Source organism: Nannobrachium achirus (assembly GCF_963921795.1).
Source record: "Nannobrachium achirus genome assembly, chromosome: 2".
Classification (NCBI taxonomy): domain Eukaryota; kingdom Metazoa; phylum Chordata; class Actinopteri; order Myctophiformes; family Myctophidae; genus Nannobrachium; species Nannobrachium achirus.
The window spans coordinates 73,496,719-73,640,897 of NC_137811.1; the positions used below are offsets into that span (position 1 = coordinate 73,496,719).

At 43.3% G+C, this 144,179-nt stretch overlaps 6 protein-coding genes across 7 annotated transcripts; 3 read left to right on the plus strand and 3 right to left on the minus strand.

The window, feature by feature from the left end:
• Window positions 1-8,098: 8,098 nt before the first annotated feature.
• LOC308301779 (heat shock cognate 71 kDa protein-like) lies at window positions 8,099-27,314 on the plus strand (the record flags this gene model as incomplete). 2 transcript variants are annotated; one of them, XM_080745884.1, is made up of 9 exons in its annotated part: window positions 8,099-8,303; window positions 8,948-9,153; window positions 10,369-10,521; window positions 10,979-11,310; window positions 13,307-13,530; window positions 14,311-14,513; window positions 15,620-15,818; window positions 25,478-25,710; window positions 27,093-27,314. In XM_080745884.1, the coding sequence occupies 9 exons, from the start codon at window positions 8,099-8,101 to the stop codon at window positions 27,312-27,314; spliced, it is 1,977 nt and encodes a 658-aa protein (XP_080602010.1). The 2 variants fall into 2 exon arrangements, with proteins under 2 accessions (XP_080602010.1, XP_080602011.1); XM_080745885.1 differs by lacking the exon at window positions 25,478-25,710 and having other exon boundaries at window positions 15,620-15,683; window positions 27,217-27,314.
• Window positions 27,315-44,272: 16,958 nt separating this feature from the next.
• LOC308295052 (chymotrypsin-like protease CTRL-1) lies at window positions 44,273-52,188 on the plus strand (the record flags this gene model as incomplete). Its single annotated transcript, XM_080737994.1, has 7 exons — window positions 44,273-44,318; window positions 47,273-47,397; window positions 48,527-48,606; window positions 48,902-48,983; window positions 50,272-50,452; window positions 51,264-51,394; window positions 52,027-52,188. 7 exons carry the CDS (start codon window positions 44,273-44,275, stop codon window positions 52,186-52,188), a joined length of 807 nt encoding a protein of 268 aa, XP_080594120.1.
• A 7,051-nt stretch (window positions 52,189-59,239) lies between these two features.
• On the minus strand, window positions 59,240-76,483 carry lin37 (lin-37 DREAM MuvB core complex component). Its single transcript, XM_080751869.1, has 9 exons — window positions 76,130-76,483; window positions 74,788-74,863; window positions 73,200-73,250; window positions 72,425-72,454; window positions 69,997-70,082; window positions 69,639-69,796; window positions 67,650-67,781; window positions 61,759-61,829; window positions 59,240-59,618 (listed from the first exon to the last, which is right to left on the minus strand). The coding sequence occupies exons 1-9, from the start codon at window positions 76,161-76,163 to the stop codon at window positions 59,531-59,533; spliced, it is 726 nt and encodes a 241-aa protein (XP_080607995.1). The 5' UTR covers window positions 76,164-76,483; the 3' UTR covers window positions 59,240-59,530.
• Window positions 76,484-79,503: 3,020 nt separating this feature from the next.
• Window positions 79,504-107,439, plus strand: proser3 (proline and serine rich 3; the record flags this gene model as incomplete). The annotated part of the gene is made up of 15 exons (XM_080744308.1): window positions 79,504-79,606; window positions 80,009-80,120; window positions 81,653-81,779; window positions 82,279-82,411; window positions 82,960-83,102; window positions 84,123-84,217; window positions 86,510-86,595; window positions 88,662-88,819; window positions 89,791-90,371; window positions 90,414-90,619; window positions 92,186-92,333; window positions 93,439-93,543; window positions 97,058-97,211; window positions 106,339-106,420; window positions 107,394-107,439. The coding sequence occupies exons 1-15, from the start codon at window positions 79,596-79,598 to the stop codon at window positions 107,437-107,439; spliced, it is 2,187 nt and encodes a 728-aa protein (XP_080600434.1). The 5' UTR covers window positions 79,504-79,595.
• A 3,094-nt stretch (window positions 107,440-110,533) lies between these two features.
• On the minus strand, window positions 110,534-112,594 carry hspb6 (heat shock protein, alpha-crystallin-related, b6; the record flags this gene model as incomplete). The annotated part of the gene is made up of 3 exons (XM_080744320.1): window positions 110,534-110,827; window positions 111,382-111,504; window positions 112,436-112,594. 3 exons carry the CDS (start codon window positions 112,592-112,594, stop codon window positions 110,534-110,536), a joined length of 576 nt encoding a protein of 191 aa, XP_080600446.1.
• An 8,741-nt stretch (window positions 112,595-121,335) lies between these two features.
• psenen (presenilin enhancer, gamma-secretase subunit) lies at window positions 121,336-134,385 on the minus strand. Its single transcript, XM_080749237.1, has 4 exons — window positions 134,268-134,385; window positions 131,605-131,692; window positions 128,950-129,054; window positions 121,336-123,135 (listed from the first exon to the last, which is right to left on the minus strand). The coding sequence occupies exons 2-4, from the start codon at window positions 131,663-131,665 to the stop codon at window positions 122,996-122,998; spliced, it is 306 nt and encodes a 101-aa protein (XP_080605363.1). The 5' UTR covers window positions 131,666-131,692; window positions 134,268-134,385; the 3' UTR covers window positions 121,336-122,995.
• Window positions 134,386-144,179: the final 9,794 nt, after the last annotated feature.

The window sequence follows — 144,179 nt, forward strand, 5'->3', positions numbered from 1 at the left end:
TACCTTTTCCTATGCAAACTTCTAATAAAGTCTTCAATCAATCAATCAATCAATCTGTTTACTGTTGAGTGAGTAAACAATGTTGCTCATAATCATCTATGGACCTAAACAAATAATCTGGGGACCCCCCTGGGGGTCCTAGCTTGGGAAGCACTGGGTGTAGGAAACATCACAAGAGGCAAATGAACATTTGACTCCACTACAGTGTAGGCCTGCATGTCTGTACATTAGTTGCTATTAATAAAATAAAATAAAAATACAATCATATGAATCACTATAACTTGTTTGATCGATGTGTGACTGATTGTGAGCTTGTAGATCGGCCATTTTTAAACCATTATTTGGGGGAAAAGAATGTGAATACTTTTATTATGCATGTTTTTTTTATGCTCTGTTTGCTTGTTTTAAAATGTGTTCTTTTCAGCACATTGGTTCAATCTTGGTCGTTGGAAATGTGCTACAAAAATAATCTTTGATTTGATTTGAAGTCATTTTCTTTTAACACAGGGCCTTTTTACACATAATTTATAGAGTATTCCTACATGTTGGTTTTGCTACCTCAACTAAAGTCTAAACCAAGGGTAGGCAACCGTAGGCACGGGTGCCAACATTGGCAAGGGAGGGTGATCACTGGCACACTGGCAGAAGTGAGAGAGAGGATTTTTATTTCAAAAACAAATCTTTTTTAAAACAATTAAATGTTAGCTAATTTATAGCAAATTACATCTTGCACATAATTCTACATTCATTAAAACTCTGAACTTTGACTGGGGAGGGAGTCGGGGAGATTGGTGGATTATTGCTCTGGGTCTAATGACCGTTATAACAATGTCCTGTCAATCAAAATTATGTCAAATATTTGACATTACAATGTATGTTGACATGGCACACTCTAGAAAATAAAAACATGGCACTCTTCATTTCAAAAAGGTTGCTGACCCCTGGTCTAAACTATAAACTAAAGCTCTTCTCAGTCCAGGCAGGGACGTGCTGGCCATTGTGAAAAGCGGGCCAACTCCCGAACGGCCGGTTCATTCCCGGACGGTCCAGGCCGGCCATTAGGAAAAAAATAAAAATAAAATGTCTGCCTTCGTTCCATTTTGGGGGCTGGGCGGCCAACAAAGTAAATCGTCACTGTTGGGCAGAAACCTTGTATCTCCAAGTTTCAAATTTGTACATTGTTTCGCAAAGCAAAGCCCTGCTTCATCATACAAGGCCGTCCCACAAAAGTAGTGAAAACAGCAGATCTACAAGCACACAACGCCTCGCGGTGCGAGGCGTTGTGTGCTTGTAGATCGGCTGTTTTCACTAGTTTGAATCATTTTTAAAATGATGAATACAAAACAAACGGTTTTGGACATACAAGGTTTCCACCCGACAACGACAAAATATAATTCATGTAATTGGCCCACTGGCTTGTCACTTGTCACATGATCTGAAATGGCAAATCTTTGAGTAGCAGCAGCGCTATAGAGAGAGATCTCTATAGCGCTGCTGCTACTCGCAATGAGGGCCTCTCCAACTCTTTTTCCCGGGCTGAATCAGGGGCCCAGCACGTCCCTGAGTCCAGCAGAAGGAGCCATAATGAGGTAAACAGCTCAGACGCTGCTCCTCATTTCCCCCCCCCGGCCCAGAGGACCGGGGCCTAGAAGCTTCTGTGTGAAGACACTCAGTGTCACCTGACTCCATGTTGGAATGTGGCCTGGGACTCTGGCTCTATATACGCTGGGGAGACGCGTCCCTCTGCCTCTCAGTCCGTCTGTCCGTCCGTCTGTGAGGAAAGGAGAGAGAGAGGGGACCAGCCAGGAGTGCCAGCCAGCCGTTACTAACCAACCACCTTTAACTCTGTCAAACACATCAAGTCTTCAAGGTAACCGTGGCTCGGGTGTTCTGCTTTGTGGGAAGCCTTTGCAAACAAGCCTGGCTTCAGTGGTTCTCAAAACGTTGTTAAGTTCAATGTCAAGGACCTCCATGACTCCTTGAGAGTCAGTGTACAAGTGGAACCAAACCATTTGGTTCCATTTGTACACTCTCGAGCGTTACAGACCTGGCAAGGGTCCATTTGAAAACCCCCTCCTAGCTGTTATAGGACCCTATACTTTGAGAACCACTGATAAAGAGTGAGTCTGTCTGTCTGTCTGTCTGTCTGTCTGTCTGTCTGTCTGTCTGTCTGCCTGCCTGCCTGCCTGCCTGCCTGCCTGCTTGAAGGAACGGCCCTGTCACATGTTGTGCGAGGCTTTGCTTGCATGCTGCCAGTGTCAGTCACTGCTGCACTAAAAGTATTCAACCTCCCTGCATGTGTACTGGCTGAGTCCAGTCATTTAACTCCATACTACAAGACTCAGTGCATTTTGTACTGGGAAAATGCCATCTAAACCCAGGTTTTCTGAAAAACTTAAAAATAATAATAATAATTAAAACAAAAAAGACAAAAAAAATCTAAAATTACAAAAAGATTCTGTTGCTACCCCAAAAGGGGTTCCCACCCATAATGGATTAAACAATGCTTAAGTTTTAAAAGGTAGGCTACATGCTTAACACATCGGGTGCCCACGTGGTGTCTACGCGTCAATCTCTTTGATCTTTACGAGTGCCCAACGACGCGTTTGACGCGTTGTACAGTAAACTATACTGTACTGTAGCTACTGCACTTGGCTACCGCGGTGATGAAACAACTCCATTTCCCAACATGCAGCGCGCAATTACGTCACCCGGACGTGCTGTGTGGCTCGTTGACTTCCTGTTTACGGCCTGCACAAAAGTGCTGTTTTCTCCGGATTCTCTTCCTTTTTTCATTTTTTTCTCAAAACAGCAGCCTCTTCTACATGCCGTAACACAAACACTGTGGCTTAGAAATGATAAAAACGGTCCTGACTGAAAGAAAAGATTTTCGCGAAATAAACAGGACATACTCGGATTACATTTACTCGGATTACTTTTCTCGCCAGTACTCTCGCCGGTAGGTAAAATGACGCGTTGCCATGGGCACCAGCAAATAAGACGTCAGAGATCACGTGGGCATCCGATGTGTTAAAAACACGCACACACACGCGCACACGCACACACACACACACACACACACACACACACACACACACACACACAAACTCTTAATTACCGGCATTCAAAAGTTCAAATTACAAAGTCAGTGCATTGATGTATTGAAATTTAGAAAATGTAAAAAAATGATTCTAGCTTCCTCCCAAACAAACAGTGGTATGACTGGGCAATGACTCTCTGTCACAAGAAGTCCCTTCAGCGTTCATTACAGCAACCAGATTATTCTCCACACGCTTTAGGCAACGTCAGTGGATTTCAACCCTTGCAGTGTCCAAAAATGTGTTTTTTCAAGAATCGGCCCCATGGTGGCGCTAGAAGAGGGCCATGTGAGAATGGATGGGTAAAAGTGTGACGTGTGACTGATAGCCGGTGGAGGTTTTGATAGTAACTGCGACCTGACGGTCGCAATCACTTCAAGGCTGCTCAACAGCGCCACCTGAAGGTTGGTCACCCAGCAGTGTTGCAGCTATTGAGGCCGTACTGATACGGACAGACAGACCTAGCGCGTGGACAGACACACACACACGGCCAGTTGTTGGCGCGGTTGGCACCGCTCAAGAAAAACCTGCAGATTTAACAGATATTAGGAGAGAAGGAAGCTAAGTGTCCTTGTGGTAAGAATGCCCTGCCCTGAGAATGAGATAGGGAGGTCGAGGTTTGAACACCCATTCTACTCTAATACAGACCAACAGATCATAGCGGCTCACTCAGGGACGTGCTGGCCATCGGGAAAAGCGGGACAACTCCCGAACGGCCGGTTCATTCCCGGCCGGTCCAGGCCGGCCATTAGGAAAAAACTACAAATAAAATGTCAGCCTTCGTTCCATTTTGGGGGCTGGGCGGCCACCAAAGTAAATCGTCACTGTCGGGCAGAAATCACGTATCTCCAAGTTTCAAATTTGTAAATTTTTTCGCAAAGCAAAGCCCTGCTTCATCATACAAGGCCATCGCACTAAAGTAGTGAAAACAGCAGATCTACAAGCACACAACGCCTCGCGGTGCGAGGCGTTGTGTGCTTGTAGATCGGCTGTTTCCACTAGTTTAAATCATTTTTTAAATGATAAATACAAAACAAACGGTTTTGGACATACAAGGTTTCCACCCGACAACGACGAAATATAACTCATGTAATTGGCCCACTGGCTTGTCACTTGTCATGATCTGAAATGGCAAATGTTAGTAGCAGCAGCGCTATAGGGAGAGATCTCTCTCTATAGCGCGCAATGAGGGCCTCTCCAACTCTTTTTCCCGGGCTGAATCAGGGGCCCAGCATGTCCCCGGGTCCACTCATAATAGTGGTCCTCTCATCATCGCGGTCCACTCATCTCTAAATAGACAGCCCAACAGTGATGACGCCCCGAGTGTGTTTATAGCAGCTGACCAAAGCCAGCTGCAGCCAGTAAATATATCCAGTGATTATTATCATCATCATCTCTCCATGACATTTCATTAACCATACACTGTCACACTGCATCGCAGGGACGTGCAGAGAATGTTAGAGAGGCAGGGGCTGACATTTCTAAAAGGGCCTTTTGGTGAAAGTATTGAAAATAGCAGAGCTCCAAGCTCACAAGTCGGCTATTTTCCGTGCTTGATACCACACTGAACTAAGCATATATAATCAAGTGAATACTGGAGATGTGGCGTAACGCCATGGATGTCTAGAGAGATTCTTTCAACATGAGATGCTGCATTCAAGTTCAGGAGAGTTTGGACAAGGCAATTCTCTTGAATGCTGCCTTGAGGCATATCGCATGGAAAGAGGGGCCAGCCGCATTTGCGGTTCTTTCGCCATAGTGAAAACTGCACTCATGGTCTGGAGGGGGCACTAACCCTAAACCTACACATAGACATCAAAGGGGGCTTGAGCCCCTGCCCTTTTATCCGCCTGTAGGGTTAGGTTTAGGGTTAGTGCCCCCTCCAGACCATGAGTGCAGTTTTCACTATGGCGAAAGAAACGCAAATGTGGCTGCCCCCTCTTTCCATGCGATATGCCTCAAGGCAGAATTGCGGTACCATGGCATTGTTCCGAAGGTTCATTGTTCCGAAGGTTCATTAGTCCGAATTTGTTAAGAATACTATGCCTAAATAACTCTAACCCTAACCTCAGTAACCCTAACTAAATTCGGACTAATGAACCTTCGGAACAATGAACCTTCGGAATTATGAGCAGTCCCCCGCGTGCCTGCTGCAGCGCTGTGCCTGCTGGCTTCATTCAGTGTGAATCAACAGGCCTGCCGTTGGGTGTGGCGTTGAATGTGACGCGTGGGGTTGGAGGGCCGCTGTGAAGGGAGGAGTCAGCATGTCAGCAGGGCCGTCACACCAAATCCTGGGCCCTGGGTACAGTGGTGTAAAGTAACTAAGTACTTTTACTTAAGTACTGTACTTAAGTACAATTTTGAGGTATCTGTACTTTACTTGAGTATTTCCAATTTCTAATACTTTTACTTCTACTCCACTACATCTCGGATCCAAATATTGTACTTTTACTTAGCTAAATTTTTTTGAAAACCTTAGCTACTAGTTACTTTGCAGTTATACATTATAATATAAAAAAAAACATATATTAACCACTTTAGCCTTATTTTATCCCTTGGCTATTTGAAAATAGCCGATCTACAAGCTCACAACGTGTTGCGATGCGACGCATTGTGAGCTTGTAGATCTGCTATTTTCAAACATTTTGTACTTTTACTTTTGGCACTTTAAGTACATTTTGATGCCAATACTTTCATACTTTTACTCAAGTACATTTTGAATTCTGGACTTTTACTTGTAACAGAGTATTTCTATATTGCTGTATTGATACTTTTACTTAAGTATAAAATGTGAGTACTTTTTACAACACTGCCTGGGTACAAAGATTCACTGTGGGCCCCCCATGAATGTTAACTATTGAAAAATAGCAGATTTACAAGCTCGCAGCGCGGCACTCGGTGCCGCGCTGCGAGCTTGTAGATCTGCTATTTTTTGAAAAATTGTGAAAATGTGTGCAAGAAACCTATGTTTCCATGTCAGTGGCGCTCAAACTTTTTCCATGTCAAGGACCCCCAAAATGATATGTATTCGGCCACGGACCCCCCATCTCAAAATATTTAGTTCCAGGGACCACCCCAGAAGCAACATTTGAGTTACAAATGTTTGCTTAAAAAATACATATATTCAAAGATTTGCACACATTTTCACAAAAACTTTTCAAAAAAATAGCAGATCTACAAGCTCACAGCGCGGCACTCGGTGTATATCTGCTATTTTTCAATAGCTAAAGGGGGGAAAGTGGGACTGAATTACTAGGGCCCAAGGTGGAGGGGCCCTAGTAACTCAGTCCCCCCCCCCCCCCCCCCCCCCGTGACGCCCCTGCATGTCAGCGTTCCTTCCAGGACCTTTCCAGAAGGAACAGCTGAGCCTCCCAACGTCTCAGCAAGAAGCACAGACACGTGTCTACTGTCTCAATGTGTGTGTGTGTGTGTGCGCGCGCGCGCGCGCGTGCGTGCGTGCGTGCGTGCGTGCGTGCGTGCGTGCGTGCGTGCGTGCGTGTGTGTGTGTGCGGGCGTGCGTGCTGCTGCTTCTGGAAATGTCAATGGTGCTTAGAGTACTACTAACCCCCCCTCTCAACCGCACGCATGCACCTTTTGACTATTATTAGACATGAGATTTGTCACTGCACGTGATACTGCAGCCTAGGAGTGGCGGCAGTGGCTCAGGGGTAGAGAAACCGTCATTAGAACACGGAGGGTTCCCACTTTGATCCCGGGCTCCCCCAGAGTCAAAGAGTCCTTGAGCAAGACTCTGAACCCCCAGTTCAGGGTTCCCCAATAGGCGGCCCGCGGGCCGCAAAGGGGGCTACTGTCTGGCCCCCACCAACCCCAGTAATAATGGTGGTATAAGAGCAGCAACAACACTAGTATATCGTCATTGTCGGGTGGAAAACCCGTATCACAAAATGTGTACGTTCTTTCGCAAAGTAAAGCCCTGCTTCATCAAACAAGGCCGTCGCACAAAAGTAGTGAAAACAGCGAATCTACAAGCACACAACGCCTCGCGGTACGAGGCCTTGTGTGCTTGTAGATCGGCTGTTTTCACTAGTTTAAATCATTTTTAAAATGATAAATGCAAAACGAACGGTTTTGGACATTTTCACCCGACAACGACGATATCTGAACTGTCACTGGAGTAGTGGGAACGCCATCGTCGCCCCCTGCAATGGTGTGGCCCTTGGCTTGGTACCCTTGACATGATTTGGCCCTTGGGGAAAACTAAAACTAGTTGCTCCCGATGAGCAGGTTGGTGCCTTCCTCTGCCATTGGTGTATGAATGTGTGAATGTTGTTTTAAAATGCATATCATTATTAAAGAATAAATACTTTATAAATATATATATACATATATTTTTTTAAATGTAGAAAAAGATAATTAGATTTTTACTCTAGTCATGACTCATGACCCATGAAAATTGGACCGTGACTCACAAATGGGTTCCCGTTAGGGAAACGGCGTGCTAGATGAGACATTATTATGTATAAACAAATGTATAGTAGAATTTGCAATTTAGCAGACGCTTTTAATCCAAAGCGACTTACAATAAGCAGGTAATACATCAATGCAAGATAATATGTCAGTACATCAACAACAATACAACAAATGCATAGGAATATTAATCTAGAAAAAACAATAACATAGTTAGACCACACCATTCTTTTAATCAGTAAAAAAAAAACTTTGCTAAAACCCCCAAAAATGCTATCTAGCTTCATGTATGGTCATTGAGGGAAGGGGGAGTGTTACAGTAGTGCTATAGGTTTAGGTGGAGTCTGAAGAAGTGAGTCTTCAGTCCACGGTGGAAGCTATAGGGAGTGCGTCTGTAGTTCTAACTGTGACAGGGAGTTTATTCCACAATTTGGGGGCCAGGAGGGCAAGTGGATTTTTGTGGGGTTTTTAAGCGAGCTGGGTTCTGTCACGACTGTCAGCATCCCTGTGTTAGGAAGAAATGTAGAAAACAAATGTATAGTAAATAACCACGTCTTGTCGGTGGTGCCAGGATGTCTAAAGGACCGGCGGTGGGCATCGACCTGGGCACCACATACTCCTGTGTGGGCATCTTCCAGCATGGCAAGGTGGAGATCATCGCCAACGACCAGGGCAACCGCACCACGCCCAGCTACGTGGCTTTCACCGACTCAGAGAGGCTGATCGGAGACGCTGCCAAGAACCAGGTGGCCATGAACCCCACCAACACTGTGTTTGGTAAGGATTTAACCATAATGAACCCTGATACACCAACACTGTGTTTGGTAAGGATTTAACCATATCTACCCTATAGTAACACTGTGTTTGGTAAGGATTTAACCATATCTACCCTATAGTAACACTGTGTTTGGTAAGGATTTAACCATATCTACCCTATACCAACACTGTGTTTGGTAAGAATTTAACCATATCTACCCTATAGTAACACTGTGTTTGGTAAGGATTTAACCATATCTACCCTATAGTAACACTGTGTTTGGTAAGGATTTAACCATATCTACCCTATAGTAACACTTTGTTTGGTAAGGATTTAACCATATCTACCCTATAGTAACACTGTGTTTGGTAAGGATTTAACCATATCTACCCTATAGTAACACTGTGTTTGGTAAGATTTAGGGGTGTAATGATAAGCCTATGTCTTAACAGTAATACATATGGATGCACCGATACCGTTGTTTAAAATAACAATTTAGCAGATAACCGATACTGACAACGATATTTGTTATAGCATATCTACAAGCTTTTTTTAAACAACACTAAAAAATGAACTATTTTGGACAGCCAACAGCAATATCTGCGTGTGACACTCTCACTCTCTCTCTCTCTCTCTCTCTCTTTCTCTCTCTCTCTCTCCCCAGATGCCAAGAGACTGATCGGTCGTAAGTTCGACGACGCGGTGGTGCAGTCAGACATGAAGCACTGGCCCTTCACGGTGGTCAACCACGATGGCAAGCCCAAGATGGAGGTGGAGTACAAGGGAGAGATGAAGACCTTCTTCCCTGAGGAGGTCTCCTCCATGGTCCTCACCAAGATGAAGGAGATCTCTGAGGCCTACCTGGGCAAGGTAGGAACTCTGTTTCTAAACTAGCAAAAACAGTGGATCTACAAGCTCTCAATGTGTCGTTTGGTGACGTGTTGAGAGCCTGTAGATCAGCTATTTTCAATTTTTGTTTGGAGGCAAAAGTACGTTTTTACTTGGTCTAGCTGTTTTTTCTTATATTTGCCTACTATTTGGCCAAATTGTCTCATATTAGAGGCAGAAATTGTGAAAATAGCCGATCTACATGCTCACAGTTGCGAGGCGTTGTGTGAGCATGTAGATCTGCTATTTTCACAATAAAACCGTGTTATACAAAATTCCTCTACTCTTAGTGCTCGTCAGGGTGCCGGGGTCCCCAGTTGAAATATGATCATTTGCGCATAGGACTAAGCGACTCGTTATTGAGCTGAATTATTGTTATATAGTCCTGGAAATCGGGTTAAATACTCTGGAAAAGTCTTGGAAAGGTTTTGGAAATTAATTGGTAAAAATGTGTGGGAACCCTGTACCTTGCTTATTGTAAGTCGCTCTGGATTAAGAGCGTCTGCTAAATGCTTAAAGGGGAAGACCACCCATTTTCAATATTGAACTATGTCATTAATATACCTTAGAGGAGTTGTGTGGAAATAAAAAAAAAGTTCCCCCTCTTCTGTGTTGCCTGGAGGATTGATTTTGGGGTTTGTATTGCAAATTACAACTTGATGACATCACACATTGTACTTTACAATACAAACCCCAAAATCAATCCTCCAGTTCTAGGCAACACAGAAGAGGGGGAACTTTTTTTTATGTCCACACAACTCCTCTAAGGTATATTAATGACATAGTCCAATATTGAAAATGGGTGGTCTTCCCCTTTAAATTGTAAATTGTAAATGTTGGACAAAATGAAATGTCAGAAAATGCTCACTTATGATGACGTTCCCAAATTATGGATGCCACGTTGAAAGTGGTCAATTAATTAATGGTTGCATTAAACAATGAAAGGCTTGTCTGAAATATTTGGGGACAACATGCACTTAATTAACTGAACTGCAGGTTAAATGTGAACCTGATGACTCAAATAATGACCCCTGGGTTCTTGGTTTACCTGTGACATGTATAGTTTTAACATAACAGATTAATATTTTGATAGAATATTTAACTTTAGACTGACGCTATACGCTCATTGGTTCACCTGTGAATCTTAAACCCTAATCTAAGGTGTTTCATGAATCATTGTGTATTCTATACATTTAGGCAGTGAACAACGCCGTCGTCACAGTTCCAGCGTACTTCAACGACTCTCAGCGCCAGGCCACCAAAGACGCTGGAACCATCGCTGGACTCAACGTTCTGCGCATCATCAACGAGCCCACAGCAGCTGCCATCGCATACGGCTTGGACAAGAAGGTACAAGATACTTATACATCTTAGACAAGAAGGTATAAGATACTTCTTAGACAATAAGGAACACGTTAGATACACAACCTAGACCAGAATAGGGGAGTGTACTGTATCTACTGTATGTAACCCAGGTTCTATGTTCTGTGAGTTCTTTGTTTGCCACTTACCTAAGAGGGGAACATGGAACCCGGAACATAGAACCTGGGGAACATGGGAATGATGACCCGACAAGAAGGGTTAGGGTTACACAGAAAAATAACTGGATCTGAAATAGTTTTTTTAGAATGATTTCAAAGAAGAACCACTTTTGCCAAATGTTCACCTACTGTATTAACGACACAGTTTTAAGACTTTTTTTTTTTGGTGTGCACCTGTTACAATCCAGAGTGTTCTCTCGTAATCATATCGCATTCCGTTTCGCGCTCCTACAAAAGTTCGACTCTCTCTCTCTCTCTGGCTCCAGGTCGGTGGCGAGCGCAACGTGCTCATCTTCGACCTGGGCGGCGGCACCTTCGACGTGTCCATCCTGACCATCGAGGACGGCATCTTCGAGGTGAAGTCGACGGCGGGCGACACCCACCTGGGCGGCGAGGACTTCGACAACCGCATGGTCAACCACTTCGTGGCCGAGTTCAAGCGCAAGTTCAAGAAGGACATCATCGGCAACAAGCGCGCCGTGCGCCGCCTACGCACGGCCTGCGAGCGCGCCAAGCGCACGCTCTCCAGCAGCACACAGGCCAGCATCGAGATCGACTCCCTGTATGAGGGATCCGACTTCTACACCTCCATCACTAGGTGAGTGTACCATTTATTCTACACCTCCATCACTAGGTGAGTGGACTATTTATTCTACACCTCCATCACTAGGTGAGTGTACCATTTATTCTACACCTCCATCACTAGGTGAGTGGACTATTTATTCTACACCTCCATCACTAGGTGAGTGTACCATTTATTCTACACCTCCATCACTAGGTGAGTGGACTATTTATTCTACACCTCCATCACTAGGTGAGTGTACTATTTATTCTACACCTCCATCACTAGGTGAGTGGACTATTTATTCTACACCTCCATCACTAGGTGAGTGGACTATTTATTCTACACCTCCATCACTAGGTGAGTGTACTATTTATTCTACACCTCCATCACTAGGTGAGTGTACCATTTATTCTACACCTCCATCACTAGGTGAGTGGACTATTTATTCTACACCTCCATCACTAGGTGAGTGGACTATTTATTCTACACCTCCATCACTAGGTGAGTGTACTATTTATTCTACACCTCCATCACTAGGTGAGTGGACTATTTATTCTACACCTCCATCACTAGGTGAGTGTACTATTTATTCTACACCTCCATCACTAGGTGAGTGTACTATTTATTCTACACCTCCATCACTAGGTGAGTGGACTATTTATTCTACACCTCCATCACTAGGTGAGTGTACTATTTATTCTACACCTCCATCACTAGGTGAGTGGACTATTTATTCTACACCTCCATCACTAGGTGAGTGTACTATTTATTCTACACCTCCATCACTAGGTGAGTGGACTATTTATTCTACACCTCCATCACTAGGTGAGTGGACTATTTATTCTACACCTCCATCACTAGGTGAGTGTACCATTTATTCTACACCTCCATCACTAGGTGAGTGGACTATTTATTCTACACCTCCATCACTAGGTGAGTGGACTATTTATTCTACACCTCCATCACTAGGTGAGTGTACCATTTATTCTACACCTCCATCACTAGGTGAGTGGACTATTTATTCTACACCTCCATCACTAGGTGAGTGGACTATTTATTCTACACCTCCATCACTAGGTGAGTGTACCATTTATTCTACACCTCCATCACTAGGTGAGTGGACTATTTATTCTACACCTCCATCACTAGGTGAGTGTACTATTTATTCTACACCTCCATCACTAGGTGAGTGGACTATTTATTCTACACCTCCATCACTAGGTGAGTGGACTATTTATTCTACACCTCCATCACTAGGTGAGTGTACTATTTATTCTACACCTCCATCACTAGGTGAGTGTACTATTTATTCTACACCTCCATCACTAGGTGAGTGGACTATTTATTCTACACCTCCATCACTAGGTGAGTGTACTATTTATTCTACACCTCCATCACTAGGTGAGTGGACTATTTATTCTACACCTCCATCACTAGGTGAGTGTACCATTTATTCTACACCTCCATTACTAGGTGAGAGTATGATAACTCAAAGTGGGTGCCGTGACACCCTAGGGTGCCGCGACGCAAGTCCAGGGGTGCCTCAGAATACTTTGATAAATAATATTTGGAATGTGTCAATATCACTTCACACCAGGACCCAGTATGCAGATGTAGGGCGGGTGTATCAACTCTGCGCTATACTCTGATCGATTGGAGGTCTAACCAATAGAGTCTGTTTGGATCTTTTTAACCCCTTGAGGAAGAAATGAACACTGAGAAGAACCAGACTAATATCCACACAGTGATATTGTCTGGCTATGCGAGGCAAGAAAGGGACACCAATTGCATCCAATCAGGATCTTTATCCAATCAAGATAAAGAGCTGGAGAGACAGGGAGACCCCTGTTACTGAACAAACACTCTATCGCAATGATTACTGTCACAATATAGAGCTATTTAACATCGTTACTCAACAAACACTATCTATGATTACTTCACAGTGTACAGCTTTTATTTTAACATTTCTTTCTAGTTCAGGTTTATTGTTTCAGTGATCTCTATAATGAACCTTGCGTCCACCATTCAGGGCCCGCTTTGAGGAGCTGAACGCCGACCTGTTCCGTGGAACTCTGGAGCCCGTGGAGAAGTCCCTGAGGGACGCCAAGATGGACAAGGCTCAGATCCATGACATCGTGCTGGTGGGCGGGTCCACGCGCATCCCCAAGATCCAGAAACTACTGCAGGACCTCTTCAACGGACGGGACCTCAACAAGAGCATCAACCCTGATGAGGCTGTAGCCTACGGAGCTGGTAGGATATATGTTACTATAGGATCTGTTGTATGTAGGATGTCATTTATAGATCTGATGAGGCTGTGGCCTACGGAGCTGGTAGGATATGTTACTATAGATCTGTTGTATGTAGGATATTATGTCATTTATAGATCTGATGAGGCTGTGGCCTACGGAGCTGGTAGGATATGTTACTATAGGTCTAATGTAGGATATATGATATTATTATGTTCTGCTGTAGGATTACTCAATGACTGTGTTGGGATTAACGCTTTACTGTAGCGCCCCCAAATTGTAATCATAGTTACTACATGCTTGTTGACAAATAACTTTCTTTCAATGTGTGAAAATAGCGAACAACTTCTGAGGATAAAACTAGAATTAAAGGTTTAACTACTTAAACCCAACTGTATATGGTGGCGTATAGTCATAGTCATAACACTAGCATCACCACTGGTCATAACGTTAGCATCATTCATTGGCTGAATCGAAGACAGAGAAGACATGGAGACCGGCATTACTTTTCCAACAAAAGCAACGGAGGCGTGCCGTCTCAGGCGACCTTGATCCACGCCAGACACCGCCGAGTGAGCAGCAGCGAGCGATTCATTGTGTCGAGCGTTGCGAAGGTCGCATGAGCCGAGTCAGCGCCGTTAGAATGTGTAAACCAGGGGGACAGAATAGTAAATAATGTTTGGGGCGAACGGTCACTCAAAGTACCTGTGGCCAATCACAGCGCGTCTTTCCCGGCACTTGCCTGAATGTCGCCATCATTCACTATGACGCTGTCCTCCTCCAGCCGTGCAGGCGGCCATCTTGGCTGGGGACAAGTCGGAGAACGTCCAGGACCTGCTGCTGCTGGACGTCACTCCTCTGTCTCTGGGCATCGAGACGGCCGGGGGGGTGATGACCGTCCTCATCAAGAGGAACACCACCATCCCTACCAAGCAGACACAGACCTTCACTACGTACTCTGACAACCAGCCTGGAGTCCTTATTCAGGTTAGTTCAACTAACACCATCTCTAATGGTTAGTTCAACTAACACCACCATCCTTACCAAGCAGACACAGACCTTCACTACGTACTCTGATAACCAGCCTGGAGTCCTTATCCAGGTTAGTTCAACTAACACCATCTCTACTGGTTAGTTCAACTAACACCACACCTACTGGTTAGTTCAACTAACCCTAACACAACCAAGCAGACACAGACCTTCACTACTCTGATAACCAGCCTGGAGTGTGGAGTCCTCATCCAGGTTAGTTCAACTAACACCACACCTACTGGTTAGTTCAACTAACCCTAACCCTACTGGTTAGTTCAACTAACACCACACCTACTGGTTAGTTCAACTAACACCACACCTACTGGTTAGTTCAACTAACACCACACCTACCAAGCAGACCTCGGTCCAAACAAACCAGTCGGGTGTACTGATCCAGGTCTGTCTGATTGATTGATTGATTTAATATTTTATTTTACCGAAAAAGTCAATATCATCACAAGTATAAAACACTATGTACAGGGGTAGATACCCCTTCTTGTGTTATGAATAGATATTGTCTTTTCTTTTTTTTTAATCACATCTGTTATTAATCACTGATACTAGTTTACTGCAATGTGCAAGGAGACAAAAAAAATACACACAAACAAAATCCTTTTGACTATATGTGCCGGACAGTTGAGGAAGAAATGACATGGCTGCATGTCTAACCTTTATATTCATCACTTATAATACCTCTACAATGCATTATATTTGGTAGCTTGTTAGAGACTAAATGTCTCCACTAGGTCTATGTTGTTATGGTTCAGCTGGTCCTTGAAGCAGCGACAGTAGAACTGTTATCTCTGGCAGAACTACTGCACCACTGACATGAGTGTTATTGCACATAAAGCACAACCATCAGCACCTAGAATATTGTCTGGTCTCCTGATTGCCTCTATCGAGTACTGATTGATCAGAATTCCATGAAGGAACCTTGAAATAAATGGTGCGTTTATTGTACCTTGTGGTTTGGTGTTCTCCTCAGGTGTATGAAGGGGAGAGGGCCATGACCAATAATAATAAATAATATTAATAATATGTTTAATAATTATTATTATCAGGTGTATGAAGGGGAGAGGGCCATGACCAAGGACAACAACATCCTGGGGAAGTTCGACCTGACCGGCATCCCCCCCGCGCCCCGGGGGGTCCCCCAGATCGAGGTGACCTTCGACATCGACGCCAACGGCATCCTCAACGTGACGGCGGCCGACAAGAGCACCGGCAAGGAGAACAAGATCACCATCACCAACGACAAAGGTACGCGATGTGTCACAACGACAAACTTCCAAACGAGTCGTCTGTCTTGTGAGGTGTTGCTTGTGATCCGTTTCCCGGTTGGCAATGAGCTTAAATGTGTGATTGTTTGACGATCGTTGTCAAGATGTGCAAAACGGAATCATTCAGGTTCACAATTAATCATTGATTGCCATTTTCAAAATGGCCGCCAAGTTCCAGACTGCCACGTTCTTAAATTTCTAGTGCACAGATCAATTTTTAGTGCATGGATCGTGCACGCCCATGCCTAGATCATGCACCTATATGTGTAGTACTTTTTAACAGCTTTCAAACAAAGAAATCCGCTTGGAAATCCGTTCAGGCATTCATGAGATAGAAGCCTTCAAAGTCAGACAAAACAAACACTGCCACCTTCCTAAATTTCTAGTGCATACATTTTTAGTGCACGGATCGTGCACGCCCATGCCTAGATCATGCACCATTTCGCAATTTTGCGATCATGCCTAATACATTTTAGGCATTTTTGGATTTTTCTTATTTTATTTTTTTTTTTTCAAAATGGCTGCCAACTCGGGAAACTCGGGCTGTGGCAGCCTGGGACTACTGTAATAACTCGGGAAACTCGGGCCTTGGCAATCAATGAGTTAACACCACTGAAATGTCATATTGTAGTGTTTAATCACTGAGGCAGCATTGCAGCGAATATCTGTTGATCTACCATTAAAAGAAAGATAAAGTCATACTGTACATTGACAAGTAGTGAGTAGTGAGAGGACATCATGTGTCCCCTTCCCCCTGTGTGTCTGTCCAATAATAACAAAGACAAGGTTCACCTCAGAGCACAGATCTCGGTCAGGTCAGGTCGGTTATTGTGGCCTCCTGGTGGCGCTATAATAGTCCAATGTGAAAAGAGTGGCATTTCTTCCTTGGCCTAGTGGCACCGCGTTCACAATGTTTCACGGCAATCGCATGTTAATGATTCGAGGGATTTTGTTCAAACCGGACCAATGCTTTAAACTTTAGATAGATGCCAATCTTAGCCAATAAGGATGGAATATGAAAACATCTGATAGATCCGTCTTGATCCCATGACTATAGTGATACTGTGTACCGAGTTGCATGATGTTTGGACAAAATCTGGATAAGTAAGTATATGAAGAAATATGTTGGGTCAGAGGTTCTGCTGGTATCTTGAGTGTGTGTGTACAGTTTTGTTGTTATTGTGCCAACGGTGTTAGATATTAGCTGTTTCCCGGACGAACATAGACACACACTGAGGGACGGACGGACAGGGTGCAAAAGATAGTCTCAGCCACGCGTTCGGCCTGGCAGAGACAATAGTAATAATAATAATAATCATCATAATACTTATTCCTACAGGTTGTCTCTCTAAGGAGGACATTGCAGGGACGTGCTGGGCCCCTGATTCAGCCCGGGAAAAAGAGTTGGAGAGGCCCTCATTGCGTGCTATAGAGAGAGATCTCTCTCTATAGCGCTGCTGCTACTCAAAGATTTGTGACAAAGTGACAAGCCAGTGGGCCAATTACATGAGTTATATTTCGTCGTTGTCGGGTGGAAACCGTTTGTTTTGTATTTATCATTTTTAAAATGATTTAAACTAGTGGAAACAGCCGATCTACAAGCACACAACGCCGTTGTGTGCTTGTAGATCTGCTGTTTTCACTACTTTTGTGCGACGGCCTTGTATGATGAAGCAGGGCTTTGCTTTGCGAAAAAATCTACACATTTGAAACTTGGAGATACGAGGTTTCTGCCTGACAGTGACGATTTACTTTGTTGGCCGCCCAGCCCCCAAAATGGAACAAAGGCCGACATTTTATGTTAGTTTTTTTCCTAATGGCCGGCCTGGTCCAGGCCGGGAATGAACCGGCCGTTCGGGAGTTGTCCCGCTATTCCCAATGGCCAGCACGTCCCTGGGACATTGAGCGCATGGTGCAAGAGGCTGACCAGTACAATAAGAGTAATAATAATAATAATAATAATAATAATAATAATAATAATAATAATCAAAGTCGTGTACACTGTAGGGAGCTACAATGGAAAAAACTATGGCTCGTGGACCAACCGGTGACTTTGTACACGACTTCGTACATTTCCCATAGATTCTATGGGACTTGACCACTTGCTCCTGCCCTTCGTGTACACGGTCTGTGCCGTCTATAGTTTCTTAATGGGGGGCAGCAGAGAGCAATATGTACACAGGCCCTAGGTGGTGTCCACGACCAGTAGTTTTACATGAACCCTCAGAGGGACACTGTGGGCTTATCAAGTGGTCCGTGGTGGTTCTCAAAGTGAGGTCGGGGGACCCTCAGAGGGACACTGTGGGCTTATCCATACCTTGGCTACAGGGGGGAAATAATTAAATGTACTTTTCATCGTGCCTGTTGCTAAGGTATGGCAACATGATTGGTGTCTTGCAAGACACCAGTCATGTTGCCATACCTTAGCCTTTCCTGAACTGACGCCGCTGTGAACATGTGTACACAGCCAGCATATTACTCAATGCCAAACTTTGCACACACACTCCTTGCCTGCCAATCCACAACCTCCACCCCTCCAGGGACCCTCAGGGCTTATCTCCCGATTAGGACACTTTCCAGCATAGTGACATGCAGAACAAACTGTCCATATAGTATGGTTTACATAAAAGTCAGTTGTCTTTCACACACACACACACACACACACACACACACACACACACACACACACACACACACACACATATATATATATACATATATATATATATATATATATATATATATATATATATATATGTATATATATATATATATATATATATATATATATATATTTCATTTATTTATTTCATAAATATTTTTCATCACAATTGGGTTTGTGGGGAGCCATCCCTGCTTCAAGCTGTCACAGCACGGCACCAACACTTCAAACTAGTTAAAAAACCCAATACAGCAGATCTACAAGCACCTCACAGATCTACAAGCACCTCGCACATGCCAGGGACAGAGTAGGTTGGCCTGCATAAGCCTTGCTGTCAACACACTATACTACACCACTCAGGCCACCAAGCCAGGTGTGGTCAATTAGTGCCTTCTTTTGATCAGTGGCTTCTGCTTGATGAGTGGCAACAGTCTGTCTTTGTTCCCTGGTCAGTCAAGTTCACTGGGAGAGAATGTTTCAGATCAGTGCAAGTGTATTTGTTTTCCATTTGGACTTACTGTGTTTTGTTGGTACAGTATGCGTGCGACTAACTAATATTTCTGATAATTCCAATTTGTTTGTTGTTTAATTAGCCGGATTGTGAATGCCCTGCATTTTTCTTTCATCTTTAGAACCACACGTGTGTAACAAAACAGAGTGGTGATCATTTGGTGTGGGTGAAGAGAAGAAAAACATTTCATTAAAGGAGTAGTTCACCCCCAAAGTGACTTTTTTTCTATTGAACTCAAGTCTCCATGGCGTGAGTAATACATTGAAAAAATAAGTCATTTTGGGGGTGAACTACTCCTTGAATGTCAGTTTTGTGGTGTTTTGACTGGACACCCTGAGGATATTGCCAGATAGATAGACAGACAGACAGACAGACAGACAGACAGACAGACAGAGAATTGTAGGCCTTGCATTTATTTGACTTGGTTCCAACAGATGGCGAAAATAGCTAATCTTCAAGCTCACAATGCCTCACTGTTTGGACAAAGAGTTGAGGCGTTACATTTTGTAAAACACGGCCTTGTGAAAATAGCAGATCTACATGCTCACAACACCTCACAACGCAGGGCGGCGTGAGCATGTAGATCTGATATTTTCACAATTTCTGCCCCTAATATTTAATTTATCATTTTAAAAGTATTAAAAAGTCCTTAAATTGTCTCTTTAGAAATGTGCAGATAGCCTCTGTATACTCTTGAGTGGAAAAACAATGTTTCACATTAAGCTAAACATTTGGGACCACCCAAGATCATTTGGAGACCCCTCTAGGGGTCCCATAGTTGAACCACTGACTTATAAGGGGAGTATGGAGACCCCTCTAGGGGTCCCATAGTTGAACCACTGACTTATAAGGGGAGTATATGAGGCTGGATCCGTCTGGAACACTGCACTAGGCTCTCGCCAGCTCTGTAGCTCTCCACAATTGAACAGTTGTGTCCTTAAATTCAATTATAATAATTAACCCCTGTATATACGGGCAATAGTTTTACATGACTTTGTGTACACAGCCAATAGTTTTACATGAACATGTTCAGGCTTTAGTACTGTACTGTCTCGTGTAGCCCAACAGAGCCCATCACAGCACAACACGGCCCACCAGAGCCCAATACAGCCTACCAGAGCCCAATAGACTCCAGCAAACCTAAGTCCAGCCCAGTCCTGCCCAATAGGAGTATAGACCAGGGAAGGGGGGTAGTTAGATGACTGCACCAGACTCCACCAGGCTGCTCCATGCTCCAGCCAGCTCTGTAGATCCTGTGTACACGGCACTCCTAACTCGAAAGGTCAAGGAAAAGGGTCGTTTTAGGCGTCAAAACAGGCCCTTTGTCCTTAAAATGAATAAAAAAATCAAAAAAATATGTTTTGTTTCAGGCAGGACACACGTTTCATATTAGAAGCATGCCCGATCTGATGGAATGGGTTTCGTGTCTCTCCGACACTTTGAACCCTTTACGATTGCGAAAAAGACACCGAAACCCGGATTTTTGTCCTTAAAATCAATAAAAAAATCTAAAAAAATCTGTTTGTTTTACGCAGGAAACACTTTTCATATTTGAAGGATGCCTGATCCGATGGAATGGGTTTCGTGTCTCTCCGACACTTTGAACCCTTTATGATTGCGAAAAAGAAACGAAATTTGCACGCCACCAACACGATTACACATTCTTTCGGATAAAAGACACTTATTCTGACTTACTTTTTGACGCTGAATCCAACAAACCCGGTCTCGTGTCTCTACGACACTCCTAACTCGAAAGGTCAAGGAAAAAGCCACTGTGTACACATGACTTTGTGTACACGGCCAATAGTTTTACATGAACATGTCTAGGCTTTAGTACTGTACTGCCTCGTATAGCCCAACAGAGCCCAGCACAGAACAGCACAGCCCACCAGAGCCCAATACAGCCCCCCAGAGCCCAACAGAGTCCAGCAAACCTAAGTCCAGCCCAGTCCTGCCGAGTAGGAGTATAGACCGGGGAAAGGGGGTAGTTAGATGACTCCACCAGGCCATTACTGTCCAGATCTGGCTTGAATAGGCCAGACCAGGGTAGACAGGACTGCACCAGACTCCACCAGGCTGCTCCAGCCAGCTCTGTAGATCCTTGCACATGCGATTAACCACTGTGTACACGGGCAATAGTTTTAAGTTTTACATGAACCCTCAGAGGGACACTGTGGGCTTATCAAGTGGTCCATGGCCGGTTCTCAAAGTGAGGTCGGGGGGCCCACAGTGTCCCTCTGAGGGGACACGGCACAGACCGTGTACACGAAGGGCAGGAGCAAGTGTTCAAGTCCCATAGAATCTATGGGAAATGTACACAGGCGTGTACAAAGTCACCAGTAGTTTTACATGAACCCTCAGAGGGACACTGTGGGCTTATCAAGTGGTCCATGGTCGGTTCTCAAAGTGAGGTCGGGGACCCTCAGAGGGACACTGTGGGCTTATCAAGTGGTCCATGGTCGGTTCTCAAAGTGAGGTCGGGGGACCCTCAGAGGGACACTGTGGGCTTATCAAGTGGTCCATGGTCAGTTCTCAAAGTGAGGTCGGGGGACCCTCAGAGGGACACTGTGGGCTTATCAAGTGGTCCATGGTCGGTTCTCAAAGTGAGGTCGAGGGACCCTCAGAGGGACACTGGGCTTATCAAGTGGAAGCACAAAGTTGGTGAGGGGGGTACTAGCTATAGTAGGATGATCAGGCTTGTCGAGGCCAAAGGGTGTACTAGAATCTTAATAGGCACCATTAGGTTGTTCTAGGCCGTTGTCTGCCCTTTAGCTGCTCACACAATTGAGACCAAACACTGTGTACAGGAGCCTTAGTTTGTGTGTACATGACCAATAGTTTTAAATGGATATTTCTAGTCCATCGCACACCGCTGCCTTGTGCACCCTTGGTTGGTTCGTCTTTGTTTGGGAAGGAGGGACTTTGAGGATGTACCTCACTTTGAGAACCGACCATGGACCACTTGATAAGCCCACAGTGTCCCTCTGAGGGTCCCCCGATCTCACTTTGAGAACCGACCATGGACCACTTGATAAGCCCACGGTGTCCCTCTGAGGGTCCCTCAACCTCACTTTGAGAACCGACCATGGACCACTTGATAAGCCCACAGTGTCCCTCTGAGGGTCCCCCGACCTCACTTTGAGAACCGACCATGGACCACTTGATAAGCCCACAGTGTCCCTCTGAGGGTTCATGTAAAACTACTGGTGACTTTGTACACGCCTGTGTACATTTCCCATAGATTCTATGGGACTTGAACACTTGCTCCTGCCCTTCGTGTACACAATCTGTGCCGTGTCCCCTCAGAGGGACATTGTGGGCCCCCCGACCTCACTTTGAGAACCGGCCATGGACCACTTGATAAGCCCACAGTGTCCCTCTGAGGGTCCCCCGACCTCACTTTGAGAACCGACCATGGACCACTTGATAAGCCCACAGTGTCCCTCTGAGGGTTCATGTAAAACTACTGGTGACTTTGTACACGCCTGTGTACATTTCCCATAGATTCTATGGGACTTGAACACTTGCTCCTGCCCTTCGTGTACACGGTCTGTGCCGTGTCCCCTCAGAGGGACACTGTGGGCCCCCGACCTCACTTTGAGAACCGACCATGGACCACTTGATAAGCCCACAGTGTCCCTCTGAGGGTCCCCCGACCTCACTTTGAGGACCGACCATGGACCACTTGATAAGCCCACAGTGTCCCTCTGAGGGTCCCCGACCTCACTTTGAGAACCGACCATGGACCACTTGATAAGCCCACAGTGTCCCTCTGAGGGTTCATGTAAAACTACTGGTGACTTTGTACACGCCTGTGTACATTTCCCATAGATTCTATGGGACTTGAACACTTGCTCCTGCCCTTCGTGTACACGGTCTGTGCCGTGTCCCCTCAGAGGGACACTGTGGGCCCCCCGACCTCACTTTGAGAACCGGCCATGGACCACCTGATAAGCCCACAGTGTCCCTCTGAGGGTTCATGTAAAACTTAAAACTATTGCCCGTGTACACAGTGGTTAATCGCATGTGCAAGGATCTACAGAGCTGGCTGGAGCAGCCTGGTGGAGTCTGGTGCAGTCCTGTCTACCCTGGTCTGGCCTATTCAAGCCAGATCTGGACAGTAATGGCCTGGTGGAGTCATCTAACTACCCCCTTTCCCCGGTCTATACTCCTACTCGGCAGGACTGGGCTGGACTTAGGTTTGCTGGACTCTGTTGGGCTCTGGGGGGCTGTATTGGGCTCTGGTGGGCTGTGCTGTTCTGTGCTGGGCTCTGTTGGGCTATACGAGGCAGTACAGTACTAAAGCCTAGACATGTTCATGTAAAACTATTGGCTGTGTACACAAAGTCATGTAAAACTATTGCCCGTATATACAGGGGTTAATTATTATAATTGAATTTAAGGACACAACTGTTCAAGTGTGGAGAGCTACAGAGCTGGCGAGAGCCTAGTGCAGTGTTCCAGACGGATCCAGCCTCATATACTCCCCTTATATGTCAGTGGTTCAACTATGGGACCCCTAGAGGGGTCTCCATACTCCCCTTATAAGTCAGTGGTTCAACTATGGGACCCCTAGAGGGGTCTCCAAATGATCTTGGGTGGTCCCAAATGTTTAGCTTAATGTGAAACATTGTTTTTCCACTCAACAGTATACAGAGGCTATCTGCACATTTCTAAAGAGACAATTTAAGGACTTTTTAATACTTTTAAAATGATAAATTAAATATTAGGGGCAGAAATTGTGAAAATATCAGATCTACATGCTCACGCCGCCCTGCGTTGTGAGGTGTTGTGAGCATGTAGATCTGCTATTTTCACAAGGCCGTGTTTTACAAAATGTAACGCCTCAACTCTTTGTCCAAACAGTGAGGCATTGTGAGCTTGAAGATTAGCTATTTTCGCCATCTGTTGGAACCAAGTCAAATAAATGCAAGGCCTACAATTCTCTGTCTGTCTGTCTGTCTGTCTGTCTGTCTGTCTGTCTGTCTGTCTATCTGGCAATATCCTCAGGGTGTCCAGTCAAAACACCACAAAACTGACATTCAAGGAGTAGTTCACCCCCAAAATGACTTATTTTTTCAATGTATTACTCACGCCATGGAGACTTGAGTTCAATAGAAAAAAAGTCACTTTGGGGGTGAACTACTCCTTTAATGAAATGTTTTTCTTCTCTTCACCCACACCAAATGATCACCACTCTGTTTTGTTACACACGTGTGGTTCTAAAGATGAAAGAAAAATGCAGGGCATTCACAATCCGGCTAATTAAACAACAAACAAATTGGAATTATCAGAAATATTAGTTAGTCGCACGCATACTGTACCAACAAAACACAGTAAGTCCAAATGGAAAACAAATACACTTGCACTGATCTGAAACATTCTCTCCCAGTGAACTTGACTGACCAGGGAACAAAGACAGACTGGTGCCACTCATCAAGCAGAAGCCACTGATCAAAAGAAGGCACTAATTGACCACACCTGGCTTGGTGTGTTGACAGCAAGGCTTATGCAGGCCAACCTACTCTGTCCCTGGCATGTGCGAGGTGCTTGTAGATCTGTGAGGTGCTTGTAGATCTGCTGTATTGGGTTTTTTAACTAGTTTGAAGTGTTGGTGCCGTGCTGTGACAGCTTGAAGCAGGGATGGCTCCCCACAAACCCAATTGTGATGAAAAATATTTATGAAATAAATAAATGAAATATATATATATATATATATATATATGTGTGTGTGTGTGTGTGTGTGTGTGTGTGTGTGTGTGTGTGTGTGTGTGTGTGTGTGTGTGTGTGTGTGAAAGACAACTGACTTTTATGTAAACCATACTATATGGACAGTTTGTTCTGCATGTCACTATGCTGGAAAGTGTCCTAATCGGGAGATAAGCCCTGGGGGTCCCTGGAGGGGTGGAGGTTGTGGATTGGCAGGCAAGGAGTGTGTGTGCAAAGTTTGGCATTGAGTAATATGCTGGCTGTGTACACATGTTCACAGCGGCGTCAGTTCAGGAAAGGCTAAGGTATGGCAACATGACTGGTGTCTTGCAAGACACCAATCATGTTGCCATACCTTAGCAACAGGCACGATGAAAAGTACATTTAATTATTTCCCCCCTGTAGCCAAGGTATGGCAGCTGCCATAGCTTGCCATACCCAATTGACGCCCCTGCATGTTCACCTCCAGTAGGTTGGGAAAGTAGCCTGCCACCCTGTGGAAATAGGCTTGAACTGCAAGATAGGACCCTAAAACAAATAAAATGGAATAAAAAAGCATCCGTAAGACGGATGGGCGAACAAGTGGTGTCCATACGTAGATGGGGTCCCAGAGGACATGTAGAGCCCACCCCCTTATTTTTCACGCCCCCAGGGAACACACAGCGGGGTTTGGAAATTTGTCGTGTACACCAGCCCTAGGACCTCGGCTTCGTGGACCGATTTAACGATAGGGGTAATAATAATAATATTCCTACAGGTCGTCTCTCTAAGGAGGACATTGAGCGCATGGTGCAGGAGGCTGACCAGTACAAGGTAGAGGACGAGGCTCAGAGGGACAAGGTGACCTCTAAGAACTCCCTGGAGTCCATGGCCTTCAACATGAAGAGCACGGTGGAGGACGAGAAGCTGCAGGACAAGATCAGCCCGGAGGACAAGAAGAGCATCCTGGACAAATGCAACGAGGTCATCTCCTGGCTGGACAGGAACCAGGTAACTCCTCCACCCACTTAGCCTGATTTCAGACTCTGTGCTGAGCTTGAGTCTGACATTGTCCCATTGACAAAAGATTTCAAAGGGGAGGGGATTTGACATTTGAAATTCCCAATCACAAGAGATCTGGTGGGAGGGGTTGTGTTTGACAAAAACATTCCCCCCTCCCCCTCCCCTCTATGACAGGCTTCAAACTGGTCGTTGTCTTTGATGCTAACGAGGTGTGCAAAGGGAGCAATTAACACATCTACTGCCTCTTAATCTGAAGGTTGCTTGGTGCCTCGGTGCCACGTGGTTTCCTCCATAGGCCGCCGCTATTATTTTGAAGGGCTGGAAGGGGGTTGTTTTTGTTTTTTTGGATTATCACTTGACGGCAACGATTACGTCATCTAGTCACATGACAGTGTGGGACAAGAAGAGGGAAGATGGCTGCGCCCTGCCTTGGCCCTTGTTTACATTTAGATCTGCTGCAAAATGTCTCAAAATGGCTATTTTGTTTAAATGAAGTTTCTTTATGGGCCTCTCCATTGACTTAACATTGAGGAGCTTCACTTCGCGTGCACGCCCAACGTGCGTTGTAAACAAATCGCCGACATTACCGATGCGAGCGGGACCGGAGCGACATTAAGTAAGTAATAATATCTTTACTGTATATACAGTAAGATTCACAGTCCTCACCGTCAACGGCGCCATGGTATTAACCCTTTCAATGACGATGAGGACTGTCAACGGCGGCGAAAAAGTTAAGAGCTTTGGCTGAGCTCCCCCCTCCACTGTTTCTGTTGATTTTCAAAAGTTAGGCCCACCCCCTCCTCCGTCTTGCATTGATTTCATTGGCTGGTGCGCCAAGATACCATAGAAAGAGGCACGCCATATGACAACACCAGACCAAGAGAACCAGTCCGCTCATAGAGTGGGCGGGTCTATGGGCTGGAGCCAGGCAACCTCCACCCACCTAACCCTGCATTTACTCCAGAGGTCACTGATACGTTTCAGTCGAACCGTTCCATGACAGGCAGCAGTTCTTACAATAGATTAAAGTTCAATTTGACACATACTGTACTATACACACCGCTAAAGTCGTCAAACAGCGTCCGCCGCATCACTGCGCTTTCCTAATATTTTCCATATTTGAATGTTTAAGAAGTAGTGAAAATAGCAGATTTACAACCTCACAACGAGGTGCGAAGGGACACGTTGTGTGCTTGTAGATCTGCTGTTTTCACTCGTTTGGGTACCGGGGGCAAACGTCTAATTTCTCAGGTGATAAATGCCTCCATGGTAAACTGTGTGTGTTCTCCTCCATGGTAAACTGTGTGTGTTCTCCTCCATGGTAAACAGTGTGTGTTCTCCTCCATGGTAAACTGTGTGTGTTCTCCCAGACCGCGGAGAAGGAGGAGTACGAGCACCAGCTGAAGGACCTGGAGAAGGTGTGCAACCCCATCATCACCAAGCTGTACCAGGCGGGCGGCATGCCAGGGGGCATGGGAGGTGGCATGCCCGGAGGCATGCCCGGCGGAATGCCCGGCGGAATGCCCGGGGGCATGGGAGGAGGAATGCCAGGCGGCTCCAGCTCCGGTCCAACTATCGAGGAGGTTGACTAAAACAGACGCAGCAGCCGCCGTGGACGGACGGCGTCCATATGTTTTAGCTCAGATCCCTGAAAAACCTTTAATGCAGCCATAGAACACTAGCTAGCAGAGTAGACTTACCTTATGCACTTATCTGTCTGTCTAGGAAAGCACTAAATATGCACAAATCGACTTAAAAATTGCTGTGTCTATCACAGAGGAGACGATGGTGTGCTGTAGTGAGTCGGAGGTCGGCTTGTCTAGAAACCACAATCCACACATGTCTGTGCATCCGCTTGTCCGTGTGTCTGTGTCGTTTTATGCCCATATTAGACGAATAATCCACAGAGTGCTGCCCTCTGTATTGCGGTGCCACTTGACACGGCTGTTACGATTGCATCTCAGTGGATTTGTCTATCCGGAGATCCCTGACGCCATAGAGCGGCCATTTCATGTACATTGATAATGAGTGCTGCTCCAGGTACTCTGACAAAGGGTTCAACGGGTAATGCATAACCAGAGAGGCATGCGATCCCAGCGGACATGGAGCCATAGCCTGTTGAATGAACACAGTAGAGTCTACGGCAGTGGTCCTCAACCTTTTCAGGCCGTGACCCCCAAAATATTCATATTTTAACTGGGGACCCCGCACCCTGACGAGCACCAAGAGTTGAGGCATTACATTTTGTATAACACGGTTCATTTCTGCCTCTAATGTTTGACAATTTGACCAATGTTTAATTTGTCATTTTAGAGGTGTTAAAAGGTCCTTAAATTGTCACTTTAGAAATGTGCAGAAACCCGCTATACACTTAAACTTTATGTTGGTTTGTTTACTGCTGAGTGCGAAAACAGTGTTTCACATTATGTTCATTATCTGGGGACCCCCCAAAATAATTTGGGGACCCCCCTGGGGGTCCCGACCCACAGGTTGAGAAACACTGGTCTACTGTATAATCACTGCAAACGTCAGACTTCTGCTACAACGGTGTGTTGGACACAGAGCACAACAACACGCCTCGTCTCGTCTTTTCTTAACATGTTTTGTAAAGCACTTTGTTTTGGAGAAGCGCTTTTGCAAATAAACTCATTGTCACTGTTTATTGTCTGCCAGGGCAACACAACAGCTGCTCTGAATGTGTTGACACTGCAAATGGTTCCATAATCCAGCTCATAATTCATCTCTCATGTATTTAATAAAAAAACATCAGCCATGGGATTCTGATACCGTTTTGTGTGACTCTTTCTTACATCTATTCCGATTTACCCTTGATGCTGAGTGCCAAGCAGGGAGGCGTTGGGTCCCATTTTTACAGTCTTTGGTATCATGACCCAACCGGGATCGAACCCCGACCTCCCAGTCTCAGAGCCGGCGGACACTCTAACCACAAGGCCACTGAGCTGGTGATGGCTGAAGCATTCATCATTCATCACTCATCTGATCACTGAACTGTATGTATTTTAGACTTGCCTCTGATAGCGGGGGACTGGCAGTCGCCCAGAGGCAGCACAGCATTACGAGTTACAGGTACAGAGGAAGGAAAGTACTGTCATATACAGCAGGGGTTTTCAAAGTGGGTGACGGGGCACCCTGGGGTGCCGTGACGGCAGTCCAGGGGTACCGCGAGATAATTTGATAAAAAGTATATGAGAAATTTGAGAAAATGAAAACATGGCACTTCAGGTCAAAACGGTTGCTGACCCCTGATCTATTACCTTCAACTAACGATACCAAGTCCTCATGGGAGGAAGTGTCTGGAGCTTTGGAGGGGTCCAAGAGGATCCACTCAGGCTCAGTCAATGCCAGATTGCCAATGTTCAGATATGCACAGATTACATTATTATTATTACTAGAAGCCGGGCGGCCCAGCGTCTAGTCGGCGACCTGGCCAACTCGGAACAATGTAAATAGGGAATGAATGTCCCGCCCTTTAATGCAAACCCCATTATACCTGTTTTCATAGGACCCGTTTTGACCATCTGTCTGCCTGTGTCCATTTATGCCCATATATGGAGATATCTGTATCTGTCTGTCTGTCTGTCTGCGTCCATTTTATGTCCATATATGGAGATCACTGCAGTTATAGTTCTGGGTCCATTTTATGCCCATATATGGAGATATCTGTCTATCTGCGTCTATTTTATGCCCATATATGGAGTATCTGTCTGTGCCTCCAACTGTGTTGCAGACACAGTGCCCTTTAATGCAAACCTCAAACCTGTTGTCATAGGACCCGTTTTGAACATCTGTTTGCCTGTGTCCATTTATGCCCATATATGGAGATATCTGTATCTGTCTGTCTGCGTCCATTTTATGCCCATATATGGAGATCTTTGACCATCTGTTTGCCTCTGTCCATTTATGTCCATATATGGAGATATCTGTATCTGTCTGTCTGCAATCCATTTTATGCCCATATATGGGGGCATTCATTTTATGCCCATATATGGAGAACGCGCGTGCCCGTGGGACGAACGGTTCTCGAGATACGCGGATTACATACATACATACACACTCACAGAGATTTTTTGTTGACTCATGTGGCGTACGTGATGTCAGAGCCTTTTATGAAGTGATGTCACAATGAGTCAGAGCTTTCGCCGATTTCCTCTGGAACAGCCTGATGTCAACAATCAACCCCGCATAAGGAGATTCCGAACGTTTCGCGCCGGTTCGGGAAAACCGTGCGCCGGGTCGGGTCGAGACCCGGCACTGCACTCCGTGCCGCGGCAGGGAACGCGCGTGCCGAATCTGAAGCCGGTGGGACGAACGGTTCTCGAGATACGCGGATTACAGACACACAGACAGACAGACACGCAGAGACTTCTCGCATTTATAGATAGACTAGTTCGGGCGGCCCAGCGTCTAGTCGGCGACCTGGCCAACTCGGAACAATGTAAATAGGGAATGAATGCCCCGCCCTTTAGGACCCGTTTTGACCATCTGTCTGCCTGTGTCCATTTATGCCCATATATAGAGATATCTGTATCTGTCTGTCTGTCTGTCGGCGTCCATTTTATGTCCATATATGGAGATCACTGCAGTTATAGTTCTGGGTCCATTTTATGCCCAGATATGGAGATATCTGTCTATCTGCGTCCATTTTATGCCCATATATGGAGTATCTGTCTGTGCCTCCAACTGTGTTGCAGACACAGTGCCGGTTCCCCCTTTAATGCAAACCTCACACCTGTTGTCATAGGACCCGTTTTGAACATCTGTTTGCCTGTGTCCATTTATGCCCATATATGGAGATATCTGTATCTGTCTGTCTGCGTCCATTTTATGCCCATATATGGAGATCTTTGACCATCTGTTTGCCTCTGTCCATTTATGTCCATATATGGAGATATCTGTATCTGTCTGTCTGCAATCCATTTTATGCCCATATATGGGGGCATTCATTTTATGCCCATATATGGAGAACGCGCGTGCCCGTGGGACGAACGGTTCTCGAGATACGCGGATTACATACATACATACACACTCACAGAGATTTTTTTGTTGACTCATGTGGCGTACGTGATGTCAGAGCCTTTTATGAAGTGATGTCACAATGAGTCAGAGCTTTCGCCGATTTCCTCCGGAACAGCCTGATGTCAACAATCAACCCCGCATAAGGAGATTCCGAACGTGTCGCGCCGGTTCGGGAAAACCGCGCGTCGGGTCGGGTCGAGACCCGTGCCGCGGCGGGGAACGCGCGTGCCGAATCTGAAGCCGGTGGGACGAACGGTTCTCGAGATACGCGGATTACAGACACACAGACAGACAGACACGCAGAGACTTCTCGCATTTATAGATAGATAAGGTTAAAATGAACCAGTAAGACTCCCTAATCGGGAGATACGTGGACCGTCAGGTCGCATACACAAACTTTAGAAGGCAATGGTAGCCAATCAGGAGGGAATATGGGAAATGACAGATCCATGTTGATGACATGACTTTAGAGATACTGTGTACCGCTTTGTGTATATGATTTGTATATGAGTAGGGCAAAAGTGTGACATGACATGTGACGGACAGACTGACTGACAGACAGACAGACAGACAGACAGACAGAGAGACAGACAGACAGACAGACGGTGGAGGTTTTGATAGTAATTGCGACCTCGCAAAAATGAATAAAATGTATCCAACTGTTTCTGATAGTTGTGACAGATGCAACATCTCCCAGGGCACGCTGGGACACACCTTCTGGTCGAGCCCAAGGATTGTTTTCATTCAGGCAAAGCATTTTCTGGCTTGGTATACAGCAGAGTATAGCCTACCATATTCATATTGAACCTGTCCTGGTTGGGGGTGAAAAGAGAAAATGTTACAATGACATGCCTATAATGGCATTCCCAACATATATACTGTAGGGATGCCACGTTGAAAGTGGTTAATGGTTGCATTAAACAATAGTCAGCCAATTAAACCTATCGGCAGGTTTTATAGAATCCGGAGGATCTGTAGTCAGGAACAGACAGAGGCTTTAAAAACTATCCCACTAAGCAATTTGGGGGTTAAATCGCGTTCAGATGACGTCTTCGCCTAAACCGGACGTATAGCTAGATCCAGTCTGTGACGAGTTTAAATGTTAAAGTTTTTTCACCGTCTATGCCAAGCCATTGTATCACCGTCATTTAAACGCCTTTAGCGGCCCCTAGCGGCCGCCGAAAGTAGTGAAAATTTAGTGAAAATGATGGCAGCCAGCAGGATTTAAAATCATTTTTCCTTAGCTCTGAGAGCCGTATCCTACCCGTACCACCGCAGCTGATCGTATTTGTGATGATTTCTTGCACTGTTATTATTTGACACTGGGAGTCGACGGGGTTCGAACTCAGGATCTACTGTATTTGAAACCTGCGCGCTAACCGCTTGACCACAGCAGCTTGTGATTCAAAGGGGTTCCAGCAGCTATTAGTAGTTGACATATCGCTTCCCGCTGTTCGTTTGAGGTCGGTGCATTTGTTTGACAACACAAACTAACTTTATATTGATGCATAGCTATAAAACGATTTTATTTAATCATTATCGTATGGTGGGGGTGACATGCAGTCTTGTGTGTTTGTGGCTGTTGGTGTCAGAATGAATTATGTAACTCAGAGAAGTAATAGTATGCTGTCATGAGCAGCGTACCACGGCATTATGCAATTATTTAATACACTTTTAGAATTTTTCAAAGGTATTGACCAGCACGTCTTTTAGACGGCTATAATATGTGCAATGGCCAGAAACTGCTCAGTGGATGCAATCAACTATTAAGGTAAAACCGGGAGATACTGTTAGCATCCGATAATGAACAACTTGATAAAAATGTATTTAAAAAAAAAGATGGTCGACTAACACACGTTTGTCCTGAACGGTAATATATCGTTATTATGGAAGCGTTCAGATGACGGCTACAACTCAACTAGACTATATAGTGAAATTGGTTCTTAAAATTACTTTAGTCCAATATTTGAAAACCAGGTGTGGATATTAAAGCTGTTTTTTTAATCAACAAGTATGGAATAATGGATTAAATGTAATCAGCTACAATCGGTCTATAGACAGACTGACGATAGACGGTTCAAATGAGGGCTAAACATAACCATTGGGCTAAATGACGGCTTGTGTTTACTGGGTATGTTTACAGAAAGTGGTGTAGCCCAGTGCTTATTTCATGCCCTTAGCCTTATTCTAAAAACAGAGTTCATGTCATACTAACACAGTTTGACCAAGTTAAAATGTATGCCTTTAATAAATAGTTGTCTGTTAAAAATAGCCCTGCTATATAAATAGGTTTTGTAAAAAGACTTATGTTAAAAATGCATACAGTATATTTCATGGGTGTTAAAGGGTTAATTTCATGGGAGACTGTGGAAGATAAAACCTTAACGAGTCACAGTGACCCAGTACTGATCAAAGCGTTTTCTGATCAAAGGGTAAGCTTGTTTGTTACCTAGGCAACTGAGTTTCAGGTTTATTGATGATGTATGCTGATTGGTGACTTCTCAATCAGTCCAGTGGGGAGAGAGGAGAGGGGAATGATTGCTGGGCAGAATCACCTGTTGTATGTTCTGACACAGAAATGTTTGCAGTTTGCTGTTTGATGGATGCACAGTAGCTACTCTTTTTTCTTTGTTGTTTTCACTTGAGTGTGTGAAGTCTCAGTAAGCTTGTATAAGTAAGTGTGTGTTTGAGCTGAGGGGAAAAGTCATTAGATTAATCTACAAGAGGACATCGAGACTGACTTTACAGATTGTTTGGGAGTATATTTTCTGCAGAAGGATTCTACCAGCCCATTGTCTGTTTCACCTCAGTCACACACCTTGTCATCCTTTCACCAACTGTTCCCCAGAGCGAACAGGAACTGTGAGTAGGGCTTTCTGGAACTTTTCACCGAAAAGAGGATTACAGTATCATCACCCCAACTGTTCCCCAGAGCGAACAGAGACTTTGAGTAGCATTTGCTCATCTACAAGAGGAGGATCCCATCATATCAGGCCTGCACCTTTTTTGTTTTGTGTGATTGTGTGCGTGCGAGTGTGGGCCCACTGAATATATTGTTTGAAGGCATTTTGTGAACAATTTATGTTTTGCTGAATTGAAGTAAGATCAAAGGGATTTTTACAAGAGGTATTTTGAGAAGTGTTGGGATTTGAGTTTTGACTTTTGGGTTTAGTGAAGTCAAGTTTGGGTTCTTCATGTGAAGGTAATTAGGAGACTACAATTTTGTAGATCTCTTGTTTTTGATTTCATAAAACGGCATCAGGCCCAGCGGTTCAATTTAAAAAGGTTTACTGTTCAATTTCATGTGTATGTCCATTTCATGTTTTATTTATTATTTACATTTAAAAAGGGTTAAAACATTTAAGTAAAACTTTGATTACCCTTTAAACTGTGGTCTGTTCATTTATTTACAAAAGGTCTGTGGTCTAATTAATGAGCCTTGTGGTTTATTTTATAAATACAGGGTTTACAGTAGAAAGAACCGAACTCAAACGCCCCGTTACTCCTTTCCCTATAGTATCGGGGTGCTACATAAAATGGAGGCACTGCTGAGATCTACTAGTTTCCTTAACGCTCAGTTACCGGTTGCGACTGAAGCGTCCCCACAGAGACTCCCAAGGAGGGAGAGAAGACCAGTTCATAGGTTCAGTTATGATGAGTTGGGACAACCTTCCACTCAATCCTGGTCCATACTAAGTAAAGGAGCGCTTGTGGAGTGCAGTACCTATTTGGATCCAGACCGTCTTTGTAACACTGTGTGGTGTCATCCCATGGCCAGATGTCCTGATTGTACAACAAGACGGAAGAAGCTGCAGATGGGTTAATGCCATGTCATTTGATGAGGACATCAAAATCTAAGAAGGGGGAGGGTGTAGCCCAGTGCTTATTTCATGCCCTTAGCCTTATTCTAAAAACAGAGTTCATGTCATACTAACACAGTTTGACCAAGTTAAAATGTATGCCTTTAATAAATAGTTGTCTGTTAAAAATAGCCCTGCTATATAAATAGGTTTTGTAAAAAGACTTATGTTAAAAATGCATACAGTATATTTCATGGGTGTTAAAGGGTTAATTTCATGGGAGACTGTGGAAGATAAAACCTTAACGAGTCACAGTGACCCAGTACTGATCAAAGCGTTTTCTGATCAAAGGGTAAGCTTGTTTGTTACCTAGGCAACTGAGTTTCAGGTTTATTGATGATGTATGCTGATTGGTGACTTCTCAATCAGTCCAGTGGGGAGAGAGGAGAGGGGAATGATTGCTGGGCAGAATCACCTGTTGTATGTTCTGACACAGAAATGTTTGCAGTTTGCTGTTTGATGGATGCACAGTAGCTACTCTTTTTTCTTTGTTGTTTTCACTTGAGTGTGTGAAGTCTCAGTAAGCTTGTATAAGTAAGTGTGTGTTTGAGCTGAGGGGAAAAGTCATTAGATTAATCTACAAGAGGACATCGAGACTGACTTTACAGATTGTTTGGGAGTATATTTTCTGCAGAAGGATTCTACCAGCCCATTGTCTGTTTCACCTCAGTCACACACCTTGTCATCCTTTCACCAACTGTTCCCCAGAGCGAACAGGAACTGTGAGTAGGGCTTTCTGGAACTTTTCACCGAAAAGAGGATTACAGTATCATCACCCCAACTGTTCCCCAGAGCGAACAGAGACTTTGAGTAGCATTTGCTCATCTACAAGAGGAGGATCCCATCATATCAGGCCTGCACCTTTTTTGTTTTGTGTGATTGTGTGCGTGCGAGTGTGGGCCCACTGAATATATTGTTTGAAGGCATTTTGTGAACAATTTATGTTTTGCTGAATTGAAGTAAGATCAAAGGGATTTTTACAAGAGGTATTTTGAGAAGTGTTGGGATTTGAGTTTTGACTTTTGGGTTTAGTGAAGTCAAGTTTGGGTTCTTCATGTGAAGGTAATTAGGAGACTACAATTTTGTAGATCTCTTGTTTTTGATTTCATAAAACGGCATCAGGCCCAGCGGTTCAATTTAAAAAGGTTTACTGTTCAATTTCATGTGTATGTCCATTTCATGTTTTATTTATTATTTACATTTAAAAAGGGTTAAAACATTTAAGTAAAACTTTGATTACCCTTTAAACTGTGGTCTGTTCATTTATTTACAAAAGGTCTGTGGTCTAATTAATGAGCCTTGTGGTTTATTTTATAAATACAGGGTTTACAGTAGAAAGAACCGAACTCAAACGCCCCGTTACTCCTTTCCCTATAGTATCGGGGTGCTACAGTGGGTATATACACGGCACGCAGGACATGCTAGATAAGGCAGCAAGGAAAGCATGCCAAAAGACCCAAGAAGAGTGCTTAAAATCTACAAAAAATAAAACTACTTCCACATAATCTCCCAAGTCCCAACTTTAAAGTGAGTTCATCTAACCATTTTACAGTATCATCAGGAACGACAACATCCTTCTGAGGGACTTGTTGTTCAGTGTGCAGACAGACAGACAGACAGACAGACAGACAGACAGACAGACAGACAGACAGACAGACAGACAGACAGACAGACAGACAGACACAAGGTGGACCCAGTGGATCAAGTTGAGTAAAATAAAAAAGTGTGGACTCTGCATGTAGTTTCCTGACTTTCCAGACTGTGTCTGGCATAGCAATGCTTTCTCCAGTTTTTAATCTTTTTATTTTCATTTTTCTTTTTTTGTAAAAATACAAAAATATGGATTCACGGTTTGCTATAAATATGTTTGCTCAATCATGTACAGTATGTTCACAAATAATTGTTTCTCTTTTATACTGAAGAAGACCGAAGGGTCAAAACGTCATAAGAAGTTGGAGCTATTAAAAGTGAGTTGCGAGCCCTTTTTGTTAAAAAGTCTAAATCATAACGTGTGTCACATGTAGATCTGATTAATCTGCAAAAAACAATTGAATTTAAAGGGATAGCCTATTTCACTTTCAAAAAAAGCCTGATTAGACGATAAAATGACCAAAAGTTGTTTTGAAAGTGAAATATCCCTTTAAGGTTAAATGAGAACTCTCGATGACCCAAGTGACGCCCCTATTGCCCCTACCCCTGGTCTAGACTAACATACTTCATGTGGAGTACAGTTTGTGTCTTCAGCACCCAGACAGCTTGTGAGACAGACAGACAGACGGACAGACAGGTTATGAAACGCTGTCAGCTGCAGACAGACAGATAAAGCGGTGAAGTTCCCACTCCTGTCACACCTGCACACGTCCACAGGAACGTTCTGCAGTGAGTGGCTCGGGTTCAAGTGTTGCCAGGTCTGGCAAAGGAAACAAGACATGAATATGCTTGAGAAACGGACGGTTTAAACCAGTGGTTCTCAAACCTTTTGGACTTCTGTGCCCCCTTTTACTGATTGCTGAATCCAAGTACCCCCTTAAATTGACAAGAACATTTAGACTAGAACATATTGACATCAAAAGTCCAGTTTTTTACGTAAATATGTTGAAAGTAAAAGTAAGTAGTCTGTTTTCTATAAAATTTGTTGCAGACAGACAGATAAAGCGGTGAAGTTCCCACTCCTGTCACACCTGCACACGTCCACAGGAACGTTCTGCAGTGAGTGGCTCGGGTTCAAGTGTTGCCAGGTCTGGCAAAGGAAACAAGACATGAATATGCTTGAGAAACGGACGGTTTAAACCAGTGGTTCTCAAACCTTTTGGACTTCTGTGCCCCCTTTTACTGATTGCTGAATCCAAGTACCCCCTTAAATTGACAAGAACATTTAGACTAGAACATATTGACATCAAAAGTCCAGTTTTTTACGTAAATATGTTGAAAGTAAAAGTAAGTAGTCTGTTTTCTATAAAATTTGTTGCATTTTATGTCCATATATGGAGATCACTGCAGTTATAGTTCTGGGTCCATTTTATGCCCATATATGGAGATATCTGTCTATCTGCGTCTATTTTATGCCCATATATGGAGTATCTGTCTGTGCCTCCAACTGTGTTGCAGACACAGTGCCCTTTAATGCAAACCTCAAACCTGTTGTCATAGGACCCGTTTTGAACATCTGTTTGCCTGTGTCCATTTATGCCCATATATGGAGATATCTGTATCTGTCTGTCTGCGTCCATTTTATGCCCATATATGGAGATCTTTGACCATCTGTTTGCCTCTGTCCATTTATGTCCATATATGGAGATATCTGTATCTGTCTGTCTGCAATCCATTTTATGCCCATATATGGGGGCATTCATTTTATGCCCATATATGGAGAACGCGCGTGCCCGTGGGACGAACGGTTCTCGAGATACGCGGATTACATACATACATACACACTCACAGAGATTTTTTGTTGACTCATGTGGCGTACGTGATGTCAGAGCCTTTTATGAAGTGATGTCACAATGAGTCAGAGCTTTCGCCGATTTCCTCTGGAACAGCCTGATGTCAACAATCAACCCCGCATAAGGAGATTCCGAACGTTTCGCGCCGGTTCGGGAAAACCGTGCGCCGGGTCGGGTCGAGACCCGGCACTGCACTCCGTGCCGCGGCAGGGAACGCGCGTGCCGAATCTGAAGCCGGTGGGACGAACGGTTCTCGAGATACGCGGATTACAGACACACAGACAGACAGACACGCAGAGACTTCTCGCATTTATAGATAGACTAGTTCGGGCGGCCCAGCGTCTAGTCGGCGACCTGGCCAACTCGGAACAATGTAAATAGGGAATGAATGCCCCGCCCTTTAGGACCCGTTTTGACCATCTGTCTGCCTGTGTCCATTTATGCCCATATATAGAGATATCTGTATCTGTCTGTCTGTCTGTCGGCGTCCATTTTATGTCCATATATGGAGATCACTGCAGTTATAGTTCTGGGTCCATTTTATGCCCAGATATGGAGATATCTGTCTATCTGCGTCCATTTTATGCCCATATATGGAGTATCTGTCTGTGCCTCCAACTGTGTTGCAGACACAGTGCCGGTTCCCCCTTTAATGCAAACCTCACACCTGTTGTCATAGGACCCGTTTTGAACATCTGTTTGCCTGTGTCCATTTATGCCCATATATGGAGATATCTGTATCTGTCTGTCTGCGTCCATTTTATGCCCATATATGGAGATCTTTGACCATCTGTTTGCCTCTGTCCATTTATGTCCATATATGGAGATATCTGTATCTGTCTGTCTGCAATCCATTTTATGCCCATATATGGGGGCATTCATTTTATGCCCATATATGGAGAACGCGCGTGCCCGTGGGACGAACGGTTCTCGAGATACGCGGATTACATACATACATACACACTCACAGAGATTTTTTTGTTGACTCATGTGGCGTACGTGATGTCAGAGCCTTTTATGAAGTGATGTCACAATGAGTCAGAGCTTTCGCCGATTTCCTCCGGAACAGCCTGATGTCAACAATCAACCCCGCATAAGGAGATTCCGAACGTGTCGCGCCGGTTCGGGAAAACCGCGCGTCGGGTCGGGTCGAGACCCGTGCCGCGGCGGGGAACGCGCGTGCCGAATCTGAAGCCGGTGGGACGAACGGTTCTCGAGATACGCGGATTACAGACACACAGACAGACAGACACGCAGAGACTTCTCGCATTTATAGATAGATAAGGTTAAAATGAACCAGTAAGACTCCCTAATCGGGAGATACGTGGACCGTCAGGTCGCATACACAAACTTTAGAAGGCAATGGTAGCCAATCAGGAGGGAATATGGGAAATGACAGATCCATGTTGATGACATGACTTTAGAGATACTGTGTACCGCTTTGTGTATATGATTTGTATATGAGTAGGGCAAAAGTGTGACATGACATGTGACGGACAGACTGACTGACAGACAGACAGACAGACAGACAGACAGACAGAGAGACAGACAGACAGACAGACGGTGGAGGTTTTGATAGTAATTGCGACCTCGCAAAAATGAATAAAATGTATCCAACTGTTTCTGATAGTTGTGACAGATGCAACATCTCCCAGGGCACGCTGGGACACACCTTCTGGTCGAGCCCAAGGATTGTTTTCATTCAGGCAAAGCATTTTCTGGCTTGGTATACAGCAGAGTATAGCCTACCATATTCATATTGAACCTGTCCTGGTTGGGGGTGAAAAGAGAAAATGTTACAATGACATGCCTATAATGGCATTCCCAACATATATACTGTAGGGATGCCACGTTGAAAGTGGTTAATGGTTGCATTAAACAATAGTCAGCCAATTAAACCTATCGGCAGGTTTTATAGAATCCGGAGGATCTGTAGTCAGGAACAGACAGAGCCTTTAAAAACTATCCCACTAAGCAATTTGGGGGTTAAATCGCGTTCAGATGACGTCTTCGCCTAAACCGGACGTATAGCTAGATCCAGTCTGTGACGAGTTTAAATGTTAAAGTTTTTTCACCGTCTATGCCAAGCCATTGTATCACCGTCATTTAAACGCCTTTAGCGGCCCCTAGCGGCCGCCGAAAGTAGTGAAAATTTAGTGAAAATGATGGCAGCCAGCAGGATTTAAAATCATTTTTCCTTAGCTCTGAGAGCCGTATCCTACCCGTACCACCGCAGCTGATCGTATTTGTGATGATTTCTTGCACTGTTATTATTTGACACTGGGAGTCGACGGGGTTCGAACTCAGGATCTACTGTATTTGAAACCTGCGCGCTAACCGCTTGACCACAGCAGCTTGTGATTCAAAGGGGTTCCAGCAGCTATTAGTAGTTGACATATCGCTTCCCGCTGTTCGTTTGAGGTCGGTGCATTTGTTTGACAACACAAACTAACTTTATATTGATGCATAGCTATAAAACGATTTTATTTAATCATTATCGTATGGTGGGGGTGACATGCAGTCTTGTGTGTTTGTGGCTGTTGGTGTCAGAATGAATTATGTAACTCAGAGAAGTAATAGTATGCTGTCATGAGCAGCGTACCACGGCATTATGCAATTATTTAATACACTTTTAGAATTTTTCAAAGGTATTGACCAGCACGTCTTTTAGACGGCTATAATATGTGCAATGGCCAGAAACTGCTCAGTGGATGCAATCAACTATTAAGGTAAAACCGGGAGATACTGTTAGCATCCGATAATGAACAACTTGATAAAAATGTATTTAAAAAAAAAGATGGTCGACTAACACACGTTTGTCCTGAACGGTAATATATCGTTATTATGGAAGCGTTCAGATGACGGCTACAACTCAACTAGACTATATAGTGAAATTGGTTCTTAAAATTACTTTAGTCCAATATTTGAAAACCAGGTGTGGATATTAAAGCTGTTTTTTTAATCAACAAGTATGGAATAATGGATTAAATGTAATCAGCTACAATCGGTCTATAGACAGACTGACGATAGACGGTTCAAATGAGGGCTAAACATAACCATTGGGCTAAATGACGGCTTGTGTTTACTGGGTATGTTTACAGAAAGTGGGTATATACACGGCACGCAGGACATGCTAGATAAGGCAGCAAGGAAAGCATGCCAAAAGACCCAAGAAGAGTGCTTAAAATCTACAAAAAATAAAACTACTTCCACATAATCTCCCAAGTCCCAACTTTAAAGTGAGTTCATCTAACCATTTTACAGTATCATCAGGAACGACAACATCCTTCTGAGGGACTTGTTGTTCAGTGTGCAGACAGACAGACAGACAGACAGACAGACAGACAGACAGACAGACAGACACACACAAGGTGGACCCAGTGGATCAAGTTGAGTAAAATAAAAAAGTGTGGACTCTGCATGTAGTTTCCTGACTTTCCAGACTGTGTCTGGCATAGCAATGCTTTCTCCAGTTTTTAATCTTTTTATTTTCATTTTTCTTTTTTTGTAAAAATACAAAAATATGGATTCACGGTTTGCTATAAATATGTTTGCTCAATCATGTACAGTATGTTCACAAATAATTGTTTCTCTTTTATACTGAAGAAGACCGAAGGGTCAAAACGTCATAAGAAGTTGGAGCTATTAAAAGTGAGTTGCGAGCCCTTTTTGTTAAAACGTCTAAATCATAACGTGTGTCACATGTAGATCTGATTAATCTGCAAAAAACAATTGAATTTAAAGGGATAGCCTATTTCACTTAAAAAAAAAAGCCTGATTAGACGATAAAATGACCAAAAGTTGTTTTGAAAGTGAAATATCCCTTTAAGGTTAAATGAGAACTCTCGATGACCCAAGTGACGCCCCTATTGCCCCTACCCCTGGTCTAGACTAACATACTTCATGTGGAGTACAGTTTGTGTCTTCAGCACCCAGACAGCTTGTGAGACAGACAGACAGACGGACAGACAGGTTATGAAACGCTGTCAGCTGCAGACAGACAGATAAAGCGGTGAAGTTCCCACTCCTGTCACACCTGCACACGTCCACAGGAACGTTCTGCAGTGAGTGGCTCGGGTTCAAGTGTTGCCAGGTCTGGCAAAGGAAACAAGACATGAATATGCTTGAGAAACGGACGGTTTAAACCAGTGGTTCTCAAACCTTTTGGACTTCTGTGCCCCCTTTTACTGATTGCTGAATCCAAGTACCCCCTTAAATTGACAAGAACATTTAGACTAGAACATATTGACATCAAAAGTCCAGTTTTTTACGTAAATATGTTGAAAGTAAAAGTAAGTAGTCTGTTTTCTATAAAATTTGTACCTAATTTGGTTTAAAGCTTTGCGGAGCAGCACGTTCACATAATTGTCAATGTTTTATCATTAAACACAACAGTAAAATAAATGTTTCCATTTTCCGTTTTCTCTCAAGCACCCCCTGTAGTACCTCTGCGTACCACTAGGGGTACACGTACCCCCATTTGAGAAACACTGGTTTAAACAACAGTTTAGGGAGGGTTAGGAGGAATAAGCAAATAAGTATGTGTATAAAAGATCATGTTTAACCCATTTAGGCCTAGGATTATTGAGTGCTTTAACCAGTGAAAAATAGAAGATATACAAGCTAGCTTGTAGATCTGCTATTTTTAGAAAAAAAACGTGAAAATTCGTGCTATAAGTGTCTTTTGAATCCTTCTAAGGTTTTTTGAAAAACCTATGTTTCTATGTCAGCAATCTGGCCAGCCATCGTCAAAGAAAAGGTCCTTTTCACTGAACAGGAGCTCAGTTAGTCTGTTCTTGAGAGACTACTATGTCAGTGGTTTTCATGTCAAGGACCCCCAAAATTATATGAATTTGTCCACGGGCCCCCCATCTCAAAATATTTAGTTCCAGGGACCACCCAAATTTGAGTTACAAACGTTCGCTTTAAAAATACATATATTGAAAGATTTGCACACATTTTCACGACTTTTTCAAAAAATAGCAGACCTACAAGCTCGCAGCGCGGCACTCGGTGCCGCGCTGCGAGCTTGTAGATCTGCTATTTTTCACTGGTTAAAGCATTCAATAATTCTAGGCCCTAATGGGTTCAGATGTGCGGTTTCAAGTCTTCAAGCTTCACTGCTCTTTTGCAGAAAATGTCCTGCTGATGTTATTTTGTTCCTCAGGTTTCTTTCCCTGTTTTGCCTTTCAAATGTTTAGGGAGAATGGGACGTATTTTTGCAGAAACCCACAAATGGCATGAAACCACTCCATTCCCATTGAAAGGCAGAATCCACCTTCATATTTAAACTTCAGGGAAAGTCATACAAATAGAAACATAGCTGATCTACAAGCTCAACGTTCTGCCAATGCACTGGAAATCTGTCTGTCTGTCAGGACGTGAGAAGATTGAAATGGCACATCTGTATAGTATCTAATGCAGGGGTTTTCAAAGTGGGTGACGGGACACCCTGGGGTGACGGGGCACCCTGGGGTGACGGGGCACCCTGGGGTGCCGCGACGGCAGTCCAGGGGTGCCGCGAGATCATTTGATAATATTTGGAATTCATTTGGACACTTGAAAACATATTTAGTATCATTTTAAACTTGAAGTACAAAGTTATTTTCAGTCAGTTCTAACCAAAAATGGCCATTATCTCAACGCTTTCCTCGCAACATAATCACTAAAATGTCGTCACTGTCGGGCAGAAACCTCGTATCTCCAAGTTTCAAATGTGTACGTCTTTTGATAAGGCAAAGCTTCATCATACAAGACTGTCGCACAAAACTAGTGAAAACAGCCGATCTACAAGATCTGCTGTTTTCACCATTTTAGTACATTTTATAGATGATAAATACAAAATGAACGGTTTTGGACATTTCCACCCGACAACGACGATATGCTAATATCGTAAATATAAATATTTCTGGGGTGCCCTGAGACAAAAAAAGTTTGGGAACCCCTGATCTAATGTATTTAATAAGTAAATAAGCAACTACACTTCAGAAGAACAGAAAAATCGCAACCACCAATATTTACTAGTGCCTTCACAGAAGAAAATGGGAAAAAAACAACGTATAATAATCAGACATGGCAACATCGGTGGGTTGAGGTGATACAGTGGGTTCATCTCATCCAGGTACAGTAGCCTATAAGAGCTGGTCTCCACCACACACACACACAGACACACAGACAGTCAGTCAGTCTACAGTCGTCACTATGGCCAACATGCTCTTCCTGATCAGCTGTCTTGCTCTGCTGGCCTCTACCCTGGGTGAGTGGATGTGGATTTTAAAAGCTGAAAGTTTATTTATTTTTTATTTTATTTTATATAAGGTTTTTAATGATTAGGAGCTTGGTCTACCCATGTTATTTTGTCTAGATTGATATTTCTATGCATTTGATGTATTTATGTACTGTATTACCTTGCTTATTGTAAATCGCTCTGGATTAAGAGTGTCTGCTCAATGCCTAAACTGTAAATTGTTGAATTGGACAGGACATTTTGATTTAGTTTTTGAATACATTTTAATTGTTTTACAGTTTTTTTTAACATGTTTTTGTCATATGAAATGTTTTAGTTTTAGTTGACTGCTATTTTCAGTGTGTGCCACAACACCCAAGCACAACCAAACATAAAACAACTTGTCTTTTACTGGATCTCTTCTCCATTAGTCCCTCCCTGACATTTTAGACTAGTTTTTTTAGTAGCTATATATTTAGTCATAGTTTTAGTCGACATAGCTTATCTTTTATTTCGTTTTCGTCAAGGTAGTAGTCTACAAAACATTTTCGGCATTGTTTTAGTCAATGAAATCAAGGTAGAAACATTCCCACAATGATATAAACATATTGATGACACCTACCAAATATAAATGTTTTGGCCAACGTTTTTGACAGATATTTTGAGCGGTGCAAACCGCTCCTATGCTTGACTTAGTGTGTGGGTCCCTATGTTGTTAGTAACCGTCTAAAGGTGAACCTTTTTTTCAATGGCTAGGCTTAGATTAGACGTTGATTAGCTGTTTTTTAAGCATCTATATATAGACCGTCTATATATACATGTAGCCGATGAAATGACATAGTTTCAACATCTAATCTAAGACTAGACACTTAAAAAACATTCACTTTTAGACAAGTTTTAGCCTGGCCGTTTAGACGTAATGTAATCTAGATGGAAAAATTGCTCTCTCTCTCTCCCTGTGTCAGGTGACGTAGAAAATCTACTTAATCTTCAACAGGGGGTCCGGGACTCCTAGGGGGTCCTCAGAGTTACTACAGTGGGTCCTCCAAATCTTTGTGTGATAGAAACTTGTTTCCTCCTTTTTTATATTAAGCATTTGAACACTAGTGTCCATATTCTGAGAACTTTAGCCAAATAAATAGAAGATCTACAAGCTCACAACGCCTCGCGCTGCAAGGCCTTGTGCGCTTGTAGATTGGCTATTTTCGGCGAAGAGGTTTGGTGTAGAGGGGGAAAAAGAGCAGACTAAGTACAGACTTAAAGTTATACCATTTAACTTTTTTTATAAAACAAATCTTAATTGTCCTAACTGTTAAATCGCTAAAGTTTTAGAACCCCCACTCCGTTATTTTCAGCTTCTGAAGCCTTCTCTTTATATGTTTTCTACTTAGCCGTGACAGGGGTGGGATTTCCCGGCAAAATTACGTCATCACACTACCGGCCAATCGCAGCGAGGGTTATACACTGCCGGCCAATCACAGCGCATCTTGAAGTGGGGTCGCCATATTTGTAGTCGCCCGTGTGTCTAAGGTAATCTCGCCTACCAGGCAGGGTGAAGGAGTCCGTTTCTCCGGAATGCCTGAACGCACAGGAACCAGGGACCCCTCTAAAGATAGCTCTCGGCGAGGTGGAGGCAGACGCGGGGGTGTGAAGGTACGAAAAACGGCCGAAAGACGCGGACGCGACCGCGGTTTGCTATAGGGCTACTGACCACTAGTTGAGCATCTTACACAGTATAGCTTTAAAGGTCAAGTTCATTAAGTATCGATGGTTCAAGTGTTTAATATCTGAAAACACAAATTAATCCAAAATACACTGATGATTGTGCTGTCAAACAATGAAACTACATGGAATCTATGATAAGGTAGCTGGGGTCCCTGCTTCATCTCTCTCTCAATGAAGGGGTCCTAATTGGCCTGAAAACGTTGAAGATCCCTGCTCTATAGTCTGAAGCCCTTTGCACACAGGCGCGTTTAACCGCACGGATAAAACGGACAATATATTTTTTTGAAAAGAAAACAATGATTCTCTATGACCTCATGCACACCGGCTCCGAATTAGCCGTGCGACGAGTGGCTGCCGCCGTGCGTTTTTTTCTCGATCGAACCCAGTTCGATTCGTGCGTCTTGTCGCATGCGGTGAAAAACTCATCACTCCATTTATGACTCCTTTTGGGATCCGCAGCGCCGATTCCGCACAGCATTGCACACCAAATCCAATGCGTTTTATTCATACAGCAAACGGAAGAAACGCAACTGTCCTGTGTGCAAAGGGCTTAAGAGTCTATATCGGAATTGAAACTCTCAAAAGACCAGCAAACCTTGACGCAGAAATGATGTTAGAAGATAATACAAAACAATGTATTTACGGCGCTGTAACAGTCACACACATGTAATGTCCTATACACCAAAGACACACAAGACAAGACAAGACAGACTAACTTCCTCTTCCCGTCTCTCTGCTTATAACTGTCTAAAACATTTGATATCCTCCACTAAGCTGTGAATCATAAAACAAAGGCCCATCACTCTACTGCTGGCAGCGGTGTGACCTTCCACCTGTAGCGACTCCCTACATTCTAACCTTATCTACAGCTGGTGTTTACCTCAAAGTTCTCAGCGTTCAAACTCTATTAAGGGTATTCACTACTAAGCAATATAACATAATAATATAATGCAGGGCAGAGGCGTCAATTGGGTATGGCAAGCTATGGCAGCTGCCATACCTTGGCTACAGGGGGAAATAATAAAATGTACTGTAATAATCGTGCCGCGCGTGTGCAAGACACCAGTCATGTTGCCATACCTTAGCTTTTGCTGAACTGACGCCGCTGACGCAGGGTAAGTTTGGTCTCTCATCTGACTGTGTGGTCTCCCTGTAATGTGTGCGTGCGCGCACGTGCGTGACGTGTGCTTGTGTGTGTGTGTGTGTGTGTGTGTGTGTGTGTGTGTGTGTGTGTGTGTGTGTGTGTGTGCGTGCATCAGGGTGTGGAGTTCCCTCCATCAAGCCTCAGGTGAGGTTGGATGACGTTGACACAGACGGAGACGCTAAGATCGTTAACGGCCAGAACGCGGTGTCAGGCTCCTGGCCCTGGCAGGTGTCTCTGCAGGTGATTACAACACGATGTGAGCTTGTAGATCTGCTATTTTTCGGTGAGGAGACTCGCTGCAATGTAGGCTGAAAAGGTACAGTGCGACTGAGGTCCGTTTCACTAACGTCTAAGTGGTTAAACTGAAGCGATGTTGATACATTCCAAATGCTAGAGATACAGTACAGGCCCCCATTGTACAGATTTACACATCGCTGCCCCACGTGGCCCTCAAGTATAGAAAAAATCAAGCCCAGTTTGAAGTGAGCGGTGGATTGTGATGTCACGGTCCATGCCTCTGGTGATATTGTGATGTCCTCAATTTCTTTTGTAAACACATATATTACTCATCGTGTAACTCTCCCGAAGGGAGGTAAGATATCCTATAACGTGGCCAGGCCTCTGGAAATATTGTGGGTGAAAACCCTGTTGCTTTTGAGTGTTCCTGCGCTCGCCATCCCGGCACAAGGAATTGGGGGGACCCCTCTAGCACCCCTGGACTGGTGTCACGGGTCACGGTGCCCTAGGGTGCCATGCAGGGAACCCATTTTGAGAAAGCCTGTCCTACAGTAACATCCTCAGTGTGACAGTCAGACTAACAGAGGATTGGACTGAATAGACTATACAGACATTGAAGAACCACTGTAGGTCAAGGTGGACCGTACGTAGAGGTTGGGCTGCTCTGCTCAGACATTGCAGCAGCAGTAAAAGCAATTAATAAGAGAAAAGAAAGACAAGCGATATTAATAACAAAAATATGAAGGATTATACAACTAAATAAAAAGAAAATAAACAGAAATCTAAATAAAACAATTCACAGGAGGCAGGCAGTGATAGTTACATTAGTAATTAGGGATGCACCATCAGTATCGGCCATATATCGGTATCGGACGATATTTGCAGTTTTCGGTCAATATTGGTATCTGCAAATAAAGCTAACATTAACTGATGGCAGTAGCCAATATTTATCTGTTGTTGATAAGCATGCATTTTGCGCTGGCTGTGTTGGTGTGTTGGTTATCTGCAGCCTATACCAGGCTGTAGATTCTGAACAGTTGTTTCTTATAATGAATAAATCAAGATGTGTTTGTTTCTTTTTGGCACAAAAGTGGGAAATAAATATACAAACAAATATCTGTATCTCTCTCAGGATCACAGCGGATTCCATTTCTGTGGAGGTTCTCTGATCAACCAGAACTGGGTGGTGACCGCTGCTCACTGCCGCGTGTCGTAAGTTAATGACCACACACACACACACACACACACACACACACACACACACACACACACACACACACACACACACACACACACACACACACACACACACACACACACACACACACACACACACACACACACACACACACACACACACACACACACACCAAAGGACAAACAGTATAGAGGAAACGAATAATACAAATGTAACACAAATAAATAGTTAACATGATAACGTGTGTGTGTGTGCGCGTGCGTGCGTGCGTGCGTGCGTGCGTGTGTGTGTGCGTGCGTGCGTCTTCAGTCCTGGGCGTCATCGTGTCATCCTAGGTGAACATGACCGTCAGTCTAACAGTGAACAGATCCAGACCATCTCCATCTCCAGGGTAAGATTATTATTGTTATCATTAATACCACTACTATTGACTCAGTGATATGTATGGTCCAGTACAGAGATGACACTGAAACAGATGACCACAAAACACCTTTATATGGCAAAGTATAGTGGTATGAAGTTGTTAATCAGAATAAAGAATCTCAGTAACATTTTTTAACTGTACATTTCCAATGATGTAGACAAATGCTCAGCACACATGCAGTTTACTAGCTAATTGCATGTGCTCATCATGGCCCATTAAACCCTTTTTTCACCAAGTGCAATGTGGTAAAAATTCTGGAAAAAAGAAAGGAACGCATTTGCTTGGCTGGAGTAAAACAAGGACCGCCAAAATGATATGTAGCCTATTTGACTGCAGACCCCCCAACGCAAAATGTTTTGTTCCAGGGACCCATGCAGAGAAAGATAGATTAGAGTTACAAATGGTCGCTTTAAAAATATATATAATCAAGGATTTGCACAATTATTTTCAAACAATTATAAATAAATAGCAGATCTGCTATTTTTTGAATAGTTTAAGTGTGAAATAATGGTTAGAGTGGTCTAAATGGGTCATTTAATCTGGAGTGTTGCAGGTTTCCTGCTTCATTGCAGTCATTTCTCTGTCTCTCTATAAAGAGGCCACTCATCCATCCATCCATCCATCCATCCATCCATCCCTACAACAACAGTCATTTCTCTGTCTCTATATACAGGCTATCAGCCATTCCTACTACAGTCATTTCTCTCTGTATCTCCATATACATAAGAAGGGAATACTGTAAAAAGTCCTGGAATAAATTCCTTACCAAAAAATGTCTTCACCAATGTGTTTGTAAAAGTGTCTAGTAACACATCCCACAAAGACTGAAATTCAGTTTCCCTGGGAGAATCAGTTACAGCTGATGAAAGTTGGAGTCCCATTAAATTAACTATACAGGATAAAACACACCAAAATAAATATGCTTTAAGTAGCATGTGAGGGGTCAAACTAGGGGTTTTAATGATTCTGAATCCATTGCAAGCATTTGTTTTGCACGGAAAACATTCCAAGGAATGTTTTTTGTGCAAAACAAATGCTTGCTTGTTACTAGACACCTTTACAAACACATTGGTGAAGAAATCTTTTGGTAAGGGATTTATTCCAGGATATGACACTATTTCTGACAATATTCCCTTCTTAACAGGCTATTAGCCACCCATCCCTAACAGTCATTTCTCTCTCTCTAAACAGGCCATCATCCATCCATCCATCCATCCCTACAACAATAGTTATTTCTCTGTGTATCTCCAAACAGGCCATCAGCCATCCCTCCTACAACGCCCAGAACTTCAACAATGACGTCACTCTGCTCAGACTGTCCTCTCCGGCCCGCATGTCGTCCAGGGTGTCCCCCGTGTGCCTGGCCTCCTCCTCCATGTCCGTCCCCTCTGGGACCCGCTGCGTCACCACGGGGTGGGGACGCACCGCACACACATGTGAGTGGAGGGACACACACACACACACACACACACACACACACACACACACACACACACACACACACACACACACACACACACACACACACACACACACACACACACACACACACACACACACACACACACACACACACACACACACACACACACACACGTTTATTTATGTCCACATTTGTGTCCGGGTAGCTCAGTCGGTAGAGCTCTCGCCTTTGGACCACAAGGTCATGGGGAGGTCTCGATTCCAGGCACCGCCAACTCAGCGTATGAGTAGCACGGCTTGGGTGCGGCAAGTTGTGCGGCAAGTACTGGAAGCTGGTAGGTGTGGCCACAGACATAAAAAGGTAGACAACTCTTCCGGCTCTCTGGTATACCCGTCTCGCCTTGGTGGGCATTTTTGATTGACAGGCTTGGAATTCTTCTGTGTGCGGACAGACACGGAAGGTCGGTAGGCAAATCAGAGGCAGGTTTGAATGGAAAAGTCCCGGAAAAGACGTGTTGTGATTGGCCAGTAGTGTTTTTGAGTGGCAGCCTGCCCTCGACACTTCCTCTTTTGTGCCCACCAAGTTGGACGGGTCGCTCCAATCAACTGCAGCGGTGGACGAGGTATCTAGCTTTTTATAAAAATTAAACTAATTAAAATCGCAAAAATGATAGAAAGCAGTAAATGAAAACATTTTAACATTTATATTTTCTTTTCTCTAATTACAATCTAAAATATGAAAAAAAGAAAGTTTGTTCTGATATCTACTCTGAGTCTGAGCCCAATGTTCAGTCCTAACCATCACTCTGTCCATGTGTTCCCCAGCCTCTCCTCGCTACCTCCAGCAGGTGGCGCTGCCCCTGCTGAGTCCAGCTCAGTGCAGACAGTACTGGGGTCAGTACCGCATCACTGACGCTATGATCTGTGCTGGAGCCTCTGGAGTGTCCTCCTGCCAGGTACGAAATGCTCTTTAATAAAACCATGTTGTTTAATCACAATACTTATCCACTGGGTTATGTTTTTAATGATGCTCTTACTCAGAGCCAGGGACGTGCTGGGCCCCTGAATCAGCCCGGGAAAAAGAGTTGGAGAGGCCCTCATTGCGCGCTATAGAGAGAGATCTCTCTCTATAGCGCTGCTGCTACTCAAAGATTTGCCATTTCAGATCATGACAAGTGACAAGCCAGTGGGGCAATTACATGAGTTATATTTCGTCATTGTCGGGTGGAAACCTTGTACGTCCAAAACCATTTAAAAAATGATTTAAACTAGTGAAAACAGCCGATACTTGGAGATACGAGGTTTCAGTTCAAACCAAAATGCATATTATCTCAACGTTCTCCTCGCAACATAATCACTAAAATATTGTCACGGTCGGGCAGAAACCTCCCATCTCCAAGTTTCAAATGTGTACCGAACCAGTGACCCGCTGCAGGCTACACAAAGCCTACGTACATGCGTTTGGACCAGCAGGCCATCGAGGGCACGGATCAGCTACATTTCTAAACTACAGATTGTGCTTATGCGTTATGACCGTGTGTTTCCTCCAGGGTGACTCTATATCAATGTGTTTCTCATCTCTCTACAGGGTGACTCTGGCGGTCCTCTGGTGTGTCAGAACGGCGGGGTTTGGTCTCAGGTAGGAATCGTCTCCTGGGGAACCAGCAACTGCAACGTGCGCGCGCCTGCCGTGTACGCCCGCGTGTCCTACCTCAGGAGCTGGATCGACCAGACTGTGGCCTCCAACTGAAGAGTCCACACTCTGACCCTCCAACTGAAGAGTCCACACATGTACAGACATCACCAAATGTACATCACTCACGTGCCTGACTGGACTGTTTGAGCATGACGTTTATACTGTACACATCTGAACAGTTTTTTTAACAGTTACTATCATCTACCAACTGTTGCAATGTTTGGTCCATCTGTCACTAAAGCATGCATGAAGTAAACTCTTCAAACAGAACAGTTGTGACGTTGTTTGCATATGGGAAGGGGACACGATCTGATATTCAAATGATTTCAATAAGTACAGTATCACTGCATCATACCGTAAGCATGTCTTAAACCCACTTAAACCATACCCACTTCATGGGCCAGTGACCCTCACCATACTTAAACCATACACAGACGTGAGACATTGGGACCCTGTCACGCACATGTAAAATGATCATAAAGGTCCTTAAATTGTCACTTCAATGTTCTCTAGGGACCCCACACCAGACCTCAATGCAAGAGCCACAACCAGTCACTGACTGGAAAACACTTGTAGAGCAACAGAAATCATGTAAGAAGTGAACAAAACATACCGAACAGTACGACATGAATTACATTTGGTATACAGAGCTCAACACAAGCAGCAACAGAGACAGAGAGAGAGAGAGAGAGAGAGAGAGAGAGAGAGAGAGAGAGAGAGAGAAAGAGAGAAAAGAGAGAGAGAGAGAGAGAAAGAGAGAAAAGAGAGAGAGAGAGAGAGAGAGAGAGAGAGAGAGAGAGAGGAACATAGTTCCTACCTTGATCCATCATCTTCTACTAGACTTCATCAGTTGTGTCGGTGGAGTCCATGGATAGAGATAGAACCTCTCTCTGTAGTTCATCCTGAGACCAGCCCTGCAGTAGGGGTGGGCGATATGGTGATAAATATCGTTGAGACGATACAATGTCTCCACAATATGCCTGATACAATGAGGAAGTTGTCCTGTTGTATTGTTAATACAGAGATTCATTGCAGAATGTATTTAAACCTGCATTTTGGTCTAAATCAGTAGGCCTAGTTCTCTGACAGTATACAAATGAAACCAGTCTCCCCATAACTCTGACAGTATACAAATGAACCCAAATGGACCTGTAAGGGTCAATTTAGACCTCCAAAAAGGAACTCAGAGAGTCCCTGGACCCCACTTAGAGGACGCCCTTTTCTTTTAGATTTTGTTACCTTGTACTGTAGGTGGTTGTACTGTCAAGTAACTTGAAAATATGGTGACATTGTATTCTCATATCGCCAACCCCTACCTTGCAGTGGTGTCTCCAGTCATCTCCATCCTCCATCTGATCTGATCTGATTGCTCCAGTATCCTCCATAGGAGCTGTGGTCTCCATGCAGTGACCCTCAGTATCCTCCATACAGATGCTTGTTCAACCTGCTTGATGTTTAGAACTGCACACAGCATTATGCTGTGGTGCAGTGGCCAGGAAAGATGGAGAAATGGAGAGATGAGATAGACATGCTACTCAGGTTGTTAAACTTTCTCCAATATCATATAGCCTAGTCTATCTTTAAAGTAAAGTACGTGCACGCACGCACGCACTGCACACAGCATTATGCTGTGGTGCAGTGGCCAGGAAAGATGGAGAAATGGAGAGATGAGATAGACATGCTACTCAGGTTGTTAAACTTTCTCCAATATCAGATAGCCTAGTCTATCTTTAAAGTAAAGTATGTGCACGCGCACGCACACACACACACACACACACACACACACACACACACACACACACACACACACACACACACACACACACACACACACACACACACACACACACACACACACACACACACACACACACACACACACACACACACACACACACACACACACACACACACACACACACACACACACACACACACACACACACACACAGTTCTTCAGGCTTGCATGTTGTCAACAAACACATCTCTTTACAACATATTCAGTTCACATATCAAACACAAAGCTGCATGTTGGATCCTGACATTATTAATGTGTGCTTTACCATCATTTCTCTAAAGTTAATTCATAAAACATAATGCTAATGCTAAGCAGTGAGAACTCACCTGACAACATTCACCCACAAGAAAAAGCAACAGCAACAGTGAAGATAGATAATTAACTTCTGTTCCAACTGTCACACCTGCAGTTCAGTGGTTTAAACCTGACAACACTGACTGAAGTGCATGTTGTTTAGTTACTCTAAGTTCTTTAGTTCACTGTTTTAACAGAGTCTGTATCAAAAACCTCTCTCTCTCTCTCTCTCTGTGTGTGTGTGTGTGTGTGTGTGTGTGTGTGTTTGTAAAAAGGGGTTGAGGGGGTGGGCTGGGGATTTAAAGGGCCAGTTGCTTCTATTCTGGGGGCAGAGGGGTTATCAGACTTTCTCGTCTCAGGTCAAAGAGTAAATAACTTTTTTCATCCAGGGTACTCTGAATTACACTGTTGCTGTACACAGAATCTTACATTTATATATTTGTATAGGTTTTTTTTTTTCCATTGCTCTGTATTGTTGATGCTTATTTAGCTTTTTTGCCCTTTTCCTGTACAATGTAGGCATTTAGCAGATGCTCCTAATCATCAGTAGTCCGACTTTTTATTTTTCATATTTTTACCTGTACCTTTTTAACCTCAACTGCTGTGCCTGAACTTTAATCCCTTGAATTGTTCTTATTTGACAACAGTCTCTCAGGAGGACCGAGTTTTAGGAGTTAAACATCACATCAATCCATGAGAAAACAGTCTTTCCACAAATACACAATATCATACTCACAGCCATACCCCGACGGCACGCACAATTCACCTGACAACAATCCTGTTGTACGGCAGTGGCTCAGGGGTAGAGAAACCGTCATTAGTACACAAAGGGTTCCCAGTTCGATCCCAGGCTCCCCCAGAGTTAGCGTCGAAGAGTCCTTGAGCAAGACTCTGAACCCCTAGTTGCTCCCGGTGAGCAGGTTGGTGCCTAGCTTGCATGGTTTCCTCCGCCATCGGTGTCTGAATGTAATGAATGTGTGTGCTCCTAATCAAGAGCAGGGTATTACATCAACATCGATATATCAAATGCATAGAAATAATAATCTAGACTTCTAGAGGTAGACCAAGCACCTATAATCCTAAAAAAAATGCTTTCTAACTTTCATGTATGGTCATATGTATGTAGGCCTACACAACAGTAGGCCTACCTTTCTTTTTCAGATTTTTACCTGTAACCTTTTAACCTTAACTGCTGTGCCGCCTCTGGGCGACTGATTTTCCATGCATCTATCTATAATACGGTACATAAATATGTAATTCTTTCCCCCTAAAATACAGAAGGTGTCACGACACGAGCTTTGAGAGAATAGTAGTTTTCTTTACGACACTAAAACTATAGAAAGATGCAATTATGGGAAATTGCAAGTGTGGTTGCTGTGACGCGAGTCACACTCGCAAATTAATTCCGTCCTACCATTTGAATATTCCCCATTAAGTGAACGGGGACAATTAATTCACTAATAAATTAATGGCCATACATGGAGATATCTGTCTCAATCCTTGACCCTTTTATGCCCATATAGCCTATCCCTGATGTCATCAATACTGAAATATTATGTTTAGTTGACTAACACCTATATTGAGTTGACTGAAATCTTATATTTAGTTGACAAAAAACTGGACCAAAACTAAAACAGTTCAGATGACTACAAAATTACAAACTGTCATCCAAAAGTAGCATCAAATATTTGAGCTAATTTGTTAGAATTTGAATCCTGAAAAATAGTCGTTTTGGACATATAAGGAAGAACATATTGAAGGATACAACATTGCAAATAAGAAAAGGAGTGAAATACTTCAACTTAGAGCACATTTTGCTCTATAAACTGTGACCATGTTTTTCTATTTTCTCTCACACGTACCCCATGTAGTACCTCTGCCTACCCCTAGGGGTACACCTACCACCATCATTTGGAGAACCACTGCAATAAACAATGTGATGAAATAAAGATCGACTGATTAAACAGTGTGATGAGTTGTGGCAACCAGATTGATTGATTGATTGATTAGAAACTGAACAGTGTTGATGCATTGTGATGCCTAGTGGTCTTCGTTGCATGACATAGGTACTGGTCCTGTTGTACATAGTGTTTTTATAACTGTGATATTATTGAATTTTTTCTTTACTTGCTATTTGTTATGTCCATGAATTAAATACTGAGGGCTTCCAACGTAAAAAAGACTGTAAAAGGTCTTATTTGAGATGTTCCTCTTAGGAAGGGTGTCGTATTGATAATACTTGTACTGTTCTCCATTTTTGTCAATAAAATCAAAAACTGAACCAAGTCCAATTTAGATCTCTTCTCTATTGAATCCAGATAAAAATCCGAACTTTAATGCCCTGAATTGTTTTTATTTGACAACACTCTCGGGAGTTTTAGGAGTTAAAAATTACATCAATCCATGAGAAAACAGATTTTCCACAAATACACAATATCATACTCACAACCATACCCAGACGGCACGCACAATTCACCTGACAACAATCCTGTTGTACGGCAGTGGCTCAGGGGTAGAGAAACCGTCATTAGAACACAGAGGGTTCCCGAAGGGTTCCCACTCCCAGTTTGATCCCAGGCTCCCCCAGAGTTAGTGTTGAAGAGTCCTTGAGCAAGACTCTGAACCCCTAGTTGCTCCCGGTGAGCAGGTTGGTGCCTTGCATGGTTTCCTCTGCCATCAGTGTGTGAATGTATTGTAATGCACAATCTCTGTAAAGCGCCTTGGATAAAGGCGCTATATAAATGCGCCATTAACCATTTGTCATATGATGTAACAATAAGTAATCTTGAACATTAAGGGTATGAAATGTTCAAAACTATATCATTACATTGTAGAGAGTAGCAGAGCAAATACAGTTAGAAGAAACAATTTAATTCATAAAAGTCACAGTGTGCCTTGAGCAAATCTATCCAATCACTGATTCTGTTTTTTCTTTTACAAAGTTCAAATCATGCTCTATGACATAACAACACACAGACCTGGAAGTGAGATCCTTATAAGGATTTCCTAGGAAAGAAAGTGGAGTGTTTTTAGTTTTTGGCATAATCAGCAGTGCATAGGAAACCCAGGCTCTTCTGGTGCGTTCAAACCGTTCAAGTGACAAAAATGTATTTTTCATCGCTTCACTTTGGTTGCTCTGGTCAGCGTTGGAAAGAAATGATGTCACGTCAGAATCGAGGCAAAACACCTGGAAAAAGGGAGTCCCAGAAACATTTCCGTGTCTCCAGACAACATCAATGCTGATTGGCTGTCAGGACGCGATGGGTGGAGTCGAGGGGAAGCAACGGTCGCTTCACTTGGATTATTCCAACTGGGGGGGGGGGGGGGGGGGGGGCGAAGATACCAAATAGACCGTTGTCTGTTCGCGCCGCCCCGTTCGGATCGTTCGTGCTGCTCCCGGTCGCGCGTAGGGCTGTCACGATTATGACATTTGACATGACGATTAATTGTCAATCAAATAATTGCGACTAACGATTTAATTGTGTTTTTGTCGTTGACAATTATGTTACTGTTTGGATTTTAGGCTTTGAAGTTGCACATGGCAGATATGACACATAACCTAAAAATAAAAAGAAATTACATATTTGACTTTATACTTAAAAATGCGAGCTTGTACTGTAGATCTGCTATTTCCACAATTTTTCAACATAGAAACGATGATGACGATTATGAAAAAAAAAATCGCGATAATGTCAAATAATTGCGATTAGATGATTATGTAATAATTGTGACAACCCTAGTCGCGCGTCGTCTCGTCTTTGTGTTCACTTTCTACGTAATCGCACCGCTTGAACTATCCAGGTTTGAATGCGCCACCATGTCCACAGAAAGATTCTTTGAGCCACAGAGCCCCATAGACCATATTCACACATCACAGAATCTTTAACCAAATCTACTCTTGTGACAATATCGTACTGTGGTATACATTTTCTTTAAAATAAAAAAGCTTGGGGGTGTGTGCCTGTATACCTGCTATCTTTGCCAATTTTGGAAAGCAGAGAATAAGGCTTAATTGAATAAAACCAAAAAGAAAAACTTGAGGGGGTTCCAACTTTGAGTGTGTACAAATGGAACCAAAAGGACCCTTACAGGTCTGTAACTCTGAGTGTACAAATGGAACCAAAAGGACCCTTACAGGTCTGTAACTCTGAGTGTACAAATGGAACCAAAAAGATCCTTACAGGTCTGTAACTCTGAGTGTACAAATGGAACCAAAAAGATCCTTACAGGTCTGTAACTCTGAGTGTACAAATAGAACCAAATAGACCCTTACAGGTTTGTAACTCTGAGTGTACAAATAGAACCAAATAGACCCTTACAGGTTTGTAACTCTAAGTGTACAAATAGAACCAAATGGACCCTTACAGGTTTGTAACTCTAAGTGTACAAATAGAACCAAATAGACCCTTACAGGTCTGTAAGTCTGAGAGTGTACAAATAGAACCAAATAGACCCTTACAGGTTTGTAACTCTGAGTGTACAAATAGAACCAAATAGACCCTTACAGGTTTGTAACTCTAAGTGTACAAATAGAACCAAATGGACCCTTACAGGTCTGTAAGTCTGAGAGTGTACAAATAGAACCAAATGGACCCTTACAGCTCTATAACTCTGAGAGTGTACACATGTACACACTCAGAATTGTAGATGGTTGTTGAAATGATAGTTTGAGAACCACCAGTATTGTAAGCCTAATTGTACAGCAGTCCACATACCTGCTCTGACAGTGTGATCAAATCCAGATCCCAACCCTAATTTACACACATTTCTTACTGCTGAACTGGCCTGTTGTCACTGGACGGAAAACATACAAAATAAACTCCCAGACAGAAAATCCAACAATGTTGCTCAGCAAAACATTGTTAATCTACAAGCACTGCAACACACTGTGTGCTTGTAGATCGTCTAATAGCAGCAAGCGACACATTGGGATTATTAAACGAGCATAGTAATTAACCCGCTGCGCTGACAACAGACGTCACCTGTTGTCTTCTCGCTCAAACTGTTTATTATTTAAAAGACAACACCTCTAACAAAGTACTCCATGATGGCAGAGTGTCAACACATTTTTAAATCCAAATACAGAGATTGAAGCTACCAAAAACAACCGGGGAATGGATTGTCGTAAAGTGAGGTTTTTACTTTACTACAATGTCTCTCCCTCGCCATCGCACACAAGATGAAGTCAGTCAGGGGTCGTACGGTAGCTAGCTAGCTAACAGATAAAGCTAGACGTCGTACGGTAGCTAGCTAGCAGGCGATGCTAGCGGTCGTAGTCGTACGGTAGCTAGCTAGCAGGCGATGCTAGCGGTCGTACATGTCCTTCATCTCTTTGAGGATCCGAATGCTCTCGCTGTAGCGTAACTGATTCTTGTTGGACGACTCTTTCCATCTGAAACAACAGTAACAACAACAATAAAAACATTTTACTTGCACATCAAAAGGGGAGATTGTTGTAACTAGGTCCATGGGCGTACATGTAATGTGTTAGTTAACTTCAGTACATAAAGTACATAATCATGTGTCATTTGGAGAGTGTTTTAACTCATACTCTGCGATCCCCGTCGAAACTGGAGATTTCCCGCTGTACCGCGGTGCCATGCCCTTTCGATCCCGGAAATTTAATTAGCTTTTATCATTATGAAAGGATTAAAAGTATTATCGCTGATTTTCGCTGATTCTGGCTCTTTAGGCCCACCACCTAACTGTATCTGGTCGTATTTCCGGTTTGGACCGGATCTAGCTTTCCGTATCCGGTCTGAGCCTGGGCCATTAGTCCCGCCTCCATTGGTTTACATTGTAACAGAAGAGGAGGCTACTCGGCGATGGAAAGCTAATTTTTCAATCAGATTTTTGCGTTTGGAAACTTTGATCCAGTCTCTACACGCCTGGATTATGATCCCCGCTCATATCGTGCGTTTTGTGCGCGAACGTGTCCACGTGTTACCATAGCGCACTGCTGGCTTTTTTCAATGTTTTTTCATGTAAACACTGGAGGATAAGCAGGGATACAGCGTGGCAACGGATATGTCTATTTCAATGGGGGTTTTTTTATTCGAAAGCTGTCACCGAGTCTACACGTCTACTAGATGAGTCGCGCACAGATTGTGCACGATGCGTGCGCGTACCCACCTTACTACAGCTATGTTTAAAATGGCAGCAAAATTGTTAATGAACATACATACAGTTTATACGGTAATGTGTTAGTTAGCTCCAGGAGTGTTTAATGAACATACTGTTGTGTCAGTTGGAGTGTTAAAGTGTTTTAACACACACACGACTGAACAGGTCATTTTCACCTTTTTTTTAGATTTAGAAATGGAATTAGATTGCTCAGGAAACACTCAAAGATCTTTATTTCATATTTACAAAACGTCTCAAATGGTAGAAAAAAAAACAAGACTTGCAGGGATTGACACTAAGGCTTGCCCACCGGCCCCCGGCAGGTAAATAAAACTTTCGGGCAGGTGAAGTTTGCTTTCAGGTTGCCCGACCGGACAAGTGCTCATTTGAGAGCGGACTCAACCGCCTATAAACACAACACCAGATATCTGTCTAAACACCTGAACGTGTCCAGAGCGCTCTGTCTTCTGGTCTGTGGAATGTAAAATAATAGCACTTTTTACCTATAATGTGCTGTTTTTACTGTTGATACTTAACATTTTAAAATAGACATATTCAATCATAGCTATGTAGATATTTGGATTTGGAAGTATTGAGGTACAGTATGTATGACTTTTTTATCGCCCAGAAAGTAAAGAAATAATGTGTTGAGCTGAGCGTTAATTCAAATCTTACCTATCATTTTATAATGGATGGTTTACTTTTCAGGCAAGTGGGCATGACCTTTGGGCAAGTAGAAAATGACCTGTACTTGCCTGACGGACAAGTGCCTCTGAGACCTTAGTGTCAACCCCTGACTTGTCTTATATGTTTAGGAAAAGTCATGAAAGGGAACATTTCTCAGAGTTTCCTGAGCAAACCCAAACCACCTCAAAATCAGGCGCAGTCATGCGAGTGTGAACATACAGACATACAGTATATACAGTAATGTGTCAGTGGTAGAGTGTTAAAGTGTTTTAATGAACATACATACATACAGTATATACAGTAATGTGTCAGTGGTAGAGTGTGTTAAAGTGTTTTAATGAACATACTTTTGTGTCAGTGTTAAAGTGTTTTAATGAACATACTTTTGTGTCAGTGTTAAAGTGTTTTAATGAACATACTTTTGTATCAGTGTTAAAGTGTTTTAATGAACATACTTTTGTGTCAGTGTTAAAGTGTTTTAATGAACATACTTTTGTGTCAGTGTTAAAGTGTTTTAATGAACATACATACATACAGTACATACAGTAATGTGTCAGTGGTAGAGTGTTAAAGTGTTTTAATGAACATACTTTTGTGTCAGTGGTAGAGTGTTAAAGTGTTTTAATGAACATACTTTTGTGTCAGTGGTAGAGTGTTAAAGCGTTTTAATGAACATACTTTTGTGTCAGTGGTAGAGTGTTAAAGTGTTTTAATGAACATACTTTTGTCGTATCTTCTTCCAGCGCTCCATGTGGTCACAGATGAGGGTTCCTGGGTTGGTGCCAGGCTCCACCTGAACAGGATACAACTGGTTTACTTTTAGATTGGTTCATTTGCACACACATTTTTAAACATTTAATACAAAGAAAATGAAAAAGAATAGTTTAGCCTGAGGCCAATTCTAAAAACTGTGGAATGTAACAAGTGTGAAACCATATACATATTCAATCATCGCTAGGTAGGCATTTGGATTGGGAGGTATTGAGGTATGAATTCTTTTTTGCGCACAGCCCCAGAAAGTAAAGAAAAGAAAAGTGTTAAATTGAGAGGTAATTAACACATCTGGTGCCAACCCCGAGTTTCCCGAGTTTGAAAAGGTACCACCCCTGTGCCAACCCCGAGTTTCCCGAGTTTGGGCCGTTTTTGAAGAAAAAAAACATTTTTTTTCAAAGATTTTTTTTTTCAAAAAATTTTTTTGGACCTCCAGAAATGTATTAGGCTTAGGCATGATCGCGATCGCGAAATTGAATGTTTAACCCCCATACCAACCCATTCTTTCAAACATGGCAGCCATGTTTGTTTACATCTGAAGAAAACATAATGGCTGGTTAATCATGAATGCCTGAACGGATTTCCAAGCGATTTTTTTGTTTGAAAGCTGTGGACAGTGTGCACACACGTGGTGCATCATCTAGGCACGGGCGTGCACGATCCGTGCACTATAAATTACATGGAAGTCTATGGAGACAATGGCATCGCGGGACATTGAAGAGAAAAAATCATTGCAACTTAAGTGTTAAAATCTTACCTACAGTATCATTTTATAATGGACAATTTACTTTTTGGGCAAGTGGGCATGACCTTTGGGAAAGTAGAACATGACCTGTACTTGTCCGAGGGGCAAGTACCTCCGAGACCTTAGTGTCAACCCCTGTACACAGTTCCTCTGAGACCTTAGTGTCAACCCCTGTACACAGTTCCTCTGAGACCTTAGTGTCAACCCCTGTACACAGTTCCTCTGAGACCTTAGTGTCAACCCCTGTACACAGTTCCTCTGAGACCTTAGTGTCAACCCCTGTACACAGTTCCTCTGAGACCTTAGTGTCAACCCCTGTACACAGTTCCTCTGAGACCTTAGTGTCAACCCCTGTACACAGTTCCTCTGAGACCTTAAAGCTATACTGTGTAAGATTCTCAACTAGTGGTCAGTAGCCATATAGCAAACCGCGGTCGCGTTCGCGTCTTTCGCCCGTTTTTCGTACCTTCACACCCCCGCGTCTGCCTCCACAACGCCGAGAGCTATCTTTAGAGGGGTCCCTGGTTCCTGTGCGTTCAGGCATTCCGGAGAAACGGACTACTTCACCCTGCCTGGTAGGCGAGATTACCTTTTGAGTAAAGAGACACACGGGTGACTACAAATATGGCGACCCCACTTCAAGATGCGCTGTGATTGGCCGGTAGTGTACCATGTGTGCATGATCGGCGATGTGATTGGGCAACGTATACACAACGTATACAGATGATGCAGATTACGTCTTTATGGCGCGAAATCCGGTCCACGGCCAGGATCATAGAAAACATATAAAGAGAAGGCTTCAGAAGCTGAAAATAACGGAGTGGGTGTTCTAAAACTTTAGCGATTTAACAGTTAGGACAATTTTAAGATTTGTTTTATAAAAAAAGTTACATGGTACAACTTTAAGCCCTTTGCACACAGGACAGTTGCGTTTTTTTTCGTTTGCGGCATGAATAAAACGTATTGGATTTGGTGTGCACGGCTGTGCGGAATCGGCGCTGCGGATCCAAAAAGGAGTCATAAAAGGAGTGATGAGTTTTTTACCGCATGCGACAAGACGCACGAATCGAACTGGTTTCGATCGAGAAAAAAACGCACGGCGGCAGCCACTCGTCGCACGGCTAATTCGGAGCCGGTGTGCATGAGGTCATAGAGAATCATTGTTTTCTTTTCAAAAAATTATATTGTCCGTTTTATCCGTGCGGTTAAACGCGCCTGTGTGCAAAGGGCTTTAGTGTCAACCCCTGTACACAGTTCCTCTGAGACCTTAGTGTCAACCCCTGTACACAGTTCCTTAGTGTCAACCCCTGTACACAGTTCCCCTGCCTGACGGGTAAAAGCACACAAAGGGGTCCCGACCATAATGGGTTAAATGGAAAGGAACACAAAACAAAAACATGATGTGCCGGAAAGGCCAAAAAGAAAACACGCAGAAAAGCTACGCTGCAAGCTATAAGGTCATCTTTATTGTTACGTCTTGAGTAACAGGTACTTTTTCTGAGTAGCCAATGTTTTCCCCTTTTTTCCCTCCACAATTTAGTCGTTGCAAATTAATTTCTCCCCCTGCTGTTGTATCTACTGGCTCACAGGCTGTAAGAAGACATGTATAAATATCACCCTCTCCAGAACACGTCTAATAATAAAGTAGCTCTGCCAAACCCAATGCACCACCGTGCATTTGAAACTTTCATTAACCCTTTTAGACCTGAGGCCAGTTCAAAGGTTTTCTGGAAAACTACAAATATTTATTCAAAAAGTACAAAATATTTACTATAGTTACTATATGCTGTACATAGCAACAACCCCAAAAGGGGTTCCCTGATTGAAAGGTATGGATACGTATAGGTGTTCCCTGTCTAAATAGGTTCAAACGTAACGCTGAGTTTTGTATGGTTATATAAACTGGTAGAATCAGCTCCGTTTATGTGTTTAAGGAGTGACTTTGCATTGATAGTCAATGAGGAGACTATTGATACATCACCAATATATATTGCATCATTACTACAGTAGCAAGACCTCTACTAAAAGTGTACTTTTCAATATATATTACATCATTACTACAGTAGCAAGACCTCTACTAAAAGTGTACTTTTCAAGTGCAGAGAGGGAACAAGCGGTGAGAGACTGCAGCCATGACACCTTGCAGTGATGTCATTACGTGCGCATCCCGCATCAAAAACTCATTCAAGTCACCCAGGGACTCATTCATGTCATGGTCCTGGGGTCCCGGGGATGCGCCTCCATTGGAGTCCATGTTAAAATAATTTACCACGTTGCGGTAAAAGAAAAAAAAAAGAAAATTCCACAGACACCACCATTGTTCATGGGTGAAAGCATCCTACTTTACCCTACGTTAAAGGGATATTCCACTTTCAAAAAAACTTTTTGTCATTGTATGGTCTAATCAGGCTTGTATGAACACCCTGAACAGTTTTTAATTTTCTTCATTCAGTATTTCGATATTTGATGTAAATGTTACCAGGCCCTCCGGCAGGCCCAGGCCCCAGGGCCTCTCCCCACACACACTCATTGTAACTTCAAACTCCATTTTAACCATGATAGATTCATTAAAAACACCCATTATTTTTTCTGCTGACTCATACTACCCTCCTAATACGTGAGCAGGCCGTGTTTTTTCCATAACGTTTTTCGTGTATTTTTAATTTTTTTTCTTTGGGAAAATGGAAACAATTAAATGCAATAAAAATATATAAAAAATACATGAAAAACGTTATGGAAAAAACATGGCCTGCTCACGTATTAGGAGGGTAGTATGAGTCACCAGAAAACATAATGGGTGTTTTTAATGAATCTATCATGGTTAAAATGGAGTTTGAAGTTACAATGAGTGTGTGTGGGGAGAGGCCCTTGGCCTAGAGGGCCTGATAACATTTACATCAAATATCTAAATACTGAATGAAGAAAATTAAAAACTGTTCAGGGTGTTCATACAAGCCTGATTAGACCATACAATGACAAAAAGTTTTTTTGAAAGTGGAATATCCCTTTAACACAAATAAAATCCACGTAGAAAGTCTTAAACAGGCGATAGAAACGTCAATGTTTTGATTCCACCGACGTCCGACGCCATTTTGCGCACGTAAACTTTATATTGAGGACTCATAAAACTTTTCTGGGACCCATTTGAATGACCACCTGTGGGTCCCGGGACCCATTACATTGAAAACCTAGTAACATCACATCACTGACCTTGTCTGGAAATTATGCTGATAATGTTACAATGGAGACGAGTAGGAGTAGTTCACGCCCAAAATGTTTTTTTTTTTTTTACTCTCTATTGATTTCTCACGCCATAAAGACTTGAGTTCAATAATATTTGCTTGTATTTGTCGCATTCCTAAGACAAACAAATGCATTGTAAATGTACCCCCATTCGGAATCAATGGGTGTACATTTATTGTAATCAAATTATTGTCTTAGGAATGTGACAAATACCAAAAAGACATTATTGAACTTAAAGAGGTGGTGCCATGATTCCCCCCCTCCCCTCTAAAACATGATTATCCGGTATTATGAGTATACTAGGAGGAAGATCTTTTCCAAAAAAGTATACAGAAAGAGTTAAAATTGGGTTTTTATGTGGCCACACCCCCAGTTCATTAAGTATGCATGGATGGCATGGTGGGTGGTGACCCAGCTGATATAGCCACACCCCACAGTGTTGGGTGAATGGCAATTGGGGAGGAGTTGATACTAAGGGTGTCACAGTATCTGTGTTTTTTAACTGACACTTTTGGCCATAAGGTGGCAGCCTCCAAGAGAAAACAAACAAATACTAAGAGAATACATCATTTTTCAAAAAAAAACACACCAGGGGGTCTAATGAAGTAATTTCAACCTCCTAGACACATGAAAAACAGAAAAAGTACAAAACTCGGGCACCGCCTCTTTAAGGTGCTTTTGTGTGCCCGGGTAGCTCAGTCGGTAGAGCTCTCGCCTTTGCACCGCAAGGTCAGGAGTTCGATTCCGGGCACCGCCAACTCAGCGTATGAGTAGCACGGCTTGGCAAGTCGTGCGGCAAGTACTGGGAGCTGATGGTAGGTGTGGCGCTCCACCTCAGCAGTCCATCTCCCAGGGGTCTAGCGCATTGTAACGGGGACAGACTCCCGCGTGTTACTGGCTGATACCGACAATAAGCCACCCCCACGACCTACTTTGCCGGCCACACAGTCAGAGCTGGATATTTCTGAAGTTAGACAATTTTTTGTGCAGTTGGGGCTTGCAGCCACACAAAGCTGGATATTTCGGACGCAAAACTGGATATTTTTTTAAACCGGATAAATAAGTGAAGACATTGAAAAATATCCGATTCACTGGATCCATGTAGGCATGGAACACGGATATCTCTGAAGACTTTACTGTGTGTGTGCTTGTCTGGGGACCTAGATATTTTTTCTACGTGGATATCTGAAAAAACGGGATATATGAAATATCCAGCTCCGTCTGGCCTAGGGCCAAGTCTCTATCGCATTGGTACTCAACCTGGACCCCCCAAATTATGTTGGGGGGTCCCCAGATGGTTAGTATAATGTTAACATTGTTTTCTCACTCAAAAGTAACCAGACCAACATACAGTATAGGTGTATACATGGTATCTGCATAATATCTAAAGTGACAAATTAAGGACCTTTTTAGTACCTCTGGTCAAAAATTGGCCAGAACTGTCAAATAATAGAGGCCGAAATTGTGAAAATGACAGATCTACATGCTCACAACGGCTCGCAACGCATGTAGTTCTGCTATTTTCACAATGGAACAGATGGAGTCAAAATAATGTAATGCCAACTACTACAATTCCAAGTGCTTGTCAGGGTGGGGGGTCCCCAGTTGAAATATGATTATTTTAGGGGTCGTGGCCTGAAAAGGTTGAGAACCACTGCTCTATGGCATGAGTAATCAATAGAAAAAGTCCTTACTCCTTTAAATGATGCTGATGTTGTTACCATGGTGACTACAGGTTTTAAAGGATGCTGATGTTGTTAACATGGTAATCAATACAGGTTGTAAAGAATGCTGAAAGAATGCGTAAAGAACATGGTAACTAATACAGGTGTTAGATGATGCTGATGTGGTTACCTTGGTGACGACAGGTTTGTTGATAATAGGGATCCTCAGGTTGACAGGCTCCCCATTAGAACTCACAGGACAGGCGGAGGGAGGGGGGAGACGGTACACGTTCTGGGCCTTCCCGTTCAGCAGCTCTGGAGCCTGGAGGAGCACGCACACGCACACGCACACGCACACGCACACACACACACACACACACACACACACACACACACACACACACACACACACACAGTTAACCCAGCATCTTAGTTGTTGCTATATAATTGTCGCTGTCAGGCTGTGTGTGCGTGTAGCTGAGTTGGTAGACCTTTGGCCCACAAGGTCATGGGTTCGATCCCGGGCACGGCCAAATCAGCGTATGAGTAGCTTGCCCTGGGTGTGAATTATGTACTGTAAGTACTGGTCTAAAGGTCTTTGCACACTGCCGCCCGTTTCGTATTTATTTTCGGACCAGGGTTGTTTTTTCACGATTTTCGCAGCTGTCGCACCGAGTCCCTTGCTCTCTCTCTCTTCGCTCTCTCTCTCTCCCTGGCCTACGGCTTTCGGATTTCCAAAATTCAACGAAAACACACAGTGCAGTGTGCAACCACCTTAACACATCGGGTGCTCCTGGATTGCCCCATTTATCCCCTCTCGCTGCCCAGGCCCACCACCATTGTATTGAATCCGGCCCTGCTGCGTCAATGCATGCGTCATGACGTCACTTGGTCACATGAGCGCAGACAGGATGTTATTGTGTAACATACTGTATGGACCAGTGTTGATCATAGCTGTTCATTGCCGATCAAAATTTGGACATTTTGCCGCACCACGCCACAGTTTTAGCCATAAAACAAACATCAGAGATAAAGGGCGTTAAAGATGGGGAAATGCATTGGAGTATACGGAGAAAAACGGCCGCGCGATGCTCTCAGCGTCGACTCGAAGCGACTAGCGGCTAATGGGCTACATCCAGGCGCAGCCCCAACCTAACGGTGAGATATAAAGTTAATACTGTAAGTACAGTAAACACGTCAACGCGCTGTGGGCCTCCAGAGACATCAAAGAGATTGGCGTGTAGACACCTGAGTTAAAGGTGATACACCATGAAATTTCACTTTTCCTATTTTAAACCCTTTTTTGGGGTCCCACTAGCTCCTTCTATCCTCACAAAGTCCCATTTCTGACCATTGTGTCTTTCTCTGGTTTTGGGAAGGCGGAGGTTAAAAGCATCCCACAGGTTCTCAAAACAGGCTGTCCAGATTTGCTGCCGTCGCTGACGGCTGACAGTTCAGGCCAAAGGTGGTACTGCAGCTGAAAATGCTCTGAGAGCCATTCAAAAATGAGAGAGGCTCTCTATTCAGGAGTGGTAATTTAGCCTCAAACCTTTTGAAAAACGTTTTTGGGACATAAACAATATGACATAAATACTTTTTAAATGCATGGTGTATCACCTTTGAGTACTGGGAGCTGATAGGTAGGCGTAAAGGTGCGTTCAGACCTGAAGAGATGTTTTTCTAGTGGCTTCAATGCATTGCAACAGGGACAGTGGGGACAGACTCCCACGTGTGACACTAAACCACTCCTAACCTACGTGTTGATCACACCACAGCGTCACAGAAAGGCATCAAAAGTAGCAGATCCACAAGCTCGAAACGCAGCTCCAAGCGGCACGTTTTCAGCTTGTAGATCAGGTCTAAACCAAAAATAGCCAAGCCGCTATTTTGGTAAAGACTCAGATATTTGGTCTGGTCCCATTATTATTATTAGAGTCTTTGATACGACCCGGCCAGGGATCGAACCCCGACCTCCCAGTCTCAGGGCGGACACTCTAACCACAAGACCACTGTTCTCTCAGTCATTATGGAATATATATCATTATTATCGGGAAGCAGCTCTGTGTGTATATATTAATATTATTAATATTACCTCCTCTTCCATGCAGAGAGGAGGCCTGTTGTACACGGCTATAGAATACATTATTATTTTTATTAGTAGTGTTAATAATAAAGGTACCTCGTCTTCCATGCAGTGAGGGGGGCTGGGGGAAGCTGCTCTCTCTCTCACTGAAGGGTTGTTCCTCATCCAGGAGCGACAGATGGGATACAGAGGAGTGCTGGTGTTGAACTGAGCCAGATCCACACTGCGGTCGAACAGCTTGATGATGTAGGCGTCTGGTAGAGGGGGAGGGGAGGTCAGATCAAATGTAATTAAAATGTACAACATTTATCAGACGCTCTTATCCAGAGCTACTTAATACTATGAGATCAGAAGTGTGAGATCTTAAGCCCTGTATACTTTGTACCTACAACGAATACTGAAATTATCTGATCTACAAGCTCACAGCGCGTTGTGTGTCTGCACATTGTTTTACTTTGTTTATGTTGTTGAGCCTCTGGTAAGCCATCGTCCATCTCCTTCCTCTTCTTCCTGCGGTGCTGAGGGAAGCGCGAGGAAGGCCTGGATGAGACACACACGCGCGCATGCGACGCACGCACACACGCACACACACACACACACACACACACACACACACACACACACGCGCGCGCGCGCGCGCATGCGACGCACACACACAGAAAGAAGAGCTCTGTCACTGACACACAAACCCCTCACTATTCACTTTGGTCTGTCACTGCTGCAACAACAAAACCACTCCTGAATATTACTTTAAACCGTCAAATCTTTGTGAGATAGGAACTTTTTTTAATCCTAGCATTCTTATTCCAGGGGAAACATTGCATCTAGTACGGATGCCCCCCCGAGCGCCTTCCTAGGAAGGTCCTCGATGCACGTCCCACTGGGAGGAGACCCCGTGGCAGACCAAAGACCAGATAGAAGGATTATATCTCCAGACTGGCCTGGGAACGCCTCGGTATACTCCCAGAGGGAGTGGAGGAAGTTGCGCAGGATAAGGAAATCTGGAAGTCTCAGTTGGAACTGTTACCCCCGCGACCCGATTCCGGATAAGCGGTTGAAGATGGATGGATGGATGGATGGACATTAGCTGGAAAAGACATGTTCAAACTCAATAAGCTACTCTATGCAGGCTACCGTAGTTATCAATAACCAACTCTATGCAGGCTACCGTAGTTATCAATAACCAACTCTATGCAGGCTACCGTAGTTATCAATAACCAACTCTATGCAGGCTACCGTAGTTATCAATAACCAACTCTATGCAGGCTACCGTAGTTATCAATAACCAACTCTATGCAGGCTACCGTAGTTATCAATAACCAACTCTATGCAGGCTACCGTAGTTATCAATAACCAACTCTATGCAGGCTACCGTAGTTATCAATAACCAACTCTATGCAGGCTACCGTAGTTATCAATAACCAACTCTATGCAGGCTACCGTAGTTATCAATAACCTACTCTATGCAGGCTACCGTAGTTATCAATAACCAACTCTATGCAGGCTACCGTAGTTATCAATAACCAACTCTATGCAGGCTACCGTAGTTATCAATAACCTACTCTATGCAGGCTACCGTAGTTATCAATAACCAACTCTATGCAGGCTACCGTAGTTATCAATAACCTACTCTATGCAGGCTACCGTAGTTATCAATAACCTACTCTATGCAGGCTACCGTAGTTATCAATAACCTACTCTATGCAGGCTACCGTAGTTATCAATAACCTACTCTATGCAGGCTACCGTAGTTATCAATAACCAACTCTATGCAGGCTACCGTAGTTATCAATAACCAACTCTATGCAGGCTACCGTAGTTATCAATAACCAACTCTATGCAGGCTACCGTAGTTATCAATAACCAACTCTATGCAGGCTACCGTAGTTATCAATAACCAACTCTATGCAGGCTACCGTAGTTATCAATAACCTACTCTATGCAGGCTACCGTAGTTATCTCGGCCCGTAGCATGACGTGCAGTGATATCACCCTCCCTAAGCGGCTTCCCTCCGCTGGGTGGGCATAGACCCTTGCCTTCCCTCTGCTGGGTGGGCATAGACCCTTGCCTTCCCTCTGCTGTGTGGGCATAGACCCTTGCCTTCCCTCTGCTGTGTGGGCATAGAGTCATAGACCCTCTGCTGTGTGGGCATAGAGTCATAGACCCTCCGCTGGGTGGGCATAGACCCTTGCCTTCACTCTGCTGTGTGGGCATAGAGTCACAGACCCTCTGCTGTGTGGGCATAGAGTCATAGACCCTCTGCTGTGTGGGCATAGACCCTTGCCATCCCTCTGCTGTGTGGGCATAGAGTCATAGACCCTCTGCTGTGTAGGCATAGACCCTTGCCTTCACTCTGCTGTGTGGGCATAGAGTCATAGACCCTCTGCTGTGTGGGCATAGAGTCATAGACCCTCTGCTGTGTGGGCATAGACCCTTGCCATCCCTCTGCTGTGTGGGCATAGAGTCATAGACCCTCTGCTGTGTGGGCATAGAGTCATAGACCCTCTGCTGTGTAGGCATAGACCCTTGCCATCCCTCTGCTGTGTGGGCATAGAGTCATAGACCCTCTGCTGTGTAGGCATAGACCCTTGCCATCCCTCTGCTGTGTGGGCATAGAGTCATAGACCCTCTGCTGTGTGGGCATAGACCCTTGCCATCCCTCTGCTGTGTGGGCATAGACCCTCTAAATGGTGGATTCAACCCCACAACCTTAGCGGTCACTCAGGTACTGTACCGCTACGGTTTGCAGGTCAGAGCTGAACATCCCCAGAGCTCAACAAGTAGGAACACCTGACATGGATTCTACAAGGACACGGATTTTAACTCCTTTCAGTTACAGAACCATTCAGAAAGTGTTTCATAAGAAGTAAGGAGGGCTTACCGTTTGCCTGCGGACGATGGAGACAGATCCCTGAGGAGGTCAAATAAAACATGTCAGAAATACCAGACAAAACCTCATTGCTTTTCTTCACATTGACCATCGTATCGGCATCATCTGCAGCTTGTGTTCCAAGGGCCGTACTTGTTTACCCATTTAGGCCTAGAATTATTGAATGCTTTAACCAGTGAAAAATAGCAGATCTACAAGCTCACAGCGCGCGCTGCGAGCTTGTAGATCTGCTATTTTTGAAAAAGTCGTGAAAATGTGTGCAAATCTTTGAATATATGTATTTTCAAAGCGAATGTTTGTAACTCAAATTATGCTTCTGGGTGATCCCTGGAACTAGATATTTTGAGATGGGGGTCCGTGGCCAAATAAATACCATTTTGGGGGTCCTTCAAATGAAAAGGTTTGAGAACCACTGACATAGTAGTCTCTCAAGAACAGACTAACTGAGCTCCAGTTAAGTGAAAAGGACATTTTCTTTGACGATGGCTATAGCCAGGTTGCTGACATAGAAACATAGGTTTTTCTAAAGAAATCTTCAAAAGACACTTATAGAATCGGGTCAAAATTCTAATTTTCACGATTTTTCAAAAATAGCAGCTCTACAAGCTTGTATATCTGCTATTTTTCAATAGTTAAAGCATAAAACAATGATACACAATAATGCGTACCCGTTCTAAATGGGTTAAGAAGTATGTACATTTCTTCATACATAACAAACATACTTGTTTAAGAAGTATGTACATTTCTTCATACATAACAAACATACTTGTTTAAGGAGTCTGCAGCAGTCTTCCCAGAGTCCTCTTCATTGGTCTCCCTGCACAGAAAATCAACGAAGACAGAGATGAATACAAATACAATATACAATGTAGACATTTAGAAGATGATCTTTGTCCAGAATGTCCACAGTGACATTAAACAAGGTAAACACATACATAGAATGCAGAGAGACAGTGTTGTGTCTTAGTAAACCAGTAAGACTCCCTAATCGGGAGATAAGCAACCGTCAGGTCGCATACACAAACTTTAGAAGGCAATCGTAGCCAATCAGGAGGGAATATGGGACAGATCCATGTTGATGACGTGACTTTAGAGATACTGTTTGTACCGCTTTGTGTGATTTTAGGCCAAACATACATAGAATGCAGAGATTCAGTGTTGTGTCTCAGGGTTAGGGTTCTGTCTAAATAAAATAAAAACATGTCTCAATGACATTTTTAACATTATAGTGAACACACCTTAGTAACAACAACATGAGAACAAGTGACCAAGATATGTGTTGATGGTGGTCATCACTCGGTGTAGTACCAATGGAGCCACAAGGGGGCAGGAAGGAGTAAAGAGAGAATCAAGTCGTAGGACTAGCTGCAACTTGCAACTCTAGATTTATTTTTAAATACAGAATGTTGAATCTAGAGTTACAACACCAACCATTGACAGCCCATTCATCCAAACAGAAAAGTCCTATCTGATGGTATTAAACTATGTTAAACTCACCAACATGCAGCTGTACTGAAAGCTTGAATTATCCTCTTACTGTCTGCAAAGTGTTTGTTTCATAAAAATCCACCGCAGACGTGTGATTGCGATTTTAAGATGACCCAATGTTATGCGAGTCACGTCATGACTTTGTTACTCTATGACGCAATATTTTATGCTTTAAATATAAAAAAATAGCAGATATACAAGCTCACAGCGCGGCACCGAGTGCCGCGCTGCGAGCTTGTAGATCTGCTATTTTTGAAAAATCGTGAAAATTTGAATTTTGACCCGATTCTATAAGTGTCTTTTGAATCCTTTTAAGATTTTTGGAAAAAAAAAAACTATGTTTCTGTCAGCGACCTGGCCAGCCATCGTCAAAGAAAAGGTCCTTTTCACTTTAACTGGAGCTCAGTTAGTCTGTTCTTGAGAGACTACTATGTCAGTGGTGCTCAAACCTTTTCATGTGAAGGACCCCCAAAATGATATTTATTTGGCCACGGACCCCCATTTCAAAATATCTAGTTCCAGGGACCACCCAGAAGCAAAATTTGAGTTACAAACGTTCGCTTTGAAAATACAAATATTCAAAGATTTGCACACATTTTCACGACTTTTTCAAAAATAGCAGATCTACAAGATCTACAAGCTCACAGCGCGGCACTCGGTGCCGCGCTGTGAGCTTGTATATCTGCTATTTTTCACTGGTTAAAGCATTCAATAATTCTAGGCCTAAATGGGTTAAAGACGAGCACTTCCAAACGCCTACATTTTGCAGATAGAAAGAGGATAATGCAAGCTTTCAGTACAGCTGCAATGTTGATGAGTGTGTAGTGAACAGTTTAAAGTTCTAAATGAAAACAGAGTTCACAGACCTCTCCGTCTCACTCTTCTCAACCAGGACTTGGAGAACAGCATCTAGACGACTTCGAGCTCCAGCCACCTCCGAGTCTGCAAGAAAACAACGACAACAATTAAAAGAAACAATATATTGTGAAGCTTCCAGTCAACAGTTTATATCAGGGTTCCCCAATTAGTTTTCCCCAAGGGCCGAATTATGTCTAGGGTACCAAGCCAAGGGCCACAACATTGCAGGGGGCGGCGGTGGTGTTCCCACTACTCCAGCGACAGTTTTCGTCGTTGTCAGGTGAAAATCTTGTATGTCCAAAACCGTTCATTTTGAATTTATCATATTGAAAATGATTTAAACTAGAGAAAACAGCCGATCTACAAGCACACAACGCCTCGCACCCGCGAGGCGTTGTGTGCTTGTAGATCGGCTGTTTTCACTACTTTTGTGCGACGGCCTTGTATGATTTGCGAAAGAACGTACAAATTGGGATATACGAGATTTCCACCCGACAACGACGATATACTAGTGTTGTTGCTGCTCTTATACCACCATTATTACTGGGGTTGGTGTGGGCCAGACCGTAGCCCCCTGCGGGCCGCAAATGGCCCACGGGCCGCCTATTGGGGAACCCTGGTTTAAATGAACTGTCAAGGGAAATAGTGAATCTCTCTCTCTCTCACACACACACACACACACACACACACACACACACACACACACACACCCAATGTACGACTTTATGAAGATATGGAGTACTCATAAAGTGTATCCGTCGTTTGTACTTTAATGACAATTTACTGGAGTATTTCCACTTTTCAATAACTGCACTTCAATTTCCAACACATCCCAGAGGCAAATATTGTAGGCCTACTTTATTTTAAATTAAATCATAACTTGCTAATTGCTTTGCTAATTTGGATTGTTAATACAAGGAGACATACATTAATACATCAGCCCTACACATACTTTTCCAATTACTTTGGCTATCAATCTAGTCACTAGATATAGATTCTAGTGCGACACGTTGAGAGCTTGTAGATCAGCTATTTTCCAACGATTTTAATACATTTTAGACATTTGAAAACCTGTGAAATGTCACAATCATTCTGCATGATGGGTAGCTTGTTTGGTACTTTAAAAATATTTGATGCCAATACGTTTTACAATTTGAATTTTGGACTTTCACTTTTACTGAGGCAAATACATTGAGAGCACTTTTGCCACCACTGTGTGTGTGTGTGTGTGTGTGTGTGTGCGTGTGTGTGTGTGTGTGCGTGCGAGAGAGAGTGTGTGTGTGTATAATGTGTGTGTGTGTGTATGCGTGTATATGTGTATGCGTGTATATGTGTGTGTGTGTGTGTCACCTGGCTTCTCTGTCTTGATCTTGACATGATGCATAGTGAGTGTGTTTGTATTAAACCAGGCAGTAATTACATTTATAAATAATAATACTAGTTATTACATGTATCGATAGATACACAACACCAGTAGCTAACAGGCTAACCAGCTAGCTAGCAGCTAATGATGCTAAAGCTGCTAGCTAAGGATTAAAGCCGCTCTGTGACGTCACTTCACGTTAATAATAATACGGATAATAAGTGAACATGAGATAGTTTATTAATTAAACTACCTCAGTGTGTATATAAGTATTATTATGATAATTATCACAGTGTTTACATGAAGCTAAGCTAGCCGCTAGCTAACAGTTAGCTCGTTGTTTTTCCTCTTCCGCGCGCTGCTGATTCCTCGCTGCCCGATTGGCTGAAACGGAGCTGCCTCCTCGCGCCTCATTGGCTCAACCTCGTGTCCATCACTCCCAGCTCCGCGCCCCATTGGCTGATGGCGTTCGACGTGGAATTTGCTTTTGCCTTTTGTAAATCCGGTCCAAAGCGGATACGGAAACAGTCCGTTTCTTTGAACGTATGTGTGCGTGGCAATGACCGGATACAGTAGGGCGGGCCCTACACCGGATCTACGCAGTGAACGAACAATAGAAACCAGGCAGACTGCTGGAGGGGCGGAGGGGGCTGGCCTTTGTCGCGCGTCATTGGCTGAACGTCGTGTCCATCATCCTCAGCTCCTCGTCCTATTGGCTGATCATGTAGACGGCAGTGAAATCACATGACGTTCAACGTCAGTGTTGCCATGTCTACTCTTTATAAGCGACTTTGAGCTCGTTTTAAAGAGTTGTTGTTTTATTTTGACTTTTTCTCGTTGTTTAAACCATTTCCCTGTCGAATGAATGAAGGACCCCCAAATTCATTTACGTGTTTGTGAACCCCCATATGTTAATTGTGCCAGGGACCCCCCCTAGCCCCTAGGGACCCCCATACTAGATTTGTGGGTAACAGAATAGGTGGGCTGTGGGCAGTGGGCACCAAGAAATTGATTGATTGATTGATTGATTGAAGGCTTTATTAGAAGTTTGCATAGGAAAATGTACAGATTCATGACGGTACAGTTCACTGGTACAAGGTCTACTAAAAGGAGATCCATGAAAAGACTAAGCTTATTTCAACAGGAAACCATTAAAGTATCTCATATAACATTGAATGACAGACAAATAGAACACAGTACTATGCAGTAGATATGTAAAGAAAAAAAGAAAACAGTAGGTCTATACAATCAGTAAGTACAGTATATACAATATATACAAGGAAGGGGCAGGTAACAGTAAGTCTAAACAATCAGTATGTACAGTATATACAAGGAAGGGGCAGGGAGGGTAGGGTTGGGCTAGGTTTTTACCAGTTGTGAACGGCTGCTGCCTGTAAGTGGTTTTTTAGGGCAATTTTAAAGGATGCTAGTGATCCACACTCCTTTATGGCCTTCGGTAAGGCATTCCACATTTTTGTGGTGTAGCAGAAGAACGAGTTCGACCCTTTCTTTGAGTTGACTCTGGGTTGAACGTGATCTGTGGCACTGCCTCTGGTGTTGTAATTATGGACATCCTTAACGTTTATAAAGTATTTTGACAGGTACTTGGGTATCATAGTGGTGTAGTGTATCTTGTACACCAGGCCCATTGCAAGTTGCTGTACTCTGTCATCTACTCTGAGCCACCCCACTCTTAACTGGTGAGTAGCGGTGAGGTGAGTCTGATTGGGAAGGTTAAGCAGGACCCTAATTAGTTTATTTTGGGCTGTTTGGAGTTTAGTTTTTAGGGCTTGTGGGGCGTCACGATACCATACGTGGACTCCATAGTCAAAGAGGGGCTGGATTATTGCACCAGCTATGGTCTTCAGTGTGTTGAAGTTGACCATTGGGGCGATCCTCTGTAGGAAACGAGTTTGTTGGTTGATTTTTTGTATTACTTTTGAAGTCATCTTTTCGCTGGAAAGATTAGCTTCAAGGATACATCCTAAGTAGGAGATTTCGTTTTTTCGTCTTATGACCTTATCACCCACTTTGATTGTGAAGTTCTCTACCTTTTTGAGGTTATGATTTGATCCAAAGAGGATGGACTCGGTTTTGCCCAGGTGAATTGATAATTTGTTGTCGTTAAGCCATGTGCAGATCTTACTCAGTTCAGAGTTAAGTGTCTTTTCAACCTGCAGAAGAGAGTGTGCGCATCAGTGTTAAAGGAGTAGTTCACCCCCAAAATGACTTTTTTTCTATTGATTAGTCACGCCATGGAGAGTAGAGTTCAATAATATTTTTTGGTTTTTGTCGCATTCCTAAGACAAATATTTGATTTGAGTAAATTTACCCCCATTGATTCCGGATGGTGACCCGCTTCGAAACGGGTCACCATCCGGAATCAATGGGGGTACATTTATTGTTATCACATTTTTGTCTTATGAATGTGACAAAAACCAAAAAATATTATTGAACTCTACTCTCCATGGCGTGACTAATCAATAGAAAAAAAGTCATTTTGGGGGTGAACTACTCCTTTAAACATTGGAAAATGTTCTTAAAGTAAAGTAGGCTATTCATGATTAGCTTATAAACTTTTAGCAATTAAGGTATAAATTATATTTCTACAATCACAACAAAACATGTATAATCTCCATAAATTGGGGTTTTGATTGATTGATTGATTGATTGATTGATTGATTGAATACTATTAGAAGTTTGCATAGGAAAAGGTACAGTTTCATGACGGTACAGTTCACTGGTACAAGGTCTACTAAAAGGAGATCCTAGAAGAGACTAAACTTATTTCCATAGGAAACCATTTAAGTATCTCATATAGCCTAACATTGAACATTGGGGCATAAACAAGAAGCTGAAGGATAACATTAATCAAGTCCGATAATGATGCACCATGATCACATCATTACATTACTTCACACAATTTGTGTAGCCTCATTAAAATGTTTTGAAAATATGCCAAATTTTAGATTTATTTTTTTAATAGACAATCTATATAAAGTGCTCGTCGTCATCTAAGTTTGGTCGCTTCTACTGGGTTTAGTTTCCGTAGACCCGTATTTCTGTCTCAGAATCTGGCAACCCTGTTCCACCGTTTGTGAGCGGTTGTGTTTGTTTTGAGCCAGTCGAACATGAGACAGGAACTGATCTATAGTTTTAACATCTGATCTGTAGTTTAAACACTGATGTAGGACTGTTGTAGGATCAGGATTTGTGTGCTATTTAGAGACGGTGTCTGCGGGAGCTTGTAAAGTTGTTGATGTTTGCTTCCATGGCAACGGCTCTCTGAGGTGGATAGCCTATATTATTTTATACTTCCTCATAATTTTATGAATGATGCATTTTCATGGATCATGTTGAACTCATGCATCACACCATCAGACTGAAGAGGGGTTTATTATAGTCTATTATTTGAACTATTGACTCACAGATATCCTGGATACTGCTTTTGTTATGAAATCCAGGTAAGGCACTGCATTATGTTACCAGTACAGTACCAGTGTTATAGGCTACTACTGTGTTATAATGAGTTAATGAACAACATACCGGTATTCATTGTAACGATGCTAATTTAACTCTGAGAGGAACCAAATGGGATCTGTATTGTCCATGAATCAGTTGTGAGAGGCCTGCAGGAATACCCAATAATCCAAGAGCTGATAAAAAGGCATTGGCAATGTTCTATTCAGTGTGTGTGATATCTGGCAGCTGCCATATTATAGAGGAGGCGAAGCTTCCTGTACCCATGATCTGTACCATGAAATATTGTTGTTGAGTTTCCCAAGTTTGTGCATCTACCATAGTGTGTGTTCAAGAATATCTTGTTAAATGTGAACGCAAATAAAGATGTTAAATGTGTTACACAGTGGTGCAGCAGTGTTCACCAGGCAGGACCCCTTCCCCCCCGCCCGGCCCGTGGGGAGGTCCCACTACCACCCTTCACCCATCCACAGCCTGAACAGCAAGAAGAGACACACGGTCTGTTCTGAAAGAAATACCAGCAAATCAAAGCCAACCTATTAAAGGAGTAGTACATGCAAAAATAAATTACTGGCCGTGTCATCGGTCAACAGGAGTCTTTTGAATTATTGTCTCAAGAAAAAGAAAAAGAAATCACACATAGTGTGAAGTGAGCGGTGCTATTGATGAGTTAATTTCATCAAGCGTCCCGCTAGCCAATCACAGCGCTGTAGGCCATATCTAGATGTAGGCTATATCTAGATGTAGGCCATATCTAGATGTAGGCCATATCTAGATGTAGGCCACATGTAGATGTAGGCCATATCTAGATGTAGGCCATATCTAGATGTAGGCCACATCTAGATGTAGGCCATATCTAGATGTAGGACATATCTAGATGTAGGCCATCTAGATGTAGGACATATCTAGATGTAGGACTTATCTAGATGTAGGACATATCTAGATGTAGGACATATCTAGATGTAGGACATATCTAGATGTAGGACTTATCTAGATGTAGGACATATCTAGATGTAGGACATATCTAGATGTAGGACTTATCTAGATGTAGGACATATCTAGATGTAGGACATATCTAGATGTAGGCCATATCTAGATGTAGGACATATCTAGATGTAGGCCATATCTAGATGTAGGACTTATCTAGATGTAGGACATCTAGATGTAGGACATATCTAGATGTAGGCCATATCTAGTTGTAGGACATATCTAGATGTAAGCCATATCTAGATGTAGGACATCTAGATGTAGGACATATCTAGATGTAGGACATATCTAGATGTAGGCCATCTAGATGTAGGACATATCTAGATGTAAGCCATATCTAGATGTAGGACATCTAGATGTAGGACATATCTAGATGTAAGCCATATCTAGATGTAGGACATCTAGATGTAGGACATATCTAGATGTAGGACATATCTAGATGTAGGACTTATCTAGATGTAGGACATATCTAGATGTAGGACATATCTAGATGTAGGACATATCTAGATGTAGGACTTATCTAGATGTAGGACATATCTAGATGTAGGACTTATCTAGATGTAGGACATATCTAGATGTAGGACATATCTAGATGTAGGACTTATCTAGATGTAGGACATATCTAGATGTAGGACTTATCTAGATGTAGGACATATCTAGATGTAGGACTTATCTAGATGTAGGACATATCTAGATGTAGGCCATATCTAGATGTAGGACATATCTAGATGTAGGCCATATCTAGATGTAGGACTTATCTAGATGTAGGACATATCTAGATGTAGGCCATATCTAGATGTAGGCCATACCTAGATGTAGGCCACATCTAGATGTAGGACATATCTAGATGTAGACCATATCTAGATGTAGGACATATCTAGGTCTGGACATTTGATTTGAAAGATCTGATTTCATTTGATTTGATAGAATTTAATCACATTTTTGTGTGAGCTATTCCTTTAAGAGTGTCCCCTTTTTGTTTTCTACTAAATAATCCACTCTAGTACAAATGCTTGTTTTTGTTTTGACTGCTCTTCCTGCAGACTTTGAGTCCTGTGCGTCCAAGAAAAGCCGGCCACAAACAGCAGCCTGTGAAGCCAGAGGAGAAGCATGGTTCTGGGGAAGCAGACCTGAGACCACCTGCCTCCTCCATCACCAGGACTGGACAAGGTACTTTATTGATTGATTGATCGATTGAAGACTTTATTAGAAGTATTGCAGAGGAAAAGGTACAGTTTCATGAAAGCACAGTTCACTGGTACACGGTCAACTAAAAGGATACGCCCAATTGAGATGCTTGTTTAAAAACTCATATAACATTGAATGACAGACAGATACTATTAAAGTATTAAACTCATGTTATGACATACTCTGTCACAAGTAAAAGTCCGGAATGCCTTTAAGTATCAAAAGTAAAAGTACTCATTATGCAGAATGTCCCATTTAAAGTTTTCAAATGTATAAAGAAATCTTTTGAAAATAGCAGATCTACAAGCTGACAATGCGTCGCCTTGAGACTTTGCATCTGCTATTTTCAAATGGCCGAAATGTATACAGAGCTGAAGTGGTTAATGTATGTTTTAATGTATAATTGTTACTTGACACTGATGTGTTCCCGGTCTAAATTAATGGTTTAAATGTTAATGTACACATTACTCCATCACCACAGAGCAGCAGCCATGCTTCTCTGAGTCCTGGCCTTCCACTGAGCAGAGCTGCTCTCCAAGTGACATGGAGACCTTCAGACCATCTGCAGGACAACCCAGAGGGTCTGGAGATCTGCAGGATTCTGTGCTGGCAAAGTATGTTGTCCATTTTTATTTTGTACAGTTCAGCAGCATAACTTAAAGGAGTAATTCCAATAATGCCTCCCCCTGGCCAGCCGGGGCGCCTGATGGAGGGGAAAGGAACTGGTTGGAATAACGTGTTCCTTCCACGTGCTACGTCCAAACCAGGGAAATCCCCCCTGTGAGGTGACAAGAAACATCTTGGACTACCCATGCATTGAAGGAAGCATGAGGTTTGTCCGTTGTCTCCCCAGGCGTGGCAGAGGGAGTGCAGAGCCCAGGATTACATAGGCAATTGGCACTGGGTGAAAAATGGGTTACAAAATCGTGGGATAAAAATTATAGAGAATAACTTAAAGGAGTAGTTCACCCCCAAAATGACTTTTTTTCCTATAGATTACTCACCCCATGGAGACTTGAATACATTTATACATATTTTCTGTTGCACTACTAAGCCAATAATTTGATTTTATTATAATTGTACCCCTGTTGATTCCGGATGGAGACCCAAATGCATTTGTCATATGACATGCGTGTGACATCCATGATCACTGTGCCAACAGGTATGTAGATCGCTTCCGTCACGGCCGTCCTCAGAGCAGAGAGGAGCGGCAGCAGAGCAGAGAGGAAGATCAGTGTTTCTGGTGGATGAGAGAGCCTTCACCTCTGCCCTGTAGTTCAACTCCCACACACACCTCTTACAAAGGTCTGTAGTTCAACTCCTACACACACCTCTTACAAAGGTCTGTAGTTCAACTCCCACACACACCTCTTACAAAGGTCTGTAGTTCAACTCCTACACACACCTCTTACAAAGGTCTGTAGTTCAACTCCCACACACCCAGGTCTGTAGTTCAAATCCCAAACGCATTGCTGTCGAGCACTGTTGCTCTATAGCAATGATTACTGTCACAATATAGAGCTGTTTAACACTGTTACTGAACAAACACTCTATAGCAATGATTACTGTCACAATATAGAGCTGTTTAACACTGTTACTGAACAAACACTCTATAGCAATGATTACTGTCACAATATAGAGCTGTTTAACACTGTTACTGAACAAACACTCTATAGCAATGATTACTGTCACAATATAGAGCTGTTTAACACTGTTACTGAACAAACACTCTATAGCAATGGTTACTGTCACAATATAGAGCTATTTAACACTGTTACTGAACAAACACTCTATAGCAATGATTACTGTCACAATATAGAGCTATTTAACACTGTTACTGAACACACACTCCATATAGCAATGGTTACTGTCACAATATAGAGCTATTTAACACTGTTACTGAACAAACACTCCATATAGCAATGGTTACTGTCACAATATAGAGCTATTTAACACTGTTACTGAACACACACTCCATATAGCAATGGTTACTGTCACAATATAGAGCTATTTAACACTGTTACTGAACAAACACTCCATATAGCAATGATTACTGTCACAATATAGAGCTGTTTAACACTGTTACTGAACAAACACTCTATAGCAATGATTACTGTCACAATATAGAGCTATTTAACACTGTTACTGAACAAACACTCTATAGCAATGGTTACTGTCACAATATAGAGCTATTTAACATTGTTACTGAACAAACACTCTATACCAATATATTTATTTGAACAAAACAACATCACTTGCTGCTCCTTTAATGCGGAACAAGCCAATAAAATGAGTCATCTCTGTGGTTCTGCCCACCTGCTGTAGCGGACCACCACACCGAGAGCCCGGGTCCACTCAGACATCACAGCAGCCCCCCCTCCCCCTCCCCATATAGGGACATCCTGGACTTCTCTGCACTGGTGAGGTCACACATGATTGATTGATTGATTGATTGATTGATTGATTGATTGATTGATTGATTGATTGATTGAATATTATACTAGGCAGAAATGAAGAACAGCACAAGTACAGTCAAACACTCTGCCTAAAAAGAACACCCCAAATAAGCCCTTGTGGTCCTCTTTTCGTTGGAGGTCCTTGTTATTCAATTCATTGATATCGCAACAAAAAAAACATTCACATATCATCAAGTATAAGACACTATATGTACAGAGTAGGGGGAAAAGGTGGAGGTGGTAGTAAGGTAACGGGGGCGGTGATCACTTCTCGCCTGTCTGTGGGAGAAGTGATAACCTAAATACTTCATCAGCAGTTCTCATAGTAAAAGCACAGGACAGTACAGTTCACATACAAGGTCTACTAATAGGATTTAAACCAAAGAAATCACTATGGCTTGTTTACATTGGGGTCCTTTGTTCTCAATTCATAGAGACATCATCACTTGTCAGGTGGAAACATACTTACTGTATGCCCAAAACGCTTCCCTTTCAGGAAATGTACAGTAAAAATGAACCACAGGGATCCAGTAACAAGCTTGTTATTTTTCACACACTTAACCGTAAGCAATTTTGGATAATTAGAAAAGTGCTATATCATTCTGAGCTATTATTATTACCACTTTCAACCTGGCCTATTGTAAATGTATGTTCTAAAATAACAAAAATATTCATTCATTCGATGTTGAATACAACAACGACTAAAATGGGTCTTTAATTTATGAAAAACAAAACAAATAGATGGAATATGGACGAGATTTCTGCTTGACAGCAGCATCATTACAGTTCTGCTGTAGTCATGTTCTATTGCACAGGACTGATAGGCTTTTGTACAAAATGATGCATTTCTGCCTATTTCAGATCAATCATACATTTCAGCAGGGTAGGCTACTGTAGCACTTATAACTATGGGCAGCAGTGGCTCAGGGGTAGAGCGGCCAGATGGAGAACCGCAGGGTTCCCAGTTCGATCCTGGGCTCCCTCAGAGTTAGTGTGGAAGAGTCCTTGAGCAAGACTCTGAACCCCTAGTTGCTCCCGGTGAGCAGGTTGGTGCCTTGCATGGTTTCCTCCGCCATCGCTGTATGAATGTGTGTGTGAATGGGTGAATGTAATGCACAATCTATGTAAAGCGCTTTGGAATAAACAACAAAGCGTTATATAAAAGCGCTAAAATGTGGGGCATGCGTACGCACGGGGGCATGTGTACAAGTGGCTAAATATGTCTTTTTAGACACAATAAGCCAGCAGTTTCTTTATTGCTATTTACAGTAACACTTCTAGCCCCCATAAGTCACATCCAACCATGAAAGGTTACGTTTTATCTTGGGAATGGGCTTATTCTGTGTAAAATTACATATTTAGCCACTTGTACACATGCCCCCAACCACTGAAATAAGAATCTCTAAAACAATAGAAAGAAGTAAATGAAATCCTTTTAACACTCTTCTTTTATATTCTTTAATTACAATCTAAAATATGAACCCTTGTTGTAAAAAACTAAAGTTGTCCTTTAATGCGTTGCTGTTGCCTGTGTTGTTAGGATAGATTGTTTGGTGCACAGTGCAGCCTCATGTGAGTCAGAGTGACTGCTGTGTAATCTCATCAAAGGGAGACACGTTGTCATGGTTTATTCAGCTGATGAATATTTACAGTGTACATCGTCCACTGCTCTCTCTCTGCTGTGGACGTCTGTGTTCATTATAGAAGTATTTTATGCAGCTGTCCTTCAGACAGATGCATGTTCTTTCCACCAGCATGTCATTGGTTATTATGTCAAATCTTCTCTAGATGGAAAATGACAGCACTACACAGAGGGGTAGTTTACTAAAGAAATAAATATGTGTTGTCAAAAAACAAGTTACAAGTGGTTACTTATCGAGATCCATTTCTAAAAATAGTGAAAACAGTGGATCCACTATTTTCACGTGTCACATGCACTGTAGATGGATGGGCATCGACTGCTATGAAATCATATTAATCTGTTAAAACAGTTCAGAGTCGGAGACAATATTATGCATAAAATAAGTGAATTTGAGTTTAAATGTGAACACTAGGGGGAGCAGTTGCCATGCCCTGATGACTCAAATAACACTCTGACACTTAACACTGATTAGCATTAGCATATTAGTAACCTACTAAAGCGAGGGGAGTGTTTCACCCATTAATGTGACCGTATATTTGTGTTCCTGGGTGGACTGGGGGGAACAGTAAGTAAGTAAAACTGTTGTTTCAGTGAGTTGTTTGTTGGGTCACCAGGGTCTGTCAGACACCTCCCACGGTGACCTCGTTGACCCCGACATCTTGCAGCTACAGGAACGGGCCGGCAGGCTGCTGCTGAGAAGGTAGGAGCGACCAATCAGAATCCATGTTCATTAACACCTAACGACCAATGAGAATCCATGTTAGTTGACACCTAACCACAGTAGTGCTTTCGAGGCCGAACGTGACCGGATGCCGGAGGGCCAATATATTATTGGCACAGGTTTTTTAAACACCCACTAGTGTTTACTAGTGGGTGGTGGGCTTGCGCATCCCCCATAGATTCACAAGCCCAAGTAGGCTACCCTATTCATATGGATACTTTACCTACTTCTTCTTCTTCGAGTCCGTAGCAATCTCAGATGTCGTTCTGCCAGTATCGGGCACAGGCCACAGCTGATGGGGTGGGCTCTGCCAGGTCCTCGGGACGGCACTGGGGGGCATCGGCACATTCCAGTAGGTGGGACATTGTCTGCACTGATCCACAGCTGCATGTGTCTTCTAAAAACCTACCTACCTACTGACTACTGTAGGTTTCCAGCGGTGACTGTATGTGCGTGTGTCCTCATAGGCTACATGGCTCCATTACTGTGGTAGGTAGACCTACTGTTTCAGATTCGTTCAAAGCAAACTTTTAGTTTCTCTACTGCAGTGCAGTATTTCCTATTTGCTCCATGCGCACATGTAGGCGCACACACACATCTAGAGTAGGGTGACCATATTTTCAGCCACTCAAACCGGGACGCGAAACACCGTTGCCTAAAACCGGGACCCTAAAAGCAATGCGCATGTTACCGAGCAAGCGTGTGCCCATTCTCTTCCGTGCACGCACACATACGCACCGCAGGGTTGCATACAGGCAGGGAGTGGTAGACAAACAGGCTCAGTGTTGAATTTAGACACGCAATGAATTTGTTCATGTTTTCTGATTGGTTAGGTGAGCATGTTTTCATGAAAAGAACATGATAAATGTCTATGCAACCACTGAAAACAGCTACTACTTATTTTAATTCTGGCGAAAACCGGAACAATTTTGCAGTGAATTTTGAAAACCAGGACATATTAGTGTTTTAGAGATATTCATCGGGGCACCGGGACACGAAGCTTGAAAACGGGACAGTCCCGGGTAAACCGGGACGTCTGGTCACCCTAATCTAGAGGCACGCGTGCATGTGACGTCAATAAAATGACCGTCCTCCCTGAAAAGAAAACACCAAAGCACCACTGCCTAACCACCAATGATGTTAATTTAAACACGCTTTACCCATCAAGAGGCCAATTCTCCAAACGCCTTATGAAAAAGTAGTTCTCTTCAGATTTTCCAGAAAATGTTTCATCAATGTACAAGATGTACAAGATTGGGGACTTTGCAAAACGGTCTATTTTTTAAATCTATTTCCGAACATTTAATGAAAACTGAAGGTAAACTGAAGGTAACCCACAGTTCCTCATACAGAAGCACCTTCCTAATCTGCTGCTGTTTGGGAGCGCGCTTTCTGTGCTCCCTGTTCTGACACATGGCCTCAAAACAGAGGTTTAAAGAGTTGTTTCACAGAGGAATATCTTCACTGCTCAACTCTGTGTGAACTCTGAACTACCGTCCGTCACGGTTTTGATACAGTGTTCGTTAGGAAATGGGTCCGAAACCCAGACCGCTTCGCCTGAAACTCGTCCGGTGAGAAAGGGTTCCGGGGTGCAAAGACCGAGCGCGATTTAAAATGCAAGACTTTTTTTTAATCACATTAGTTTTCTGTAATTAATTAATCAAAATGAATCGGTTTATGAAATGAATTACCGTAGTTAAAGTCCCAGCCCTAAAAATGACCCTGCATCAGCAGTGACACTCCAAACTTTATGACATAATAACCTTATTTATGACATAATTACATGTTACATGTTTACATGTTTGAGCAGTGATGGCTGAGTGGTTAGTGTCCATACCTAGGACTCCGGAGACCCCAGAGGTCGCTGGTACGATCCCCCGCTCCAGCTATCACTGCTCCCCCCCCTCGCGCTCCTTGTGGGCTGCCTCATAGGGTTCAGCTGGGTTAAGCTAAAAAAAAAAGCAGCTGGGTTGGGCTGCGATACCCGAATTTCCCCCGCGGGAGGAGTGGGTAACTATCTATCTATGTTGTCCTGTGTTCCTCAGTGAGGGTTCAGTCAGCAGTGAGTCGGTCCCCATCAGCTCAGAGGGCCTGGGATGCTCCGAGTTCTCCTCTCCTGTCAGTGTGGAGGAACCAGTGAGGAGAACCATCGTTCCCAGTATGGAGGAACCAGTGAGGAGAACCATGGAAGCAGTCACTGCTGGTGAGAAGTATGCTTTGTTTGTTTGTTTAAATCAAACAGACAACAAAGATACAACTGTTGACAAGTGCAACGTGAGAAGTGACATTCTCCAGGCAGGATATTACAATAACATTACGGTACAATTTACAGTACGATAAATGTTGCATTGATATAGCGCCTTTATCCGAGGCTCTTTTATTTTATTTTATTTTGTTATAATTTTTATCCCACGATTTTGCAACCCATTTTTCACCCAGTGCCAATTGCCTATGTAATCCTGGGCTCTGCTCTCCCTCTGCCGCACCTGGGGAGACAACGGACTGACCTCATGCTTCCTTCTATGCATGAGTAGTCCAAGTTGTTTCTTTTCACCTGACAGGGGGGGATTTCCCCGGGATGGACGTAGCGCGTGGAAGGAACACGTTATTCCAACCAGTTCATTTCCCCTCCATCAAGTGCCCCGGCTGGCCAGGGGGAGGCATTATTGAGACCAGGATTACTGCATGTTTTTGTGAGGGTATCCGAGGCTCTTTACATAGATTGTGCATTACATAAATGGTAAATGGTGCATTTATATAGCGCTTTTATCCAAGGCGCTTTACATAGATTGTGCATTATATTCACCCATAGACACACATTCATACACCGGTGGTGGAGGAAACCATGCAAGGCACCAACCTGCTCACCGGGAGCAATTAGGGGTTCAGAGTCTTGCTCAAGGACTCTTCGACATTAACTCTGGCGTAGGCCGGGATCGAACTGAGAACCTTGCGGTTCCCACCTGGCCGCTCTACCCCCTGAGCCATTGCCAGGGCAAACAGTAGCTTACAATCAGCTGATTGTGCATCAAGGAAAGAAACCACAAAAATATGTTTTCATAACAGACCTTTAGAGAGAGGGAAAAAAACACCATTGCACAACTATGTAGTATCGCAGTAACAGATTGTTTACTTATTATGAATCTGTGATAATAGTGTCTTATGATTCTGCAGGAACCCCGAGCTCCGCCTCCCTCCATGTTGGCCCCTCCTCCTCAGTGCCACGCCCAGCCGATGACATCCTGTTCCAGTGGCGTTTGAGGAGGAAGATGGAGCTGGCCCGCCAGTGGACCCCGCCCCCTGCCCAGTGGACCCCACCCCCTGCCCAGTGGACCCCTCCCCCTGCCCAGTGGACCCCACCCCCTGCCCAGTGGACCCCTCCCCCTGCCCAGTACCCCCAGAACCCAGCTCACCAGCAGTCCCAGTACCCCCAGAACCCAGCTCAGCAGCAGTCTCAGTCTCTTCAGAACCCAGGTCAGCAGCAGTCCCAGGACCCAGCTCTCCAGCAGTCCCAGGCCCCTCTCCAGGCCTCCTCCCAAACGGTCCATCCTCCGTCCAACCCTCCGTCACGTCCAGACGCCCATCAAACCGCCACGCCGTTCCCCGGGCCCCGCCCGGCCGCCACGCCCACCCCCAGAGTCCAGGGCGACGCCCAGTCCCTCCAGAACCCCGCCGCCCGCTCGCCCCCTCCCCCCAAACCCCATCACAAACCACACCCGTCCCGCCAGAGGAGCCACAGAAAGACCCAACACGCGGCGGCGTCTTCTTCCTCCTCCTCGGAGGCGGAGTCTGAGCAGGAGGAGGAAGAGGAGGGGCTGGGGAAACGCGGGAGGGCGGGGCCGTCGCGGCCGCTGCAGCGTGCTTCCTCCGTGACCACAGAAGAAGAGGAGCGGAGCGCGACGTGTGGCAGAGCGGAGAGGAACGGCCAGGAGAAACTTCACACAATACAACCAGAGAAGAAGAAAGCTGTGGCGTCTAGCAGGAAGCACAAAACCTCAGCTAGGTATGATACAATTTATTTATCCACCTCTTTCCGCGGGAATTTACTGGAGAATCTTTTGCACCACACTTCCGGTTAACAGCAGACATACAAGCTCACGTCGCGTCGCAGATGCAACCGTTGTGAGCTTGTAGATCACCCTCGGCTGCGGCGCCGGAAGCTCCGTGCAACCTCTGCGCAATGCACGATGGGATGTTGGAAAGTTGTGGATCCAATTTACAATTTAAGCATTTAGCAGAGGCTCTTAATGCAGAGCGCCTTACAATAAGTAAGGTAATACATCAGTACATCAATCAACATCAATACATCAAATGGAAAGAAATATTAGGCAAATCTAAGAAAACAGTAGATCTAGCACCTTTTCATAAAATAATTAAACATATAGGCCTGGACAAGAGGGTAGTGGTCCAGGCACCTAGGCTGGTGATCCAGCCCTCGCAGCGTCGGGGGTTCAAGTCCTGATCCTGACGACTTTGCTGTGTGTCACCCCCAGTGTTGGGCAGTAACGAATTACTAATAATATATTACTGTAATATTATTACTTTATCCAGTAACGAGTAAGGTAAGGTATTACTCTGCCAAAAACGGTAATATATAACGCTTTACTCCGCCAAAAAAACACCTTGTTACTCGTTACTCGCTGGCAGGAGAGGAGAGCACTCAGAGCAGCGCATGCAGCTGCTTAATTGACGGTCGTAAACTTCTTTTGATGTTCTCTGAGAGCCTTGGTCAACTTGACACAGAGTTGCGCGGCGGGTCGTAGATTGCGTCGCAACTCACTCACACACACACACACACACACACACACACACACACACACACACACACACACACACACACACACACACACACACACACACACACACACAGGAGAGAGAGAGAGAGAGAGAGAGAGAGAGAGAGAGAGAGAGAGACGGTCAGTGAGCCCCTCCTCTTCTCATTTACACACAACGACACACAGGGAGAAATAATTTCTCTTCATCTCCGTGGTGCTGGATTGTTTTTCAATTTACAGATACTCCTAATAAAGTAGGCTGCTTTCTGACTATATTCCTTTATTCTGAGTTAAAGACCACACAGAGCCTAGGGTCAAAATTACTGACAGTTTTAAATGTCTGGTAAATGCACTGATCACAGCTGTCAAATAAAGCTTGTTTGGCTGATTGGAGACTTATTTTTCCAATAAATTGGATTATGTTCTAAAGGAGCTGGCTAAACAGATTGTGTCGTTGTACCCATAGGCCTCTTTTCTTTTGCGGGGTAAAAAAAAAGTAATATAACTTAATATATTATATATTACTCTTGATTCCAAGTAATAAGTAATATAAGTAATATAATATTATTACTTTTTTTTTATATTGCCCAACACTGGTCACCCCCCCATCTCTCTCCCTGTTTCCTGTCAGCCTACTGTAAAGGCAGAAAAAGCCACACAAAAAAAAAATATATCAATCTGAGACAATAAAGTGAGAACCGATTCTGAATCTTACCATGTTAGAAACACGATTAGAATTCGAATCGATTTTTTCCTGCACCCCTAGCAATGAGTGTTATTTCATTTCCATGCAGACATGCGGGTGGAGGTGGTGTTGGAGTAGTTGGAGGAGGTGGAGACCAGGAGGACCCAGGCTGTTCACTGAACAGCAGAGGCTCCAGGAGGACCCCAGGGAGACCCCAGCGTCCCAGAGGAGAGCGGGGACAGCAGGGGACACACCGGGTAGGGATAGGACCATAATCGTCATTATCGCGTTGCAGTGATTTAAATTAAAGGAGAATTCCGTTCTTACTTACCTTTTTTTAATGCTATGTTGTCTCCAAAAAATGTCAATTTTGGCCGAACCGACCACAGCTCAAAACGGGAGCGGTGGGGCGAATGCAAACCTGCTTATTCCATGGCTCCTAACTAATTGTCTTTTTTTCTGTAATTATGTATCTGTTGATTGGAGACAAAATAACAACAACACAAGGTAAGAAAGTGATTTAGAATGTAATTCTCCTTTAATGGTGGAATAGTTCTCCGTCATACACCAGGATGAATTATCTTTTGTTGAGCAGCAGATAAGACCCACTACAGTAGACTTGATAGAACAGGCTTGTAAAGAGCACATTTGGTACAGTTTGCCCCAAAAATAGCAGATCTACAAGCTCACAGCACGTTGAAATGCAACACACTGTGAGCTTTTAGATCTGATATTTCTTTTGGCGAACGTTCCTCCCAGAATAGGGATACTGGGGATTCTTCAAGTGGCTTAACAAAAGTGTCCTTTGAATTGTTCAAAACACATTTTAACTATGGGCTATGGCGATAATGAGTGCATCTCTCCACTCCGACATGTCTCCTTTCCGACATGTCTCCATTCCGACACTAACCCTATCTCTAACCCTAACCTTAAACCTTAGGCCCATGGGAGTGTCGCCACTCCGACAATAAGAAGTCAATTTCGGAGTGGCGACATGTCGGAATGGAGAGAGCCTCCCGGCGATAATATCGTCAGTCACAATTACTTTTGCCACACTAATCCGTGAAAATGTAATTTTCATATCGTCCCATTTGAAGAGTTTATTTTATTAGAAGTTTGCAACAGGAAAAGTACCATTTCATGACAGCCCAAATCACTGGTACAATGTCAACAACTAAAAGGAGATCCTAGTAAGCTTTACGGCTTATTTACACAGGAACCACTTCATGTAGCCCATCTCATATAACATTGAAAGAGAGACGGAAGTATTTTGTCAGGTACATGGGTATCTCAGTGGTGTCGTGTATCTCGTACACCAGGCCCATTGCAAGAATCTCTAATACCTAATATCTCTAATAACAGGACACTCCCAGGGGACAACATGACACGTACCAGGGGACATTGATAGAGGAGCGCACAGGGGACCGGGCCCCCCCACCTTCACCCATCCACTGTGCACTGGGACAGGTACGCACTTTACTCTGTGTGTGTGTGTGTGTGTGTGTGTGTGTGTGTGTGTGTGTGTGTGTGTGTGTGTGTGTGTGTGTGTGTGTGTGTGTGTGTGTGTGTGTGTGTGTGTGTGTGTGTGTGTGTGTGTGTGTGCGTGCGTGCGTGCGTGCGTGCGTGGAAACATGAGTCATGGGAGGATACAGTATGAAAGCGTTTTGTCTGAGTCTTCAGTGTAACTGACACCAGCTCTACAGTAATGTGTGAAATAATAGAAAGAAGGGCATCTCAAACTTCAGCAAAAAGAGCCGACAAAATGCTCCCATTTCCACTCCTCAGAAAACAAACTGACAAACAACAACACTTACAGGTTTGGACCAGTTTACGCCATAATGCTGTGAATGCTGTGAAGACATCTTTTTGAAAAAGATAGGCATTATGCACTGGCGTCTGCCCTGGCCACACGAATAGCCACGGATCATAGATTATACTATGCTCTCAAAAAAAGTCTAGAACACACCACTGTTTGGACCATAGTGGGAGAAATATGTGAAATGCATCTAGGGGTATTTTTGTGCGCTGAATTAAAAAATTGACGGTCCCAAGCACTTTTCTCTAATTCACTTACCATAGGGTTAGGAAAAAAAGACCCCCCAGAAATCTTCTTTAAGTAGCATGTGAGGGGTCTATCTAGGGGGCTTTCATGATTCTGAATCCATTCCAAGCATTTGTTTTGCACAAAAACATTCCTTGGGCAAGAAATGGACCCCACAAAACTATGGTTTAGTGATGAGTCATCACTTTTCACAGTTGTGTACAGTAGGGTCCATTTCTTGCCCAGGGAATGTTTTTCGTGCAAAACAAATGCTAGCAATGGATTCAGAATCATGAAGATAGACCCCTCACGTGCTATTTAAAGAAGGTTTTTGGGGGGTCTTTTTTCCCTAGTATGGTAAGTGAATTAGAGGCTCCAGATCCCATGGGAAAAGTGCTTGGGACCGGCAATCTTTGAATTCGGCGCACAAAAATACCCCCAGGTGCAAATTTTCACGCTTTCTGCCGGAAGTGAACATATTAGCCTATTTTTGTTACATATTTCTTCCACTGGTGTTCTGACGAAGGCTCTTGGTCTTGAACATGAACTTTGAAACGTTTATTTTTACTGGATTTGGCGTTTAGTTCTTCACTGAGAATCCTTCTGTTGTGCAACCTCCTTTGAAAAAAACCTGTTTAGCCGTGTTTCTCCCCGATTCAGTCGCTATGCCACTTGTTTCCTCCCCACAACACATTGTGTTAAGACTGCTGTCTCATCCTACTGACTCACTATGATGAAACATGTTCATCGACTACCGTTTTTTAACTGACGAAAACAAAATAAAAACTAAGCTACGATGACTTAAGACTAAATATATTGTCAATTTCGTCAACAAATTAAAACTAGACTAAAGTGTCAGGGAGGGACTGGTGGAGAAGAGATCCAGTAGAACTAAAAGACAAGTCATTTTATGACTATAATGTCAGGGAAGGACTAGTTTGATTGATTGATTGAAGACTTTATTAGAAGTTTGCATAGAAAAAGGTACAGTTTCATGACGGTACAGTTCACTGGTACACAGTCAACTAAAAGGAGATCCTAGAAAAGACTAAGCTTATTTCCATAGGAAACCATTGAACTATCTCATATAACATTGAATGACAGACGGATAGAACACAGTACTATGCAGTAGATATTGTAAAAGAAAAAGTAAAGTGGAGTGGAGAAGAGATCCAGTAGAACTAAAGGATAAGTTGTTTTATGGAGACGAGAGAGACACTGGAGCAGCTCAGACAGTTCTAACCTTTTATTCAGGTGCCAGTACTAACGTTTGGATGCCAGTGCATCTTCATCAGTCATGAAGTCATTTTATGCCTGGCTGCGCTCTGACAAGAGCAGATCTACAAGCTCACAACGTGTCACATTTGTGTCGACCGTACATTTAGTTGACTAAGATCTTACTAACTAGCGATGACTAAAACAAAATGCAGTGTCAAAATCATCGCTAGTGTAAGGGCAGATTCATACTCCACCTTTAGAGACGAGTTTGATTCGGTTTCGGTTCGGGGAGTCACGACATCTCTGCAGCACCAAACAGCCGAATTAATGAGCCAAACTAATTTAACTAATTTACCGCCTCCCCCGATAGTCCCGATAAAATCCCTATGTTCTTTTCCGCCGGGCCCGATAATCCAAAGACTTTAATATGCTTTAATCGCTATAAAACATTTAAAAGTATAATCGCTGTTTATCGCCGATCCGGACTGTTTATCACCCTCGGAGAACTGTTTCCGGTCGGATTTCCGGGTTCCGGTTTCCGGCGGGACCGGAGCTTCCGTTAGCTTTCATGTAAACAGTTGAAGAAGCTGCTCAGCGATGGAAAGGTCTTTTTTCAATAGGATTTTTTTCATTTGAAAACTGGGCTCTGAAAGTGGAGTACTTTACGCATCGGCCCTGAAGCAGGTTGTTGTGCTCCGTTCTCCTCATGTGGTGTCAGAGGTTCTGTTAAAGATGGGGTGCCATGATTTTCCCCCTCTATAAAACATGATTATCTACTATTATGATTATACTAGGAGGAAGAATTTTTTCCAAAAAAAGTGTACAGAAAGAGTTAAAATTATGTTTTTATGTAGCCACACCCACCAGTTCATTGGTATGCGTGGTTGTCATGGTGGGTGGTGACCCAGCTGAAGTTAGCCACACCCACGTGTGTTGGGTGAATGGTAATTAGAGGAGGGGTTGATTCTATGATGTAATAAGTATGGGTGGTTTTTGGAACGGCACGTCTGACCCAGCAGGTGGCATCCTCCAGCTAAAAACCCAAATAAAAAGAGAACACATAATTGCTCATAACAACCACACCAGGGGGTCTAATGAAGTACTGTCAACCTCCTAGACACATGAAAACCAGAAAAAGTACAAAACTATGGCACCGCCTCTTTAAAGCAGGCTGTTGTTCTGTTCTTCTCAGGTGGTGTCAGAGGTTCTGTTAAAGCTATACTGTGTAAGTTGCTCAACTAGTGGTCAGTAGCTCTATAGCAAACCGTGGTCGTGTCCGCGTCTTTCGGACGTTTTTCACACCCCCGCGTCTGCCTCCACCTCGCCGAGATCTATCTTTAGAGGGGTCCCTGGTTCCTGTGCGTTCAGGCATTCCGGAGAAACGGACTCCTTCACCCGAGTATAGAGACACACGGGCGCCTACAAATATGGCCGCCCTATTGTGATAGCGACCCCACTTCAAGATGCGCTGTGATTGGCCGGCAGTGTATAACCCTCGCTGTGATTGGCCGGTAGTGTATGATGACGTAATCTTTCCGCGAAAACCGGGCCCCGGTCAGGATCATAGAAAACATATAAAGAGAAGGCTTTAGAAGCTGAAAATAACGGAGTGGGTGTTCTAAAACTTTAGCGATTTAACAGTTAGGACAATTTTAAGATTTGTTTTATAAAAAAAGTTACATGGTATAACTTTAAAGCAGGTTGTTGTTCTGTTCTCCTCAGGTGGTGTCAGAGGTTCTGTTCCCCTCCCACAGGAGGAGCCCGGTCTCCTGGGACTCCCCGGGGTCCCGCTCCCCCCCCGCCCCCCCTCCCCAGTCCCCCGCCCCCCCTCCCCCTCCCCTGGAGGTCATCACACAGCTGCTGCAGGAGGCACAAGGTAAGGGGTGGGGGGGGTGGAGGGTTGACCTTTGACCTAGAGGTTAATATAGGTGAATATTTGCGGTCAGACCACACACGCCGCCCCACACGCTCCCTCACACACTGCTCTGGAAGGCTGTGTCTTTCCATCACTTTCTGTTAACACTTTGATTGATTGATTGAAGAATGTATTAGAAGTTTGCAATAGGAAACATTACAGTTTCATGACAGTACAGTTCACTGGTACAATACAAGGTCAACTAAATGGAGATCCTAGTAAGCTTTTCGGCTTATTTACACAGAAACCACTGTATGTGTCTCATATAACATTGAAAGACAGACGGATAGAAAATGGTACTTTGCATAGGATAACATATAAAATCTGAAAATTAAGAATAAAAGGAAAAAAAAAAGAAGAAGCAGATAGTTACTTAATATGTTACTTACTTACTTAAGCTGCCATAAGTAACATTGAAGTTAAAATGTTAACATTTAAGTTAAGTTAATGTTATGTTAACTCTGTTAACTCTCATGCTGCCATAGTTTGGCCATAAATAATGTAGATTAACCGCAGAGGCTTTTTCCTGTTGTATTTATCACATTTTCAGTGGCGTTGTGTGTGCGGGTGTTCCCGTCCACGGCCGCCGCAAGTCTTTACGCAGAGAAGAAAAATTATAACCGTGACGATCCGCGCTGTAAGTTATGGTCCATAGAAAACAGGTTGTTTTGATCAAACGCGCGACATGTGAAAATAAGCTGAGATATATCCATGTTTCTGCAACCAGGATGAATACAATTCAATGGGAGCTGGAAGTCTGTGGATGTATTATTGCGCGAGGATTCATGGGAAACAGAGTTTTTTCGCGCACTCCCGACGTACTGTGTTAAGCATAATCTGATTACCGTAATTGCTGGACTATAAACCGCACCCGAATATAAGCCGCACCAGCAAAATTTAGAAGGAAAAACAAATGATTACATATATAAGCCGCACCTGACTATAAGCCGCAGGTGTCCTTCCTGCTTCCCGCTAGAGCACCCCTGGGGGCCGATAGCTGTAGAAATCTATATATAAATTCTTGTTAAAGAACATTGTAAAACTAACTAACTGGCCGTTAGCTGTAAAAATCTTTATATAAGCCGCACCGTTGTATAAGCCGCAAGGTTCAAAAAATGGGGAAAAAGCTGCGGCTTATAGTCTGGCAATTACGGGTATCTTGATTATATCGTTAATCGCAAGTGACTCAGACACACCGTATTCAGGCTGCACAACAGTGCATGCGTCCCTCTTACCAAAGAGCTCTTCCTAAGAACCCAAGCTCCCCAAAAATTATTTTTTCAAGCATTTCCAAGCCTTTAAATGACCTGGTTCTGAAGTCTCCTCCTGTCTGAGCTGCTATGCCTTTGGTTTAAACCGTCACACCAGGGCCCAGCCAGGTTGACTTCATCACACATAGAGACACTAAGTATTATTTATTGGGTCAGGGTGTCTTTCAAGGCATCTTGTTCTCGGCCTTCGCCCAGAACATACCGTACCCAACACTTCATATTTTTATTTTTAACGACATTGGTTGTGTAAATGTAACGGCACCAGGAGCTGCTGTCCCGACCATTAAACCACATCGGAGTTATTTTTCACACATACTGTGTCTATAGGCCCCTTTCCACTGCAAGGTGGAACCAGAACTTTCAGGAACCTGAACCTATTTTTTTGGTTCTAGTTTTGTTTCCATAGCATACAGCACGGAACCTATGGGCAGGGCCAGCAGCGCTGCTGCTCTTTTTTGGGACCTTCCCAGTTAGTTCTGGTTATATGGAAGTGTAAGCAGAACCTGGTCCCGGAAGGCCGGAACCTCCCTGGTGCTTGAAAGTTCTTGGTTCTGGAAAGTTCAGGTTCTAGTTCTGGTTCGGCCCTACAGTGGAAAGACCCCTCAACTCTCTAAAACGATGATTTTGAGTTATATCAGGATAAATGTGCGTGACTGTAAAGACTAGACGGAAGTGTGCGGGAGAAGGAGGAGGAGGCGTCACGTTCTCTTCATCCTCTGATCATGATCAGGCAGGCAGGCAGGCAGGCAGGCAGGCAGGCAGGCAGGCAGGCAGGCAGGCAGGCAGGCAGGCAGGCAGACAGACAGACAGACAGACAGACAGACAGACAGACAGACAGACAGACAGACAGACTGGAGGCATTTGAACATTGATGGAGGAAACAGACTAGGATGACCAACTCGCAGATAACACTGAATGAGAAGGAAGAGGCCGCACAACTCTTCAGCCACGATGCAAATCATTTATTTAACCGTTTTCGACTGTTGCCAGTCTTCATCAGGGTTTCAAAACCCTGATGAACTCCATTTGAACTCCATTTTAACCATGCTAGATTAATTAAAACACCCATTATTTTCTTCTGGTGAGTCATACTACCCTCCTAATACGTGAGCAGGCCGTGTTTTTTCAATAACTTTTTTTCATTTATTTTTAATAATTCTTTTGGAAAATGGAAAAAATGTAATACAATAAAAGAATATAAAAAATAAATGAAAACAGTTATCGAAAAAACACGGCCTGCTCAGGTATTAGGAGGGTAGTATGAGTCACCAGAAAACATAATGGGTGTTTTAATGACTCTATCATGGTTAAAATGGAGTTTGAAGTTACAATGGGTGTGTGTGGGGAGAGGCACTGATAACATTTACATCAAATATCTAAATATTGAATCAAGCAAATTAAAATTTGTTCAGGGTGTTCATAAAAGCCTGATTAGACGATAAAATGACCAAAAGTTTTTTTGAAAGTGGAATATCCCTTTAAAGGTATATTCAGTGATTGTATTTCATTCAAATAAAAATATAATTGGTACATGTTCCATTCATTCTCCTCACTAGAATGTGTGCTGACCATATAAGGACTTCCACCATGGCCCGTGTTGCGAGCATAGCTAGATTTGGTTTTCAGAGGTGGCCAGCCAGTCCTCGACCAATCAGGGTAGAGAATGGCCGTAGTTATGTTATGATGTTAAGTTATGATGGTCAAAATAAAAGTTTTGAGAACCACAGTCGCTCTGAATTAAGAACATCTGCTAAATGCCTAGATTGTAAACTACTGAAATCATAAAATGCCACAGTCTCGTAGTAAATCAGTATTATACATATCCTGAAGCTGGAGACGTAGGCCTACCGCTATTCAGTGATTGGGTCTAATGATCAAAACGAGAACATTTTAATGGTGTAAAAAATCTATAAAAAACTAAACATTTCCACGCTGTAAGGCCAGTAAGGGACAAGATGACCCCCGGCCACTTTCATTATCACTGAATACACCTTTAAAGGGCGAGAAGCGATGAGACCGTGCACACATCACATCCGCCTGGGTGACAGCAGACTGCTGGGCGAGCGCTGGCACTTTGGCATGGGATCAACTTTGACCAAAAGAATGACATGAGGCACGCCTCATTTTGTCACAAAATGTGCCCAAGATGTGGCCATATTTTCCCAAATATGGAGATGACTAACATCTGACATCATAGATGCCTGATGCCATAGACCGCATGTGACTGACACAATATGTCCATTCAGTATAATAGGGCATTCCTAGATAATGGGATGACATGCGAGATCTCTATATACGTATGGGCATAAAAGGGACAATGATGTGTATTGATGACATCAGGGATCTGATTTCATCAATACACCCGATCACGCCTAAAGTACCATGCATAGTAGTACATAAGGACCGCAGGAATACACAAGAAACGGAGGGGGAGAGTTATTCAATCCGGTTGCTCCGTAGGTCCGTATGTAATTGTCTCTGTCCGTAACCTTACGGACAACACTCAACCCGACGGATAAAAAACGATAAAGACATACATACGCTTGAACTACCCGTGGCAAACTTTTGTCAACCGTGGCAGTAGTGAGGACAATTACTTATGACAGTGGTTCTGAAACTATATGTGTCCCAACAAGAAATATAATTTAGCAAGAAACGGGAAAAAAGGAATGTCATTGCAATCACTGAAGAGGACTCATCACAGTGACAGCCTCAAACGGCTTTATTGGCATGAGAAAACATACACAAAAATGTGCGCGCACACACTCACACAGCCTGTTCTCCAACAGAGAGAGGGGTGCAGTGCTCTGTGTTTTGTTATAATTACTCAGTCCGGGTGGTTAATCTGTACCTCGGTCCCTCGCGGAGTTGCATTTACCGTGATAACGTTGCCGACAGCAAACATCACGTCGGTCGTCGGGTCAAGAAATGCTGTTGGTTCTACATATTTTGGCTAAAAAACTACCTCCATGTGGTGCGCGGCCCAAACGGGAGCAGAATTGGAGCGGAGAGCGGGTCGGCACGCAAATAACGCAGAGAGGAACTATGCATGTCAACGGATCTACCGTACGTACTCTCTCACCCAAAAACGTACACAAAATCACGCATACGTAACTATAAACGGCCCTTCAGTGTGACATGTGACGGACGGACATGATCTGCTGGTTTTCATAGTAAATAGCGACCTACGGCCCCTGTGGCCTCAGGAAATATCCTTTCTCTAAGGGTCAGGGGGTCAAAGTGAGAAGGCACGGAGGTCGTGACCTCCATGACCTCCAGGACGTTCCTCCCTAGACGCTGTGTGTCTCACCATGCGTTCACAGGTCTGTGTGTGAAACCAGACACGCCTTGTGCCAGCAGTAGCGGATCTACAAGCTCACGGGACGTGGCATCCGAGACGCCTCGTCGTGAGCTTGTGGATCTGTTGTGTTTGGCGCACAGCGAGGTGTGAATCCGGCAGCGGACCTCACACGTTGTCCAGAGCTTCATCACTCTCCAGCTCAGTGGCCTAAGGTTAGAGTGTCGGGGTTCGATCCCCGGTGGGGTCATAATATCAAAGACTGTAAAAATGGGACCCAGTGCCTTCCTGCTTGGCACTCAGCATCAAGGGTTGGATTGGGGGGGGGGGGGGGGGGGGGGGTCAACACTACTGACTACCAGTAAGACTCCCTAATCGGGAGATAAGCGACCGGCAGGTTGCAGCGTAGATTTTAGGGCAAAATGTGTAGGAGTAGTGTCCAAAAATGTGTTTGAAAAGATTGGCCTGATGGTGGCGTTAAATGGGACAGATCGATGTTGATGATATGAGTGTAGACATATTGTGTACCTATTTGCGTGATTTTAGGGCGAAATCTGTAGGAGCAGTGTCCAAAAATGTGTTTGAAAAAATGGGCCTGATGGTGGCGCTATATGGGACAGATCCATGTTGATGACATGAGTGTAGACATACTGTGTAGCGATTTGTGTGATTTTAGGGCAACATTTGTAGGAGCAGTGTCCAAAAATGTGTGACGTGTGACTGACAGACTGACAGCTGGTGGAGGTTTTGATAGTAACTGCGACCTGACGGTCGCAACCAGAGTGCGGCACGGTTGCAGCTCACCGCTCCAAGAGATGGGTCAAATGCAGAGAACAAATCTGGCATACAGCAATGCATGTGACAAATAGTAAGAATCTTAATCTTAATCAACATACAGTACAGTGTAGCGTCCTCTGGAATGGAACAACCTGCCACTTTTACAAACATGACTTAAAATGAACCTGGGATTCCAGTCTGCCGGTTGCACAGATGAACTTATTACTAAACTAATCTGTGTTGGCAGTAAATGCCAAACACTGTCTGCTACTGTCCACGTCTACCTCCCTAGTCCTTGTGAAAGAACTCCCTCCAACTCACTGTCTTTAAATGGAGGGGAAAACATAGTTTCAACCCATTTAGGGCCTAGGATTATTGAATGCTTTAACCAGTGAAAAATAGTAGATATACAAGCTCACAGCGCGGCACCGAGTGCCGCGCTGCAAGCTTGTAGATCTGCTATTTTTGAAAAAGTCATGAAAATGCGTGCAAATCTTTGAATATATTATGTATTTTCAAAGCGAACGTTTGTAACTCAAATTTTGCTACTGGGTGGTCCCTGGAACTAGATATTTTGAGATGGGGGGTCCGTGGCCAAATACATATCAGTTTGGGGGTCCTTCACATGAAAAGGTTTGAGATCCACTGACATAGCAGTCTCTCAAGAACAGACTAACTGAGCTCAAGTTACTGTAAGTGAAAAGGACCTTTTCTGGCTATCGCCAGATTGCTGACATAGAAACATAGGTTTTTCAAAAAAGAAACCTTAAAAGGATTCAAAAGACACTTATAGAATCGGGTCAAAATTCAAATTTTCAGGTTTTTTCAAAAATAGCAGATCTACAAGCTCGCAGTGTGGCACTTGGTGCCGCGCTGTGAGCTTGTATATCTGCTGTTTTTCAATAGTTAAAGCATACAATAATGATACACAGTCAATAATGTGTACCCGTTCTAAATGGGTTAATGAGAAAACACTGATTTGGTCAAGAGACCTTCATCAGGTTTCTGATGACAGTCTCTTGACTGAAACAGCGTTTTGTCATAAAATAAAACTATTTTCTGCATTTGAAGACGATATGTGGGAGTTCTTTTCTATATATTTCTTTTTTTCCCACTGATCTTTGGTCTTCTCTTGTGCACCTCTCAGTTTGTTGTATTAAGTCCAAGTCTCATTGCAGCACCTGTGATTCATATCCATACAAATGCATGTTTTGCATCATTTAGTATTTTACCAATACCAAAATAAAGTTTTTTGGAGCTGTGTGAAACACAGGCTCCCTATACGTGGCCGTGTGGGTCTGTGTGTGTGTGTGTCTGTCTGTCTGTCTGTGTGTATGTAGCCTGAACTTCCTAAACTTCGGCACGCCACTAGTCCCACAGTTTTGCCACCACACACTCGCGCCATATGTCAAATCGACCGGCTTACTCGGGAATCGTGGGCTATTACTTTTCTAAGAGAAAGGTTCTATAGTTTAATTGATATTAATTTATTAGTGAATTAATTTTCCCCATTGACTTATAATGGGAATTGCAAAAACTCACATTCAATTATTTGTCTCTCGCAAACCATAGGGGCTAGAGTTTCAAGACTTGGAGAGGAGGTTCATAATGATTTCAAGGATTAAATAAAAAATAATTGTGTCATTTGGCCGCATGGTGGCGCCATAACACCCCACTTTACGTTTTGGCCTGTAACTCTTGAACCGTAGGTCGGAAAATTAAAAATATTTTTTCCCTGGATTCCTTGGGTCATGACGCATCTCCCCATATAGGCCACGCCCATTTGCGCCATGATAGATTTTCCGCCATCTTGAATTTTCTCCAAAACACACTTTTTGCTCCTTTTCCTACATATTTTCTTCAAATGTCACAAAGATCGGTACACATGATCCACACACACACACACACACACACACACACACACACACACACACACACACACACACACACAGCTCCACTTCACACGGGTGTGATTTTTGGAGCTGTGTGAAACACAGGCTCCCTATACGTGGCTGTGTGGGTCTGTGTGTGTGTCTGTCTGTCTGTCTGTGTGTCTGTGTGTGTGTCTGTGTGTATGTAGCCTGAACTTCCTAAACTTCGGCACGCCACTAGTCCCACAGTTTTGCCACCAAACACTCGCGCCATATGTCAAATCGACCGGCTTACTCGGGAATCGTGGGCTATTACTTTTCTAAGAGAAAGGTTCTATAGTTTAATTGATATTAATTTATTAGTGAATTAATTTTCCCCATTGACTTAGAATGGGAATCGCCAAAACTCACATTCAATTATTTGTCTCTCGCAAACCAGAGGGGCTACAGTTTCAAGACTTGGAGAGGAGGTTCATAATGATTTCAAGGATTAAATAAAAAATAATTGTGTCATTTGGCCTCATGGTGGCGCTATAACACCCCACTTTACGTTTTGGCCTGTAACTCTTGAACCGTAGGTCGGAAAATTAAAAATATTTTTTCCCTGGATTCCTTGGGTCATGACGCATCTCCCCATATAGGCCACGCCCATTTGCGCCATGATAGATTTTCCGCCATCTTGAATTTTCTCCAAAACACACTTTTTGCTCCTTTTCCTACATATTTTCTTCAAATGTCACAAAAATCGGTACACATGATCCACACACACACACACACACACACACACACACACACACACACACACACACACACACACACACACACACAGCTCCACTTCACACGGGTGTGATTTTTTAATTATATTTCATCTCTAGACTCTACTGCACTCCTCCTTATTGTTATTCCATTTTGTTGCACTGTATTTTATTCTGCCATATGAAAGCACGTCGTTGCTTTGTTTTGAAAAGTGCTTTATAGATAGTTTATTACTATGTCCAAAACTGCTACTTTTCAGGATTTAAATTATTTTGATAAAAGTAGCAGATGTACAAGCTCAAAACAGCTTGCAGATCTATCTCTATTTATGAGAAAAAAATAATAATAAAGAAAAGAAAAAACAGTTAAAGTATTGAGATAAGAGGTTTCTGCCCGACATCGCCAAAATGTTTTTAAGGAACAGAATTTGTCTCCGTTTTGGGAAATGTGATGTGCACAAAGTACCGATACAGCAGATCTATCTAGAGTAGTAACTGTTTGCATAGTTAATAGTTACATACAGTACAGTACAGACTGTGAAATTGATTGTAGAAAAACTACCTTTAGTAAAAACGTTCTCTCCATAAATGGTTGCCAATATTGGAACCAGCTCCCTGCCTCAATAAGAGAGATCCCCACCCACATTCGGTGCTTTTAAAGGGCAGTTGAAGCAATGGTTAAAACGCTCACAAACATGTAACCACCTATAAGAAATATGTGATGCCTGTACGAATTACTCTGCGAGGTTAGTTTCTCCTGTGTGGTGTTTAGCTTACTTCTGTCATTAGGCACTTTGTCGCACTAGGCACTCTGTTGCGCCAAGCACCTTGTTCTTGTTGTGTTTTGTTCGCCCTGTACTGGTCTGTTCTTGTTATTGATAGTCTTGTTTTGTTTCTTGTTTTATGTCCTGAGGACAACGGATGAAATTTAGCTTTAAGCTAACTCCGGCTGGTTTACACTAAGATTTTTGTATGTTGTATTATGCAATATGTCAATATCACTGTGTCCATGAACTGGTACTGTCCTGTCCAAATAAACAAATAAATTAAAGTACTTTGCAGTGATAATGAGGGATCGTCACTGATTGGGGAGTCTCTGTTTTGCTTTTTGTTCAGATTCAGACGAAACAGAGTTTGAAGACGACCCCTTACTGCAAGTTCTACGCAAACAGAGGACATGGGTGAAGGACCAAATAAGGTAAGATAATGTCCTCACTTCCTCCCTGTCCAAACCGAAGAAAACACATGGGGACATTGCCATGTTGGCTTGTGGTGGACATTTTTGTAAAAGATCATTTTTTTGCCCACAGACATACAGGATGAGTATTACCCTACCAGAAACACACGAAGGGCTATCCCAGAATGACCATAACAGGTCTGTAACTCTGAGAGTGTTCCAACGATTCCATCTGAACACGCTCAGAGTTATGGCGGTCATAAATAAAACATTTGAGAACCACCGGTACTAAGTTGGACTCCTAAATACGCCACAGTGTCGTTGTAAATCAGTGTCTGACATTCAAGTTCAAGTGTTATGATCAAAACGAGAACATTATAATGGTGAGTCACAAATGTAGCACAGACAAGACCAAGTCTTTGCCGTGGACACATTTTGTCCGTGTACGTCTGTACGATGTGGGCGATATGGAAAAATACAATATCACAATATTTTCCCAAGCTGTATCACGATACACGATTCTATGACGATTCTTTTTCAGTTACTTAACAAAAACTAGACTCTCTAAGTTCCTTTTGGGAGGTCTAAATTGAACTTTACAAGTATGTAACTCAATATACTACTGTCAGAGTTAAGTGGAGACCTTGACATTTTAAAGTTTGAGTACTGATTTAGACCAAAATAGAGGTTTAAATTGAATTCTGCAATGAATATCTGTATTAATGATTAAACAGGATTTTTTTCTTCAATTGTATCACGATATATACGATACCTCTGAAAAGGCATATCGTGGAGACATTGTATCGTCTCAACGATAATTATCGCCCACCCCTAGTGTACGGACGTGTTGATGACTCCTGAATGGATAACAAACATCATTATTCAATATCATTCTTTGTTCTTCAGTGGAATATACTGTGACATACTGTATTTAAAGTCTAAAATGCTGTAATACTAGCATGTGTGCTAAAAAACCTTTCTTTCTATCTTCCAGTGAAGTGGACTCTATGTTGGAGGAGTTCCATCAGCTGACCTCATGAACCCAGGACTCGGTAGCACGTTTTTAATTCAGTTTTTAATACAGAAATATACTATTTCTATTTTATTCTATTTAGCAGAAATATTCCTACATTAAAAAGGTTTTCAAACATTCAGTGTGAGCATCGTCAATCATGTCAAACAGCAACATTTAAAGTGACATTCAAAGTTACATCTTTACATAAACAACACAAGAAGAAAGGGGTTTTTGTGAGTGCATAATATTTACAAATGACTGCCGGCTGGTGTTTACATGCATGGAATATCAGAATGCTTCCAGGAGCTCCTCTAATGAGAGTTCTGGCACCAACGCAGCAAACACACGCATGGAATATCAGAATGCTTCCAGGAGCTCCTCTAATGAGAGTTCTGGCACCAACGCAGCAAACACACGCAGTACAGAATGGTTGCTGCTCCCGCTGCTGTGCAAGATGGCTGTCTCTACATACACCAAGGTTCCCCAATTAGTTTTCCCCACGGGGCGAATCATGTCTAGGGTACCAAGCCGAGGGCCACGACATTGAATCATGTCTAGGGTACCAAGCCGAGGGCCACGACATTGAATCATGTCTAGGGTACCAAGCCGAGGGCCACAACATTGAATCATGTCTAGGGTGCCAAGCCGAGGGCCACAACATTGAATCATGTCTAGGGTGCCAAGCCGAGGGCCACGACATTGAATCATGTCTAGGGTGCCAAGCCGAGGGCCACGACATTGAATCATGTCTAGGGTGCCAAGCCGAGGGCCACGACATTGAATCATGTCTAGGGTACCAAGCCGAGGGCCACAACATTGAATCATGTCTAGGGTGCCAAGCCGAGGGCCACGACATTGAATCATGTCTAGGGTGCCAAGCCGAGGGCCACGACATTGAATCATGTCTAGGGTGCCAAGCCGAGGGCCACGACATTGAATCATGTCTAGGGTGCCAAGCCGAGGGCCACGACATTGCAGGGGGCGACGGTGGCATTTCCGCTACTCTAGCGACAGTTTTTGTTGTTGTCAGGTGAAAATCTTGTATGTCCAAAACCGTTCGTTTTGAATTTATCATATTAAAAATGATTTAAACTAGTGAAAACAGCCGATCTACAAGCGCTTGTAGATCGGCTGTTTTCACTACTTTTGTGCGACGGCCTTGCATGATGAAACAGGGCTTTACTTTGCGAAAGAACGTACAAATTTGGAGATACAAGGTTTCCAGCTAACAACGACGATATACTAGTGTTGTTGCTGCTCTTATACCACCATTATTACTGTGGTTGGTGGGGGCCAGACAGACAGTAGCCTCCCGCGGGCCGCAAATGGCCCGCGGGCCACCTATTGGGTCTGCAACAAGTGGGTGCTGTGGCACCCTAGGGTGCCGTGATGCCAGTCCAGGGGTGACTCAGAATAATTTGATAACATTCGGAATTCATCAATGTCACTTCAGTTTAAAGGACAACTTGGGGTAGGGGGGGTAGATTGGGTTTGGATTGTAATTAAAGAAAAGATGAGTGTTAAAAAAAAAATTATTCATTGCTTTCTACCGTTATGGGGACTACTATTAGTAGTGTTACTGTAAATAGTGTGTAAAAACGAAAGGCATATTTAGCTAAAGACACTTGTGCGTGCGCATGACCTCACCCACTGAAATCAAAAACCCTCAAATCGCTAAAATGATGGAAAGCAGTAAATTAAAACATTATAAGACACATCTTTTTTTCTCTCTCTAATTACAATCTAAAATATGAAAAAAACCCTGTACTTGGTGCAGTCTCTTCACCAAAAATTGCAGATCTACACATTGTGAAGCGTTGTGAGCTTGTAGATCTGCTATTTTATTGTGACTGTTCCCTTGTGAGTAGGCATGCTGGGGTTTAAGTGGTTAAACACCAAGTATAAAAGCTATTTTCGATCCATCCTATGATGGAAACAGATTTTCTCTCAACATTGTATCTTGGAGGGAAAGATTTACATATTTGACATAAATGTAAGGTGCCATGTAAGGTGCCATAAAGTAACTTAAAGTGTAATTCAGGGGTTGCCGTGGATGAAAAGGTTATTTTACAGGGGTGAGCTGAGCCAAAAAAGTTTGAGAACCGCTGGAGTTAATTCAACTCTTCAGATTGTGCAAATAAGGGTCCATTTAGTTACATTTGTACATTCTCAGAGTTACAATCAGATGGATTAACACTCGGTATCTCTGATCGTATGGCTATGTGTGAAGAGTTGGAGTTGTGAAGTCCTTGAGGTCCGTGCACATTGCTACGTTGTTTCGGACAAATGTAGGACCGAATTTCGGAGCACATAATAAATAAATGCCAATCACGTTTGCAGACTGCCGCCCGCTATTTTGTCCGTATTATTATATTATTATTTTTCGTGTTTTCCCTCCCCCTGTTTCTCTTAGGTGTCACCACTGGGTCCCTGCTTTATTTCTCTCTCAGCCAGGGGTCATTGGCCTGAATTTTTCTTTTTTTTGCAGAATTCGGATTTCGAAGACTCACGAAAAAATGCAGCAATGTGCAAAGACCTTTTAGTCTGCAGCAGAGGAGCAGAGGAGCAGGAGTGATCAGCAGGGGTCCCACGGTCATGAAATTCCTGGAAATATTTTGAAATTAGAAAAATATTTTTCCAGTACTGGAAAAGTTTTGGAATTGATCAAGGGTCCTGGAAGGTCCTGGAAAAAATAGCTATGCATTGTCTTTGGTTATTGATTTTGTTAATACCTCTGAAATGACAAATTAAACATTGGCCAAATTGTCAAATATTAGAGGCAGAAATTGTGAAAATAGCAGATCTACATGCTCACGCGTTGTGAGCATGTAGATCGGCTATTTTCACAATAAAACCATGTTATACAAAATTCCTCAACTCTTAGTGCTCGTCAGGGTGGAGGGGTCCCCAGTTCAAATATGATTATTTTGTGGGTCACGGCCAGAAAATGTTGAGAACCACTGCCATACACTACCTGTCTTTGGGCATTGCGCATAGGAGTAAGCGACTCGTTATTGAGCTGAATTATTGTTATATAGTCCTGGAAATCGGGTTAAACATTCTGGAAAAGTTTTGGAAATTAATTGGTAAAGATGTGTGGGAACCCTGGATCGGGTTGTCTAGGCTGGAGGGGTGGAGGAGGAGGAATCGGGGTGTGGTGTAGGAGGGATTGGAGATGTGGGAGGTGATGGAGATGATGGAGGGGTTGGAGATGAAGCAGAGGATGATGGAGGGGTTGGAGACGTTGTAGAGGATGAAGGTGTCGGAGACGTGCAGTCCTTGTCCAGCAGAGGAGCAGAGATGACCAGGATGCCTTCAGGAGAGACGGCGGACTCCAAGGCCAGAGAGTCCACTCCCTCTGGGATACGATAGCGCCGTGTGAACTGCCTGGTGATCACTCCTGGTCCCTCCTTCTGTACAGACAGACAGACAGACAGACAGACAGACAGACAGACAGATGATTACTGCCTGGTCACTCCTTGAATATGTATATTTTTTAAAGCGAACATTTTTCATTCATAACATTTTCAGAATGCAGTTAGGATGTGTAATGGTCTCTCTCTCTCTCTCTCTCTCTCTCTCTCTCTCTCTCTCTCTCTCTCTGTCACTCACTCACAGTTCAAATAACAATGACAGATGGCCACAGCAGGCTTAACATCGAATACAAAACAATTATAATAATACAGATAACAGCACTTGGATTATCTTCAAGTTTTCAAGTAGCCATGGCCTCACGATACATCTTATTCAAACGAATAAAAACAGACAAAATGTAAAAACCAAACAGGACAGCACACTTCATGCATTAAGAAATGCATGCACACATTTAAGCTTTTAGAAAATAAACAAAGGAAATAAACTGGCAATCTATTCCCAATCATCATCATGCACGCACGCACGCACGCACGCACACACGCACACACACACACGCACACGCACACACACACACACACACACACACACCAACCTTCTTCTCCTCATGTCTTCCATGGACCTCCACAAAGTCTCCGGTCACCTTGACCAGCAGCTCCTCTGGTCTGAACAGCTTCACATCCAGCTGAACTGTAAACCCCCTGCTGTCACAATCCACCTGGAAACATGATATACAGATCTACTGTTAACCCCCTGATGTCACAATCCACCTGGAAACATGATATACAGATCTACTGTTAACCCCCTGATGTCACATTCCACCTGGAAACATGATATACAGATCTACTGTTAAGCCTCTGCTATCACATTCCACCTGGAAACATGATATACAGATCTACTGTTAACCCCCTGATGTCACATTCCACCTGGAAACATGATATACAGATCTACTGTTAACCCCCTGATGTCACATTCCACCTGATCTGTAAACCCTCCGCTATCACAGTCCACCTGGAAACATGATATATAGATCTACTAATACTATTAACCCCTTGCTGTGTTGATTTCATCGACTAAAACTATAACAAAACATGTTGGTCATCTACCATTTTTACCTGATGAAACCTAAATGAAAACTATTCCATGATAAAGACTAAATATGTTGACAATTTGGTCAACAAATTAAAACTAGACTAAAATGTCAGGGAGGAGGGACTAGTGGAGAAGAGATCCAGTAGAACTAAAAGGTTGTGTGCAGGACAGGAAAATATTGTATTTTTACTCCACGACAATTATTTGAACACTTTAGTTGCTAGTTAGTCCTTTGAAGATTTGGACTATTACAAAACACCACTTCAGCCCTGCCAATGGGTAGCCTACATTTCGGCCATTTGAAAATAGACGATCTACAAGCACACAATGCATTGCAGTGGGATGCACTGTGCGCTTGTAGATCTGCTATACGTTCTTTTTATACATTTGAAAACTCATGAAAAGGGGCATTCTGAATAAAGAGCTCTTTCTATGTAGGCCTACATTTTGTACTTTTACACAAGCAAACTTTTAAATCCAGACTTTTACTTGTAAAAGGGTAATTCTACTCTGCAGCATTGATACTCTTTCTTCAGTAAAAATGGTACTTTGCCTACCTGTGCAGAGCTGCAGTCAGTGAGGCAGTGAGGGTTGACCAGCTGGTTCCATCCACACTGAGCTCCGTACACCGTGTTGAGGCGAGGCAGGAGAGGAGGCAGCAGCTTCTCCCAGGGGATCCCACAGGCTGGCAGGCTGGAGGGCAGGACGAAGTCCATGACGCTCCTCTGGAGAGATACTGTCTGGAGGTCTAATGGTCCTCTGGAGAGATACTGTCTGGAGGTCTAATGGTCCTCTGGAGATGCTGTCTGGAGACCAGCTAGTGGTCCTCTGGAGATATAGCCTACTGGAGACCAGCTAATGGTCCTCTAGAGATACTGGAGTTCAGCTAGGAAACAAACAATGCAGAGTTGAGTTCACAGCGGGGAAGACCAGACTGCTTAGGTGTTCTGTAAATCCTGTAGATACGGTCCTGTAGTACTGTAGTATAGTATGTATAAATCCACAAGACAGACTAGATGTTAAGTCCACAAGCCTTCTACAGACAGACTGATGTTCTGTGAGTCCTGTAGATACAGTACAGTACCGTAGAGGTTCTCTGAGTCCACACTTGGGTTCCGCTGCTCTCTGAACGAAGTCTGGAGGAGAAGTGTTTTATCCTCTCTGAGCATCAGTGTCTGGGGAGGAAATATGACCCTCCTCCCCCCTCTCTCCCTCTCTGTACCTCTCTCTCCTCTCTCTCTCTCTCCCCCACCCAGTGCCAGAGGTGTCAGTTAAGGACTGTATCTTATAACTGAGTTACGTAACACAAAGTGAATGCGGTGTGGGGCACCTTCATTGTCTTGTATAATGACAACAGTAATCCATACAGTATATATATATATATAGGTACCCTTGGGGGAAGCAGGCAGCATGTGTGTAATAATAATGTCAGTAATAATCCATAGGTACCCTTGGGGGGGGAGTACAGTATGAGAGGATCACAGAGCATTGTTGGGGCGTCCCGCTACGCAGCTGTTCTGTGTCAGTTCGTCCAATTAACGTGAGGAATGAAGCCTCATCCCTGAGATGCTTTAGAAATACAGCAACGTATTAAATATGAATCATTATTATATTTAGAAATACTGTAATACAGTGGTTCTCAACCAGTGGTCCAGGGACCACCCATCACCCAGCTAACTGATGGAGAGTTGGTGACCAAATGGACCCTTATAAATGTTTAACTCTTGAGAGAGTCAAAGGAAACCAAATGGACCCTTACAGATCTTTAACCAAATGGATATTTTAAGAGTTAAATTAAGGGTCTTCAACAGGGGGTCCGGGACCGCTAGGGGGTCCTCAGAGTTACTACAGGGGGTCCTCCAAATCTTTGTGTGATAGAGACTTTTTTCTCCTTTTTTATATTAAACACTTGAACCCTAGTGTCCATATTTGGAGAACTTTAGCCAAAAATAGCAGATCTACAAGCTCACAACAGCGCGAGGCGTTGTGAGCTTGTAGATCGGCTATTTTCGGCAAAGATGCACAGTAGAGGGTAAAAAGACTAAGTACAGCGTGAAATGTCAAGTTATGTGTTGACGATTCAAGTGGTTAAATAGGTATCTGAAAACACAAACTGACATGAATCCAAAATACAATGACGATTGTGCTGTCGAAACAATGAAACTATATGGAATCTATGAGAAGGTTGTGTGGGGGTCCCTGCTTCATCTGATCTCTCCCTCAACTAAGGGGTCCTTGGACTGAAAACATTGAATACCCCTGAGTTAAATTATTACTTAATTCTACACAATTATAGCCTAGTAAACGACCAACTTCCGTTTCCGGAAGAGGGCGGGTACAAGGCTAACACAATTAGAGAACGCAGAAGAATTATTATTATATTTTGATCAACGTTTTGCCTGTCATCTCTCCTATGGTACCAACATCAATACAGCATGGAATTGTCCAACGACAACATAAAATATTCTAGCTTTTGGGTCTGAGAGGCTAAATGTCATCAAACTGTCGTCCGTGGCTCAAATGCTGAATAAATAATGGCCCTTGATGTGAAAAGAGTTGAAAACCACTGCTGTACAGTGTTGATTTTGTCGACTGAAACTATGGCTAAAAATGTTTGTCGAATATATTTTTTCACTGACAAAAACGAAATAAGAACTATGCTATGATGACTAAAACTGTGACTAAATATAGCCTACAGACAATTTCATCAACAAATAAAAACTAGACTAAAATGTTAGGGAGGGACTGGTGGAGAAGAGATCCAGTAGAACTAAAAGTCATTTTATATTCGGTTGCGCTCTGAAAATAGCAGATCTACAATCTCACAGCGCGTCTTAGCGCTTGTAGGTCTGCTATTTTCAGCATGCAACCAAGTGTAAAAAGTCATTATGACACCATCAAGGCACTGCCAAAATACATTTTCGTCGACCAAATCAAATGTAAATTCAGTCGACTAATATCGTACGATATTTAAAATGATACGATAATTAGTCGACTAAAACCAGACAAAAACTAAAACTTTACAGGTGACTATAAAACCAAATTTAATTTTGTTCAAAAGACTATGACTAAAAACTAAATCAAAATTCCCTGTCAGACTCAACTCTTTGATGTCACACACACACACACACACACACACACACACAGTCACACACGCACGCACGCACACGCACACCCACTGACTCGTCCAAAAATACATTGAAAAGAGGCGCCGGGGTGACCCCTGAGGGGTTAATGGCAGCCAGACTGTGACACAACATTCACATGCCTGTGCACGTGTGTTAGTGTGTGTGTGTGTGTGTGTGTGTGTGTGTGTGTGTGTGTGTGTGTGTTCCTCTCAAAGACACACGTGGCAGCTGGTAAACAGACAGATTAATAACCATATCCTTTAGAATACTGGTCACTTCGCCAAATCAGGAGCAGGGTTGTCAACATTGGACTGTAAATCAGGAAAATCCAGGAGATTTATTTTTTTAGGGGGTGCGCGGAACTCCCCAACCGGGGTCTGGTGGTCCTCCCCCCAAAACATCTTAACAAATATATATTTTCCTGTGTTCTGTTGAATTTTGTGTTTGATACTTTTATCAGGCTTGCTTTACTAGCATGGGTACAATTTCAGCCTTAAAATGCCAAATGTAGGTGTACAGATTTGATGACAGAAGCAAAGTAAGACATCCTTAATAATGACTTCTCATTTGGGGATCCTCCCCCAGAAAAAAATTACATAGTAAATCCAGGAGCATTGACAAGACTGCCCAATGATCGTGGACAATTTGGCGAGTTGGATCTTTGGCGAAGTGACCTGATACCCCTTCTAGAGAAAAGACTGGTTTTCCTCCTTCTAAATTCATCCATTCAGGACTGATAGAGATGTCAAATATGCTTTTCCATAAAGCCTGTTAATGTACATTAAGGGTGTTTGTTACGCAAAAATCTTTTTATGGAAACACCTAAATTCGAATAAACTTTCATTATCCGCAAAAACTTTTATGCGCTTGGAGGAGGTGGATTTTTTGAGGCTTTATGGAAAAAAATAATAATAATGCGCATTAGTGCAATGGAAACACAAAGTGAATAAGTTTTGAATGAAAATGCATTGAACTTGCATGATATTGATTTGGCTGAAGGGAGCTACCAACTTGTTTAATAGCACTGTGTTCCCTACTACTGTACCTTGCATTGGATGTTTATTTTACGGCTGTGTGCAAGCCTCGTCCGTCACATCACACAAGTAAAATCCTGGCTAACCCGTCCCTTCGTCATCACACCGTGTTGCGTGTGCCAAAAGTGGACACTCTACAAGCTCACAGCAGCTGGCATCCGCGACGCTGCAGGATGAGTGTGCAGCGGATTCGGTCTGAAAAAAATCTGCCCCATCCCAGCTCTGTGCACTGTGTGTGCAAGCCCGCGGGAATAGAAGTAGTTACAGCAGCAGATGTCGACCCAGGCAGGATCTCCCAAGAATCGCATTTCATCAGTTTAATGGAAACAGGCTAAATTCGCTTTGTCTTAATACGCATTTCTGATTATTCGCTTCCAATATTCGAATAAGTTTATGGAAACAAACATGCCTCCTATGAGTCGGTCTGTGTCAGCTTGACACCATCCCTAAACAGCACAGCACAGCCACATATAGCTCCCTCGTCTGTAACAATGTAGGCGCTATGTAGCGCTATATAACGTCTACATAGCGCCTAAATTGTCCTCTTTTCCCCGGACATGTGCTCTTTTAGGGGGCTGTCTGGGGGTAGTTTATAAAGTCCTTCAAATGACCGGGGTTTTGAGTTTGTGCAGCGTCTACTTTATCAGTCCATCACGGACCATTGTATTTAAAATACACGTTCAGTGGTTCGTTTGGGAACACACTGTGAGAGGCGGAGTTCCACCCAGAACCCTGGAACGTGTGTTCATTCATTATAAAACAGTGTGGCGCTGCGCTCCCCTTTCTCCTCCTATGCCCTCTCAGTTCAAGCAAAGACACTGAAGCGAACGCAACGCACTTTCTGCTGCCCGTGAGGAGCGAATGAAAAGAAATAACGAAACGCAAATGCAATTTTCACTGATGAAATACGGGGAAAGTACCTGTGTTTTCGTCTGGGTCGTGACAAATGTGAAGCAAGGTGTACTGTATGCAAAGCAGGAACTTTAATATGTCTCCGTGGCAAATAAAGGTTCCAACTTCCAACCAAGCCTTGCAAGGCAAGCCCATATCGCCACTACAGAGCACAAGCTCTTCTGCAAAAGTGGCAGAGCGCTCTCCTCTGTACGACTTGGCAAAGCAGAAGATATGGTAAATGCAGCTGAGGGCGCTTTAGCTATTGAGGCATTATTTATAGCCTAGGCCTATATATTTTTTTGACATTAGCCATAAAATAGCCTACATTATTTTAAAGAATGTGCTAACGAAACATGATTGAAGATATAGGCTGCCTCTCTAGGCTACTTTTATTTTTGTTTAACATGTTTTGAGGCATTATTTATATATTTGTTTCTTCTATAATTGACACGAGAGGTTATTTCGAAGAATGGGCTACCTCACTTTTTCTAAGATGGGTTATATAGACTATATTTTATTTTGTTAAAAATCGGAATTCATTCAAAACTATTATAGAGCATGCATTATTGTATGTATAGATGTATGTAGGCCTATTTGTATATTATTTTGTTGAGGAGAAATGCTTTATAAAGCAACTTATGCTTTTAATCGAGTTAGAAGCGAATAAAGGCACCCGACCCAAACCCCCCAAAAAAGAAAAGTGTCCTCTTTTTGGGGATTCAGAATGGTCAACCTAGCGTTTGCTCATTGGGAAGATGGATTTGCGACGTCGCTTGCCGATCGATGCTGCGCGAGCGAGGAGCTGACTTGGCAAGCGAGTCGCAAATGCATCTTCCCGTTGCAGCCTGCTATGCCTGGTTGCATGCAGCAAACGCTCCAGACGCCACATTGACAGAGGGAAAGGCATCGGCGCTATGTCGCTGTGCTGAGCCTGTCTGGGATGTGTGAATGTGAATGTTGTGGTAGTGAGGACGCTGGCGTCGAATGTTCGCCCTTCTTCACTTCCCATTGTATGAATGACTCACAACTTTTATTATTTTGCAACCCATTTGTCACCCAGTGTAAATGATCTATCTAATGTAATCCTGGGCGCGCCGCGCTACACTCCCTCTGCCAACCAGGGGAGAGCAACGGACTGACCTCGGTTCCTTCTATGCAAAACTGCCAGTCTGCCATACCCACTCGGAGAAATACAACAATGTGCGAACACAGCAGCAAGATTTGTGAACTGTTGTGATAAAAGGCGGCTAGACAATGGAATACAACCACCCTACAAACCATTGAGAGGCATCTAGACATAGCTGCAGTATAAACATAGCTAGTGACTAGTGTATAGGCTAAAACACTTGAGACCCCCCCCCCCCCCCCCCCCCCCCATGCTATTGAAATTGAGAAGAAAGAAATGGTGATATCTGTCCCAAAAAAGCTTCATACCCTGCCTGTACATAACATGTGAGGTGACATAGCTCTGTTTACACAATGCTGTACCCCCTCCAACTGTATATGTTCCCCATTTTCAACTGTTTTTATTATGTTTTGAAACTTGCTTTGGCAATGTAAACATATGTTTTCTCATGCCAAAAGCTCCTTTGAATTGAAAATTGCATCAGGAGTCAAAGTTGCTTCTTTTCACCTGATGGACGTAGCCCGTGGAAGGAACACATTATTCCAACCAGTTATTCCCCAGTGGGAATCGAACCCAGGACCTTAGAGACCTTTTTGGCTGCAGCATTTTTCTGTCATGTTTTTGTTACATTTGTTGTAGTTTTTTCTAATGTGGCGCTTCATAGGTGACAGTGACACACAATAGACAACATACATGTTGTCATAGAATTGTGTTAACTGTAAAAAAAAATATATAAATATGCCAGTTATTGATCATTCCAAATTGATAGATTGACTGTGTGTTCTGATGGGCCACATGTGCCAAATGTTGCTATTATTACTACTATAACATTATTATACTGGGTGTGAAAATTTTGGTCAAAAAGATAAATAATAATACATGAATAAAAACAGACAAGAGCCGGAGGAGGCGTCGTCTGCCTTTATATATGTCTATGCTGTCATGAGCCACAGCTGACATCATCCTCTCCCCGTCAATCAGTTCTATAATAAAGAGCTTGATGATGAGGTCATGTGATGTGATGAGAACTCAGTTCAAATGAGCACAGTGAGCTGCTACTGTGAGGACACTGGGGACAAGTTCTCCCTTCTCTCTGTCACACACTGTCCTCCCAGTCTGTCCACACTAACCTCGCCTACCAGGCTTTCTGGGGGAAAGCCTGGTGTTCGTTCACAACAGGCCGTTTGGTTTCCGCCTAAAGCGCGGAAACCACTCGCTTTGATTTGGTTCCCCCCGTTTGTATCCCCAATCCCTATTAAAATGCTCGAGTAGCCTAGTGAAGTCTTTCCGGTCGCTATGAGTTGGACTATAAGATGCATATACCAAACGAATTTTTCAAAAGCAAAACTACTCTGCATCAAACTAGTTTATTAGGTAGGCCCTAAAAGTATGTCCTTGAGCGCAGGGGAATTATTTTGGGTTAAAACTGAATCCGGTTTGATCTTTCCGGCAAATTGTAGTCATTTGAGTACTACAACATGACATGTTGTGGTTTCCGCTCCAGACCGGTTACAACCCCGAAAAGTGAAGTGATCCCAGACTAGGCCACACTGTGTCCTCCCTGTCTGTCTGTCCACACTGTGGGGACACTGTCCTCCCTGTCTGTCCACACTGTGGGGACACTGTCCTCCCAGTCTGTCTGTCCACACGGTGGGGACACTGTCCTCCCAGTCTGTCTGTCCACACGGTGGGGACACTGTCCTCCCAGTCTGTCTGTCCACACGGTGGGGACACTGTCCTCCCTGTCTGTCTGTCTGTCTGTCCACACTGTGGGGACACTGTCCTCCCTGTCTGTCTGTCCACACTGTGGGGACACTGTCCTCCCTGTCTGTCTGTCCACACTGTGAGGTCATGTCCTGAGATGCTGCTGTGAAGACACAGTTGGCAGCGGTAGAAAAAGTACTCAAACGTTTTTCCCAAGTAAAAGTACCAATACTGCAATGTAGAAATACTCTACGACGCATCATCTCAGCACTAACGGCAGACTCGGCTTCCAGTTTACAGTTTAGGCATTTAGCAGACGCTTTTAATCCAAAGTGACTTACAATGAGTAGGCAATACACATCACTATAATAAGCAAGATGACATGTCAGTGCATTAACAACAATATAACAAGGCATAGGAATATCAATCTAGAAAAACAATAACATAGGTAGACCACACACCTAATCAGTAAAAAAAACTTCTAAAACCTAAATGCTATCTATTTTCATGTAAGGTCATTGAGGGAAGGGGGAGTGTTACAGTAGTGCTATGGGTTTAGGTGGAGTCTGAAGAGGTGAGTCTTCAGTCCACGGTGGAAGCTAGGGAGTGAGTCTGTAGTTGTAAAGTGCAACAGGGAGTTTATTCCACAGTTTGGGGGCCAGGAGGGCAAACACAGAGATTTGTCAACTGGATGAAAACATGTCAACGGCAGGTTATAATATAGGAAACCTTTATGCAGAAATTGAGGCTGACATATTAAATTGTAATTGCATCGCTGCCCTCCATGCCCTCGGTACCAAATTATCTGATTGATTACCTAAAAAGAGTGAGCAACTCTCACGGCTATAACACTAGAGGGAGCACAAATAAGGATCATCTGGTGCCACCCATTTTTAAAACAAATATGGGTACATTCACCTTTCACAACACGGCCATTCAGGTGTGGAATGCTCTCCCCCCTTCCCTCAAAAAAACAAAACAAAAAGGCAATTCACTGGTTTCATTCAAAACTGGCTTAAAAATTCATCTGTTAGCACTTAGCAGGTCATATGAAGAGGTAAGAGATTATTCAGTACCACCGACAATAGTACTTCCATCCCAACCCCAACCTGTTCATAGACCTCATGGTTAGAAATGTTTTGATGTTGTTGTTTTTGGTATATGAAGGTATCTTGTCCTTCTAGTGAATGAATGCATGGGACCTGAATGGAAATAAGACCACATGGTCTTTCTTCAGTGTTTATCCTTTTGGACCAAAGTGCTTTGGCTGTACCCTTGTACTGTATGCATTTTTTATGCGTCTAATACATCAATCAATCAATCCATCAATCAATCAATGGCTGACCCTCTAAGGTTGACCAGTCCTCAACAACTATGAATATGAACACATTGTTTATTTCTATTCACCGGTGTTGTTTTAGTAGTGAGCCAATAGAAAGACATGTTTGAAAAGGCTTTACTCATGGGAGGTTATTCTGAGCTGTCAGTCACCTGTAATAAGATCTGTACATCCGTCATAACATTTCTTTACAATACGTCAGCGTGGCAAATAAAGGATGCGAAACACAATGCACCGAGTCAACGGATATTCTATTTATTTCTCATTCACACGCAAGTACAAAATGTATAACTCCCCACCTCTCACAAACACACACGCGCAGTCGCACACGTGCACACGCACACACACACACACACACTCCTAAGGAACGTTTGAAGAAAAGGTGCACAATATTGTTTAAACCCATCTAAGCAGAAGAATCATTCACTAATTGTCTCTATATCCAATTTAAACCATTTGATTTTATGTACCGGAGACACCATCCATATTGCCCGCTATGTAAGTGTAAGGATCAATTCACTATTCAAACCCCTTGCAGGATTAAAGACAACAAAGAAAGAACACCAGGTTGAAAAGAGAAGGTTTTACATCGGGGAGGCCTGAGGACTTTTAACGCACAACGTTATCAAGTTGCTCAGTTTCATCATACAGTGTTTCTCTTTAGTTTTAGTAGACCAGGGTACTAGACCAGTACCCTGGTCTAGTATGCTTAGACCAGGGGTTCCCAAACGTATTTGTCTCAGGGCATCCCATGAATATTTTTTTTAAATCCGAGGCACCCCTACATTATAATTTTCACTCCCAGCACCTTATATTTATAGCATATCGTCGTTGTCGGGTGGAAACCTTGTACCGGTATGTCCAAAACAGTTCGTTTTGTATTTATCAGCTATAAAATGTACTTAACTAGTGAAAACAGCAGATCAACAGATCTCGCATCACGAGATCGGCTGTTTTCACTAGTTTTGTGCGACAGTCTTGTATGATGAAGCAGGGCTTTGCTTTTACCAAAAGACGTAGGCCTACACATTTGAAACTTGGAGATACGAGGTTTCTGCCCGACAGTGATGATATTTTAGTGATTATGTTGCTAGGAAAACGTTAAGATAATAGCCATTTTGGTTAGAACTGACTGAAAATAACGTTGTACTTAAAGTTTAAAATGATACCAAATATTTTGTCAAGTGTCCAAATAAATTCCAAATATTATCAAATGATCTCGCGGCACCCCTGGACTGCCGTTATGGCACCCAAGAGTGCCCCGTCACCCACTTTGAAAACCCCTGGCTTAAGACACAGAACACAGTCAAATCTTCAGTGTTGATTATTCCATTTGTAACCACAAGAAACTTAACGATTATACCAATTTAAACTAGTTTTAAACTATACTGCACAGGACCAGTGGTTTCCAGTCCACCTGATCGCGTAAAATTATTTCCACTCTGACCGGATCAGAAACCCCCAAATGGTGCTGATCCCAGGCCAGGGTTCACATGGTTAAATTGACACTGAGGATTGTGTAAGTGTGACTGGAACTGGGAGCGTTTCAGGGGAGGCCAAGTGGGCGTGGTTCAGGGGAATCCCAGTGGAATGCTTTAGGACAGGGGTTCCTTCTCAAAGTGTGGTCCAGGGACCTTCTCTGGGTTCCAAATGGACCCTTTACAGGTCTAACTGTGAGAGTGTACACATGGAACCCAGTGGACCTGCAAGGGTCCATTTGGTTCCATTTGTACACTCTCAAGAGTTAGGGGGTGCTTGAAATTAAAACATTTGAGAACCACTGGTTTGTGAGATGCCCAGGGGATCGCCGGTGGTTCCAGGGGATGCCCAGTGGTTCAGGGGACGCCCAGTGGTTCAGGGGATGCCCAGTGGTTCAGGGGATGCCCAGTGGTTCAGGGGATGCCCAGTGGGATGGTGAAGGACAGGTAATCGGCCACCTCTCCCCACTGGGCTCTGAAGTGCTGGAAGATGGTGATCCAGGTGGTGAGGACAGCAACCCACAGAGACAAGCCCAGAGCCGAGCGCTTCACATCTGAAACACACACACACACACGGGAACAACAGTTAAACTAATACATCTAATCCAGTGTTTCTCAAACTTTCACATTTCAAGGTCTCCCCTTAACTCTGACAGTGTACAAATGGAACCAAATGGACCATAATGGGTCCATTTGGTTCCATTTGTACACTGTCAAGAGTTGCAGACTTGTATGGGTCAATTTAGACCCGCCTAAAGGAACTCCACTCTGAGCACCACTGATCTAATCGATTATAAAAAAAAGATATCACAATCACACCCAGTGTGAAGTGAGCAGTGCTATTTCATTAAGCGTCCTGCGAAGCTTGGCCAATGGGCATGCAAACAGACAACAATTGACCAATCACTGTCCGGACAGAGATGCCTCTCGAGCGTCTCCCTAGGGAGGTCCTCGCTGCACGTCCCACTGGGAGGAAGAGACCCCAGGGCAGACCAAGGACCAGATGGAGGGATTATACATCTCTCTCTACACTGGCCTGGGAACGCCTCGGGATCCCCCAGGAGGAAGTGTCTAATGTTGCTCTGGAGAAGGAAGTTTGGAGCGCTCTGCTGGAGCTGCTGACCCTGCGTGTCCAAATAAATTCCAAATATTATCAAATTACCTCGCGGCACCCCTGGACTGCCGTCACGGCACCCAAGGGTGCCCCGTCACCCACTTTGAAAACCCCTGGCTTAGACACAGAACACACAGTCAAATCTTCAGTGTTGATTATTCCATTTGTAACCAAAAGAAACCTAACGATTATACCAATTTAAACTAGTTTTAAACTATACTGCACAGTAGGGATGTCCCGATACCACTTTTTTGCTGACCAAGCACAAGTACGAGTACTTAATTTGAGTACTTGCCGATACCGAATACCGAAACAGTAAGTTAAGTTTCTGTACAAGTGCTTAAATAGTGTGTGGCGCTCCAAAATAAAAGGCTTTAAATAATTATGTTGTCATGCCTAGAGTGAGAGAAGGCGAAAACACTGTTCATTAGTTGAACTAACACACACAAAACTGTGTCTTGGGACTTTTGATATGTTGTTACCAACATATTTATGAAACAAAATGGTATCTGGCGCTGCCGTGAGCAATATCGGACGAGTACGAGTACGGCAAAATAGGCCGGGGCGGGTACCGATACTGCGAGTACCGATACCGCATCCCTGCTGCACAGTACCCGACTCCGGATAAGCGGTTTGTAGATGGATGGATTTTGCTGAAGGACTGTAAAGAGGCAACATATTTCGCTTGGCAACCGGAAGGTTCCCAGTTCGATCCCAGAGTTAAGCCCTTTGCACACAGGCGCGTTTAACCGCACGGATAAAACGGACAATATCATTTTTTGAAAAGAAAACAATGATTCTCTATGACCTCATGCACACCGGCTCCGAATTAGCCGTGCGACGAGTGGCTGCCGCCGTGCGTTTTTTTCTTGATCGAACCCAGTTCGATTCGTGCGTCTTGTCGCATGCGGTAAAAAACTCATCACTCCTTTTATGACTCCTTTTTGGATCCGCAGCGCCGATTCCGCACAGCCTTGCACACCAAATCCAATGTGTTTTATTCATGCCGCAAACGAAAAAAACGCAACTGTCCTGTGTGCAAACGGCTTTAGTGTGGAAGAGTCCTTGAGCTGAAGACTCTGAACCCCTAACTGCTCCTGATGAGCAGGTTGGTGCCTGGCATGGTTTCCTCTGCCATCGCCGTATGAAATGAATGTGTGTGTGAATGTAATGAATGTGTGTATGGATGTGTGAATGTAATGAATGTGTGTGTGAATGGGTGAATGTAATGCACCATATCTGTAGTGTAAAGCACCTTGGATAAAGGCTCTATATAAGAGCACCATCTACCATTCACTGCATGGCGGCAGGCTGGCGCCACAGCTCCATGTCACAGCAGGTGACACCCAGTGAAACAGTGACACCAGATCATTCTGTCTCCTCTGCTTCACTTCATGACCTTTACTGGTAAATACCACTACTATATGGAGCTATGTATTTAACACTGTTACTGAACACTCTATAGCAATGATTACTGTCACAATGTACAGTAGAGCTATTTAACACTGTTACTGAACACTCTATAGCAATGATTACTGTCACAATGTACAGTAGAGCTATTTAACACTGTTACTGAACACTCTATAGCAATGATTACTGTCACAATGTACAGTAGAGCTATTTAACACTGTTACTGAACACTCTATAGCAATGATTACTGTCACAATGTACAGTAGAGCTATTTAACACTGTTACTGAACACTCTATAGCAATGATTACTGTCACAATGTACAGTAGAGCTATTTAACACTGTTACTGAACACTCTATAGCAATGATTACTGTCACAATGTACAGTAGAGCTATTTAACACTGTTACTGAACACTCTATAGCAATGATTACTGTCACAATGTACAGTAGAGCTATTTAACACTGTGACTGAACACTATAGCAATGATTACTGTCACAATGTACAGTAGAGCTATTTAACACTGTTACTGAACAAACACTCTATAGCAATGATTACTGTCACAATATAGAGCTATTTAACACTGTTACTGAACAAACACTCTATAGCAATGATTACTGTCACAATATAGAGCTATTTAACACTGTTACTGAACAAACACTCTATAGCAATGATTACTGTCACAATATAGAGCTATTTAACACTGTTACTGAACAAACACTCTATAGCAATGATTACTGTCACAATATAGAGCTATTTAACACTGTTACTGAACAAACACTCTATAGCAATGATTACTGTCACAATATAGAGCTATTTAACACTGTTACTGAACAAACACTCTATAGCAATGATTACTGTCATAATTGCGACCGTCAGGTCGCAGTTACTATCAAAACCTCCACAAACTGTGAGTCCGTCAGTCAGTCAGTCCGTCCGTCCGTCCGTCCGTCCGTCAGTCTGTCTGTCACACGTCACATGTCACACTTTTGCCCTGCTCATATCTCCCTGGGGGACCCCCAGATGTAAAAAATGACCAAATGTGCAAAAATTACCAAATGACCACCCGAACGGGGCTGCTCACAGGGAATTCCCGGGACCACCGACTCCTGGTGCTCCAGAACGGATGCAAAAGTGGTGGCGCCCCCAGTGGAGGACCCCCTGCCACTGCAGCGCACATAAAATGCCGTAACTCGGGCTAGGAGCGACCGGGAGAGCCGGGGCCGGTACCTATTCGTCCGCCTCGGCGGCGCGGAGACCCCACCCCTCATTTCTCACATGGCCCTCTTCTAGCGCCACCATGTGGCGGATTCTTGCAAAACACATTTTTGGACACTGCTCCTACAATTTTTGCCCTAAAATCACTCAAATCGGTACACAGTATGTCTACACTCATGTCATCAACATGGATCTGTCCCATATAGCGCCACCTTCAGGCCGACTTATTAAAACACATTTTTGGACACTGCTCCTACAGATTTTGCCCTAAAATCACACAAATCGGTACACACTATGTCTACACTCAGCGCCACCATCAGGCAGATTTTTTTCAAACACATTTTTGGACACTGCTCCTACACATTTTGCCCTAAAATCACGCTGCGACCTGACGGTCGCTTATCTCCCGATTAGGGAGTCTTACTGGTATAGAGCTATTTAACATTGTGACTGAACAAACACTCTATAGCAATGATTACTGTCACAATATAGAGCTATTTAACACTGTGACTGAACAAACACGCTATAGCAATGATTAAGGTCACAATATAGAGCTATTTAACACTGTTACTGAACAAACACGCTATAGCAATGATTACTGTCACAATATAGAGCTATTTAACACTGTTACTGAACAAACACTCTATAGCAATGATTACTGTCACAATATAGAGCTATTTAACACTGTTACTGAACAAACACTCTATAGCAATGATTACTGTCACAATATAGAGCTATTTAACACTGTTACTGAACAAACACTCTATAGCAATGATTACTGTCACAATATAGAGCTATTTAACACGGTTACTGAACAAACACTCTATAGCAGGGGTTCGCGTCGAGGCCGAAAATCGACGCGTCGATCGACTTTTTTCACTTTTTTCCAAATTTTTTAACAAGCAATTAAAACATTTTTTTCACATCCCTAATTATGAGGGATTTTTTTTGTGCGACCCCATCAAAGTGAATGGGTCCCATGAATTTCTCCCACTCACGCTGATATTAAACATAATCCTAGGAAATTGTTTATGAACATTTAAAATCTAAGCCTCTGCTAAACCTGCAAGGGCTTGAGAATTGTATTGTTAGCTTCGATGGCTTGTGCTCCCCTTTCTTCTGCGACTTATTGCTGGGGGCGAAGCTGCTACCATGTGTTATTTTAGAGGGAGAGGACTCAGAAGAGCGTCCGACGTCCGTTCGCTTTACGCTAGTCGCAACAACCTCATGTTTTTAAAGCGTTTCTTGATTAAAATATATTCTTTCTTTTTTAGGTTGCAAATGCGCGACCCCAATGGCACCTTCCCGCGACCCCAGTTTGGGTCGGGACTCAAAGAAGAACCGCTGCTCTATAGCAATGTGAGTTAGTGAGCCCAGTTATACGCTGAGGAAGGCCCACTGGGCCGACACCTCTGTTTGTTTGCTGCTGCTGGGGGAAACCTTCAATAATCACATCAAGAATTCCTTCTAAAGTGAATGCTGGTGTCCTTGTTCTCAAGTCCATGGTTAGTGAGCCTGCCTGGGGAGCCAGAGCCCTGGGTGTCGCAGGTACGATTCCAGGCTAGGCCAGCAATGAGTCGAATTGTCCCTGAGCAAGACCCTAACTGCTCCCCTCCCCCTCCTCTGTGGGAAGCACTCAGCTGGGTGAAGCTGGAACTATCAGTATGTATTAAGCCTGTATCAGAGTCGCGTCCAGTGCCGTGTAGTCTTTTTGAGCGTTAACGTTGTAGTTTTATGACTCAAAAAGACTACACGGCACTACACCGCGGACCCGACTCTGATACGGGCTTTACACAGCTTGGTTGGATGCTTGATTCTGAACAAACACACACAATGTGAACACGTGTCATTTCGCACTACACGTTGCTCTCAAGAATGTTTTTTTTTAAACATTCGAAGCGTGAAATAGACGAATGCAGTGACCGAAAAGGTATTCTATCTGATCAACACTTCCTGGTTTTCCGAGCAGACCCTGTGGCGCTGGGCGGACGGCCAGCGCAACACTTATGGAATACTTCAACTACTCTAAGCATTTTGGTTCAATTCATTCAAGTAGCCGACTAGCCGTGTATTACGCAGCATAATGTATGGGATGATTAGCCAATCATTAGCTAATCATCCTGTTGGGATTTATTTCTCTATAAATGACCGCTGGTCCATACATTATCCCTTACATACAGCTATTTAAGACTTCATTTGAAAAAAAAAAACAATTTATTTTGAACAGTATAAAATAGTTACACCGCCTGTATTGTCCCTTGCAGACCATTGTATTGGAATCATAAGCTATTGAAATTGTGGTTTGTGCATAGCCAAAGTTCATACTGCCTCGTTCACTGTTCAACCTAACCTACCGTTCAGATGTTGGGATGTCATGCAATCAATATTTTTATTTTGGAAATAAATGGTGCAATGGTTTATCAGATCAATCTATTTAATAGATCATAAAGATTTTTTTTTTCTTATTCATGTACCGTACGTATATTTGTGATATATAAGTTATATAACGGACAGTAGTGTCATGTAGCAGTAGTGACTCAGAACCTCTGCTTGATGACCTCATTCCCCTTTAGGCTAGTGGTTACGGCGTTAGCTTTCCACGGGTTCGATTCCCGGTCGTTCCACTCACATGTCTTGATCTGCAGCTGTTCAGTGAAGGCCGGCTTCACGAAGGCCTCCCGGAAAAACCACACCACGTTGACCAGCCAGAGGAAGGGCAGGAAGGCAAACCCTCCTGAAAACACAACACAACACACACCTTGATAATACACACAACACAACACACACCTTGATAATACACACAACACAATTACACACACCTTGACCCATTTAGACCTGGTGCTACCAATACGTTGTTTTAACTTTAAGGCCGGGTGCTACGTCTGTCACATCAGTATTTGCTATACATATAGCAACATCATTTATTTTACATTTCTGGAATAAGAAATTGAAGGTTTTCAGAAACGCTAGGTTAGGTTTTAGAAGGCGTTTTCAGAATCGGCCTCAGGTCTATGGGATGCTTAAAGGAGTAGTTCACCCCCAAAATGCCTTTTTTTCTATTGATTAGTCATGCCATGGAGAGTAGAGTTCAATAATATTTTTTGGTTTTTGTCACATTCCTAAGACAAAAATTTGATTCGAGTAAATTTACCCCCATTGATTCCGAATGGGGACCCGTTTCGACCCATCCGGAACGAATGGGGGTAAATTTATTGTTATCACATTTTTGTCTTAGGAATGCGACAAAAAACTAAAAATATTATTGAACTCTACTCTCCATGGCATGACTAATCAATAGAAAAAAAGTCATTTTGTGGGTGAACTACTCCTTTAACACGCTTGGGAACGTGACAACGATTCTCCCCCGTGAAGTGCCGTTCAGGGATGTGTTAACTGGTTACCATGGTAACCGATAGCCCCCGGGAGTGAGCGAAGAAACTCAAAATGTTAATGAATATCGAGGGTTTTCCTAATATCGCCCTGCCTTACCGTCCAGTGACATCATCGTTAAAACAATTGTTTTGTTTGGATTTTATTTAACACAAGAACAATGGCTTCCATTATAGAATCAGGGGTTCAGGGACACTAAGGTCTAAGAGGCACTTGCCCGTCGGGCAAATACAGGTCATGTCCAACCTACATAAAGCTATGAGAATGAATATGACTATGGGTTCACACTTTTATACTTTTAAATGTAGCAAGCAGGCCTGGAATTTCATCATTTTAGGGGCGTGGCCTCTTGCCCTTTGGTGTTGTCCAATTGTTTTAGGGCACAAAGGCCAAATGCCAGGGCAGGAAGGCCATCGAATAAAACAAGATTTTAGTCCATTGAAATCATTTGTTGATTTTAAGGGTTGATAACCTAATCTGCAGTGAAATAGATAAATGATTATTTACAATCTGATCCATGCTCAGCCCTGCACCAATCAAAGTCACTGGATTGGTTTAAAGATGGAGACTCTGGGGAGTTAAGATTTCAGAATCTCAACAATAGACACCAGTGTCTGCATGACAAGAAAGAGACACTGGTGTCTGTCTACACAATGACAAGACAGAGGAGAAAGTGGTCCAGTCAGCTGGGGCATTAAGGCCACTGTGGCCTCAGGTCATGCCATTGGTTTGAGGGGCATTAAGGCCACTGTGGCCTCAGGTCATGCCATTGGTTTGAGGGGCACAAGGCCAAACTGAGGGGCAACAGCGGCCGTGGCCTTCATGAAATTCCAGCCCTGGTAGCAAGTTAGTTAAAACAGTACATTATAGGTAAACAGTGCTCTTAAGGGCCATTTATAGTTACGTATGGTTGATTTTGTGTACGTTTTGGGTGAGAGATTACGTACGGTAATTCCGTCGACATACATAGTTCCTCCTCTACGTTCTGTACGCGCCGACCGCTCTCCGTTCGGCCGCACGCCACATATTGCGCCTCGCAGTCGCAGCACAGAACAGAATGGCTATAAGCGAAGCATTTAGGCAAAATATTTAGAACCACAGAATTTCTAGACCTGACGTGATGTTCTGCTGTCTGTCGGCAAAGTTGCATCGCGGATTCGCGGTAAATGTAAAACTCTGCGAGAGTACAGATTTAACCACATATGGATCCGGACCCGGAGTAATTATAACAAGCCGCTGAGCTAATTAATCAGCTCTTGTGTGCCTCGTCTTGCTGACAGCTGTTGGAGGACGGTGTGTGTGTGTGACTGTGTGAGAGTTCCTTTTTTCCCCGTTTCTTGATACAATATATTTCTCATTGGGACACATAGTTTGAGAACTGCTGTCATAGATCAAAGGAAAAGTAATTTTCATCACTACTGCGCCTACGATTGACAACGGTGGCCGTGGGTACTTCTGGCTACGGATAAATCTTGTACGTTCAGTCCGTCCAGTTGGGTGCTGTCCGTATACGGAGCTAAATCCTCTGGACGATTACGTACCGGGAGATGAAACGGACCAAACGGAGTAAATATCTCTCCCCCTCCGTTTCTTGTGTATTCCTGCGGTTCTTATGTACTACTATGCATGGTACTTTATTTGACATTCCACAGAGCAGAAGACTCTAGCCACGTGCAGGTGTTTAGACAGATATCTGGTGTTTATAGAGACAGTTGCGTCCCTTCTTGCCCAGTCAGGCAACCTGAAAGCAAACAACACCTGCCCCAAAGTTGTATAGCAAACGACACCTGCCCCAAAGTTGTATTTACCTGCCAGGGGCAGGTGGACAGCACACTGTCCAGGGATAGAAAACCTGCTGATAATATGTTATACACATATAGCCTTATGAACTCACCTAGGTAATATTTTCTGCACAGGGTGAGTTTCTCCTCGTTCGGAACTCTTTCCAAGTTCATGACGATCGGTGTTTATTCACACAACGCCTGAAGAACAACAAATTATACATTATTATGAATACAGATATGACAATTCAACTCCACACAGTGTTAAGATACAATGTACAGTGTAGGCATTTATCCTCAAGAATGAGTCGATCAATATCAGGGGACAGGAGTTATGTTTTCATTCTGTTCAACTCTACAATGTGCGAACACAGCAGCAAGATTAGTGAACTGTTGTGATAAAAGAAGGCTAGAGAATGGACTACAACCACCCTAAGGACTACAAACCTTTGAGAGGCATCCAGACCTACTGCACATCATTATAAACAGAGCTGCTACCTTTAAACACATTTTAAATGTGAGCCTTTTTTTCCTTTACTATTATATATATACTATTGAAATCGTATTGAGAAAAAATAAATGCTGCTATTTGTTCCAAAAAGCTTCATACCCTATACTGACACAATAATGACACAATTCAATTCAAAGGAGCTTTATTGGCATGAGAAAACATACGTTTACATTGCCAAAGCAAGTGTCACAAATATAATAAAAACTGTTGAAAATGAGGAACATACTGTGTATATAGCCGCAAATTGCAACACTAGATTTTTTTATAATCGGATGAATCTAGGGTTGCAATACCTCCCATAGGCAGCCAATGCATCAAAACGTTATTTTGCTATCTTTGTATTAAACGACTTCAAACTCACCAATATTGTGGCTCTATGGAAAGCTTGGATTTTACTCTTTATATCTGCAAAGTGTTTGTTTCAGAAAAATCCACAGTAGACATGTTATGAGTTACTTTCTATCCAAGAAATTTGGTTCAGGTGATAATTTTTTCTAAGTCCTGGAGTTTGGAAGAGCTCGTGGAAAATCCCTCAACGGTCCTGTGACCACCTGGTTCTAAATGTCACATTATGCAGGAGGCAGCGGGACATGGCGTTATAGAAGACAAGCGCTTCCGAAGTTCAACACTTAGAAAATAAACCATGTCTGCTCGGATTTCTTGACAGAAAATAAATCATAACAATTATACGGTGGATTTTTCAGAAACAAACACTTTGCAGATAGCAAGAGTAAATTCCAAGCTTTCCATAGAGCCGCAATATTGGTGAGTTTGAAGTCGTTTAATACAATCAGATAGCAAAAAACTGTTTTGATGCATTGGCTGCCTATGGGAGGTATTGCAACCCTAGATTCATCCGATTATAAACAATCTAGTGTTGCAATTTGCGGCTACTGTGTATATACAGTTGGAGGGGGTACAGCATTGTGTAAAAAGAGCTGTCACATTTTATACATACATACACACACACACACACACACACACACACACACACACACACACACACACACACACACACACACACACACACACACACACACATTGATTGATTGATTGAAGAATTTATTAGAAGTTTGCAATAGAAAAAAGTACAGTTTCATGACAGTACAAATCACTGGTACAAGGTCAACTAAAAGGAGATCCTAGAAAGCCGAGGCTTATTTCCACAGGAACCACACTTTAAGTATCTCATATAACATATGAGATATAACATACAACATAACACACACACACACACACACACACACACACACACACACACACACACACACACACACACAGTATAAAGCTTTTGGAACAAATAACAGCATCATTTGTTCTCAAAATGCATTTAAAGGTATCAGCTCTGTTTCATACTGTATGTGCAGTAGGTCTAGATGTAATTCCATGGTTTGTTTGTCCTTACGGTGGTACACAGTGTGACACAGCTCTGTTATACAATGCTGTGTCCCCTACAACTGCATGTATACATGGTCCCCTTTTCCCACTGTTTATTGTGTTTTGAAACTTGCTTTGGCAATGTAAAAAATGTTTTCTCATGCCAATAAAGCTCATTTTAATTGATTTGATTAACCTCCAAAGAACAATCATCTGATCTATAAAAGACGTGGATGCCTCCTAGCAGCTAGTAGTTACCTTGTAGATTTAGATTATTATCACAAAATAAACATGAACCACTTCAGGACTATATAGGCCTACATATTGGCCGATCTACAACAAGATCACAATGCGGACGCATTGTGAAAAGATATTTTCTTTTTTTACACATTTGAAAACCTAAAATGGGACATTCTACATAAATGAGTACTTTTACCTTTGGTAGTTTATGTACATTTTGATGCCAATACTTTTATACTTTTACTCGAATACATTGTGAATTCCAGACTTGTACATGTAAACGAGTATTTCTATATTGCAGTATTGATACTTACTCTTAAAAGAAAATCTACCCACCAACACCCAAAACTCATGATATCAGCTGACCTGCTATCAGAGCTACACAGGCTACTGTTAGCTTAGCACACCAAAAAAAAACGAAAACAGCAGATCAACAAGCTCACAACGCGTCGCACCGCGACGCGTTGTGAGCTTGTAGATCTGCTGTTTTCGGCTAGCCGGCTAACTGCTAGCTTAGCATCGTAACGTCAGCTTCCACAACAAGATACTAGAAGCTGTTCTACAGAGCTTTAGTGACCTTGTTATCATTATATTTACATTATACCGTCTTTATGGTTAATATAAGTTAGTTGACAGTTAGTGTTTTACCTGTTATCTTTAACAGCAGAGAGTCAGAATGGAGAACAATCACGTCGACATCAACAATAATACACTGCAAACAGAACTAGAGTGCGTCTGGTCTGGTGGTGTTTCCGCTTCCGGCTGCTGGGTTTCCGCTTCCTGGAAGGAGGAACTGGAACCCATGTCATTATACCGCCCCCTGGTGGCAGCGTCAAAAGATGACCTCCTCGGTTTATTCATGAGTTTGTGTACACATTCAATTCAATTCAAATAATTTCATTTCAATTCAATTGAGCTTTATTGGCATGAGAAGACTTAAGGCTCTAACAGAGTCCAGGGTGAAGAGCTATTCACTTCACCTCGTTGTAGTTTCCTAGGGTTTGTTATGTATTTTTAGGTGATAGCTAGAAAACTACACCGCGGTGAAGTGAATAGCTCTTCACCCTGGACTCTGATAGAGGCTTTACGTTTACATTGCCCAAATGTCAAAAAAAGAATACAAACTTAACTTAATGAGGAAAGCGGGCCTATACAGTTGGAAGGGTTATACTATTGTGTTAAACTGAGCTATGTCACATTGCGTGGGTGTTGATTTTTCTCTATTCAATGGGGTGATCAGGGGCGCAGGAGGCATTTTAAAAGTGAAGGGGACACATCTGGGAGGTATGTGCGCGCGAAAAATTTTGGGGTATCCCCCCCACTTTTGGTGATATCCCCCCCACTTTTGCCCCGAGGAGGGGGGGACATATCCCCTCCACTTGAGCTGAATTACACAGTTGTTTTACGCAGATTTCAAGGCATTTTTTTTTCTTGTTACTGTATCCCCCCCACAGTAACAAGAGGAAACGTAACTTAAAATGTGTTGACAAACGAAATTGCATTTCCATTATGCATCTGTTCAAAGGTACTTACATTGTTGCTTGATTTAAAGAACGACGTTATCGTTTTTTGGTTTTTTGACTGAGAATGATGTGAGACTAGCCTACACACACCAGCAGCAGGTCCAGCACCTGCAATGACGGTCTCCTTCTGCCACTGCCTGCCTGCTTGTCACTATCGCGTTGCATTAATTAAACTCATTCAGAACAGCTGAGCTGAGCTGACTGCACTGCACTGGTGGGACTGTGCCTCTAGAGGGCAGTAATACTCCTTGAAATGAGAACTACTCAGGGCCCAATTAAGAAGGCGGTAATTAACGCCCGTGCTAAGGAGATACCGACTGCCGACGATCGCGTTTGACGCATGAATAACGCTCAGCAGCTGATTATGTGATTTGCGATGATCGTAATTGTGCGCTCACCACGTGAAAAATTATTCATGGGTGTGTTTTCATGGAAACGTGTGAGGAAACCGATGGCATGACCGCTGTAGGTACATTCACCAATCAGAAGCTTGTCCGTCATTCCATTTAACTGGCATAAAACCAGAGGATGGGGGGGCTAATGCTTATTCACATATCACAGTGATATCATGCTTGTAAATATCTCACACTCAATAAGGTCTGTTTTATTAGAACCGACATTGTTTGCGTATAGAGAAAAAAAGGCGAGAAAGAGAGAGAGAGAGAGAGAGAGAGAGAAGGCTATATTAATATAATACTTTTTTTTGTCACGTCCACATATCTATTTGTCTCTCTCATCTCATGCCAGCGTGTCAGTGTGACATAGGCTGGCCTTGTTGAGTGAACAATGGACGCATAGTGGCCTATTAATTAATAGGCTACGGAACGGCGGCCTCCTGCCAAAAAAAAGGGAATCTGATGGAACCAGTAGCCTAATTAAACGAAATAAAACATATCCCACCTGATTTAGTTTGATATTGAGTACAGTAATAATAAATACATTTCATTTATTATTTAGAAATTTACATTTGTAAAATTAGACCAAAAATGACAGAGATGTAAAAGAATAGGGCTGTTTAATTACTTAATTCAGCGCCTAGGTAATGGCAGCCAGACGGCTGCTGCATGTCCTTGAACTGTAGCACATAGGCCTACTGTACATGTGTGTGTCCGAAAAAAACATATTTAGACTTAAAAGCTGTCAACATGCCATGTATAGCCTATAGTGCTTCGAGAGCTTTTTTTCTTTTCTTATTTGGCTAAATTGGCATGACGCATCGCGATCAGCGATCACGCATCTATATGAAGCAAAGCAAAACTGCAGATTGATTCCTCATAGATCGGGCAATTATGAAGCGATTTTAAAAATTTAAAGAGCTCCTGAACACTGGAGGGGATATCCCCCCCACCCAAAAAAAGTGGAGGTGTTAATCCCCCCCGTTCCCCCCTACCCCCTGCGCGCATGGGTGACTAGGCTACATTTGCATTTCTATGGGAGTAATAAGGTGTGAAAACCGTCCAAGTAGCAGGAATGTGGATGAGTGAGATGACTCAGATGAGGGATGTCTAAAACAGGGTGCAATAGCTACCAGCAATAACAATTTTTCCAGTGCCACTGCCAACATGCTGACACAACAATGAATAAATAAACAAAATAAAGTAATACTGCACACTGTATACTTCTGATCAAAATTATTGCATTGCAGTCACTTTTGGGACAATTAGCAGCATCTTTTCCTCAAAACAATGTAAATAGTCATCTCTACAAAAAACTTCAGTGGAGGACAAATAGCCTCCTTAACTCCAGTAGGCCTACTTCATATGACTGTGAGCGTTGCTGTTGTTGAGTTATTTACAAAAGTACATGTTTATTTGTTTTTTTATTTAAATTAAGTAGGCCTTTCTCAGAAGTACAAATTGTACTGTAGATTTTCTTGTAGATCTGCTATTTTCACGCTATAACTTGAAATAGGACTTTAGTGATAAATTCATTTTCAGAAAAAGGAAAAAGTCTGGGTGCCCAGAAGTTCAAAAACAAAAGTGTGATGAAGGTGCTGCTCTTTTGTGGGTGACTGAACAGCAGGGACGTGCTGGCCATTGGTAAAAGCGGGACAACTCCCGAACAGCCGGTTCATTCCCGGCCGGCCCAGGCTGGCCATTAGGAAAGAAATAAAAGTAAAATATCGGCCTTCGTTCCATTTTGGGGGCTGGGCGGCCAACAAAGTAAATCGTCACTGTCGGACAGAGACCTCGTATCTCCAAGTTTCAAATGTATAATTTTTTTCGCAAAGAAAAGCCCTGCTTCATCATATAAGGCCGTCGCACAAAAGTAGTGAAAACAGCCGATCTACAAGCCGATCTTTTTGCACTTAACATAAAAGTGTAGCTTTTTTTGGTCATGCTTCAAGGAGTAGTTCACCCAGTGGTGTCAGTTCAGAAAAGGCTAAAAGGTATGGCAACATGACTGGTGTCTTGCACGCGCGCGATACCTTAGCAACAGGCATGATACATTTATTTTAAGAAGTACGTTTTATTTTTTTCCCGTTTCTACGGTTTCTTAGGCTGGATATGGCAGCCTGGAATGGTTGTTCAAGTACAGCTAAACTTGGCATGTTAGTAAACGTGCCACAATTAACAATAATGCATTGCACCTGTGCAGCTGAGAATGCAATTATAATACCTTGTTAAATTGACCATTTTGTTAAATTTTGCATTTGTAGTTATTTTACTGTAATTTAACAACATAATAACCAGCACAGATAGACAAAGAGACATTCATGGATTTATATTTAAAAGTAACTTTTATTTCCCCCCCTGGACCCAGGGTATGGCAGCTGCATACCCCTGCCATACCCAATTGACGCCCCTGAGTTCACCCCCAAAATGACCTTTTTTTCTATTGATTACTCACATCATTATATATGTCACGGGGATATAGAGAAACAGGGAGATCGAGAAACGGAGCGCTCGCCGTGCTGCACGGCGCCGTGCGACACTGCAAGCGGCGCGAAGGCCAGCGGTCCTTGGTCCTGCTCTTCGCCCCCGAGCGCCGCAGGCGCGAGTGGCCGCGAAGAGCGGGCCAGGGCCGCGCGGCCGGCGGAGCGCCGCGCGAGTTACGAAGCCGTGGTGAATGCAATCGTTATATTTATGCCCAGGCCGTAAGGCCTGGGCAAGCGCACGATAAACGCCGAGCTAGGCTAGTAAATAAAGAAAGAGCGTCGCAAACGAGTGACGTCAGCGCGACAAAACAAGCGCTCTTACCACGCTTTCACTGAGTTACCCGAAGTCCCCGTAACATATATATACATGGAGGCTTTTGGTCTCAAAAGAAGTTAAAAAGTAAATGTACCCCCATTGATTATAGGTGGGGACCCGCAATGCATTTGGGTCCCCATCCGGAATCAATGGGGATACATTTATGGTTATTAGGAATGTGACAAAAACCCAAACATATTATTGAACTCAAGTCTCCATGGCATGTGTAACTAGAGAAATTGCAATTTGGGAAATTGCGAGTGTGGTTGCCTAAAAAGTTACCTTACTCTTACATCACGTTAAAGTTACTCACTATATATGGTGTTTCCCATTCAAAGTCAATGGGAAAGGTCAGATACCTAAAAGTTACCTTACTATATATGGTGTTTCCCATTCAAAGTCAATGGGAAAAGTCAGATACCTAAAAGTTACTCACTATATATGGAGTTTCCCATTCAAGTCAATGAGACTAAGAGTTGTAAAAACTGCAAAATTCCCCAGAGTAATAATGTGGTTGCCCTGGCAACCACACTAATCAATAGGAAAAAAAATCACACCTTGGTTCGAAGTGAAGCGGTGAACTTTTATTCTATGTGTTCTAGAGTTATGAACTCTGTGATCTATTCATTCTTTATATATTCTGAATTCTACATTCTTTATATATTCTGAATGAATGAATGATTTTATCTGGAGGGCCGAATTATCATGTGAAGCTTGACCAATCCTCAAAGTATCCAATCATCAGACCGGGAGGGACACTACACACATATTCTGGACGTACAGGACAGATACAACCTGTTCATTCTGAACTGAAATGGCCATATATGGACATGGGACACACATTTTGCTTTTTGAAAAAGCCTATTCATTCTGGACTGATATTCTGGACGTACAGGACAGATAAAAACCTGTTCATTCTGGACTGAAATGACCATATATGGACATGAGGTGACAGACATTTAGTTTTTCGAAAAAGCCTGTTCATTCTAGACTGAAATGACCATATATGGACATGTTACACACATTTTGTTTTTGAAAAAACCTGTTCATTCTGGACTGAAATTACCATATATGGGCGTGGGACACACAAAGCCACTCATTGGAAGCGGTTTTCACCGCTTCAAAAAGTCATTTTGGGGGTGAACTACTCCTTTCACACACTGTGTCACTGTTGTCATGCTTCACATGACATCACAATACATAATATAAACGGTAAGACGTAATTCAGATCCCAGCGGATTCCTCACGACTCGCTGCGAGCTTGTAGATCTGCTTTTTATGAAAAATTTCGAAAAGTCTTTGAATATTTCAAATCCTTTTTTGAAAAACCTATGTTTCTAGGTCAGTGGTGCTCAAATTATTTCATGTCAAGGACCCCCAAAATGATATGTATTTGGCCACGGACCCCCATCTCAAAATATTCAGTTCCAGGGACCCCCCTCCCCCCGAAGCAAAATTTGAGTTCCAATTGTTTGCTTAAAAAAGACATAATTGTATTCAAAGATTTGCACACATTTTCACGACTTTTCAAAAATAGCAGATCTACAAGCTCGCAGCGCGGCACCGTGAGCTTGTATATCTGCTATTTTTCAATAGCTAAAGTATAAAATAATTAAGGCCCCTCCTCCTTGGGCCCAAGTAGCTCAGTCCCACTCCCCCCCCTCTCCCCCCCTTGTGACTCCCCTGATTGCAACCCTCCTAGTTAGTGTGGTTGCCTATACAGTAGGGCAACCACAATATCGTTCTGTTCCAAGGATTTATGGAGGCGCAAAGTAGCTGCTACGCTGTGAGGCGTTGTGAGCTTGTAGATCGGCTATTTTCGGCAAAGAGGTCTGGTGTAGAGGGGGAAAAGAGCAGACTAAGTACAGAGTGAAAGATCAAGTTTATTGCGACCGTAGGTCGCATTTACTACCAAAACCTCCACGGGCTGTCCGTCTGTCACACGTCACACGTCACACTTTTGCCTTGCTCATATCTCCACAACCATTGCCCCCATGGCCCCCTGGGGACCACCCACTCCTGGTGCTCCAGAATGGATGCAAAAGTGGTGACGCCCCCAGTGGAGGACCCCCTCCACTGCAGCTCACATAAAATGCCGTAACTCGGGCTAGGAGCGTCCGGGAGAGCCGGGGCCGGTACCTATTCGTCCGCCAAGGCAACGCGGAGACCCCACCCCTCATTTCTCACATGGCCCTCTTCTAGCGCCACCATGAGGCCGATTCTTGCAAAACACATTTTTGGACACTGCTCCTAAAATTTTGGCCCTAAAATCACGCGAATCGGTACACAGTATGTCTACACTCATCCCATCAACATGAATCTGTCCCATATAGCACCACCTTCAGGCCGATTTTTTTTTTTTTTTTGTGCTGTCAAACAATGAAACTATATGGAATCTATGAACAGGTTGTGGGGGTCCCTGCTTCATCTCTCTCTCAACTAAGGGGTCCTTGGCCTGAAAACGTTGAAGACCCCTGACTCAAGTCCTCAGAGTTACAACAGGGGGGGGCCAACCAAATCCTTGTGTGATTGGATAATTATTTTCAATTAAAAACGTTGAACCCTCGCATCCCTATTCTGAGGAGAACTTTAGCCAAAAATAGCAGATCTACAAGCTCTCAACACCTCGCAGCCTGTACATTGGCTATTTTCAGCAAAGAGGTTTGGTGTAGAGGTCAAAAAGAGCAGACCAAGCACAGAGTGAAAGGTCAAGTTAACTACGTATCGACGATTGAAGTGGCTAAATGTCTGAAGAAAAAAAACATTAACACAAATCCACCATACTTATGACAGTGCTGTCAAACATGTAGATGAAAATCTGCATAATGCATTTTACAATATGTAGAGGGGGTCCCTGCTTCATCTCTCTCTCAGTTAAGGGGTCCTTGGCCTGTAAACGTTGAAGACCCCTGATTTAAACCAATCAGATTCCAATCTGGATGTGGCACAGATCTGATCAGTTTTAATGCGGCCCGCAGGTTAATATTGGAATACTGACATATTGATTTCAGCTGTTAAATTCCAAACATGACCCACTTTAATTACTTCAGTCTCTATTAGTAGTTTAATTAATGACTATAGTAGGCCTATTGTCTTATTTATGTCCAATGTATTTGTATAACAACTAGAAAGATGCAATTCTGGGAAATTGCGAGTGTGGTTGCCGTTTTTTGCATTTTCCCATTGACTTCTTTACAGCGGCCAGTTCTGAGCTGCAGCCATGCATCTGTAGGTGCTCTTTTAGAGAGGTTTTCAATGTGAGTAGGGATGTACTCTCCTTTAAGGCCATTGGTGCAAGGGGCATTCCACATTTCTGTGGCACAGCAGGAGAATTCATTTAATCCCTTGTTCGGTTAGACAGCATAGCGGACAGATTAATAAACAGCATCTTCCTCAGGACAACCGAGGTTTATAAAGGATCATTTTACTGCTGGGAAGGACACCTTGACCTTTAGATGCTGTCATGACTTGAGCATTTGTACACTCAGAGTTACGGGGCAACTTTATTCCTTGCAAATAAAATGTTTGAGAACCACTAGTAGCCTACTAGAAGTGGACTCATAATTTGCCATACATAGTGTCATATTAAATCAGTATCATACATATTCTGAAGGAAACCTGGAGACAGACATTCAGTAATTGGGTCTTATGATCAAAACAGCCCTTCGGCCATTACCTCCTGAGCCGCGCACTATACGCGTCGCAGCTGGTAGATCGCAACCATGTGTAATATCAGACATTACAACACCATCAAGGTACCGCCAAAATACATTTTAGTCGACAAAATCAACTGTAGATCTTACGATGTTTAGTCGACTAAAACTAGACTCAATTTCAGATGACTAAGATATGACTCACATCAAATGTAATGTATTCAAAATACTAAAACTAAATCAAAATGTTCTTTCAAAATCAACTCTGAACCGTCACCATGGCAACCCTCTCCCAGCCAGGGTTGACACCGGTTTGGAGATATCCGGTGACGTCACCAACCGTCTATAAAAAATGGCACACCATTGCTCTCAACATCAGTTAGTACAGCAGAGCATCATATTTATCATGGCGGTATCGCTGGGTCGTCTAAAGGCGCGTACAAAGCTGGAAAGGCCAGTACGACCAATAGAAGATCTGTGCTCCGTTTGGCCAAAAGCAGAATGGCGGAGAATTCACCACAGAGAGGAGCAGGCACATCAGATTGCAAACAAGTTGCTGAACAAGCGGCAAAGTACCAATGGTAGTGAAAGGCAGCAGAATAAACCTGAGACGAGGAACGTTACGTGGGTCGATGAGCAAGATATGGAGGAGGAAGACAAATATCAGCAACGGAAGGATCGGAACGACATTGGAAAAGCGGAGGCCCAACTCAAGGCAGAGTATATTCGGGAGGCCAACGCAGAACAGAGAAGATTACTGGACATGGAGGAGGCCAAATATCAGAAACTAGAGGAAGCCAAGTATCAGGAAAAGAAGGAGCGGAGGGCTCTCTCAGAAGCGGCGGCTCAACTGGAGGCAAAGTATGTTCGGGAGGCGAATCAGGAACAAAGAAAACTAAGCGAAAGATTAACCGATATCGAGAAGGCCAAATATCAGAAGGATAACTATGTGGATGTGGAGACGTCCCAGGACGAGTGGGCGGCCAGGTACAAGAAGATGAACGAGGCCCAGCGCTTTGTGACCAAGGCCAAGGCTCTGCAGTTCTGCAACACTGACCGCGTCCACCGGATACACAGTGCCCTGAAGTCCACGGAGGCCCTGAAGGGCTGGGAGGCGCAGATCAAGCTGAAGGGAAGGATGCAGAAGAGGCACCAGGTGGACCTGCTGATGGAGGAGGAGAAGAGGAAGAACAGCGTGGCCAAACACCAGCGACAGCTGAAGCTCTGGAGTTACAACCGCGCCGAGAAGCTCAAAGAGGAGAAGATCATCCGGGAGATCGTCTACGACGGACTTCAGGCCACGCAGCAGGAGCAGGAACGGAAGAGACTCATCAAGGAGAAGGAGTTCCACAAGAGGGACATGGCCGAGTTAGGGATCAGGACCAACGCCATGTTGACGTCGCTTTACGCACACCAGGACAGAATGTACCAGAGGAAGCAGAAGCAGGCTCAGAAGGACGGCAGGAGACTCTGTGACCCTGACCTAGAAAAGCAAATGGCAGAAAAGAAAGCTAAGGAGCGGAAACTGATAAACGAGCAGATTGAATTTGCAACAAAGAGGCTAGAGCGTGAATGTGAAGAGGAGAGCCAATTCCAACAATACGCCGGGCACGTGATCAACGCAGCGATAGACGGCAAGCGAGAAATCTTTGCACTGCGAAAGGCAGCCAGGGAAGGAATCGGAGGTGGGCAGGGACCCCTTCTTCCGGGACTTTGACAAGAGTTAATAAAGATGTACAAGTGTACAAGAGTTGGCAACAGGCCTGTCCAGTGCAACCAGAACATCTAAAGGCACGACACAGGCCTTCAGTAAAGCCACGTTGCACAGAAGACACAGACGCGGGACAACAGGTCTGACGTTGATTCTCAGAGTGGAATGACAGAAACCGGAGGTCACAGAATACATGGACACGATCACATGACAAATATATATATCACAGCTAGAACACCTTTCTGTTACCCAGACCCAGGTTTTTTTTCCTTTGTTAATGTACAACCAACTACCTTTGCCTCGGAAGATTCTGAAAAGTCTGATGTGTCATTTCTCCGACGACGTGGCTACGTGTGGGTTAGCGTTAGAGATAGGGTTTAGGGTTAGGTTTAGTGTTAGAGATAGGGTTTAGGTTTATGGTTAGAGATAGGGTTAGGGTTAGAGATAGGGTTAGTAATAAAGTAAGTCGGATGAACACA

Coding starts and splice junctions, on each gene's coding strand:
- lin37 (XM_080751869.1), bottom strand. CDS start 76,163: ATGCATCATGTCAAGATCAAGACAGAGAAGCCAG. Junction 72,455..73,199: donor GCTGCAGACTCCTTAAACAA/GTATGTTTGTTA, acceptor TGACCTCCTCAG/GGATCTGTCTCCATCGTCCG. Junction 69,797..69,996: donor GGCTCAACAACATAAACAAA/GTAAAACAATGT, acceptor CCCCTCTACCAG/ACGCCTACATCATCAAGCTG.
- psenen (XM_080749237.1), bottom strand. CDS start 131,665: ATGAACTTGGAAAGAGTTCCGAACGAGGAGAAACTCACCCTGTGCAGA. Junction 129,055..131,604: donor GTGCAGAAAATATTACCTAG/GTGAGTTCATAA, acceptor TTGTGTTTTCAG/GAGGGTTTGCCTTCCTGCCC. Junction 123,136..128,949: donor ACAGCTGCAGATCAAGACAT/GTGAGTGGAACG, acceptor TGTGTGTTTCAG/ATGTGAAGCGCTCGGCTCTG.